We start from the raw sequence: 144,179 nt of genomic DNA on the forward strand, positions 1-144,179 counted from the left end.
ATATATATATATATATATATATATATATATATATATATATATATATAGAAAGAGAGAAAGAATTTTCAGCTGAATGACATCCTTTATTCTAATGATTAGCAATTAGGTCGATTTTTTTATTGATGATTTAGAAATTATTTTATGAAACATGACAAGAAATCACATAGTGTATGTATTCTCTGTGGTACGGCGAAATGCCAAGAAACGAGAAATGACGAGAGCAAACTGCATTGGTGTATCCAAGCAGAAAGAGGCAGTTAAGGGTACGGTCGAAATTTTTATCATCGCAAAATCGACTGGAATGTGAAATTAAATAATCTCTTGCTCAGTGATTTAAGGCAGTTCAAAACAGCTGTTAGATTTTCTAAAACGTGGGTGAAACCAAAAGCCTTCGTTACTGAGAAGTTAAAGTGTTTACATCTTTCAATTTAAATCGTGAGAAAAAATCTTAATCTTAAAAACGTGAAAAATTTAATTTACTATACATGTATATTTATACATATACACAATTAATTTAAAAATTCTTAAAGCATTGCTAATTGTATATCTTGATTTTTTTCTTCAGGCAAATTCTTTCCATGATGAAGTATATTTATTTAGCTATTTCTCTTTTTAATGGAAAAATATGAAACTGGTTTGATTTTATACACATCAGGTATGAGTGGAAAAAGGCATCCGTAAGGTAATTCATAATTTATATTTCTTCGTTTTGTTTGTAAACGATTATTAATGCGGCAATATTTCATTAAATATTTCATGCGAAATTTAAATAATTCATAATTACCAGAAAGCTAATAGAATTTTTAATGTTTGAATTGAAATGAGAATTGTTTCTAAGCATAACAGGTTGAAAAAACGCAAAAGTAACTGATAATTTATTATCGAAAATTTTCCTTTAAAAAAATAAACTCCGGTTTTAGTTTTACTTTCCAATCTAATCAAAACATAATAAATCATTTCACAACAGAAATCTTATATCGAATTATAACTTAATGAGAAATAATGTAATGAATATAAAAAGTATCCCCAGAGGATGCTGTTTGTAGCATTCACAAACAAATAATATATTAAGTAGTAGTTGGAGAAGTATTATTTCAAGCATAATTAATTATTTGTTTTATGAATTACAAATGTATTTTGAAGACATAAGCTTCTGATTTATAAAGAAAAAGGTAATAAAAAGACTTACAATAAAAAGGAGAATATAAAATAAATTTAATTGAGAACCCTGGTAAAATAATTTATAGGAACTTAAGTTTCAAATTCACTTTGAAAATTACAAGTAATATTTTAAAAAATAATTAGTGATAATTGTCGCTATGTCAATAATAATCTAATTTTAATAATAAGTTAACCTTATTTAAAAGTATTTCAATATGAAATGTTTACTTAACAAGCAACACTACCTATCTTAATTTTCCAAGATAAAGAAAAAAAGTAAATTTTTCAGTGAAAAATGATGTTTGATCTAGAAGAAATAGGACAAAAGTATGACAGAAAACATTTTTTAACTTATCCATATTCAAAATTTTTGTACATGTATATAGATTTTTCTATTACAAATTTTCGCTTTTGAACTATCAAAGAATAAATAAACGAAATCATTATATATTTTTTCCTATAAGTTACTAATCTCGGACATGGCAAACCTAATTGCAGAGAGACTGTCGGTTCAGTTTCTTATTAATTAGTGTAAAACATCCTAATTTATTCGTCAAACTTTTTTCTTGTATTATAGACAACTTAAATTACTATCTTGTCGTCTAATAAAATATATAAAAAACACAAAAATTCGGAAAAATGTTTTAATTTACCAAAAAATTACGTAAATAGAATGAATTTAACTACCACAAAATATATTTTATAAACTTTTATATAAAAAAAAAGAAGTGTATTCTATTATGAGGAAAACTATCTATATAAATTTAGTTTTCTTACAATCACTCTAAAAGATAATACAAGAAAAAGAGAAGAGTTTATGTTATTTGTCAAACATTGAAATCTGTATTCTATTTCTTCCTCCTAAATCAAAAAATAAGCTCCAATAAACAGTAAAATAGCTATCCTCCCAAAAAATAAAAAGAAATGGTGAGCTTTGGCATCTTATTCAATTATTTCATTAAGGTGGTAGAACTATGTTTGGGTCAACTTCCACTGACAAAAATTTGCTGAAACAAAAAACAAACCCTGCAGGCTTACCAAAGTAAAGACTTCTGTAGACGTTTTGATCACCTACGGAAACGCAATTAGTAACAAATGCAATCAGGTTTTACATGGAGTTGGAGCTGAAAAGGACACTGATGGATAGAATTTTTGTCTCGCATTAACTGAATCAAGAAGGAAGTATATTTCATTCAGTTCTTAAGATAAATAGAATTCTTCGCAAGTTGTGTCGTATAAAATGTTGTTCTTTTCCATTCCTGTGTTGTAATGAAGTTTGGTATCATCATTCGATTTTTAGCTTTTTTTCAGAATAAGAACATTGACTATATCAGATTAGGTGGTAATGGATAATTTGACAGTTTTTGCGTCTGTGGCAATGTGTGGGGCTTCCCATTATCCGAGGTTTAATAATTTTCAAGAAATGCATAAATATTTGTTTGAAAAGGTGACAGATATAACTATTTTAACTTTGTTTTAGATTACAATAGCTATATCATTCTAAAATATATGGATATATCTTTCAATTAATATACATAAGATGATTTTTTAAAAATTTGAACTCATCTACTACCAGAAGAAATTGTTCTATTTTTCCTCGTGCCTTAAAAGAACTACTGCTTCAGCCTGCGATAATCAGTTTTTATATTATTACAATTCGTCAAATATATCGTATCGATCTACCAGCAAATAAAATCTTCAGTTTTAAATTCAAATTCTAAACTCGCTAGAAACTGACTTGCTAAATGAACCTGAATATTGGTTTATCTGAAAATATTACTGCTTTTATCCGTGATTATAGGTTTTTTTATCACTATATTAGCCGCTTTTATTCATCATAACATGTTAAAACATTCGATCAGGTAAAAATCTCCAATTCTCAATTCACTCTCTACAAGCTTGCCAGAAATTAATTTTATTTTTTCTTCAATGTAAAAAATAATGACTGTTTTATCCAATAATATCATAAAAAGATATTATTGTTAAAATAGTCTGGTGTACGAAGACAAGGGATCTCCAATTATAAATTCACAATTTGCTAACTCGTCAAACACTCGCTTACCAAATACAACAGAATATTGATTTATTAAAAAAAATGATATTTCAATCAGTAATTACCGGTTTTTATGTCATTATTTGCTAAAAATCTAATTTTATTTACTTTAACATGACAAGGCCAGAAATCTTCAATTCCAAAATTCACACCTTTCTAACTCGTTAGAGGTTAACTTTAATTTTTCTTCCACGCCTACAGCTATAGTCGTTCAGTGATATAGAAAGATATCAAAAACTGCGCATCGGCTAACCTGACACACCAACACAAGGAATCTCCAATTCTAAATTCACACTCTACTAACTCGTCAGAGACTAACTTGCTAAGTACACCAGAATATTGATATTCATGTCATTAGAATGTTCTCATGGTCGATAGTTTTCTCCAGGATCTGAGCTAACCGGAAGGTTTGCACTGAAGAGAGAGCATTCAGAAACTGATGCTGGGATTCTCTTGCTCCCATTGGAGTATTACGAGGTTGCACTCATCCTGTGTTATCCCTATCTCAAAGTAATGCGCGGGAGTGATCAGGTCATTATCTTCGGCTACGCAGGGAATGAGATAAGTTTAATTACCAATTAAATCCCGTGACGTTTTAAATATTGATCGACAACCCGAATTGGCTTTAGTGTTGGTAATACAGACTCTTAATGCTGATATCTTCTATTAATGGTCATTGGATAGAATTTATTTCCAAATGGCAGGTAATTTCCTTTCAAATTCACCCAACTTAATAATTCCACCAATGTGCAGGTTAAAAATTTGTTTTATACTATTAGCAAATTTATTAGTCCATTAATAATATAAAAATAAATTACTTATACTTTTTGATAAATTACTAATAATAAGAACTTTATGGATACGTGTTAACGAATAATACGATGCTATTCATAGAATAAAATTTGCTGATTAATTAATTTATAAATTAAATGAGAGAAAATTAATGTACTGGGTAAAAATTTAAGATTAAGTCAAAGCAAAAAAAAAATTGAAAACAAGAATTTAATATCAAAGAATGATGTTTAGAATCCTATTAGATTCCAATGCTTGGTTTAAAAAAATATGAAGTCGGTTTTCCAAGTTTTCTATTTAGAATTCCTGGAAATAGTAAAATTATATTTTGTGAGCACGTTGTATGGTAGTATATTTCATAAAATTTTATTTTGTGCATATTACACTTTTTAATACCCATGGCAATTGCATAGTTATCTTGGACAATAGAAATATTTTCCCTGAAATTCAGTAAGATATTTTTCGTCATAACTGAAATACAAATTTGCAGATTAAAATGTTCTAGTTTTTTGTAATAATATGAGAAGAAAATTTCTAAAATGCGCTTGACTGATTCATTTCATTTTAAAACTTCTCAAATAAAAGAAAAAAATTCTGCGAATTCTTCTAAAGAATCATTGTTATCTTTTTGCATATTCTAAGAACGTTTCGGATTTATCAAACTTCTGAAAAGTTCCATAGTTTTTTGGGTTTTTTTACAAAAGAGTAGATATTTCCATAGCTTTTAAAAGATAGTCCAAGTTTTTGTTTAAAAAAAAGTCACGAATTTCGTTTCTTTGAGATTAATATAACTCGCTTTCTTATTTCTTTGATTCGAAAAAATTCTTAATAGATCTTTTCAGAGAAATGTTTCATTTTATTTCTATTTTCTTTAACATTAATGCTATTTTAAGAAAAAAAATTAAACATATGAAATTTGTTCTTTTTCATCGTAATGATATCAAAATTCTCATATGAATTCCATTTTGACAATAAAAAATTAATGCCGACAATAAGAAAGACATCTATTTTGAAAAAAAAAACCATTTTTATGATTAAATAGTATGACGATTGATAACTAAATTAATTTATTTAAACTACCTCATTGCAAATATGAAGAAATATCAGGAATTGAATACATTTATTAGTATAAAATTAAAATTTATCCTCATTCATAAATATAAAACTAATCTCTTTAAGACAAAAATATTAATTTTAAAAGCTTTACAAAACAGCATAAGTAAAAGAATTTGTTTAAGGTTAATTTTACATTTTCTGTTTTTATATCCTCTTTCTTATATACATAAATCTATACATGTCTTATTTATTACGTAATGCAAAATAATATAGATAATGTATGCATCTATGCAATTACTTTCTATATATAGTTACAATTTATGCTAAACTATACATTCAAATTACAAGAAATGAATTTACGAATCAAGATAGAAATGTTTTAAATAAACTGAATAGTGAATGTATAGGAACTTATTTCATATGTATTGATTGTGCTCTAATTTTCATATAATTCTGTTAATATCTGATATTTTTACAATTTTAGTTTGATTTCCATTTTTTTTATGAAAAAAATTACTTTTCAGCTTTCATTACTCTAATAAAAACGAGCTTTTAAAAACTTTTTTTTATTTTAATTATTTTTTATTTTAATATATTTAATAATTTATCAATATAAATATTAAAGAATCGTGTTATTACTTTCCGTAAAATCAACTATCATGCACCACTTTTCGTATAGAATACAAATTTCATCTAAATCATATAGCTAACAATTAATTATAATTGAACATACCGAAAAATTTTAATGCCACTGAGAACACACAAATGTGGAAGAAAGTTCCTAATTACAGTGCCCTCAAGGACCAACTTCTAAATGAACATGGTGTGCATTAAGTCTGCTGTTGTTGGCCAAATGCTCTTACATTGGTGTTATATTGACGTTTGGAGAGTAGGATCTTTTTCCGGGTGCATCCCCTTTCCTTTAATCATTCTTCAAAACTAAAAGATTATTTTTAAAAACGCCTTTTATGTAATCTTAATACGAAATAACAATCTAGCAAATCAAATCAAATTGCAAACTAAACTGCTTTAAAAAGTAGAGTTTCAGAATAAAAATTTAAATTTTCATTCGACTGCAATAACAATACATCTTAAATTTCTAAGGATTGTTAAACAGATGAATATATGCCTTAGAAAACTTGAGACTTTCAGTAATCATTCCATTATTCCAATTGTGATAATTCTATTTGACAGTTTCCTTACGAAAACTGGTCTAAGTCTAAGACTATTGCGTTTAAAAGTATAAGTTAGCATTGTTATGACTCTCCAATACTACTTCCCTACGTAGTTAGTTTCATGGCAAGGAAGAAAGTTTTACAGATATTGTGATAGATGATGAATGAATGCCGAATCTATAACCACCAGCCTTAAAGAAAAATTCAATGACGAATTTGGAGACAATGGTGAAAAAAATAAAGGATCTCGGATATTCAGGAATCTTGGAGATATCTCCATTAGGACTCATGTTCTGGCGCCTTGTCGTAAAGATATAAAAGCAGTGGCCCACAGATTATTGGAGTGGTCAGATCGAGTTCAAGTGACAAGTTGATCAAAGTCTGTCTTTGGAATGTTGATCTCCAGCGAGTTCTTTCTAAGTGCTTTGTGCTGTTGTGATTGTTTATTAGCAATTTTTTGCTTGTGTGCTGCTATTTACGGAAAATTATATTCTTGTGTCATGGTTCGGCTGTATTTTGCTGCTGCGTTTTCGTGTAGAACAAAGCGTTGTTATCCCTTATTGGGCCTGCTAAACATTTTCACCGTACACCTAATGTTTGGATTTTTATTATATATTATATAATATGATTTATTAAAATATTATTGTATTAATCTAAGATAAATCTCAAATTATATCCTGAATTTGTCGAAATCTTTTGTGATTTCACTTAATTAATTATTATACATGAATATTAACTGTTAGTATTCCGTGACATTCTAATCTAATATTTCATGTTTCAAATGATAGTTAAAATTAGACGACGCTGTTTGTTGTAAAATACTCTTATTCATCATTTAGAATTAATCATTCAATTTTTTTCAATGAAAAGCGTTTATAACAAAGGTTTCAAAAATTATATTTGAAATATTAGTGCTCAGTATTAATGTACTTTTATATTCTTTTCAAATGAATGGCATTTTCGAGGTTTCTATATTAAATATTCTTATTCATTCTTATTCATTAAAATACTCTTATTCATTATTTAGAATTAATCATTCAATTTTTTTCAAAGAAAAGTGTTTATAACAAAGTTTTCAAAAATTATATTTGAAATATTAGTGCTCAGTATTAATGTACTTTTATATTCTTTTCAAATGAATGGCATTTTCGAAGTTTCTATATTAAATATTCTTATTCATTAAAATACTCTTATTCATTATTTAGAATTAATCATTCAATTTTTTTCAAAGAAAAGCGTTTATAACAAAGGTTTCAAAAATTATATTTGAAATATTAGTGCTCAGTATTAATGTACTTTTATATTCTTTTCAAATGAATGGCATTTTCGAAGTTTCTATATTAAATATTCTTTCGAAAATTCGAATGAATTTAATACATTTATGAACTATAAATAAATACTATACTTTCGAAAGTCTTCAAATAATTAATAATAACTGAAGAAGGAGATATCCCAAATAATATTTTCAATTTTTATTCTATTCACTATTATTCATATTTTTATTGCCTGCAGCAAAAGGAATTCTTTTATTAAACTAAAGATAAACTACTAAACTGAAAGTGCGACGTATTTTCTCACTTTACTGAGTATATATAAAAGTTTTTTTTTTTGTTATTTCCGATTAGAAATTTTATAAATCATGTATTACGAAAGACAGAAGTAAATACAACTTTTTTTTTATCCATACTTTAAAATAATCTTCTATTTCATTTCATTCTTTCTGCTTTACCATACTTTCTCTATGTCCAGCTTCAAAACACGAAACTTATCTGAGCAGACAATCTATTTCAAAAACAAGATTTTAGATTCTTAAGTTTCAATCCCAGTCTTGCATCATCTGTTGGACTAACGTGTATAAAAAAGCATTCTAAAGCATTTTGGCACGCAAGGTGCTGTTTCTTCCCTAAAATAAATACGGACTTATATCAGTTATGAAACCCTCTTTAAGTCTTTGTTTTTCTCGGTTGCGAAAGAAAATTCTTCTTTGTTTGTACCAATCCATTTTATCCTTAAAAGAAAAGTTTTCAGCATTAAGAGACTTTATATCACTTCAGTTCGCAAATAAAAAACAAATTTTCCTGGAATCTTAGCAATCTATCCAAAAGTAGGTCATCCTTTTAAGGAATTAGGAGTGAACTAAGCATCTGTTAACTTTCCTTACCAAGCTTGGATTTGAAAAATATGTTTTTCATTGTTGCGCAATTTGTTTTGGTCAACTCACCAAGGATTTCTTTTTATTTATTTATTTTTTCCTTTTCAGTCTAATATGGACAATTTGAAGATTGTCTTTCTGTGGAATTTAAATAAAATATGATGTTATGCTTGCACATATCTGCCTTGATCATCCAACATGTAGTAGTACAGCTATAGCAAGCTTTTAAATTCTTTTGTGATATCTTCAGGCAATAATTACTCGTTAACAAATGATAATTGCAATTATTTATTAGCATCATGGAAAGATAAGTAATGTTGTACATCACGATTAGATTACTCCGTTACAAAGGCGTTTTAAAGTACTTTTTTCATCATGGATAGAGTAATAATATTTACATCATAGATAGATTGCTCTTTTGCAAGGGAGAATTATAATTACCTTTCTACATTATAGACAGAATAGTAATTTTTTACTTCATAGAAAGACTACTCTTCTACAAATGAGACTACTTCGTTCCATAATGATGTGATCACAAATGTGATCACTGAAAATTATTAACTCTCTAATAATTTCGTTAAAATCGTAGCATTTCCTATTTAAATAAAGATGTATCCTGATTCTCTAAATTAAGCATCTGCTTAGCTTAAGTTAGTTTCATTTTCAGGTCTAATTCGTCACACATTAAAAGCTTAGTTAAGTATTATTAATTACCCATTTCGAAAGAGCACGTAGGGTAATTTTGAGAGAACATCATGGTTTTGAACCGTGGTCAGATGACGAAGACGACACCTGGATTTGTCAAAAATCCACAAGTGTTATGCAAGGAGAAGAGGAATAATATCTTTTTTAGAGAGTATGTGAGAATGTTTCGAGAGACTACTTCCAATGGCTTTCCTTTTATTTCGAATTTATCTGCTTTTCTTTTTTCACTAAATGTGCTCGTTTGAATTTAAATATTAATTTCAATATAAATCATCAGCTATTTTCCTGATACTCTCAGTTAAATAGCTCCATATTTCGCAGATTTATATGTTTCTTGACATTTGATATTCATATTGTAAATAAATGCTGTGGCTGAAACACCCCAAGAAATATACGCTTCTATCTTTTCCTTTATTTTTAAATTATTCCTTCCCGCTTACAGTGCCACCGTTCTTTTCTGTCAAGTTTCGAGTTTCAGTAGACATATATAAAATTTTGTTTATGTGGAGGTTTCCTGTCAGATAAGAATTTAACTACGACGCGTCGATGGACTTGCATCTTTCCGCAACACACCCTTTTCATCTCTTAGAAGGCAAATTTAAAATCTGCCATTGTCAATTCCGCGTTTTCATATTTCTATCTGCTTTCAATTCTATCACCTTCCATCATTTTTATCTTCTCCCCAGGCCAATATTTTCCAGCACAATAACGCACGCACAGCGACGGATCAAAATAGATATATAAATATCTCTCCCTTCAAGTCGCTTCTCTTTCGTTCCCTTCCTTGTATATATCAAAAAAAAAAAAAAAAAAAAAAAGGAAGAAACAAAAACAAGGAAGAAAACTAAAGAGCATAGACCACACCTACCAATTCCGGAAAAACCGACTTCACCGGAGCAAAGAATGGAGAAAGGGAGAGAGATGGGGAGTGAAAAGAAAGGGGAGAAGGCAGGGGAAAAAAATAATGCAGCGATTTTAAATTTGAGCTTCTTCTGATATTAGATATAAAGCTGTGGAAAATATCTATTCGACGAAACAATTTTGAAAGAAGGAGAGAAATAAAAGACAGGAGCAAAAAGTGTTTCACAAAATCCTTTATAAGAACCACAAAAATTTTGGAATAGTTAAGCCTTTGTTAAAGGGATGGATAAAGAGGGAAAAAATCGAGGTCTATTTTTTTTTCCTGGGAAGTCTATTTCATTTTAAGGATATCTATAAAAAAAAACTAAGACATTGCGGGTTTGTAACAATGATCGATAGTTTACAAGTAACTGGGCCAAAAACTGCATTTTAAATTAATGTAAAAATGTTCGTTTCTTCAACATAAAGTTCTATTATACTTAATTTTAGTGTAAAACTCTATAACTGTCATTGAAAGAACTGTATGTGCTCCAAGAGATCCTATTGCCGAACTTTATTTTACAGTTTAGGGCTCATACTTTTTATTATTTAGAGTAATCTTGGAAAGTATATGATATAAATATAAATTTTTATATTCTGAGTTATTTCCACCTCGGGGGGAGGGGGGGCACCTCGAAATGAGGATGAGATGCTTGGTTGGATCTCGCCACCCTGGAAGGTACACAAAAGGTTGGGGGTCTGGCTGCTCCCATCGATGACGGTACGTACTTCCTTAAGGAAGGGTTGTACTGTGGCAGTGATGAGCCATTAGGACTCAACCATTGTTCCCGCCAGTGTTGCTGTTGCGGTAGTCCGGTCATTCAGTAATTATTATCCGTGTGCCTTCGGGCGGGTCGGAAAGTCAGCGGTATGTTTATTCTGACATATTCAAAAATATTTTCCTAATTTAACATAAGGTAGTTGAGGTAATTACAACCTCTCTTAGTTCGCATAGTATTTTTTATTATTACTCAGACTTAAAAGTTCCTTTTAAAGAATTTTTGTTCTCACTTTGTTTTTTACTTTCAAATTTCACAGAACATCTTTTATTTAAGGCAATATTACCAGTAAAAGAATTTGATCACTTTCCTGTTCTTTTAATAATTCCATTTCGACTTAATTTATATTAATTAATCCGAAAAAATCACAAAAAAGACACAGCTCTTTTTTTTCTTTTTTTTTTTACGGAAAGTTTATTTTTTTTTAAATTTGCTTGCAAATAAAAAAAAATCTAAAAACTAAAATAATTTTTTTAAGTGTTATCTAAAATACAAACTGTCTTTAGTCTGAAATCTTCACCGAACAAGTGGAAGTGGTCTCCCAGAATCTTTCTCGTATGCTCTCTAATAAATGTACTTGTGTATTTTTGCGAATATGCTGTTGGCGAACAATAGTTACAAAACAGCCTGTCAGCGTGTAATCTGTGAACGATTATCTTTGGTGATTAATCACTTTGGTATGACACAAGCACAAGAAAGTCGAACGTGTACCAAAATTTGGCAAAGAACTACAAGTATTGTCTCAAAACCACATATAAAATTGAACATATTTTAACTATCGAATTTACATGCTTTTGAAAATACAGACCTACAGCTCTCGATTGATTTGATTTCAAATTTGGCTGGTATTTACATTTTGGATGTCAAATCTGTAAACCAAATTTTATCCATCTAAATTTTTTCATTTTGTAACTATTGTGTTAATTTACATTCGGACAGACGGGCAGAAAGACTTCCTCTGAATGGATTTCGGTGAAAATTTCATAGAAAACTACATAAAGACCAGATACCAAATTTCACCCCTCTAGCTTAAAGCTATTTTGTTTTATCGTGTTCACAGGAAGATAGATGGATATACAGACATAGTCCCAGAAAAAAAAAGTTTGGACTCATGGAGGTTAGAAACGTGCAAATTAGCTAAAATGTCGATTTGGATTTTTTTTTTTTTTTTTTTACAATACTTTATATATTTTGGACCAGAAAAAATAAAAAACAGAACGAAATAAGGCAGAGTAAGTATAAAAATTAAAAGATCATGAATTTTAAAGAGATAACAACATTCAAGTAATACAGTGACTAGTGGCTTTATTTCTTTTCTGCTAAGTTAATGAAATTCTTGTAATTCATGTATGAACCCCGAATGTTTCGAAAAAAATTCATGGATAAAAATCAGTACTTTTCATCAGTAAAGATCCGGAAAAATCTAACAATACACAACAATTCTACAGGGTGTCCCAACACTTTGTGTACAAATTTGAAGGAGAGAGAGAGGACATTGTTAGAAATCATAATTACAGAGAAAAACATTGGTGCAAACGGATAGGAGATGCTGTATACAAAACTTCTCAAGGTCGGCACGTAAATGCCAATTTTAAACTCCGATGCGTGCGATGAACATGAATCGTTTCACGAATGCCGAGTTGACATATATGCACATCGCATATGGCTTAAGGAATGGAAATGGGCTCGCTGCTGCATGGTTGGACCAAGAAAGTTATCCTATGAAGTGCCAACCAAATCATCAAATGTTCGCTCGGGTACATCAGAAACTGATGGATCGAGGATTTTTCGCAGAAAGGCGGCAGCGAACAGCACGAATATCTGAATTGGAAGAGGGATGGTTGCATGCTGTGGAACGAAATCCTGTAACAAGGGTATGTGCGCTTGCCACTGCCACTAGATCCCCGTTATCTATATGGCTCGTTCTGCAAAGTAAGGCCTTATACCCCTCTCACCTGCAGAGGGCCCAGTTATTGCAACCGGAAGACCATTAACGATGAGTCGCATAATAGTTTCTTAGCCAAACTACTGTCTGCTCGTAGTTTCTCAGTTTTGTTTTGTTCTGAGATGAAGCCACCTTTTCACGTGAAAGCTTTTTCAATGCGCACAACACCCAAATGTGGACAGTAGACAACCCACCCAACCCGTTGGACAAGACCAACGTCCTGCGGTTCAAGAATTCAACAGCAGGACAAACAAAGCCGCTTCTGTGTTGATGTATGGATAAGTATCGTGGCAAATTTGTCTCGTCTGTCCATACCTCTTATCACTTAGACTGGACATTCACAAGTAGCTTATCTTCCTTCAGGAATCCTTTCGGAATTGCTTGACATTGTCCATGTTCATATTCGACGCCGAATGTGGTTTCAATATGATGGAGTACCATCACATTACACCACATCCGTACGTGACTATTTGAACCGGATATTTGAAATCCTTTGGATTGGAAGCGACGGTTCTTCGCACGGCTCTTAAAATCCCTTGAATTAACTTCTCTAGACTATTTTCCGTAGTTTCCATAAACACCAATCTTTATGATACGCCAGTAACATCTAAAATGAATCTGGTGGTATGAATCAGCATTCCTGTAGCTACGAAATTCCAAATATCTTCAAAATGTTCGCCAATCCATTTCGCGTAGGTATCAAGCATGCATCATGCCAGTGGGCATAATTAGAATAATTGTACGTAATTTTGTACTCTCTTGTTGTGTAATAAATTTTTTATGTCACTTTCTGTTATGGTCCTTCCTATGTTTCTATCCTGTTTATCTTCTCCGAATTATATGCCTGCCCATGCTTTTCTACGTGATCATGATTCCTAACGACGTTCTCTACCAGCCCTCCAAGTTAATACATGAAATTTTTGGACATCCTGTATAATTCAAGAACTACACGAAAAATAACAAACTTACGAGATCAAAATAAGAACGACCACCGGAAGGCAAGCAATGTAGATTTTTTCATCCAAAGAAAAGGTATTTGAATTAATTCACCTTGGAATGCTACTGCAGAATATTAATTTTGTTTTCAAGATATAATTCAAAAACTTTACCGTTTTTCTTCGAAAAAGTTTTTAACCAAGTTTTTTTTCTCAGGTACCTTATTTATATCATTTTAAATGATATATAAAAAATCTCAGACTTACTGTTGTGCGTTCCCCTATTTTTATTGAGGGAAGGATATAAAAAATTTTATCTTAGTAATCTGGATATATACTAGTTACCGAAGATCTTAAACCGAAAAAAAAAAGATATTAAAATTTTTATTTTTTTCACTTCACATTATTTTTTTTTTTCTTTCATCACTTCAAAGAAGGTTCGGTATGAGTTTCCTAAGTTTTCCCTGAACTAAAAGATAAAATTTGGCTTCTAAGTGGAAAAGATGAAGTGAAACGATGTGTTTTAGCATTTTATCGCCCTAAAATTACTCAAAAATGACGCTTCCCTTTCTAAAAACAGTTGAACAAAGTTTTAGAAAAAAGACTATAAAATTCTTTGTAATATGAATACTAATATATTCAAGTTACTAAATAATAAGAATTCTAGTATTATATATTTTGCTGCAGAAGAATAAGTAAAGCTCTTATTAAAATTTCGATTGACTTTTCCAGTTTTCAAATGCGTCTATTTCTTCCGAAACACGAAGTATTCAATCTAATAACTTGTCTAATAAAAGATTCTGCTCAAGAATGTTTATTTTTAGATGAGTATATATATATACATATTGGTGCGCCAAAACCAAAAAGTAGTGTGGGAGTTTGGAGTGGTATATCCAACTAGATTGCACACTTTTTAAATGATCGTGGTTCAAAATTACTAATTTCAGTCTAAAATAGTTTCTATCGATCTGTCGTAAATAGTATATTCCACTCATGATACTTTACTACTTTACATTCACTAAGTATTATAATTTCTTATATTTTAAGCTTTCTTTTTTCCTTTTTTTTTTTTTTTTTTTTTTTTTGCAAACTTTAAGCTAATCTCAAAATTTCTAAACATTCTGTTGTACGCTTTCCTTTTTTTTTTTTTTGGAAGGGAAAAGATGAGAAGGAAACTGTATTTTTTCATTCTCAATAAATGGTGTGTTCGTTTTATATGTATTTTTTTAGTGCTGAATTTCATTAAGTAAGAACCATTTTGATACGGTCATTACTTTTTATATCACAAAGACTTGACAAATTATGAGGAGATTTTTTTTGGTGTTCTAGAAGAAATAATACATTATGACGCATTTCCCAGACTGTTGTATATATTATATGAACTGAACCCATATTTTACCATCTTTCTATATAGAAGACAGCTGGAATTTGTTCCATTAACACAGTTAATATTGTCTTTTGTATTTATGTTCAACCTCTAAAATATATTTCAAATTTGATAAAGTTCATGTATTATAATTTGAAGTTCAATTTTCATTTTTTCCAAATTTGTAGATGAAAAGTTCTATATATTATTGCTGACAAAATTTTGCAGAATATTTCTTTAAAAAATTAAACAGGTTTTTAGAACCGTCCTATGTTTAAGAAGGTGCTAAAAACGCTTGCTATTCATATGAAACGTATCCAACGAAAGTATTAGATGTTTCTGCAGAGTTAAGAGTATTGATGTTTTGCATCCATCAAAACTCAATAATATCGTGTTTTCTTGAGGAAAAGATGAGATTGCTGTTAGAGGAATACTTTTATATCTCTCTTTTTATTTTCCTGTGAGATTTAGTCATGTGACAAAGCTAACTTTTAGAAGGAAAAAAAAACCATTTTTAGTTCGAAGTGTAAGCTGACTTCAGTTCACATTCATACCTTCAACAACAATACTAAAAATAGCTTTAACTATCTGCTGTCATTAGGCAATAAATATGTTGATAGTGAACTGGAAATGGTATTAATGTCGCCTGATCCAGGCGTAGTCACTGATAATGAAGAAACTGATGATGCTTGCAACAGAATTGCACATAGTCATGCTATTTTTGCCGAAAATTGCTGCCATAATTGAAGTTTTAAAACAAAACACAAAAAATAGAAGAAATAAATATTTTAACTTCAAAATGGACAAATCGCACTCCGAACTTTTCATCAGTTCCTGAATTATTTTGCAATGAATGTTATCAGGTTATGATTTTTTTAAAAATCCTCACGAACAGAAATTTTCGATTTGATAAAAACGAATTTTCCTTTCTGATCATATGATACTCAGTATTATAAATGTTGGTGTTTCATTTCTGGAAATCAAACGGATCACCCCATATTTTTCTTTATATTAACTGTTAATTTTATTTCATTTTTATCCGTATTTTATTCCATTTAGAAATTACATGGAAGCTATTTTGGAATGGAATTCTTAATTTTGAGCAATGATTAAATAAATAGTGCGTAATTTTGTTGGAAATAACTTCCATAGCACATAAGTGCTGGTTATGGTGCATCAATATATGTATATGAGTATAAAAGCAATTATTTTTGTGTATAATCTTTATTAGACAAGTTATTTGACAGAATGCGTCGTCTTTCGGAAAAAAGAAGATTTTTTTTAATTGGAAAAATTATCGGAAATTTAATAAGAGTTATTACTTATGCTTCTGCTACAAAATATATAATATTAGTATTCATTTTACGAAGAATTTTATGCTCTACCACTTTCTTTCGTTAATTATTTTTAAAATTGAATGTTGTTAGAATTTTTTAAACCTATTCCCCTATATTTTTTTTCTAGCGAAAAGCTAAATTTCACCACTCAGTAGTAGTACTAATAATAATATTAGTACTAATGAAAAAAGCCACGTGTTTATCAGATTTTCAAGTAAATATATTGAAAATGAAATATATTATATTCTAAAGTACATTATTGAGTCTATATTTACATACTATTATACTAATTTTGACTTGATATTAGGAAGAAATCTTTATTTTGAGCGTATCGATTTATAGGTATGAACTTATATTGTCTGATGTAGGTACATGTAAAATGTACTTTAGTAACATCTACATGTACAATGTACTTTAGTAACATCTACGTGTACAATGTACTTTAGTAACATCTACTTTTAATAACATGTGTATAATGTACATGTACTTTATGTTGCTTTATAAGGAAAATAGCTCACATCAAATACAATATTAACTTGGGATAAAAATACTCTTTATTTTGAACTCCGGTGATTTTAGTTGCCTATGGCGTCCCAACTTTCTTGAAAGAGTCATTAGTTGTAAATGGAAACTTATCTTTGAATTTAAAGTTCTCGAATGATGCGATTCTTTTAAAGAAATACATATTAATCGCACGAATAAACATAAAGGAGAATTATACTGTAAATAAATTTACATTGTTATTCACTTTTTCCAAATAGTTGTGGTTAAAATTAACAATCTAAATACTTAAGAAGACGCTTTGAATACTATTTAAATTGCGTCTTAAATTCGATTAAAAAGTCAACATACATTTCCACATATCTAAAGCGTAAAAATAAATATTTTGTTAAAATAATTCATTTTTATTTCCACGTTTCGGCTTCTGTCAGTCTTTTCAGGTTTTTAAGCAGCATTCGTTTATATCTAAAACTCTTCATTATAACATTGAAGGAATTATTAAGTTTTGGAACTTTGAACATATTTTGAAAGAGATTCATTCGAAGAGAAGTTTTAGGTGGTTTACACAATTCTAAAGATTATTTACTTTTTATGCCTTGGAATTATCTTAATGCGTTCCCGTTACTTTTGTTAGTTTGGTAATTTATCTTATAATTAACAGTTATCGAATGAAGTGATTCTCTTAAAATAAACAATATTAATCACTTGAACAAATGCCAACGGGAAGTATGAATTTACATGCTTGTTCATTTTCTTTTTTTTTCAATTAGGTATGGTTAAAATGAACGCTCTAAAAACTTGCTAATCGATTTCAAACGCTACTTGAAATACGCTTTAAATTCGATTCAAAGAAAGCAATTTTCACCGTATGTGTTAAATGCAAAAATAATTAACTACTCGTATAGTTACAATAATTCATTTCCACATTACTATTTCGGCTTCTGTTAAAGATTTTACAAATATTTAAGAAACATCCATCTATATCCAAGACTTTGTAACATAAGAAGAAAGAAATATTTCGTTCTGAAACTTTATACATCATTTAAAAAGAAATGAATTCGAACAGAAGTTTTGAGCAATTTAAACAATCCTAAAGATAATTTATCTTCTATGTGCTGGAATGACAATCTTATTACGGTCCCATTACTTTTCATAATTGTTAAACTTGCACCAGCTGTATCTCAAAGAGGAAAATTCCATGGCTTTGGTTAACTTCCTTTAAACGATTACCCAATGGAAGATTAATTTCTAAAATGGCAATTACGATAAGTAACATTTTGAGATTTTGATCGAGTTAAGTGTGTAATTAGCAATGATTGAAAGGCATCGTATCACACCACTGCGACTAATAAAGGTCAATAATTTAGCTCTGTTCTTGGGACTCCCAAATAAAATCAAAGTAAACGATAGACGTTTCTATTGCTTTTAGAAAACCAATTCATTAAGGATTATCGTTGTCTTATGTAGTATTAGGCGACTTAGTGGGTCTTAAAGGTCTCAGCGTTTTACTTTTTTTATTTTTATTATTTATTGATCTTAGATGAAAGCAGATCCAGCAGCATTTACAAAGGTGGTACAAAAACGGGATAGTTAAGTTCGCTGAAAGAGGTAAGAAACAAAATTGATTAAGCAGTTGAAATGGTAGCTTTGGGCTCAGAATGCCTCTCAATACTCTTAGAAAATCACATTTCTTGCTGAATAGTTTGTACCTCAACCGGCCGATGGCATCCATCAACGCTCTTTCTTTCCTTTAACTGTTATTATATATAACCAAGTTACTATAAAAATGAAGGTTTTAACTCTTACCATTCAAACACTGGAACTCATAACTGAATTAATTGATGGAACTCTCAGAGATGACACACAAAGTAATATTAGAGATAAAAGTTGGCAAAGAAATAAAAATGAGTTCTTTGCAATTTTTCAATTGCAGGTATAAAGAACTATAAATAGTTTACTACAGTTTTTTACACATAGCTAAGTTTTAATATTGTCGGTTATTTTTATCTAAGGTTTTCAAAGCATTCAAGTTCATCATCTTTTTAAATTTTGGTGACTTGACAATTATTTAACAGCATTTACAGAAGCCATATTATAGAAACAACGAATAATTTTGTTATTAGTATTCAAGAAAGATAAATTATTAAAATGAATTAAACTCTAATTGAAACCATTTTTAATTCATTTTTAAAGAACATAGAAGGGATAAAATGCTGAAAATTGGCTAAAAATAATAAATTTTAACTCAGTTAAAGAACTTCTGAAATAGAGAATAGAAATCTCGTTCCTTAGTTAAATGCTAATATTAAGCTATAAAATTTCTTTAAGTTTAAGGAAGATGGTTTAAAAATGTCAAATTAAATCTTTAAGCATCCATTGAATTTGTATAACAAACAATATTCAATTGAAACTTTTCATTTCAAATAACGTTTGGTATATGAGGACTTATAATTTATTTATTTATTAATTTTTACCTTCCTTTTCTTTTCTAAATTATTCTTTTCTACTTTCTCATTTCTCTTGGTTTCTGTGGAAAGCAACTCTTTTAAAAAATAAAAAGCGTCGGATTTTTTACACGAGTTTCCTGGAAAAATAAATGCTTCTACATGTGAAGATTTGTTTCTGAAACGCAGCCTAGGTGTTTTTACACCAAATAAAAATGTAGAGTTTGTATAAGAAGTTCCAATTTTTCCCCTTTTATCTTATCATTTTTTCTAAATTTCCCTTCAGTTCTTATCGCACCAAGGATTTGCTATCAGAACAAATGTGCTGCAGAGACTTCGCTCTCTAAGCTCCTTATCCATCTGTATTAAATCCCCTAAAAAAGAATAAAGATGAAATTTTTCTATTGAAAAATTTTTAGGACTTTACTAGTAATATAGAAATATTAATGCCTCCTTTTGTTAAAGTTTCTAAAAACGTAAGATAAAGTACATTTTTGAAATAAATGAAGAGATTAAAATACCACATATAATATAAAATTTCTTATCGATTTATTCATGGATTACCACTCTTGGGGTAATCCATGAACAAATATCTTCTTGTGGACTATTTATAATTTCCAAAAAGCATTTTAGATATAAATATGCAGATTAAAGTCAAAGCAACTGGCTTAAAATTTCATTGTGCCCTAAAATGTTTAAGAATAATTTTCAAATCTATTGAAAGGCATATCTTTTGAAATCGTATACTTCAATATGCTTAGAAGGGTGTCTCTAAAATTTCTGGCAAAAACGTAAATGAATGTAGAGTGTACTGAAGATTGTAATGGAAAGTGTGTGTTGAAATGACTAGCCTAAATTTGAGTCCATAAGAAAAATTGGAAAGTTCATAGAAAACAAAAATTTTAATGATTGAATTTTCAATTGAAGGTTCAAGACAGAAGAACTCTCTACAATATTATAAGATTCACAGCGTCTGCAAATGGACTAGCGTAAATTAGCTAAAATTCCACTCATCATTTCAAGCAAAATTTGAAAGCTTGACCTCTAGGTCTACATTGAATTTAATAGGACTTTCGAAGATCATGCTTTTAATAAGCTTCTGGAACAAGAAATGTGAAATATATAGATCATGGTGATTAAGAAACAGGTCTACCATGTTCTGACCCAGTATCCTAGTGATCATGCCGGGTCAACATTCGTGTGTGAAAAAATGCAAAAACATTGAAAAGAAGTTCCAACAAGATGTCTTGCAGAAAGATGCTGTATGTGTGGCCACTCAAACGACTAGGTAAGATGCATGGTTCTACTATGTTACAGAAAGTTAATGGAGAATCTTTGATGGCAGTGCATCGATGAACTCCAAATTCCGGTAGCAATATTTGATGCTCGAAATCCTCAAGCTGGCCGCTTTCAACTGCAATCTAAGCAGCGCCCTCAACCACCTCAGTGCACAGTTTCCGTACACACTTTCCATTACAAAATCTGCCTTATTTTGTTCTCTCTACCTGTCTTTATAAATGTCTTTTATAACTATTCCATAATGACCATTTATTTCTTGTCTTAAATTATTGTGTAATACCAATATTAATTTTCTTATTTTCGAGTAGTTACTAAATTTTTCGGATAGAAAAGGTTTGGCAAATGTTGTCTCCAGAAAAAACCGGGCTCGAAATACCCAGTCTTAGAAAAGGATTGATCAAATTGGGGATCTTCAGTTCGAAGAGGTGGAGATACGTGTCAAATATCAATATTATGCATAACTAATTGAATAACTTGCTAACTAATATTCACTCTGTACAGCTATCTTTTTTATAGTTGATTAGTTAAGTAGCTTTTAACTAATAATAGAAGTAAGAAAGGTTTCAAAAAGAAGTGTCACAATTTTATACCATATTTGAAAGTTTTTAATGTCTAAACCATTAATTCTTATAAGTAAAAAAAAAATACAAGTATTTTCATGACAAAACGCCCACAAATACATTTTTTTAAATATTTTATGAGACTTTCGACTTTATTACAATTATTAAAATATAAGAAATATCTTCTGATTTTCGATTTATCTGCAATATTGATAAATTTCGATTTACCAATTTAATCTTTTTTGTCCTTAACATTTTAACGAGATCTGGACTAATATTAATAATTAAATGCTGAAACATTGTATTGTTTGTGATGTCTGTAGAACCAAAACTTGTTTTATATATGGTTAAAAGGCACAGAGGAGGACATTTGTAAAGACTAAGCCACAAATAAATTTATTGCCAAACAAAACATAGATTTACAGATATAAAGTTTACAACTGAAAAACAGTATTAATAAGAAAATGTAATTATACAAAAGATATAAGACCATAAAATAATGATGGTGATTATCTACTTTTTTCTAATTATCTTCCAGATCAAAGCCGAAATCTTGAATAAATCCAATATTTCTTTAAAAAGATCTTTTTAACTGCCAATAAACTAGCCGAGTAGTTTATTGGGAAAAACTCCCATTTTGCTTCTAAATTTTGGCTGAAAAAAAAATATTACTAAATTACTTCACATTTCATTCATCACTTCATAATCTAAACATTAAGAAACTAATTATCTCTAAAAAAACTACCTTTAGTTTGGAAGGCATATGATTGGCTTAAATAGCTTCAATGAAAATGGAACAACCGTCAAGTAGTCAAAGTAATCTATTACTTCATTCTTTTAAAACTTCTATTCTCAATACTTCAAATTTGGCAAGAAATTGACTAATGTCACTAAGTTATGCCACATTTGATACATCTCTTCTTAATCTGACATTAAGGGGCTAAGTACCTTTTGTTCGTTCAAATAGTTTGCATAGGAAATGAAACATCTTCAAGCCGTCAAATATAAAACAATTATTTAAAGCTTAAATGGAATTTCAATACAAATTAAGGTATAACATTACAATAATCTTTCGAACTTTCATAACAATATAAAATCTATTCCGTCAGAAACGCATTTGTTTTCAAATTGCTTAAAGTTTTAAATTACATCAGTTATTTTCTATCATACACAGAGTTATTTCAAGCCATCAAAGCAATTTAAAACTATTTTTCAACGAAACTACAGTTAAGGTATCATTTTTATATGTCAATCCTAAAAACAATGCATCTTTTTCGCGAAGAGTTTGTGCTGAAACTTCCATTAGTACAGTCGAATTACTCTTCTCATAATCATCTCAGTAACATTCAAATTGATAGTGAAGACATCTGTCGTAAGTTTTGATTCTGAAGGAGAGTAACAACTTATTTCTCCTTCACTCCTTCCTTATCAAAACTTATAGCTCGTAACTAATAAAGAGTCTTTTCACTGTACTAAAATAATAATATATCTCCTTTCTAGAAACGGAAATCATCTGTCTCGAAACTCAGAATGACACTTGGTCTGGTTCCAGATGGATAATTTTCGAATCTTACGTGTAATTTAACTCGGCGTGATACTCGGCTGACTCTCCTCAAAAAAACAGTGCCGAAAGTACGAGCCAAAATTTTCGAAAACGGCTACCAAAATGTTGAATAAAAGCTCCCAAAAAGTGGATAATTCAATTCTGATTGCCGATGGACATTATAAATCAAACGGCAGCCTTTAATCTCACAAAGGCTGTCACAGCCGCATGGTATTATGATATATGGTTCTTACAAATGGTGATTGATGATATAATAGATGACATAGTCGCTTTTAGAGCTCGCGGAGCTGGCCACTTTGTAAAAGGTCAGATTTTTTCCCCTGTTCTTTCTTAAGTCAGAGCCTTTATGCATTCCCTTTTTCTTTCCAAATGTCTTTTTGGACAATGGTAAAGTGATACGAGATCACTTTATCTTCCTCTGTTTAAAATGTAATTTATTTAAAGCTAATCTTCATACGTCAGAAGGTATTGTAACTCCTGTTATTCCACTGATTTTTAATACATTTTGCTATCAAAAGCGTTCAAGGACCGGATCGAATGAAATATATTGACTAAAATTTGAAAAATTAGAACAGTTTTTCAATGATATTGCTTTTTAAATTGTTTGGCGCAAGATAATTTTTTCTTTGATATTGGATGATTACCTCTGGGATGATTTATGCGAAAAATTGAAAGCGAATTGTTTTCGCAGCGAAAACCAACAACTTAGGTTTTATCTAAAAAAAAATATAGAAATTCAGAAATGTCAAAGATTTTTTTTTTATAAAAATCAGAATTTAGGAACAGAAAAATCAGATTCAGAATTTAAAATAGCGATTTCTTTTTATTAAAATAACAGAGTACTAATTTCCTGTGAGTATCTCCTTTTTTTTACGGTTTATGTAACTTTAGGCAATTGTAAATAAGCATCGAATTTTTCAACGACAAATTTGTTATTAAAGTGGCATTTGTGCGAGCATCTTACGCTCTAAGTTTTTACAATCCATAAATGTCAGGATACTTAATCAACAAACAGGTTTAATTAGCATGAGTTTTGCATAATTTTGATGAAAGATGATTCGAGTGCAATTTCTAATGTATTCACATTGCGATGATGAGAAAGTCTGTAAATATGTGTTCGACACAGGTGCCCTCCTTATTGTTTCAACCTGATTCGAAAGAACGAGGACCCTTTTTACTATCCCTTGTTGCCAAATTCTTCAATTTATCTTGCGAATCAAATCATCAATAACTTCAATTCCTGATTTAATCTCACAATCCAAACCATTTGCCTATATTCTATATTACAAAAATGTGTAATCTCCAAAAGCGAAATATAATTTCGCTTTCATTAGTTATATCTATTTAATTAGTCGCTAAAATAATAATTAATAAAATAATCATTCTCATTGTTATTCAAGTATACTTTTTATAACTTCAGATCAAATCTCAACGTTTTCGTCCATTTTCCCGTAAACTGTACACATTTTGCAACTCTACTGATTTGAAAGAATTTTTAGTTGCAGAGTGATAAAAAGCAGTGAGCAGTTTTTGCAGCTGAGGCTATATACGATGAATATTTCCTCTTTTCATTTTTGGAATAGAGTTTTCTATTTCAAAAGAAAATTGTTTGAAAGATTGCTTTTTGCGAAAATAACTTTTTGTTACCATTCATTGAAGTCTGGGTCAGGAAAAAATACAAAGAATGAAGAGTACTTAAAGAAGCACATTCTAAATGCCATTAGCCAGATGGCTGTGGTTACTTTTTCACTTCCGTTTTTGGAACGTTTTTTTTTTTCCAGGTCGCATAATTTTTAAAGGTTTTCTTCTAGATAAATGTGATATATTTTCTTGGAAATAATAACAATTTTCCTTAGAATGAATTTCTTCAATAATAAATTTGAACTGGGTATGTCAGTAACATTTTTCAAAATAATCTGTGGCAGATGTTTAAGTATTTCCATAGTATATTTTTATTAAACAGCCTTGTGAAATGATAGAATGAAAAGCTCCAAAAAAACTCTTTTTGTACTTTTAATTCCGCATGAAACCTTAGTATCGATTTCATGAAAATAAATTTTCTGTGTTTATTTTTGTAAGTATTGTAAAATGAACAAATTCAGCTATCAATAATAAATTGCTGTAAGATAACTTACTTTTCAATGGAATATATTAAATTACTTGAACTTAACTTATTTTAAGTATATTAGTGGCCGGTTTTCAAGTCACGCAAAGGCTATTTTGGTACTGAGTGGCAACATCTATGTATAGGTGCTTGACATACAACAATTTAATTAACATGGAGGATACAAAGTAAGGGTCGTTAAACTCATATTAGTAATCGATATTAAATTATACTTTAAAGGTTCCTTTTCGTCTGTGTCTTTGCCAATTCGGGCCGGTGGCTTTGTTCTTCATTGTATCTATAAATGAAAACATACAACAATAGATAACCTATTCATATATTCAAATACTTGCAACAGTTCACTTAATATGGAACATAATTATTTGCATGCTGCATCTTTGCAGAATCAGGTTTAGAGCCTATATCTATCGATTTCGATGCTGAGACACTTCTTGTAAGCCAATCCCCTCCCGAAATATCAGAAAAAAATTAACCTCTGAAGGAAGTTAGCATGATTTAAAGCATATGTGGGATATAAAAGTGCGCTTTCCTTCCCATTCCATGGAGAAAGAAAACCTAGAATTACCTTGAGGTTTTCCAACGGCCATCCTTCAGCAACTTGTGTATGGACACTCCTGTATCACTGTACACATATATTTGAACTCTGTACTAAAATTAGACAGTTTTCACCAGAGAACTTAAGCTTATTTGTAATTATGACGACCGTTTAATCATTCAAAATTTCTAATTTGAGTTACTTTAACTTGTTTCTGAGTTTTTCCGCATGTTTAGCGCTGTATGGCCAAAACTGTTTTATATCATTTTTTAGATCTCATCATCTAATTTTAGTTAATATTTTTTATTTAAATTTGAAACTTTAGCGTGTTTTCTTAATTCCTTCATTGAATAATTTTATAAAGAGTCTTTGGTTTTACTTATCGTTGCAACAGTTTGACGAAATCTGACTCTTATGCCAATAAATAGAATTAAATTAAAAATCAGACCAAAACTACAGGATCTTAAACACTCATTTTTGCATTCTCTTCTAGATTTATTTTGTTATTTGGATAGCCCTACATATCATTCAAAGCAGCATGAAATGTTCTTCAAAGTTTTTTTAGAGATTTGTACAGTTGATTTAATCTTTGACAAAATACTTAACGAGGCCCTGCACATACCTCCCATGTTATTTATAAGCATCTAAATTATTTTTAAAGATACATTTTATGTTGAATAAGTTCGATGCATTTTTTCCAACTTTAGTTCCGTTAATATCTTTGTCATTTTATTTTCCTTTCTTCATGTCTCTGCGCTCTTTAATTTTTCACTCCCCCGCTCCAATCACCTTGACCTATATGTAAAACTACTTACCAGCACAAGTGATAGCTCAAAAATGAAAATGAATATATATTTCTGATGCATAAAATACAGTTGTTTTTTTTTTAAAACCTAACATAAATAACGATGTAACTATAAATAATCAAAATGTTCCAGTAAATTTTAAAGAGAGTGCACACTTCTTACTTAAGGGATTTTTTTCATCCGTTTCAAAGTTTTCTCACACAAAATATTTTATCCCCTAAATATTTTAAACCCCGCATATTTACTACTTTAGAGTATTAAATTCTGCTACCCAAGCATTTCCTACTTGAGGTTTTAATAAATTATGCTCGTTCTCACGCTTGATTAAATTTTGATATTAAGCTAAGCTGTTCTGAAAATAAACAGGGATTTAAGGAATTAAATCAATTCTTGCTGGACTCCGTAGTCTAAGATAGAGCAGATTTAATAACCTAACACGACTTCTTGGTTAATCCGGACTATATATATTTAAACTTCTGATTTATGGTACTTGGTTATGAAGTTTACACTATGATAGAGAAACTTGAATTTAATATGGAGTCTAATCGTAACGCCCAACATTCGCGTTTACCATTTCTGTATGAATACTCGGCTTCGTTATGAATAACAAAATAAGACAGAGGAGAGACGGGACGTAATTTCAATAAACTATATCTTTTTATTTCATATTTCATAGCTTAAACTATAATATTCGAATAAACTACTTTGATAATACGTTTAAAGTTTCCCCTGTTATTAATTGCAGTTCTACAAGCATGTATAATTGAAAAAGTTTCTTTCCTATAAAATGGAATATATTTTCGGTTATTAAATTAGGCATTGTGAAAGATTCGTTTAATTAAAGTTGCAAAAATTCCATATTTCATACATAACTATTGTTAATAAGAGCGCTATAACACATTATATCTATTAATAATCATAAATATTTCCATTTTATATGAAAATAATCGAATAGTTTCTTGAAAAATGTAAAAAAAAAATATATACAAAACATTGAATTTGAATAGCAACGTATTTACATAAGCTTTTAAATAATACTGAATTGATTTAATTATAAAATAGAGAATATCTGTAGTTATTTTTAATGAAATGAAAGCTACAACATGAGAATTTTAATATCCTTCAAAATATTACAAGTCTTGTTTTCTGTATAATATATTGCTGAAAAATATATTTTTCTCATTTTTGAAGAAATACAAATATTGCAGTCATTTTTTGAGAAAATTTAGTATTGATATTGATGACGAGAAAAAGTTTGGTTTGTAGTATTGGCATATAATGGAAAATTATTTTTTTCTGAATAACAACTTGCTTCTTTAGAGTGCCCCATTCATGCTCTATACACTATATACGTTTCAAGTCTGATAATCATGCTGGTCACTCCATACATACGATAGCTAACATCAAAATCCCCCATATCTGTAGCATTCAGTACTGTAGTCTCTCAAAAGGTATGTAACTCCGATAGCTCAGGCATACGGTGAAACAGAACGTTTTGATGATCATATGACCCTAGCGTCAAAATGATGGAATTATATCTCTCATAAAGTTCTTCCTACGAAAATATGACGAGTATTTGACTCCAAAATGAATTTTGACTCATCTGTGAAGCAAATTTGACATCCCTTTGTTCAACCAATTTTTAGCCGCTCAATTTCTTCTCCTCCTACAATGTCCTATCATTAAAGGAAAACAACTAAAAGGGTTATATCTTAATTATCAGGCTGAAGATGTTTCATATAGACTGTGTCGATATGTCACGGAAAAGAATGTGCCGCAGGTTGTTTTTTGCTCAATTTCGAAGCGCTGTTATAGATACATTGAACAAATTTTACCTATCCTTCTATGAACATTTCAAGAAATCCTGAATGAGATCTGAAGTCAGCAAATTTTGGTAAACATTAAAAAAACTTTCTCTTCGTTGTCATACAATTGAACAATTTGAAATTGGATGTGCGGCTTACGTTTTTTGCTTGTGAAGTGAAAATAAAATCTTTTATAGTTTCAAATAATTATCTATCTTTTGCTTTATATTTTCTTTGTTAATAAAGATCGTACAATACATCTTTAATTAAGGAATATTAGGAGTACATTTTTCGTTCATAAAATTTGACTAATATTGCTTTGAATTTGCATTAACATAATTCGTGTCATTAACATTATTAAAGTAAGAGCAAATTCTAAGCTACATTTTTTTTATTTATAGCACATTTCGCTGATCATACATAAATTAATTATATTACTTTTTATTTTTTATGCATAGTAAATCTAAGAAATATTATTATGTTAGTAAAACCTTCATTGGTGAAAAATCATAATAAAAAGTATGCTGTATACTTAAATTTTCCTCTCAAATTTTCTGAATTCATGCTTCAAAAATTCATTATTTCTATCTAGAAGATATAATCGCCTTTTTCTTTTTCATTATAACAGCTAATAACCAAACAATATATTTCTTTTTCAACTGAAAAACTGCGCATTAGGGTAACTTAGCGTCATACCGAGATAGAAGACAAAAGTTATCAAAGTAAGTACATTTTGCCATCCTGTAACTGCATGTTAGTTGATCTTACAGTTAGGTTTTCATGTGACTATGTTTTCAATTTGTTTCATTTCATATCATTTTAATGATTTCATGTCATTCTAACTATGCTAAAGCTAAATATAATAAAAGATTCTTCTGAGGTTCATTTTGCATGCGTTTATTTCACAACGATAAGATAGATATCTTCATGTGAAGCCTTCTTATTGCGTAATTGTAATATCTATAATATAATTCAATCCAGTTAGCACAAAGCCATCCAAATTCTGATGCACAAAAATATAAAATTTAACGAAAACACACTGATAATACATATATAACAAGTTAAGTTATTACAAGAGTCATAATAGTATATATTTATGCAAATCAAATCTCTTTTATATTTTACCTGTTGTATGTTTCATTAGATATTTTCATTAAATAAAAAAACAGTTTAGTTCATCAAATAAAAAGTCACTCTTAAATAAAAATAGAATAACTTAAAGTTATTAAAACTCAGTTTATCTTTAATGCAATTACATTTTAATAAGAAATTTTTCTTGAAATCTTTGATTGAAACATCTGATTTTATTTGATATATTCAAAGATATAATAATTTTATTTCTTTAAATAAGTTAAAAATTTTCTTGATCCATTAGAAAATGTAATTTCTCAATACTTTTATACTTAAGAAATTGAATTTTTATATGTGAAAATTATAAAAAAATAATGAATTTCAGTCATTTTATTTACTTAAGTAGCATCTTAAAATATCATTAAAAATTCAAACAAAATCAAAATCGATGCTTTCTTTCGATTTGACATTATATATTTAACAAATGATATCAAATACTTTTTTGAAAAAATCATATAACAATTATTTGTTGCTAAATAAAGAATACATATTCTTAGCTACATACAATTATAATCACTTCAAATTGTTCCTTGATTTAATCGCATAAAATGGTTTAACATCATAAATAGATTAAGGTATGAAATTTAAAAAATATGAAGTTTTTATTTTTATGTAAATTTGTCACAAACAACAGTAATTTTTTCTACTTAAACAGAATATTAACTGTAGATGTATTTTTAATAAATGTATATTATTTATAAAATTTTAGTAAAACAATGTATTTTATGTCACAAAACTATAAAAAGACTCTATACCTGTTAGAAGTTAATTTTCTATTGAGAAAAGTCTTCAACATTTTTAATTAAAATTCCTATGCAAGCCAACTTTCAATTAAGACATATGCCAATGAAATGGAGTCATAAATGTTTCATGAAATGAAAATGGAAATTTAATCCATAGAATTCAAATAAAACCATTGCACAAATCATTATTTTCCATATAATTAGCAACATACTACTTTAAAAAAATTACTTTATTTAATGTTATTAATATAATTTTAAACTTAAATGAAGTCATAATGCTTAACATTGAAATTTTATACCTTTAGGGGAATTTATTAAAAAAAAATTATTTGCTTAAAAATTAAATCGATGTCATTAGTCATTTCGATAAAATAAAAAAATGCATTTATTTTCTTATTAAAATAAATAGTTAATTTCGTTTAAACAATCTTTGAATGTTTACACTAAACAATCCATTTAATTTATTTCATTCAACATAAAATAAAAGTGTTTTTATTATATTTGTTTGAAGTTCTAACAAACTTTTATTTTTTGAATTCTGAATCTATGATTTGCATCAATAAATGAAACTTAGTATTTTATTCTGTAACTAATTTAATGAAGCGATAATAAGAACATATCTATATTCTCTTGAGATTTTAATTATTGGACAAACATAATTTATTTCCATTTACTATAAAAACCACACTTTATAGATACAAGAAAATATCATTCTATTCGGATTAAAAAGTTCAAGATAAAATTAATTTTTCAGAACTATTTAAACCATAATTTATGAAAGCAAAAAAAAAAATCACTCTATCTTCCATAGAAAGTTCAAGATAGAATTATTTTTTCAATACTATTTAAACCATACTTTATGAAAGCAAAACGAGAATCGGTCTATCTTCACATAGAAAGTTCAAGATGAAATTTATTAGATGTAAACAAAGAAATTTCAAATATTTCTGCCTGAATACTTGAATACATTGATGCGTCAACCCATCTTTCTTTTGACATTTATTTATTTTTAATACAATTCTTGCCAGTGTATTTTCTTTGTAAACCATCAAATTTCTCTACCATCATTTTTTTCGTCTATCTAATTCAATATATGTCAAACTCGTCTTTCATTTTAACCCCGTACTTTTTGCTCATTGTCTATCACTTCAAAGGCGCTTTTTTTTCCTTTAAAATATTTAATCATCTTTATTTCTAACGTCAGTTATGAATGTTTCTTGTCTCAAATTGAAAGCTCCCATCATTTTCGATTTGAGTTTCTGCTTCCACATACGATTAACTAGATATTGCTTAGAATTTTGTAAAAAGCTTAGATGTAATGTGTAACACATAAATGAATTTATAACATAATGAATTTCTGAAATGTTTGTTATTTAAAATGGCTGTATATTCTATTATTATAATTGCATTATTTTTCTTGCCGGTTTTGCTTTAAATTCGTACTTTTGTATAACTTAATGAAAAGTGAAAAATCTTCAAATGTCTATCACTTACCAGTTCACAATTTTTTACTAGTACAAAGTACTAGAACTTCTTTCGGTGATAATTTTTCGAAAATTAAATAAAAACACTGTTTATCGTAAAAGTTGTTCATATTTAGAATGTAGGCCTGTACAGATATTATAATGGGATCCTTTCACGTCACTTCATTGTCGTCACACTTTACAGCAAGTCATAAAACATCTAAATGCAAGCTGTCCTAATCTAAATATAACATCGTGTTGTTTTTCTATGAAATAAGGAATGGAATTAAAAATCAAATCATCACGATACATTTAACGTATATCACGTCAGTATTAATTGACTTCACTTCCTTGATTCTATCGTCTTGACAGATGTTTTAAGACATTTATGAATACTCTCTGTATTTGCAAAATATAGACTTAATAATACAGTTAAATGTACAAAACCTTTTCCAGGTACTAATTTGCTGATCAGAATCAAGTATTATTAGATGGTTATAAACATCAACTTAATATGTTTTAATCAGTGATAACGTATGTTTATATGGCGCAGGACGCAACGAGTACCGCCATTTGATGAATATGTCACATTTCTAGAGAAGCAAAAAGAGCTCCAATATATTAAACAACTTGCGTATCAAGTATAATATTTTCTTGCCCAGAATATTGTTTCCTTGTATTCAAAACTACATTGTATTTCATATATATTATTTACATTTAAGTTCTTTAAATACATTATAATCACTTTCCGAAATATTATATATATTGGGTATATTGAAGCAAAGATTTTTCAGCACTGCTAACTTCAATTATTTCTGATTAAAACGCACAGAAAGATCTGTCCGTAAAGGAACAAAGTGCTTTTTGTAACTCTCAAAGTGTTTCTAAAAGACACTGAGATCACAGAAAGTATTCAGAGTTTTGACCATGGCCTGTAAAATCCACTTTAAGTAGTCAGGCATAGATTAATTTTAATCATATACAGGACTATTTACCTGTGCATATCAATACACCACATAGATTTCTCCGTGGTATGGATTTCAAATGTCACTGACAATAATGCAGGAAAACAACCAGAAAGTAAAAGAGCAAATTTTATATATATATATATATATATATATATATATATATATATATATATATATATATATATATATATATATATATATATATATATATATATATATATATATATGTAATGATATTTTAAACTCTAAATTTAATCCAAATTAATTTCCAAAGCTTTATCTTAATTTAGCCCATAGTAACTTCATTCTAAAAATATTCTCTTATTTCGTGATCCAATTCCACTTTCGGTTTAATTAATTCCTCTGTAAAACTAATGCGCCATCAGTACTACGTATCAAATGAAAGTGATATCTCCCGTTGCCCTTGAAAAGGTGTCAAAGGTCATCACGTGTATTGAATTGGCACATGGCCAGAAATCCAATGTTATATAAGACTAGTGATCATTTGTTTCGCCCCTTTTTTTGCTCTTTACTTCTGCTTTTGCGCCGCGCTGCGCCTTCTTGTATATAATCATGCTTGCCACTCGGAAGGAAATAAAACGAAATTAAAAATACAACGACTCATCTATGTCTTCAAAACTGCACTCTGCTTCAACCAAAAATATGTTACATATTATTTAGTCGACAGGATTCGAAATCATTACATATATATAATTCGCAATGCATTTGAGAAAGAAATAATGAATACAGAAATTATTCAAAGCTGCAACTATGATCTGTAAACTCCGCTTTAAATAGCTAGGCACAGATTCACATGCACTTTGGACTTCCAAAACAAGTACAGTGATATGATATAAAATCTAACAAAAACGCTCTATAATGTTATATTGATATAATCGTGAAAGAAATAAGCTAGTATATTAAGTATGATGTAATGCTTAGTTCTGATCAAAATGAATAAATAAAGGATTTCAACTGCAGTTGATTTTTAGACAGTTTTTTTGTTGTTGTTGTTGACACAACTTTATCTAATTTTTGTTGTATTGTATGCATATAAACAAAAATTGAGAGCTTTTTGTAGTTTTTTGGAAGACATTTTTATTATATTTTACAAAAAATTTTAAATATTTTATAGTAATGATTTCAAAATAATTAATACATAGTATAGAATCAATCATATTAGTGATGAATAGAGTAGTAAATATAAAAAAGTAAAGCAGAAAATTAAATAACTTAAAACATGTATTCCACATATATATGTCCAATTCTTTAAATTAATGATGAATTTTAAGGACTACATATTTGATAAATTAAAAAAAGAGCATTAAACATAGTTCCTACCACCAGTGTTTATGACTGCATTACCTTGTATGTCTTTACTAAAAAATACCTGAAAGAAATAAAACGGTTATATAAATAAAAGGCATACGCATAAATTGTACTTACTTTATTTATTTATTTTTATTTTAAAGAGAATCACTTTAATAGAAAACAAAATTTATGCTCTTCTTTTCATTTTTCCCTAACAGAAATAGTCAGCCTCACAAACGAAAGCCGTCTCAAGGCGAATTACGAAAATAATTATTTTTGAAAAAAAGATACCTTAATAAAAATGCAGCCAAAAAGAAATATGAAGATAAGGGACAAAACGCTAAAGACAGAAAGGAAATCAATTCATGAATTTAAAAGATCTCCAAATCAATTAAAACTCTTCTGTTACTTGACGTGTATAAAGAAATTTAGAAATTTAAATAACTGGCAACTTTTAAATAATGATGATGAAATCTTTTTAAAAGTGAATAGAATAAAGGATTATCGTGAAACCGATGATAAGCAATAAATATTTTTTGAAATTTCCTGATAGTTACTAGAGTTTAATAACAATGAAAAAAGATTTATTAATTCTTTTTCTTTAAACTTTAATCAAATTCCTCTGAGGATTTTCATCTACTTGTAGTAGTAAATAATAATAGCATACTTTCTATATTGATCTCATTACAGCTAATTTATTCAAAATTATATCTTGTAAATATTAATTCATTAAAAATTTCATAAAAAGGCTAAATAAATCTAATAATAATGCTAGCGATCCTTGTTAGTGGTTTTATACCAAAATGTTCTTATTTATTATTTCCCTAAAGATACAAATTATTTATTTTCTTGATTAAGAGTAAATTTTATACCCAAACAATCAAGATTTCATTTATTTTTAACATAACATTAATTTCTTAATATAAAGCCGAAGTTCTTTCAGTGAAATTTCTTATCAATTTGAAATAATATTTTAATATTAAATAGTTTCCTTTAGTATAACAGATGTAAAAATAATAAATGCTAACGAAGTCACAATAGAAAATAAAAGTACAAAAATTTAGCTTTTAATTAAAAAAGATCTTTAAATTTGTTTACGTTAAATTTTTTAATTACCTTCACAGTATAGTGATGACCTATTTTATTGATAATTGATTGATTTCATTGATTCAAACTTTAAACATTATATTCTGTTAAACGATGAATCGTTTCAATGTAAGTATCTTAAGAAAAAGAATTTAATTTTTATCTTTATTAATGCCATGTTAATTTACTTACCCTTACTCATTATCTAACAATTCGGCCGGGCACATATTATAAAATCTTTTTTCATGCTGCTCTTGAAAAATGGATGCAATGTAACATGTAAACCAAACTGCTGAGGCTTGTCTTCTTAAATTTCGCAATCACAATTTTGAACAAGACCTCTTATCATAACCTGAGAATAAATAAAGAAGAAGAAAAATGAGAAATAACAATGAATAAAAAGAAATTAAAGGTTGCTTATTCTGTCGTTTTAATAAAATGTCAATGATATTATGTTGAAATTACAAAAAGATAGTCTACATAATCTATCCAGAAAAACGAACTTTGAAAGTAAATCAACAATTTCTATGAGTATTTTTAATGAGATTCGCCTTCTCCAAAATACTTTTCTCCTCCTTATTTATAAATTCCTCACTAATTGCCCTCCTTTACTGAAATGACAACTCAAAATCCTTTTTTGGAAGCATATATAGTCACTCAAAAAAGTACTGGAGCACAATACTTCACAGAATTTTATCATAGTATATAACTCAAATATAAAAATGTAACAAAAAAATTTTATTACATTTTAATAAATGCAAAGCAAAGTAACTTAAACAAAATTCATATATAAAGCAATTATTATTGCAATTTAAAGTAAAAGAAATCAAGGCAGAAAATCTGTTAAAAATTATTGGGGCAATATCCAATAAATTTTTAAAAAGCATTAATTTTATAATTAATACATTAATGGACCTTTGCATTCTATGACCTCTCGCAGTCGATTTGGCATTTCAATAAATTCCATAGGCTAAAATCAGCAGATCAATTTTGGGCAAAATTATCTTTTGATTTTAGCCCACTTTTCGATCCGATGTTATCTTAACACTTGTCTGCTAGAAAATTATGTTCATTGATTTTTTTTTTTTTTTTTTGCTACAAATAATCCCACAAATTCTCGATATGATTAAGGTCTGGACTCTGGACACAGTCCTCCGTAATTACACTAGGGCAGTGGTACCCCATAACATGTAAATGTCAGAATATAGAAGTTAGTATAACCATTCACACAGATTTCAGCCAATACCGTAATTCCACCATTACTAGAACTTGTGCCTTGCAACAATGTTAGACTGGTGGCATCTGGTACTTTGGTTTATACATATCATCACTTGAATATCTTTTCAGAGCAAATTTGGACTCATTTGTAAAGAGGCCCTTTGCTATCTGATCTAGGTAACGTGCTTTCTTGCCCAATGTAGGATTTGATTGCGATGGACTCAGAAAAGCGATCTTTACATGTAATCCTTAATTGTGAAGATATCTTCGCACCGTTGTTGCTGATATTCTCGTTCTTGTTGCAGCGAAATAACATGAAAAGTAATTTGGCACAGTAATGGACCTCTTTGGCCGAAAGAGCTGGAAAGCGGTCTTCTAAAGGACTTGTGATACAAGCCAATTTGGAATAGGTCTTTCGAAATCAAATTCCTGAATGAAAATGTTCCCAGAGTATTGGAACCACACTGAGGGACATATTAAGTCTATTAAAAGCATCAACTAGGATCACTCAAAGATTATCAGCCAGCAATCACTCAATCAAACTCTATAACAATCGCCTAATTCATTGATCTGGGGATGTTTATGAATCATATAAACTTTTCTGATACGTCACCATCAGTATCTTCTTATATAAAATTGAAGACTAACAGGCATTCGTAGAAATTTTCACAAATTACGAAAGCAAGATATCCATAATTTTCTCTAATCTATGTAAAAATACCATTTTCTTTAAAAAATAAATATTAAATATACTCCTCTCATTTAATTTAATTGATGCTATTCTATATCTTTCTTATAAAGTATATTTGTTACCTTTATTTGGATTCATTTAATAAAATCCTTTATCTTATTCTTACCTTTTTCAATCAATTTCAAAAATCAAGTTTACCAGTGTATTTATTTATCTACTTTTTTTTTTTACTTCAATACAAGATTGTGCTGTAAAGTTCTCGATTCCAGTAAAGGCACTAAACAAAGTGTAAGAAGTGTTATCTGTTACAAGCACAGAAGGAAATAAATAAATGAATACTATAGCTTTACATCTCTTTCAGAAAAATAAAGATGGGTTTTTTTTTTAAACTAACTTCATTCATCACAAGCGAGAACTAAATTTATAGAGAGAGCAACATTTATCCTATTTATAAATTTCAAGATTAACTACAAAAATTATGATTTTTACTATTGAAAATCAATTCGTATTTTAAATAAACCATTAAATATAAGCTATATAAGGATAATTCAATTACTTTCTGGGAATAGTTTCAAAGTCCAAGAAATTTTTATTTTTTACTGTTAAAGTGAAAATTGTTTCTTGAAAAGACTAAATTTATATTTTCGTCAATTTATTTAGCCTAGTTGCTAAAACAACACATATGCACTTCTTGGGGGAGGGGGGTCTAAAATTTTGATAAACATACCGGTTTTAACTATAATATATAAAAATATAAAGAATATTTTGTGTCCATGTACACTATAAATTCATAAAATTGCTTGCTTTACATTGCCAAATCCAAAATATTAATAATCTTTATTTTAATCTTAATAAACATCCCTTTTTAGTGTTTTTTTGACAACAATAAGTTCACTGCAAGTGAATTAATAGATTTCAAACATTAAAAACTTAAAACTTTTAATTTGACATTAAAAGGCAAAATGTTATTAATTTTTCCTGTAACTTTTCATTGAATTCTTCATGACAAATAATTTTTAGTTGAAAAAATCTTGTAAAATCAATAGTCACAGCTTCATATTTAAATGTATATAAAACTTCCTTAATAACATGGAAAAGTTTTAAATACTTTGTCGCATAAAAATCTAAATAAATATTCATTTTCTCCAAACTCATTAGCATTTTTTGAATTTTTTTGAGCAGCTTCATTTTTAAATTTAATAGCATTTTCTCAGCTTATTATATATTTCCTCTAGTAAATAATAAGGTAAATCATTAAATAATTCTTTTATTGAAAAATCAATACATCTTGAAAAAATTTACTAAATCTGTTAAGCTCAAAAAATAACAGCCTCGTTTGTAAATATTTATCAGTGCTATAAGTAAGTATTCTAATCATCTTCATTACTTAGTTAATTAACTTAAATTTTTAATTTTGTCTCGGAAGAATTTTAACGAAGAGATTTTTTTATAAGATTTTTAGAAAGAATTCAGATCTCTTTTTATTTTCTGGCTATCCATAAGTACACTTTCAATTATAAAAGTATTGAGATAAAAAAAAATGTTATACTTTTTTTTCTACTGAGTAGATTTGAGCAAAAAAGTGGATTGAAGATAGATAGGAAAGTTTAATCTATATAGGAAAAGGCGATAATGGAAGACTTTCAAAGAAATGGATAATTTTCAAAACTTTTTTTACTTCGAGTTTAATAAATGTTTTTATTACTTTCATGCAAGTTAAGGTGATGCTTTTTAAGCTATGTTTCCTAAAAACAATTAAAAAATATTGCATAAGTTTTCCAAACAATACTCATAAATGCATATTATTGTTTTTATCATAATATATGTATTCCGAAAATTAGGATGTTACTGAATTTTAGTATTAACACTGCAAATATCCTTAATTCTAAATATCATTTACTTAATTATTTATGATAATTTTTAATCAATATCAGTAACTTATGGTAATTTTTAATCAATATCAGTAACTTATGGTAATTTTTAATCAATATCAGTAACTTATGGTAATTTTTAACTTTTCTGAAACTTTTTGCATTCTTAAAATATATATTTGTTAATTACCAACCACTTCATTTGTTCACAGGTATAGACATTTTTCACTTTCATACATACAATAAAAATAGTATCATTTAATCATAGTTTCATAATTACAAGAAAGGGAAATGAACTTTCTATTCATTTAAGAGCTATTGATATTATTTTAATCAAAATGTTTTAAAAATATATTTATTTCACTCTTACATTTCTAAAAATGTGCTTTCCTAATATATTTTTAATTTTCACGCGCTCTGAGTATACAATTTTTATTTGCAAAGACATTGAAATATTCTCTGTGTAGCAAATAGTATTTATAATTGCGATCACCTAATATATGGAATAGGTGCGAAGTTGTTGTATAAAAATGTAACACAGTGCATTAATTAACATTAATTGTAAAGACTCTAACAAAAAGATGAACATAATCCAAAGAATCAACAACTTACGCATCAGCTTATTAAAATAAATAAGCACTACAAGCTTATAGAAAATTTTTAACTTTCAAAAATAAAATACGCGGGGTTTTATATTTCAAAATTTCTTACGATATTATGCAACTCAAAAATGTTACTTGGGGTTGAATTCTCTAATTATGAAGTGATAAAATTTAAAAATATTCTTATCCTTTAAACAAACAACGAATCATTAATATCACTATTGTGGAAAAATAGAAATTATGCAATAATCTTTTTTTATTTTCATTTGGAATTTCAGTATGTTGTAATTACAAACAGTGAATTGAATGCGATTGATCCAGAATAATTAAAAAAAAACTGTTGAAGTATTTTTCATAGGATTTCAAACTTTTACCAAAATATTTTTTAAATATTAACTTATAATTCGTTGAATAATAATTAATAAAAGTAGTGATTACATCATTTTCTATTAAACAGAACACTAATATTTTCAGTCATTTGTACAAACATATAAACAAATAATTGAATGAAAATAAACTAAATTTAGATTCCAATATATTTAAATTCTATTTTTTCTAGGCTTTTTTAAAGCAAAACTCCCATTCTATTTGAAGTATGATTTGACGCTGAAATAGCAGAAAACGAAAAATTTGGAAAATAATTTGACGTGAAAGAGTTCTTTCTTTAGCTTTTTCTGGGGGGGGGGGAGGCTTTGACACTTTTTAAATGTTCTTTTTTTATCTTCAACTTTGTTAAAAAGATAAATACCACTCAGTGTTTCAATTTTGGATAATTTTAATATAACTTAATATGGTTAAATTCGCTAAATCATAAATGTATGCCGTAAAATCAAATGAAAAATTAAAAGAATTAAAATACAATATGCTGTACATATCGCAATATTTAGAATTTTGTTTATTGTCTTGCAAGAGAAGTTATCATGCTTTTAGTTCTTTAGAACATTCCTAAAAGTAATTTAGTATTTAAAAGATTACTGTAAATAATTCAGAAAAGTTCAAAGTGCAACGTTATGGAAATACAGTAGATTTTTTTAAAAATTATAATATCAGCTCACTATAATAAGCAAAACTATATAATTAATATGTGTATATTACAAACAGAGATATTAAAAAGAGGTTAAATGTGCTTAAATATCTGAAAGCACTTACCACACCCTCATATGTATAATAAACACAAAATAATAATTTTTTTATAATGCACAATTTTTTTTCTTAGAAACTATTTGAACCATTAAGTGAGGATTATCATTTCGAAGAAGAAAATGAATTTTCAATAACATATTATTCTTTTTTCTTATCTTATTGTTCATCGTATTTTTCATTTCAGAAACACAATTTAAATTTCACATTAATAACACTGGCCAATGCATAGTTAGGTATTGACATTTTTAATAAATTTCAGGCGTATTATTACTGGAACAAAATATGAAGTTCGCTTTTGCTTATTAGCTCTTGATTGTAAAATATGACGCCAGCATTAACACAATAAAATTTGAATTATAATTACTAAATTAAATCTCTTCTTTAATAAATTTTGAGAATATTTTAATTACTTGAAAAAGAGGATCAACACTTTTAAATATATAATAGTTTAATTAAACGTTATACATAAGCAGAATCAATTAAAAAAAGAAAGAAAGATTTTTCTGCTAGCTAGATATCTTCATTTGTTTCACATTATTGAGTTAAATTTGCTTACACAATCTATTGGTAGATTCCAATAATAATCTGCCATCCTATGAACATCCCATTTGGCCTGGATTTTCTTTATATCCTGGTAGAATATTCAACTTGTTCTTGATGGTTTCAGGGAAAATAAATGGCTGTGTAATTAATGGACCTTTATGCTCAGAATGCAACTTAAGTCTCAAGTCAGTTAATCCAATTGTTAAGTGCTCTGTTAACTAGTTCAAGATAGTCTTCATCCTTAAGGTTGCCAGAATTTTCTTGCAAAAAGGACGAATGAAATCCATCCTTTTCGTTCTGACGTATCCGCAGAAACTGTGAAATCAGGATAGATCAGGATCTTTCTGCTTTGAGAATAAATAAAAATTTCATCTTTATTTTTCTTTGTACTTATTGGAATTTTTCGTCCCGTATATGGAGAACAATGGTTAGCCCGATGAAGAACTTTCCTGAATAACCTTCTTTAACCTTAACTTCATACAAAAGGAAATCAAACTTATTCTGAATCATTTGACAAGTTGATTTTTTCTTCAACAACAATATTCTCTCCCGCAGTCCATTCTTTTTTTGTTCAAAGGGATTTTTTAGCTCTCATATTGCATGGAGCTAAGGATGCCAGGAATTTTCGTATAGCCAGCCTTTTTATTGACCTAGAAGAAAGTTTAACATATTTAAGTCTACGCAAATCATCTGATCATTCTAAATTTAATCTTCTGAATAACTGAATCTATGATATCATAGTTTTATTTTGTACATTTCAGTTGAGTGAGCTGTAGGTATTGTCTTTGTGTATTAGTTGCTATTGTGTACAAATGCACACTTCAAGTATACATTTGAACGGAGCTGGAAGTGTACAAATGCACATTTCAAGCTCCGTTAAGAGCTGTTTACAGGCAGACGCCATTTCATTGGAAAATATTCGGAAAGACTCTTCTTTTTTCAAAAGTTACACATGTATTTAGACAAAATAAGTTTTAAAAGGGGAAAGGGAAAAGGGAAAAAAAGAGGAACCAATCCAACAAACAAAAAAAAACTTTTATCACTACTCTGAGAGTTGTACAGTAAAATATTTCAGAATTTAATTACACTGAATTTTAAAAACTAGAGGTGACATAAATAAACTGTTCCCATATTTGAAATTAATACACCAAATATATTCAAAATCAGTTTGACAAAATCCAAGCACCAAACAAACAAAATTTTGTTGTGTTTTGCAATATTAATCGGATGTTTTAGATATTTAAATTAAAGTATCCCATTTCTAAACGTTATGGAAAAAAATCTGTAACATTCTCTTAGATTTAAAATGAATGTTTAATTATATACTCACTAATCCCATATAAATGTTTATTAAATTTAAATATTAATATGAAATTGCATTTAATTTTCTCATTGGCATATTTAAAAATTCCAGTAACATTCACAGAAATTTAATAAATAATGCATCAAATGAGCTGCTCATAAATTCTATGAGTTTCCACTGAAATTCACTGGAAATTACTGAGAAAAAAATGCAACTTTAAAACATAAACCTTAATGTCTATAGCTGTTAATGTTATCAGAGTTTCTGTTTTACTTACATTTTATTCTTAAAATAATATAGCTAAACTAATCCTTTATGGCAACACTAAATTCTTAATTAATATTTTGTCCTTTTCCGTCATTATAATGTTCAACAGAATTCTAAGTTTTTATCATTAAAACAATAAAAATAAATTATGCATTTTATATTTTCTCAAAAAACTGCCTAAAGATTTTTTTAAACTATCATGTAGCTTTTATTAATTAATTATAATATTAAAAAATCAACTTTTTAATGATTATTGTTATTAAAGAAATAGTATTATGCAATACTCTACAATGGCATTCATCTTTCCTTTCTTGAGATAATGCAATATCAATAAGTTTTTAAAAAGTTAGCGTGAAAATTATCTGCAATAATGCACCAATCTATACCAGTTTTAGTAAGTGTGTGCCTAAATATTTTTAATCCCATAGTATAAATATTTTTGCTTTTCTGCCCTACATATACAAAAAATAAACTTTTAAAAAATTCACGCGCATTCTGGCCAATCGCATAGAATTTTTCAAAAAAAATGTACCTTTTGTATCTTCAGCTATTATTCTCCATAAGTATAAATAATAGAATTGTCTCTCATTAGACCATTTCAGCTCAGATGCAGAGCCTTCGATGCACCTAAAACAAAACATAAACCGTATTGATGTTATAACGCCTTCTTTGTTATAAAAGTAGTATTTCTATTGCTATTTCAGATATCCTAATAAATATTGTTCTTTCTAGCTTTTCAATTGAATTTTTAAAAATATCTGAATTTATTTCTAAATGTTTTGTTTATATCTCCACAAATATAAAAATAAACCTTTTAAATAAAATCACGAGAGTCCTAGGTTATAGATGTTAGGTCATTTTTCTATTTAAGTCTGAATTAGATACCTCTTTAGATTATAGCTACTACTAATTGTGCCTGTAGTAAATGTGATGATAAAGTTTCGACGCCTCGGTTGAGAAATATATGAAGCAATGGTATTTAATTGGATTTAACTACCTTTACATGATGCTTTCTGCTGCGTTTAATTAAATTCAGTTTGAAACTTTAATGAGCAATCTAATAAGGAGTTTTCAAGTCTTTCTTTGATGTTCCGAGCACCTGATTCAATTGAGGAAAAGATGAGTTGCTTAAATTAAATGAAAAAAGACTTATTTAAAATAATTGTACAAAATCAGACCCATTTTTGTTCCCAACTTTAGTTAAGGTAGCGACTTTTTTCCAAATGCATCTCCCGCGCATATTTTGAATTTAATAATGTTTGGCCTTACCCCCTCATATCAATCTACATATGGCTGTCAAAGACTTTTTTTCTAAATTAAGGGGTTCATTTATAAAATGCACAAAATATATTTCTATTACTGTAAGTACAATCATACAGTGCATTTTAATGTTGAAGTTTATTTTCTTTACTTGACAGCTTTTGAAATATCGTTTGCTGCATATATATGATAAATTGTATTTGAACTGCATTTTCCTCAGTTTTACAATTGAAAACGCGGTATATCGTAAAACTGAGGATACTTGAACACTAAGAGTGAGTTAAGCTTTCCCTATTCAGAAAATTTCATTTCGTTTCAAATAAGGGAAGATAGAAAAAAATTAGAAAAAATCGAAATATATATATGTAATAATTTCAATTTAGTGGTATTCTAAAAAAAGACAATTGTTTCCTAATCGTTTGAATTCCAAATTCACTTTCATTTCCCAATTGTCTGGACACTCATTTCCCCAACAGGACTCTAAAACAGGCCGAAACCAAAAATGCTTACTCTGCAAAATTTCATTCTAAAGCTATGTAAGTTCCATATACTTTCTCATACTTTTTTTTTATGAGGGCGACGCCTTTCTACCTTTCTCTTAGTACTGCGTCTCCTGTTGATCATGGCTCTTATAAATAAATCCTGCTAATGGGTAAAAAGTGTACTCTTTCCGTGACATCATGAAGAATAAAAGATATTGTTAAAGAATTGCTTGAAATACTGTTAAAGTATGGTTTCTTAAACTAAAAAAAAAAGGTTTAAACATGCACTTTACGTGTTATTAGTTTCACCCACTTATTAGACATTGCACAAGTTCACTATTTTGACTTGTCTCTAAAATTACAGAACGAAATCGAACCAAAACGTTTTTGCACTAACCAAAATGATAAACAATTCAGATTCTAATAATCAAAGGAGAATTTATTTGAACAAATATCTTTTAAACGAATAAAATTCATATGCAATTAATGACTAATCGGTATTCAAGCATATTGGGAAAAAAACATCTTGATAATGTTACACAAGGACTGAATAAAACTTGTAAAAACTAAATTCTCCTAAAATCTTTATTCTTCTTATGTAATGACATTTAAACAAGCATTAAAGCTAAAGTTGCAATTATAGTTATTATTTTAAGAACATTGCAAGAATTCTGATTAGACAATATGAGAGAGAATGAACAATCTATTGGATCATTTCGCATCTAATTTCGAGAGAAACAGGAAAACTCTCGGAACTGCAAATTTAGACTTTATGAAAAACACCAGACTTCTCTAACCAATGTTAAAAGTATAGATAGACAGAATATAGGAAATTTTGTCTAATTCTGAGAACTGATGACCTTTCAAAAACCTATTAGTTCGATGTCAGGAAGAAAAAAATTTCCATGGTCTGAATGACTCTAAAAATTACTATCCTAATAAAGAGTAACTTGGTAATATCTTTGAAAACATCTATAGGATCAACACATGCTGCAAAACTACATAAGATGTCTCAGCATTGATTTCTATGGCATATTGTCTGATATCAAGAAATTAAAATGTGAGTAATCATTTGATTAATTGTGTACGTTTTGCTTCGAGAATTGATTTACGGGTAAATCATTTCTCCTTGGTAGCTCTCTATAGTATATTCAATACACGCAAATGGGGACTTTCGAAATTCAAGAATCCATCATATTTTCTGTTGTGTAACTGGGAATTTTCAAGATTATTAAATTAAAATTGTGCCTGTAACAACAACATTTATTGAAACTAATACTTTCGAATGGAAATAATAACAAAACTTGAATGAATTAATCTTGATGACAGATTTGAATGACAAAACTTGAATGAATCTTGTTGGTACTGGCAATGAATTCTTGCCAGTACCAACAAGAATTAATCGAAATGATAAAACAATACATCACATTATGTTAAATTTATAATTATTTGATTAAAATCATTAATTAATGTAGATGAAAAAACTTCCCTGCGTTCCTTTTTAGCAAATTAGAACATTCCATGCTTCAGTTCTCTTCATACCTAAGATGTTTTACATTGATTAGGAAGGATGTCTAATCCATCATTTTTAAGCATATTGGAAATACAATAGTTCATTGTTTGTGATCATAGCTGAATTTCAGATAATTATTTATTCAATTTAATCATAAATGAACCCTGACCTATCCGAAGAAATGTGCCAAATTGAAAGAATGCAAAGTGGACTCCATTAACTGCCATTTCATGCAAAGAGCTCTTAGAAGAAAGTATGTTCTACCATTCGCAATGGAGTCATTATCTAGACCAACATATTCATTTTACAATCAAATATAATATCTGCTTAATTCGGTCGATATACATTCTTAACTATATAGTATTTTCATTAACAATTTATTATTAATTTTTTACGAACTTTTCCTATAAAACTCCTCTTCAAATAAAAATCTTTTACTGCGTCAAAAATCAGGTAACGTCATTCCACGTCTTCTCCTTTTGAACAGATCTTCCTACTTTTCCACTAAATAATTCAATGACTCGGAAAATGTTAGCGGTTCTGGTTCTAAGTATAAAGATTAACTTTTAGAAACTTTATAACTTCCAGAATATGAACTGAACTTTTTAATGAGGCGTTTACTTTCTTATACTGAGTAATAGAAAGTGAGAAAGGAAATCTTAATAAATATTTATGAAACAGCAAGATTACGGTGCACAAAGACTTATGAATTTCGTACATTTTCTGAAATAGAATTTAGTTTATAGTGAAGTTGTGCTTGTTGCTCAAAATTGTCCTTCTTTTCAATAAATGTCTATTAAAATTGAGAAGAAAAGTTTAGTCAATATTTATGCAAAAAAAGTAATCTAAATTTAAATGTATTTCTTAAGAGGAACAAAAATGTGAACTTTGAAATACCTCTAATTTTTATCTTATTCATGGAATCATATCGATATAGTTTGAAAATTTTGTCTCGAATTTCCAGTATTTTTTTTCATTTATAAAGTTATATCCACAACACATACGAAAAATATGAAACATATGAAAACATAGTAAAACACATGTAACTTATTGGAAAAAAAAAACATATTCAATATAACAAGGGATAGAAATACTTGAACAGTATCTGGTACAAAATACTATAATTTTCTTTTATATGCATTATTATAAAGTAGGTTTTAGAAAAAATATTAAAATTTTCTTACAAAAATTAAGTATAATTTATGATACATCTCATAATGGTATGATGAAGTCCCAAGTTGTTTTGATGGCAGAACAAGTTTCAAAGATAGCTTCTGAATAATATCATCCAACTAACTGAAATTTATATTTGTCCTAGATATCATTTTCTAACGCAAATTGAATTTCGGAATGATTCCAAAGCATCACTTTAATCCAATAATCTTTTCCATTGAAATCTAGGAATAAAAATACAAAAGAAATTTTATTCCAGCGCAATTAAACAAAAATACAGTTATCAAGCCATAACTTTCTATCATACAAACATTCACATTATACAAAAATAATATACATTAGTACAAATAGGAATGTTGATCAAATAGTGTTCTTTTAAAACATTTAATTTTTTCATCCTGATTATCATTTTGAAATTTCTGAAATCCTTCCAGTTCCCAAGTTAGATGTTAAATTCAAAAATCCGAATTTTGAACATTTCCAATATTATATTTTTTCAGTAATTTTTTAGATACAAATTTGTAAATTACATTTTAGTCTCAATAATAAAGATTAGGAACATTATATATGAATAATAAATCATCTTAAGGTATTTAAAATCCAGTAAAAATCATTTGTCTCATAAAACGTTCAAATGGAGCCATTTTTTCCACATCAACTTTGCATGCATGAAGGTCAAATTTCGCTATGGATTATATATATGAAACGTTAACGACGAATGCTTTAACTCAAAATTAACTGATGACATATGGCATCTTTTCTTTTCTTTGTCTGATATTTCCACTTGGTGAATACACTGATATATTGCCTGCTGAGTTTCGAGTTACTTTTGCCAACGAAAGCTACTTTTGCCTATGCTGCATTACACTCACATGACCTGTTAAGAATCACAGAGGCAATGCCCAAGATTTATCATCTGAAGAAACAAAATTCAATTTTTCCTTATGGATTATGGCTCACTCTAAAGACAAGATATTTAAACATCCTTTCGTCCATTTTGCATGTGAAAAAAGATTTATTTAGATATTATTGGTTGGTTTTAAATCAAATATCGATTTTCTTTCGCTCTGTCTCTCATTTTTAAAAATTTTATTAAAATGATTCTCAATAAAAAAAAAAAAAAACATGTAACGTTCTTATTTACAAGTATCATTACCGAGCCTGCAAACTATTGTTTCGGAATCTATATTTCATTTCTATTTACAGTTTATACCTATTCCAAAAGTTGGTCTTAATCCTCATATTTGAATAATGACTAACTGCCGACATCTAATACATTAGACTTGTATCGGTGTAAGAATTATTATATATAATTATATGGAAATAAGCTTATGCAAAATTAGGTTAGTGTATTAAAACTTTTAAGCATAATAGTTTTTTACAAACTAAACAATCATAAAAGTCATAATCCAAACTTAGGAGCATACTCTTATATTTACTTCAATTTTATTCTCCATTCATTTAATTCTTTTTTATAAGATTTGCATAACTTTAAATACATTAAAAAACATCGTATTTGGACATAGACACTAGAAAGAAAATTGAGATATGTTGGATCTAACTTAGCTGATAAAACTGATGACTTAACAAGCAGAATTTTGGTGAATGTAACTGTAATCTACATGTAAGCTGCAAAGATAAAATGCTCAACATGAATACCATAATCCTCAAATGAAAACATTTATTAAGAATAATAATAAAAAAGTGAAAAATATATTTACATTCTGTAGAAATTTATAATAAATGTAACAAAAATGCTCTTTATAAATACTAAATATCTTTTTCAGCAGAGTACCTGGGAAGGAACGGCACTAAATATCCTCCTCAGTACAGTAGGCATTACATCATCAGTATTTCATGAAGGAAGATCGTTTTCTAATGTCAATCACTGGCAGTCGTCAGAATGAGCACGTTTAGGATGAATGCCGTAAAGTTTGAAATTTCGTAACATGTAATCAACAATCTGAAAGAAAACAAATGATTTCAGAAAATAATAAAGTTTCCAATATTTATATGATGTTATTTTTCATATCAAAGTTACACAATTGCTATCTACAAATTTACAATATTATCGAATATTCAAACATATATGTTAAAGTAATTTCATCATAATTTTTGCATATTTTGATTATAACAATTCAAATAGACATCTGCAATTTATAAGAAAGCAATGATTCAATTGTCATTCATACATTTAATCATAGATTTAGAAAACATTTTGCTGATGTAAACACAAGGAATTATCTCTGTAAATCATTAAATTATAAAAAATACAAAAGACTTAAAACTGCAATCTGTGCAGATCCAGATATTCAAGATCCAAAATCAAATAAAACACTCTAAAATTTAATTGTGAAATTAAAGTATTTCGCATTCGGAAATCAAGGTGAAAGATTTCAGTTCAATTCAATGCGGTTCATATTCGAGGAATGATTATTGAATGCATTTAATTAATGAAGCATCATCCATTGCAAAATTAAAATTAGCGATAGAAAATGCATGGAATCCATTTATTAATTTCTGGACTAGGAATAAATTTCTTGAATTTTCTGCTTCATTAGAAACTCGGTAAGAAACATATTCATAATTTTCTGATAAGCAATTTTCAAATATTAGAAAAAAGTACTATAAGTTAAAAGCATTACATAAAAAGTTATAGAAATACAATAATTTAATACTATCGCTAATTACCACTAAAGACTTGTTTTTCTAGAAATAATAAAAAACAAAATGTAAAGCATGATTCACTATAAACTCACATATATCGATACTTATAAAATATATTTAAAAGTGGTCATATGTAGAAAAATATAAATGCATTTCGAAAATTTCTAGAAAATATGTTTCTGTACACGTAAATAAATTCAAAAACTTCACACACTTCTTTTTTTTTTAGTTACCCACAAATCATTTCGAATGTGATTATGATTTATGTACTTAAAAGTAATTTTCTTTCTTATTTTGAAATTCACTCAGTAACAATATGGAAAAATATTGTTTCGATATTATTTTAAACATTAACAAATTTAAATCATTTTAAATGGTATCTTACTAAAATTTTCTTTCTTCTGATTAACAGTAATTGATCAATAAAATGAATTTTGATTATTCATCCATTAGATATTGAGGTGAATGGGTGACAGTTTATTGGTTTTGACTGAAGATCCAACTACGTTAAATTCCACTAAGTCAGACCTGTTAGATCTGTCATTTGATGTCAAACGTCCTTGAGTTGGTGCAGCATGGAAGTTTGTAGAAAGATTCAAAATTACAGGGTCAAACTAAAACCTATTTAAAGTACGTTCAAAATGGGATGCTAAACTAATAAACAAGCAAATATATTCATCTAATATATATATATATATATAGTATATATATAGTATTTCTATCTTTATTCTTTCACTAAATAAGTTTTTAAATGCAGATGAATTTATCTACATAATGAAGTGTAAGATATATAAGTAAAACAGTCTTAAAAATTCATTTTAAACTTAAATTTTAACTTAAGAACAGGAATTTTAACAACAAAAACAACTTTAAACAACAAATTTTAACTAAGAATTTTTTAAAAACAGATTTTTTTGTTTGTTTTTTTTTGTTTTGATTAATCATTCACAATTAATTTTAGAAAGATCAAAAGTAAATGACGTAAATACTAATATCATGTACGTTTAACAAAAATATATTAAATTTTAAAAATTTTTACTGCTTTAAGCTGTTTTCTCATTTATTGCATGCAAAAAAATACTTTTTGTTTCAGTTGATGTTTAAATTCTTCAGTTTCCACATTTTATTCTTCTTTTTTCCTAATCTTAACAAAAATTAAACTGCATTTATTCTTTATTTTAGGGAAAACTTTCGTAATGAAATTTGTCTTTCTTTACCAAATTTCTATTCTTTAGAGTAAGCTGATGTTATTAATATAGCATTTTCCCAGTAGGGGACACCACGAGTACATGCATCAGAAACTTTCAATTAAGTGAAGTAATTCTGGCTTCCTTGATTAGCAGAGTAATTGGGTGGAGTCGAGTTATCACCACTCCAATGACCGGACGTACCTTTCATGAGAGGGGTTGTTAGGGCTCAACATCAGTTTCCTGCATCTTGCTGTCGTGACGATAGTCATTTAGTTAAAACTCGGATGTTTATATATAGACAGGGTAACTCCGATTTAGTTACGCACTACGTATGCAATAGAATATATATTATACAAAAATAAACAATATAGCCATATTTAATTATCCAATTTGCATACAAATTGGTATTTGAGCTGTTTTCTAATGGAATTATGTTTTCTTAAAAATGCGAAAATTCATATTTAGAATTATTTAAAATGACCAGGAAAATGTAGTTCAGCGAGGGTTGTTTTATGAAGAACTTGAAGACATAGCCCAGGAGAAATATTAAATAATATCAATAATTAAATTAAATTAGTGATATTATTTAAATGCAGTCAATATATGAACTTTTTGAAGCCTAAATGGGAAAAATTTATGTATTACCTGTTTGAAGAAAGGTGCAATTTTTCTATTACAATGCAAATAATCTTATAATTAATCTGTTAATTTTTGAAATGAAATCTTTTCAATATTAAAAATTAAATATATTATTGCGCTGATATAATTAACTCTGTTACTTGAACAGGTATTTTACAGAAAAAAATCTGGCTAATATTTGTCATTTTACATTGTTTTGTGTTGGATATCTATCGCGAGTTTACACGCTATCTCAATATAATAATGTATGGCTTTAATTCACAACCATTTATCTCATATTTTTATACCCAAGTTGTACATGTTGATTCTTGTTAAATCTCTAATTGTAGATCAAATGTCATCACATTGGTGGGCAGTGAGAATTGGAGAATAGGATACCGACACTGTCGTCGTTCTCGTCCTCTCAATCATGGTTTAAAATTACGAACTCTGTTCTAAAATAGTTTTACTAAAAATGAGCCGTTAATCTAATAAAAGAATCTATAATCTATATGATTCTCGATTCCAAACCTAACATTTCGTGCCGTTGACTCATTTTAAATTTGGGAAGTCTCAGACGTTCTAGTAGTAAAACAGCACACAAATGTTTAGACGGATAAGTCAAGTTAGAATCTACAAGCACAATTAAAAATCCCGGAACTTACTCTGAATATACGTTATCTGAATTCGAAATGCTGTGATAATATGCAAATTGACAGACGTAGCATCTTAAATTGAGTTGCGTTGTTTGTTTTAAAACCAGAAAAATATTAAAAGGACCTTTGTGGATGATCCCTCTATGAAACTTTCATTTATATATTAACGTCCTTATTACTACGAATTCAGCCATTATATTCACATGACAAATTCAGTTTTTTTAAGTATACAGTAGCCTAATTTGCTATAAATTGCTAATATGAGGGAAATACCTATGAAAGTAAATATTAAAAATATGGACCATAATCACATTTGATTAGTTAAAACATGTGTCCCTAGAAATATAATAATAGTATGAGCTAAGCAGACTCTTGAATCTAATATTTCTTGGAATATAATATAATAATCTATGTAATTTAATTTTTTCCAAGAATTCAAGAAGAAATTATACATTCCCAGCCAGCTTGTTGAGGAGAGTTTATGTTGTCTGGGAATGTTTCAGAACTTCATGTAATCACTTGTAATGTTCATATATTTGATGGAAAAGAATTCTCTTCCCATAAGAGAATAAAATAATTGTTTTCCTGTATTATTATTTATATTTCATCATGCACATACTGTGGCATATCATATCTTACGGCAAATAAAGCTTTTTAGAAAAACTGAAATTGACCGATTTGTAATGTGAGTTGCTTTAATATCAGCTCTTTCTTTTTCTCCTTCTCCTTCTTCTTCTTTTTTGTGCATTGATAATAACTCTCAATTAAAAGAGAAGTCTGTTATTATTCTGAGTAAAAAAAATTCCAGAGAAAAAAAATTGTACCACTCCACGCTCACATCTAATTCACCTTACCAATTTGATTTTGTAAAAGAACAAAGGACATGATGTCATGATAAAGAATAAGACTATGTGTCATTCGGAAATGGATAACACGCGCACTTATGTTCGTCATATGGCTGTGGTGTTATAGCAAATAAGTCTATTTGCTATCACACAGCAACTTAAATGAAAGCTTAAAGGTTGCTCCATTTATAAACATAAAAATGGTATATGAAAAAAAAAGGAAAAACAATTTTCTCTACAACGATATTATCTATGACAAAAAATTTTACAAATATCATACCGACTCTTTAGAGAAACGTTTACACTGAATAATTTACAAAAAAAAAGATTACTTATTATAAAGCGAGAACTATATGCATTGAAAAAAATAAATAGTACCTCAAACAGAATTTGCGTTAAAGATAAATTTTAATCGGAAATTTCAGAAGAATCCCCTTCCTTAATTAAAACTAAATGCAAAATTCAATTTTTATATTAATATGAAAAGTTGCTGCGTGGTATTTGAGACTTTAAAATTATTAACTTTGAGCAGTAGTGTACAGGGCCAGAGGCAACTGATATACTTATCCTATTTTAGCTGAAAGGAGAACTGACCTATGAAAATAATTCACGCTTTTTGAACAAATTGGCCAGACCAGTTAAAACTGTCAAGAGAAGATTTTGTGGTTAGGGGGGGGGGCATCTGTCGTTATCTGTTTATCAGTGCTTTGCTCAGATATTTTTCCAGAGTAGGTATTCCTCAGAGCACACAAGTAGATTGTGGACGCTGACAAGTTTTAAATAGCCGAAACTTCGAACTCCACTTTTAAAACAGAAACTCCGGTTCTTTGATTTTTTTTTTTTTTTTTTTTTTTTTTTTGTACAGGTGGTAATTTAGTTAAATAAGAAGAGCCTAAGAGCTTCTCCAGGGTGCATCTTTTTGTTACAGTCGAGATTTGTGTCATAGATATATTAATTATTTCAATTTTGTTATTGCTTTCTAAATATAACTTTTTGTTATAATAAATACCTGTGCCATCCATTCACTGTTAAACTTTCAGTGCAAAGAGAACTCCACACTGCAAGATTATAAATGTAATAAATCAAATCTTTGTTGCGGCATTCTATAAGTCAGCCCTGCACCCCGATAATGTTATATTCCAACACATCTTTCACACAATACCATATATTTATTTAAATCTTCCATTCATATCAAAGACAGACACTTTCATGACATTTAAAATCAACTCTAGTTGAGTGCTGTCCGTTATCTTCGTTACTAATTAAACATGCGGTGATGAATTTTATAGGCAATTGTCAATCAAGTTTGCTTTAAACATCCTGGGGTAATAAATATGCTGCGAGACAGATACATACATTCACATAGAATTACTTTACGTTGTTAAATGATCAAATAATAATATAAAATATCGATGCTGCATTAAAAATAAATCTGTCTCATCTACATATTATATCACATTCGTAAACTTCCATTATTGGACTTCAAAGCCTTCTGACTAGCTCCATCATATTTATAAATGTAAGGAATGGAATTTGAACAGATATCTGATAGGATATGCAACCCATTCATCATCAATCTTTGTAAATATCTGATAGAGAGACGAAATACGTTTTCCTGAATTCTTAGATATTCCGGCTTGGATATTTATTCGATCAGCCATACTAGATTGATTCCTTTCTATAGCTTAAAAATAAACAACATTCAATGGTTTCGAGTTATATTTTATCAGACAAACGTAAACATAAAAAAACATGCAGTTATGTTTTTAACGTTTGCAAGTACATTGGATGCATGTAGTAAAGCTGTGACTTTCAATAAGTGGGGTGCGTCTTTAAGCGGATGAGGCTCTAAAGTAGTACAAAAGAGCGAGGAAGGGGGTCGGCACGAAGATCGGCACGAAAAAAGACCTTCGCAAATTTAATAAAAGCAGTTATTAAGCACACTTTTGTTAGAAAATAAAAAACAGATTTTATTAATTTAATTATTTTATTTTAACTTTTAACTATCTTAAATTGATAATTCATTATTATAAATATCATGTAATCTGCAAATTAATCTTTCTCGAATTCGCAACCAGATGGCGCCACGCGTATAAAATGAAAATTTGATTAAGTTTATTTATTTCCTCATAATATTAATTTAGTTTTGAAAACACTAAAATAGAGTATTTTCATCAAAAGAATACAAGTAAATAACATTTCAAAATTCGTGGACATGAAGAATTGAGTATCGATGACAAAACTCTATCTATACAAACATGACAAAAATGATACAATCAAATGAAAATATATAAAATCTAAATAATTAGTCCAAAATAAGTGAAAAGATCCATTTCATCAATAATATATATAATTACCGCTTTTACATTAAAGTAGCAAGAAGTAAGCAATTCAAGAAAATACAATAGAACATCCTGATAACATAACATAAAATTTGTAATTGATAACATAAAATTTCGAAAGTTATTACAAACACAATTCCAAAAAATACCACTGAAAATTAGAATTATTTTCCATTCCATTCTTAAGAATGAAATTATTTTCATCAGAGAATTTCCAAGAATTTCAGAGTTTGATTAATTAGTATTGGCACAAGTATAACTTCAATATAACTTCATAGAATTCTGCCTTCAAATCGAAATCGCACTTGATCGCTTCTACAGCCATTCACTTATTCTCAACTAAACTATAATATTGAAAAAAATAAAAAACATCTGTACATAAAAATGTCTCAGAAACACCAAACCTTATTTTAAATTAAGTCAGGATTAAAAAATTTTAATTAGTTCCTGCTCTATGATAAAGTTGTTACTGAACCTTATTAATAATTGTGTAAAATTTTCAAAAAATATTCCAAAGTTTGTTTTATATGTGGCATTTTTTATGTATTCGCTTTTTCTAATATCAACCCCAATAATAATCACTACGAGAAAGGATTTGATATGTTTTATGTTATACAACAGAGATGCAAAGATGCAAGCTGAGTCACCAAGATAAATTTTTACCAAATATAAATCAACTTCTTTATTTAATTCTGTAATATTTTTAACAATAATTAAATTTATTTATTAAAATTAAATAGGTTTATTTATTAAAAAATAAATGTTTTTTTATTAAAAAATAAATGTTTTTTTATTAAAAAATAAATGTTTTTTTATTAAAAAATAAATAAATCACAATTTCATCCTAAGGAGGTTATACTTTTTTTTTTTAATTTTCATCTACGTTAAACAATTAAGACAATGCAAATTCTTGTTTTCAATGATTTAAAATACACTAAAAAATAAATGAAACTGAATATTTTGAAAGTCCAGTTTTATTAATCCAATTAATATTAATTCACCATATAAAGGTAAAAGCTTTGTATAAGCCCAAATTCTATTAATAGCATTGAGGATTGAAGTTTCTTCGAGAAAAACAAGTTTGATTTCCCTTTTATACCAAAATAATATTTTTAAAATGCATCAAATAAAATATCTTTTTCGGAAAATATGGTAAGTGTTATAATTGCTAGCATGCTCATATATATCTATGTATTTTGAAACAAATGTCCTTTTTGGGAATTTTTTATATTTTTCTTAAAGCTTAAAATAAAATAAAAGTGATCGCTAATTATTTCCACATATTCAAAAACAATGAAAACAAATGAAGTAAAATTACTGGCATATAATTAAAAAGGGAGTTGTAGAATTACAACACAACGTTGACAAAAGTTTACACAATGACAAAAGTTGAACATTTGGTGCAGTTTTTTGGATTTATACGATTTTATTTAAGTTCCTTTTAAATATATATGAAAAATTAGAAAAGATCCGCATTAAAAAAAAATGCCAAATGGCGAGTACTTTTTTCTCCAAGTTTGTCTTCAACAGGAATAGATTTCATGCTTTCGGCCTAAGTGTACACTCACAAGCACAAAATGGATCTTCCCCCGCGATCTAACTACTAGAAAAATGGTGGACAGAGAGATAAAAATTCCATAGATTTATATGAATGTAATAAAAACAAGTAAATGTGAAAATAAAAATGATAAAGAACCCCAAGAAAAAAAATATAAATTTGAAATGTTAAATATAAAAATAAATAAGAATTTAATTTTCCTGAAAATAATCAAAAAACATCGGAAAACATGTTTTTGTAGCATCTGCCGTGCTTTAGAAATCTTTAGAAATAAACTGACGTCTTTTGGACGTCTTTTAGAAATAAACTGACTGTATTTATTCAGATGTCAGGAACATGATTTAATTTATTCTTATAGAAAAGTAGATATTTTATATAATAACTTAGCAAAGTACTTCATTTTTGAAAGTATTCAAGTTTTAAATGCATTAAGATAGAGGGAAGTAAGCGGGCACAGGTTTTACAAAATAATAAATTTACTTTAACGTTTTTGCCAGTAATATTTTTTTTATATTGCAAAACATCAAGGCTTTTAATGAACTTAACTCTATATGCTGTTATGGAGAAAATTTTGAAACATTTAACTAGTTTGATAATAAAATTTAAGTGGATGTGCCGCGGATAAAATTTAGAAATAATAAAGTAAAAATATTACTCTATATCTGGGGTGTTCCTTTGTTGTTTAAGAATATTTAAATACTAGTTTCACGGCTAAAAAAATAAAAAATTATAATGTTTTTATTATAGGTACTTAGGAAAGGGTCACTTATCTCTTGATCTACCAGGAGTTGACTCAAATAGTTTCAGATGAGCTTGTTTGGCTTGTAATGAGCCAGTTATTCAATCTAATATTTTTTTTTCAATTATTTGATGCAAATATGTAATTATAGAAGTGAACAAGATTACCTGGCGTTACTCTAAAAAGACTTGATTTATTTTTGTTGTACTTCCCTAATTTCCAGTTGATTTTAAACTACTGACAATGTTACAAGTAGTACTATGCCAAAATTTTTCTAAATATTTCGACTAGTAACCGTTTGGTTTTAGGGTTTGTTTGATGCTACTGTGCATGAGATTTGTCCTAATCGTTCGCTATGCTTCTAAATGTCGGGATTTAAGAGACCATCGAACATGCTATTTATGGTATATAATCAATTGATTTAAAATTAGAACTGGTAAAATGTAGCTTAGATATCCCTCAAAAATTAATAGCACACACCACACAAATATTTGCATGGGGATTTTTATAAATCTTATATCCAAAATATCTACGCTTTTGTTATAAGAATTATAAAAATATCTTTGATAAATCTTATAGCAATAATATCATCTCTTTTCAAGTACTTTATTTAGTCCTGTCATAGGTTGTATCAGTACCTAGTACCCCAAACCCTAGTACCAAGTTATTGTTATTTAGTTTTGCACACGCAGCAACTGAATATCCCTTCATGATTTTTTTATACTTTAAATAATAAATCGAAATTCCATAAAAATTATAACTTATCAGAGAAATCTCAGAAGTTGTTAAGTCATTTTTGTTGTAGTTAAAAAAATTAAGTACATCAAAATTTCTGAATTTGAATAATGTCTCAGGTTAAAAGCAGCAAAATTTCTTAATTTCATGCAAAGATTCTATACTTGACTGCTTAAGTGAGACTGATTTTTGTTTTAGATGAACGACGTACAAAATTTTGTAAATTAATTCCTTTCCTTTCCACACTTCTTTAAAAAAAACTACAAAGGAAACTGACTAGTCGCCCTTAGTTTTAGGTTACTCAGCCTTACCTTATGTTCTTCCCTCTTGGGTACAGTAATGGTGTGGGGGCGAATTATCCTTCCGATCGCAGGTCAAATCTCTGTATGAGCAGTGATAATATTGATCGAGCCGTAATGGAACCTTCCTGCATTCACTAACAATGCTTGCTTTAAATGTGGTGGTGGCCTGGTCATTCAGATCACCTATATGCCAATGCGAATCGGAATAAATATATATGCGTACACAAAGCATAAAACCACTATTGAAAGGTTTAATTTTTTTCAATACGGAATGGTATGAATTATATATGTTTGTTAACGTGCACAAAATTCTTTCATTTAAATATTGTGCAGTATGAAAATAAATTTTGAGTTTTAATTTCTGTTAAGAATAAACAGAAATTAAAACACAATACCCATAAGGAAAAAATTTGAATTTACAAGTAATTAGTAGAATCCATATCGAAAAAATTGGCCACAGTCTCTTCAGCTGACGGAAAATACTACATATATGCATATTGTTCGATGTTTTGTTTCCATAAATGTCCTTTCTTCAAGCTACATCCCTGAGAACGGACTCAACGGTAACTTAATAACGGTAACTTAAGACCACAGTCCAAAGATAAGGACAACACTTTGGCTAACACTCAATTCATCAAACTTTCACACCATATCAACCTAAGTAATTGGGATTGTGACACGGATAACTCAGTCTTTTATCTGGGATACAATATTCGCCACTCCTTTAATGATCTACAGATAGTGATTTCTTTACTAGTGAGATAATAATGAGGTGAACGAAATAACCTATACACTGGGAGGTAACTCTCCTCTTTTGAAATGGCTAGTAAAGGAGGGATATAAAATGCAGGACATGAATCTCATCTTGTGAGACAACCAAGAAGGGGAGGAATGAACAGAATGTGGGTTTCTTAAGTTGCAAAACAACTTAGTGTGAAACAATATGAAGGAAGTGACTCACCCTTGAAGTGAAGAGAGGAATAACCAGAAGAGGGGAGGGGGGTGACTCTCAAGTTGCGGAACAATTATGAGGAAAGTGAAATAACCAAACCGGGGGAGATATGAAGCTACGAAAAGAAAAGAAAACAAAAATTGAAACAACAGTTGAAACCAAATTAAGAAAATAATAGGCTTTTTTAAAGATAAAAGGTAAAATGATAAATACCAAAAGTAGGACAAAAGTAATTTTGATATTAATTAATAAAATTCCAAAAGTTATTTAAAATAGGGAAGATACTTATATATCAAGCTTTAGTTTACAAAAGAGGGACAAATACCGCAGTTCAGCACATAACATGTTTAAAGATTACTATAAATTCATTTTTTGTAACCTTCTATCAGTACGAAGATTTTATCCCCATTTCTTAATACTAATGCCATTTGAAAATCCTCAATGTCTGATTTAAATGAGTATACTGTATATTCTATTTTTCACTTAATAAATTTCCTTACAACCTTTGTCTGTCTTTGTGATGATAATTTCATACACACCATGAAAATAGAGGAAAAATGCATCCCTGAAATATATATTTCAAATTTAATCAAAATGCATTATTTTTCTTCTTTACTGACTTCCTTTAACTATTTTGTATTTAATTTACATACTATATTCGTAAATAAATAGTTTCATTTGCGAACATATTATAGATCTGCCTCTGATAGGCGTTGTAGATGCGATAAAAACAAGTTGGAGGTGTCCTTATATGCTAAGTGATATTTACATGTGTGAATTTAACTGAAAAGGCGGCAAGAGCTTTTTAATTATAAGAATACGTTTAAATAAATAGTATCATCAAACATTTGGAAGATAATAATCAAGGAAATCAGCACATTCTTTCAAGTTATTTCCTGACATAAAAATGTGCAGCTACATTATTAAGGAAATAAGGCAACTTATAGCCTGGAGAAAAAATTATCTGGAGATAAAATTAAAAAGTACTGTAATTGAATGAGCTCTTACTAGATGATAAAAATTGTAAATTATATTACAATTGTTATCGCAATAAAGAATAATTTGTAACTTATTTTGTATTTCTAATCGTCCCATTCTTATTTAGTTAATAACGAACAATATAAAACAATATTTTTTCTTTCGCATTATAACAAGAAAAACCTCTGTCTGAAAATCACTTCAATATCAGACTTTTATTTTTTGAAAAAAAAATAATAGATTATACAAGCTTGATGATAACTTTCGAAAAATTTAATATTTCATAGAAACCAGATCGAACTAATTGTTTTTTTATGTTCAACGTGTCTCTAATAATGACAGCTCATTAAATTGTCATGATATATACACATATTGATTATCGCTTGTTATGTCATTGAACTGTTTTTAAAATCTTTGGAATTTGACATTAATTATCTGTGTACGCATTTGACAATTAAATTTCTCTAAATAACCTCAGCTGAGTTTCTGATAAATATAAAGAGTAATTTTAAACTTAAGAAGTTATATAATTGAATAAAGGTTGATATGCATTGTCTTATGAAACTTCAGTAGCATCGTACAGTACTTACAATAGCATATAATATTAAAAAATCATAAGCCATATTATACAATATCGTACAGCATCTTGGGATAACGAAAGTCAAGACTTGAAGGAAACAGATCTTCCCAGGTACTTACTTCACAAGAGGAAATATATATAAGAATTTTAGTTATAAAAATTGGATATTAATATTTAATAATCGCTGTAGTTAAAATGCTATTAAAAATATATTTTTAATAAATTTATAAATATTACATATGGTTTTTTTTATAAGTAATAAACTTTTAATGTGCAGTATGAATAAATTAATGATTTCATTTCTTTCATTTCAGATATAAATCAACATGAAATTCTTTGAACCATACAACAAACAGTTAATATTTTCCCTCTACTAACAATCTAAAGTCTTTCTCTATGTATTATGCCATTAATAACAATTCCGATAACTTCTTGATTTTAGAATTCAAACAGAATATAACGTTTCAAATATTACTGGAAAGATGAAAATTTTGCTGCAACTGAATTGAACGAAATTATTACAAAATATTAGCAACTGGATTTGAATTTGCTTTTTGAGATTTGTGCTCGCTTCAGAAAGAAATGGAAATTTTAACTGCATTCAAATAAGCCGCAGTATATACTATCCTGATTGCAGTAGCTGGTAACTGTGCAGCCATCTATTGGTGTAAATAGAAAGTAGTAGTAGTTTTTAAGTTTTTAAGATTTTATCTGCGGTAATTGTTAGAAAAGAAAATCAGAATTATACAATAAAAAAAGTCAACAAATTACAATGGCAAACTATAATTTTGATAAAAATTACAAGACTATCATGTTTTCAAAGAAATAATAGATAGATGATTGAACAATAAATAAAAAGAAACTTTTAAACATGTTTCTTTCAACTCCCGTTTTTATTTATTTTTACGACTATATAAAGGATTTTCTATCATCGAATATTTTTACTTTAACTTTTGTAAAGTAAGCTAACGTAGCAGTATTTTTCGAATAATAATTATCTGTCTAAATTTGTTTTTAATTAAAGGATTTGTAACTTTATTTATTCAAAATTTTTCAGAATTTTTGCGAATTATAAAAATAAATATATAAAAAGTAAAGCATTGATTCATGCTGCCATCTCGTAACAAAGTCTGACGTTATAAATGTTTTCGAATTTATACTATTTTCAAAATGAATTTCAATATCGCCATTCTACACTGAATAAAAAAAAAATTGTTTAAAGGTAACATCTAATTTTTTTTATAAAGCAAGCATTTTTTTCAATAATTCTGAAATTTGAAGTCTTTTTATAAATGAAATAATATTTTTTTTTTGATGGACGCGATTTATTTTCTTAAGGCTCTTACGTTCTCTAGAACTTTGAAACTCGTTCTCATCTCTGGAGCCTTTTACGAATATTATTATTAATTGTTTACAAACTTAAATAATGCACCACTAAATAAATGTAAAATAATAATGATTATAGGAGATTTACAATACATTATATGAGTGAATTTTTAGGATCTTTCAAATGTAGGTCAGATCTTATGGTACTTAATTTATTAACACGGTATTCGAAAAAACTTAAAAAGAAATAATTTTTCTTTTACAAATATATATATACTGTCTGATAGTCAGAGGCTAAATGGTTTTGACTTTTATGTTATGAGTAAAGCTTTTCTAGAACATTTTAATAAACGCTGTACATCATTTTTGTAGTTCTAGGAATGTACTGACAAATTAAATATACATCCAAAGTAAACGACTCTAAGTCCTTAAAGCAATTTCTTCTTTAATGAAAAAATTAATTTACCTAGACATCATTTAACTGCAAGTATTGATTATTGTGTATTTTTAAATTTATAACGCAAATATACAATAAAACTGAATAATCTGATTCACTTATGCATCTACAGCTTCTTGTCTCTTATTTCTATGATTTTTCAGTAAAACTCTGAACTAATCTGGTCATGGAAAAAAAACAAGATCAAAAGAGAAAACAAAGTATTCACATAATTTTCATATTTTATTAATTTATATTTAATGCATTACACTATATTCGCTTCTATATTTGTATAACAATAAAAATATTCTACTTCCTGTGATCATGTTTAACGTAAATGAATGCAGAAATGACACTTAAATTCTGCTGAAAAACAACACATTACTCAGTAACTATGTATCAGTAATCAAGAAAGCTCTTTCGGCATTCCTGATAAATAAAATTATTGTATAAAAGCCTTTATAAATTAAAGCTTCTAATTGAAATGAAATATATATATATATACATATTGTTTGCTTCATATCAGGTTTATAGGAAATGATAAGCACATCTGTCATTTCGCCTAAATTTTTTTCAAAACAAATTCAACATCAAAAATAAATGAAAAATTAATAAGTAGATTAGAAAACAAAACTTAGCTAACATAGCAGGAAATTATAAACTCTTCCACAAACCTTTGTCTCCAAAATATTTCATCCTAATCGTAAATTTCAAATTCTATTTTAAGATAAAACAAATCAAATAATCTATACCTCCAAATTAAAGATCCTTATCATTCCTTGATAAATAATAAATTGTCCAAAAAAGATTCAAAATTAACAAAGAAAAAATTGTATGAGAAATTCAATATCTATTGCCATATATGAATTATTTTATTTTATGATATAGAAAATAATATCGAGTGATCAACCTAAGACTAATGTGAACGCGAAATTACCTCAAGAAACCGTTGTTAATTAATTTTCTCTAAAAGCCTGTGAAAAAAATTTAATTTTAAAAATCTACAACTCAGAAACGATATATATACATCATTGGGAGTTGAAAAATGTAAACAAATAATTAAAAAGAAAAAAATCGAGAAATTATTTTCATTCCCTAAAAATTTATTAAAGAATAGACAAAACAAAACAAAACATCATAAAATATAAATGGGTCTAAATGGAAAGAAAAGTAATTAATTAAGAATCTACCATGAATCATGCTTTTCTGAAAACTGAACTCTAAAGTATCATTTTCTGAAGGCATTTTAATTTCAAGAAGCGAAGCAGACTGTGTATTTAAGAAATAAATTGATTATTACTCCTTTAGAACTAATATGCTATTAAAATTCCAATTATCTGAATACATTTTGAGAGAAGAAAAAGAAAAGTATCAATATTTGGAGGGAAAATGTTAAAATTATGATTTCCTCTTTTGTAAATTTTGCAATATTTAAATTTTCGGTACTTGTTGTTTACTAAATTGAATTTCATGAATTATAGTTACCTTTTTCCCATGCCTGACATCTTTTTTTTATCTAATTTCTGAGCTTTATATAGTCTAATCAGAGTTTTCGTATATTCGAACCGGAAGGATTCCAGTTTACTTCAAATAATTTCAGTTCTATTGCAATAGGAACACAAAAGAGATTAGCAAAAGGTATTTGGAAATTTATTTTCGCTTTGCAGAAATTTTAAGATAAAAAATTCATTAATGTACCTAGGTTATTTCATTTTTTATTCATTAAAACTGAGATATTACAGCAAGCAAATTCTCTGCATATCAATTGTAAATGTTTATGTAAACTTGAGAGCTTACCAAAAGTGTCCACCCCAATCATCAATAAATTTTCCTTAAAAAGTGAGTTGTCGAGCACATACTTCTGCGTTTAGGTTTCAAAAAGAAAGAATTGATTAGTCTGCATTTCAAAAAAAAAGGAGTTTATTACTCTTTAAAAAATTAAAAAATATCCAAAGCAAACAAAAAATGTTATTTATTTCTATTTTCAGACAATTTATTAATAAACAAATGCAAAAATGGAATAATAAGTCTCCAGAACCAATCGCCAATCCATTTCCTCTAAATATTGGATTCTATAGAATAATTTTCATTTTTCAGTTTCAAATCAGAAAAATAAAACAATCTGTATCGCAGAAACAGAAAATAGTTGCTCTTTGATTTCTTTTTTAAAAAATATGAAATATGACCAAAAATTGGTAACAAATCAAAAAATTAAATTAAACATTTTAAAATTAAATCGTTATTATACTAGAAACTCACAGTCAATTAGTTCTTATTTTTTTGGTTAAAACTGAGTTCTAATTAATAATTTTCAAGCTAGGAAACTTCTCAGACCCTTCCTAGCTTCCTCTTCCTCTAGTCTCACTCCTCATGGAAAAAAAAATAAGCATCAGTAATTGGAAATTTGACTTCTAAACAATTTGTTTATGATCAGACAAAAATATTAATTTTCATAACTTGTATAGTTCTACATTGAGCCGATATGTATTCAAATGAAAGTTTCCATTAAAACTTCAGTTCCATATCAAAATTTTGGACATTATTCTTAAATCAGGAATAAATAATAAAATCTACATCTCAAGAACCTTTTTTTTTTTTTTTTTTTTTTTTTTTTTTTTGGTTATTCATAGTTAAATATAGAAAAAAAAATCTCATTCAAAAATTTAGACGAAATCACATTTTAAAAAATTCTATTTTACTTCCAAGCGATTAACTGATTAACAAACAAAAAATGGAATTACATAACCTGATATTAAATTGAAACTGTTTTGCATTAAAATATGAATGATTTTTCTCTAGAAATTTAACTCTAAGACATAATTTTCAAACTGAAAAAAAATAATAAACTACGCATCAAGAACAAAATAGTTCATTCGTTTAATAAATCAGAAATTATAAGCAAAAATCCTAATTTACAGAACATTGAGAAAATATTGTCATTTATGAAAGCTATTTTAATGGCAAGAGAAAACATATAATAAAATAATCTAATATTATAATGATCTTGTACTATGAGGAAAGTCTTCCATTTATTTAGAAACCATGAAGAATCAATTTTATAACAAATGAAGTTTAAATGATTATTTTCAGAAGTTATTTTCGACAGATGACAGAAAGTAAAATTTAATTCCAATAATAGTAATCAAATGATATAATGCAAATTTTTATGATATAATACGAAAAACAGCACAAAGCAAATTACTTAATGCGCATTGTTGAGATTATAATTTAACTTCAGTGATATGGAAGTAATTTTAAAAACAATATGTAAAAATGAAAAAGATAATTACATTCTTTTTAATATGGTACCGAATTACCAGAAACTTATTCCCCAAGACTAAAACATTTGCCCGTCTAAATAAAAAACACAATTTCATCAATAATCACAATTATCAAAAAATTAACTTCTAGGTGATTCCTAAATGAACTGCTAAAAAAATATATATAACCCGAAATTAAATTGAGTATATATTCCCTTAAATTCTAGCTTGAAATAGTTTTCTCTGAAAATGGAACTTTAACCGGCATTTTCAACTTATGAAGCAGAAGAAAATAATTTGTGCCTCATGAACAAGTAAGTTTTTATGATATATATAAAATGAAAAGTAGCATTAAGTAAAAGATTTAACTCGGAAATCAGGTTCTGATTTAGCATCAGTGGATGTAATTAATAAGTTCAGTTAGTGTAATTTTAGAAGATGATACAAAAGCAGAAGAAAAGGCTGTTGTGCTTTTTAACCTTATTACGAATTTCAGTAATCTGTAGTTCAGAAATAAATCAACAAAATTCAATAAAAAATATAAACAGAATAGCAATCCCAATTATTGGAAAAATAACTTTATTATAAATCCCAATTAATAAACTAATAAATCCAACAAATCTCAATTAATAAACGGATAAAACAATAAATCCCATTTAATAAACTAACAAATCCAACAAATCCCAATTAATAAACTGATAAAACAATAGATCCCAATATATAAACTGATTCATTAATAACCAAAGAAAAATTAAAATGATATAATCTCAAATTAACTTCAGATTAAATTCTTATAAATTAAATTTTCTCAAAAAATTTCCATCTAAATTGTCAATTTTTAAATCAGGAAGAAAAAAAAATAGTATCACAAAAACAAACACATTTTTGTGAAATAATATGATACGAAATATAAAGCAAAACAAACAACTTAACGCGAAGGTAAGGCTGTGGTTTAGGTTCAATTCTGTGAGGTAATCTTAGAAAAAAAAATGACATAAAACCCAAAAAGAGACAACTGTGTTCTTTGATATGATCCCGAATTTCAGTAAAACATCCAGACCATCGTGGTTCTTCTCTTATTTACGAGGTTGTTAGTATGACGCAGAAAGAAAAATAGAAAGAAAACTAAAACGATATCAGGTCCAAGGTGGATTCTGAAGCACTTTTGCTACAGGCTCAGAAATAATGAGTTCTTGATCCTTTTCTTACGTGTGAAGTCTGGCATGACCTGAATAGAACTTTATCTTCGTGATAGCATGCGAATTCTTTCGAAGCAAGTTATCCGTCTACAACATATGTCATCCTTTTGTATAGCCATAGGCTATGATGTAGTAGGACCAAATTATTGCAAGTTCAAAAGGCAAGTGATCATGAAATTCTCAACTATGTTTTCTAGTTGCTGTTAACCTGAGGCGAAGGTAGGATCTAAAAAAAAAGAAAAAACCGGGACATTCATTCAAAGATTTCTACGTCTCTTAAAGTATATACGGAAATTGGGCCAATTTATTCCGTTTCTTAGAGTACACTTAAATTGTAGGATTTTGAAACGCAGATTTGTATGCCTGCAGGTAAAAATGTGTTTCTCAACTTTTTACAGCTTTTTACGATAAACCTTCATAATAAGCGCAAATTTCTGAGATTGTTAGCATTGAAAGTCGTTTCCGAAAATATGATTCTTTTTCTAACAATGATACGAATACAATTTTTATAATTTTTTTTCTTAATAGTTATTTATCAGTAAATATTTGAACAAGTTTAAAATTTCTTCACACATGCAGATTAGATTAGATTTTTTTTTCACCGAAATGTGCACGAAAATATAACAAATCAGAATTCTGCAAACAATTATTATTTTTACGACGAATAAATATTTATTATTAAATCGAAGTTGAAAATGTTCTCTAAAGCAATTATTTAGTATTTTTAAGTAGTTTTCATAACTGATTTTTATAGTTGGTTTTGACATCATTTGCTTCATTATCGTCAGTTACATAATGAAGTGGAACTCGGAATGTAATATCATCACAGTTATCATAAGTGGAATGGCAAGTGTTAATTATTGCCCCTCCATCATATTTGGTATAAATGTTATAACTATTATTTTCTCGCTGCAACATCACATTTGTTATTAAAAAGAAATATGAATCCATTAACGTTTTGCATTCATAACACCTCTAAGACTAGGACCTAAGTCTTCTATATTTCCTCGGCGCCCTAACAGGAGCACTGCAGATGAGAAATTACCGTATGAGTACGCAGGTCTAGTTTGGGTTATCTCCACTCCAATGATGTCGAATTTAGTTATCTTCACTCCAATGATGGGATGCATCTGAGAGGGCTGGACCATAGCCGGTAAATATGGCTGGTATTTCAATCGTCGGCTTCAGCTACAGATCCCGCCTTCTTCTATCACCTAGGCAGGATGGAGGGGGTAACCTAGTCCTAGTTGCCATAGTATATTCATAACTCCGCTACTGATTTTCGTATCGTTTTCTAAAAAAATTCTTATGTTAAAGGTACACTTTATATCTCTTTTAGAGCAATTTTTTTTAGTTAATATTTCTTTCTCGCTTTTCCATGTCATACACCATTTTAGGCATTTGAAATAAATTCCAGAATGGAATTTATTTCAAATGCACCGCAGTTCTGCAACGATGGAGAGGAGAAGGAGTTCAAGCCAGGCAAACAAGCCCTGGGCACAAATCTTAATGGCCGCAGTAGAGATGAAATATCAATGTGTTTATTTCAATTTCCAAGCACGAGGAGAATAAAAAAAAATCTATGAACCAGAAGAGATTTAATTTGTCTCAGCAACAAGACTACAAACATGTAAGAATTTGCAGAAAATCTTTACTAATCGTCTTCAAAGGCAAACCTGGAACTTTATTAACATAATTTCAAGATGCTGGTTAAGAAGTGTTTTTAATTACGTTTAAATTAAAGAAATATAAAGATAGTTGAATAAAAAAATTATAAAAAGCCAAAAAATGTCATTAATTATCGCCAAAATTTAAAAAATAAAACGTTATATTATTCAATAGATTAAGGTTAAATGAAATTTTTTCTAGCCTTCCAAAAAAAGGGTTTTAGTTTAAAAACAAAACAACAATTTTTGCCATCATTTTTAAAATGTCTTTCAAAGACAAGATCTGCATTATCCAAACTTGTGAAATATATTTTGAATGTTTTTTCTTGCATTTCTTCGTTATTTTAAATAAATAATTGAGTATAAAATTATTTGAAATGTAATTAGAGTACAGATAATTAGATGCACAGGATAAATAAAATATTAATTATATGATGATACGATCGTTGTAATAACCCCATGAAAAAAAAAATTATATATCATGCATATTTTCCTTAACTTAAAGTTTATTACAAAAAAAAAAAGAAAAGAAAGAAATGTCAATTTAAAAAGTAGGGAATTAAGCGATATAAGATAAAATATTTCAAAAGATCTTTTGTTAATAAATATTTAAAATTGAGTAAATGGTAACAAATATTAAAGATTCAGAATATATTTTTAAAAAAATTATAGAATTTATTATTGATTATTTCTTACATTTCAAAAGATTTTTGATACACATAATTATTCATTAAGAAGAATGGAATATTTTAGGATCAAATAAATACACAAATTATTTATAAAAAGAATAAATAATTATTGTAAATAAATATTTCACTTTCTATTTTGATATCTGTAAATGTTTTCTTATAATTGAATGTCATTTTCTATGAAATTTAATTACTGTTGAAACTTATTAGTTAAATATAAGTTGATAAGAAAATAAGTTAATTCGAATTTTGATGTGATCTTTATAATTTTTCTCTGTTTCGAAATTAATATATAAAATTCAAAATTTTTATTGAAAAACAAATATAATTGCTTTTTTTTCAAGTACTAAGTCGTTGCACATAAATATGAGTACAGTATTTTATGGTAAAAGAAATGTAAAAAGAATATTTATAAAAATATAACATATAAATCAATAAAATCGGAAAAGATTTTAATCAAAACTTTTGATATCAGTGATTTTTTTTTTACAAAGTTACACTTTATTTTGCATATAATTTAGTTAATTGCGTAGAATTTTATTTTTAAGTAATAAACAAATCAAGAGCAACAGCAAAGAGTCTTAAGTAATAACCCAATATCTTCCGAAATTCAAATCATTTCAGAGCTTGTAAATATCTATATTGCATATAGTTTTTAGAACTATTCTATGAAATCTTATATTGTTTATTATTGAAAAAATATTAACATATATAGTAGCGAAGTGTTTACGTTACAAGGAAGTTCCGGAAGAGGATTCGAAAATTGGACTATCAGAACTGCAGACAGATGATCAGACTGATAGAGCGACCAGGATGTTCATATAACTTCCTCGTTCAGTGTTAATAATCGTTCTTATGTCTATAAAGTCATTAAATGTAACGTTATATTTAAACGTCCGGGTAACCTGAAAATGCTACATTTAAAAATAATAATAATAATAATAACCAAAGTTGCACAGAATTTTTTAATTAAAAATTGGAGGGAAATTTTCATTTTATTTATTTAACATACAATATTACTCAAAATGGGAAAACAATATAATAACATTTTAAGCAAACTATCTTAATATTCATTCAGTTCATAATAACAAGTTCGGTATCACCTATCGATAGCAATTTTCGCATCTTAATCGCTGCCATATTGAATCTAAAGGGCAAAGAACTTTGCATAAATAGCAGATAATATATTCATAAATTTATAAATTGTAAAAAAATAATTTAAAATTACTTCTAATTGTTTTATTATTTTCAATAATTTATTCAGATTCAAAATTAGTATAAAACATACAGTGCTATGCTTTTTTATAATTTATAACAATTTATTCATTTAAAATGTTTCAAGAAAAAAAAAACATATATCGTTATGAAGGATAAAATTCACTGCATCACACCATTCGTCAGTTTTAATCGTAATTGTGGCATTTCCTTATAAATACGTTTTCACTTATATAATTTTTTTCATTCATTTACATATTAATTTTTGTAGTATAGCACTATCAATTTCATAAAAAAAAACTTTAAACAGTTTTTAACTTGCCTAACCCAAAAAGAGTTTTAAATACAAATGATTTTTAAAAGAATCAAGATACATCTGTGATAAAAAAAAAAAAAAAAAAAAAAAAAAAAAAAAGAAGAAGAAGAGAGAAATAAATCGTTTCTCAAGATTTTTGATGTTTCGATACTTCGTTGTTTCAAAAATATTTCAACAAAATAGATGAATACAGAGTACAAGAGGATTAATTTATTTTGTGAAAAAGTAATTTCTCTCGACCTTAAATTATAAAATCATTTTTTAAAGATTTATTTCATAACTGCTTTTTCTCCGTGGATTTCTTATGAACAATACTGTCAAAACCATTGCTCCCGAAATACATACATTAAAAAAATTAATGAAGATTTTGTGTTATACATATCGCACGAATAACACACAACATATCGTGAGTTAGTCATACGCAAAATTCCCTTTGATTTTTTGTGCATCTTTATGGTATTAAGATAATATGGAAAATTTTGTGACAATCATATCATCCAGATTACGCTGCGAAATACTATGTATAAAACCTTTATTCGGCATATTTTTTATCCAATGTCTTAAGTCTTGAATTTTTGCCTCCCAATGTTTTAATTACCTAACAGATATTGAACTTGATATTCCCAAATTATTTTAAAGAGACTTATTTCGAAACTAAAGTAAATGTTATGATAGAAGCACATCTAATCATTCATTATGAATGCATCAAAATATATTTCAATAAAAGTGAAGATTGTGGTTTTTTTAAACGAAATATAATTTTTAAATAGAAGCAACTGGTTGCTACTTCAAAATATCTCTTTTCCTCATCGGTTTGTTCTTAATATTATAAGTTTTACGATTTTACAAGTTTCATACTCAGAGAACTAGAAAATTTATTTTAATAAATAGTACCATTTTAAGCTACATAGAAGATTTTAGAGTAACTATTCATTATAAATTTAAGAAAGCACAGATTTTAACTCTTCATAATAAATTTCTATTAAATATAAAAAATGAGATGAATCAGCATTTCATTCGCTAAAATGATTCAACTCTCACGAAGAAAATGTTCTTTGATTCTAGTTACATGAAAGTTTTTCCAGATGAAAACTAACTACGGTCACAGAAAATAAGTTTTAAAAAAAAGTTAATTTATTAATGAATCGCTAAGCGAACAAACAAGGTTACATTTAAAATACATGAAACTTATGTAAAAACCCAGTTCGAAATAAAAATTTTCAAATTCAAAAATTTTATTACCATTGTGTTTATTGATGGTTCGAAAAGATAAGTTTTAATGTGATCACCATTGAAAATGCAATACAAGGAATACTTTCACAGAGCAGACAAAACTTGCCAAACTAAAAAATTCCTAAATGTATTAACAGTGTGGCATGAATTGATATTACCATTGATATGAAGATTTAAATGAGAGTAATTTCTCAAGGATTCTTTTCAACAAAAAAAACCCTTTTATCTAATACATTGCTTTTCAAGGAGACTATTGTATCTTAGATCACTTTTTTTTGTTATAAGACTAAAAACAAACAATTTCTATTTTTATTTTAGTTATAGGTATCATTTGCTAAGTAACATGTATTTAACATTATTTTCACTATCTATATATAGTAAAATAAGGAAAGTTAATTTTTAGAAAAAGAAAATTTTTAATTACATATAAAGTGATCCAAGGCACATGAAGGTTTTGTACCTTAAATAACATTATCCTGTCCATTATCCTGTATGATTTATCAGATGCGATGAGGATAAATAGGTTTTTATTGTAACAGTGCATCTTCGAGTTTTTAAAAAAGATTTCAATATGAGCAAGGTTGAAAGCTTTTGCTCTGAACAAACTTATCTTTTCTGGTTTTCTCTTGGATAAATTTGCAGAATACTTTATCATTAGTAGTCTTAATTATTCTTCTGTAATTTTTTTCCGTTCCACTTGGCAGGTCAAAGACATTGCAAACATATAAACCAAACTGCGAATTCTTTTCTTCATAAATACGTGACTCATTCTTGCCACTGCTCAAAATATGTATCTTCTTTTTCAAAAAATACTTTTCTAGAGTTGTACCGAACATCATATCTGAATTTCTCTTACCCAGACTTCTTAAGAACCTTCAAGTGACGAATTTATTTTGTGAATTTAATGTTAATCCTTTTGTATGACTCTCTAGATGTAATTTTCCAATCATCTTCACCATGTGCAAATTCAGGTACTAATTATACGGCTTCGTGATCAATATTTTCATGTTTTCTCCCTGCTTGATCTAATAAACATCATAGAACTCGAATCACTAATCCATGGTTTAGGATGTATTTTCAATCCAAAAGGTGCTAGTTTACAGTTCTAACAAGAGGTAATCTACACAAGATACGTTCGAACTTACTAACAACATGTAGGTTCGTTTAGAAGATTATATTGCACTAACTGGAATATAGTGGAAATCATCAAACAATTCTTGAAATTTTCAAGTAAAGATATTCATTCTTGAAAAATTTTATTGTTTATATAGAAGAAACAATTTCATTGATGCACTCATATACAATGCCAGAATAGTAAACAATAATAACTTTTATAGTATGTACTAGTGAGTATTGTCTGAGATTGTTCAACTATTTGCAACAAAATGGCATATCGTATTGAGATGAGAGATATACAATGTGTAACAAGCTCTTTTATATATTTCGAGAAAGTAACAATGGTAAATGAAAATCAACAATATTGCATAGAATCTTTTCAAGTCATGCTGAGATGCATTTTATACAAAAATGTTTTTAGATACATCGACCTGTCGCAAGTTTTTGAAAACTTCGTCTAATAATCAAATTAACTTAAATTCATCATGCTTTTATATCCCTTTTGACATCATATAGAAACAATGTAAGCATATTTCTGAACATTTTGCATTTCTGCATTATTTATTGAAGTTCTCAATCGAATTATGTTTATCTTTTATTATTTTACATCAGAAAATGTTATGTACTGCAATAAAATGTAGCTGCCAAAATTAATCATTCCATTCTACCGGATTTAGAAAGACTCTTTAAGTTATAAAAGTGGTTGCATTTTTCGGTTTATCAGATAGTAATTAATATACCATTTTCAATTAAATCCTTAAAAAAAGATTCTTTTTTGTTTTGTACATTACAAATCAAGGAAAAGAAAAATACGAGATATCCACAAAGTCTATTTATAATTAAAAATTTTGCTCTAAACGTGCAGTTTATAAGATGTGTTAATAAAATTTGTCACACGAGTTCACCCGCACTCGAAATTTGCCATTAAAAACATTTCTGTGTTTTAGGTATCCTATAATATAATATAAACAGGAAGTGTTGAATAAACCTATAAAAATTGCAATCATTCAAAAAGAAATACAGTGTATATGGTTTATATATTAATGTGGGATTATACTAAAGATATTATAAATCAAAAAATAGAAAGGGATATGACTGACTTCAAACGAAAAATCATTGATACCATAATCGCAATTGATGATAGTATGTTACAGTGAATATTATATCGTCTTGATGAACTTCATGCATATAATGTTGCCCATAGGAAAGTGTATTAAATGAGGCAAAAAAAATTCAATATCTACTCTTCATTTTTTTAAATAAATTTCACAGATTTGCTGATTCATATGTTAATTTAATAAAATTTTGAAAAAACTGCAATGCGATTTACTTTGCAGGCAAACTGAACCTGATTATTTTTTCCAATTTGTATTAAACTCAAAAATCAAAAGAGAAAATAGAGTTTTCATGACATTTATAAACAAGGATTTTTAAGTGTTATCCAATGAAAGAAAGGGTAATAAGGAAAAGAACAAATGAGGCATAATCTAGCTCCATTAATCCGACAACTGAAAAATGCCAACATCTTTCGAAGTTATACTTTCATCTACATGAGATTAATTGGAGTCTTTCAATCCATCAAGAGGCATCGAACGAAGATTTCGGATGAAATATGGTTGAAGTTACTAAAAATTAATATACACTACTATGAAATCCTTTCAAACAAAATGTGAAAAGTTTGAAAAAGATTGTTTTGGCATTTTGTCTTCATTAATTTTTGTATTTTAAAATCTTTTATTTGGCTGGGGTTGCTTAAAATTTCACAACAGAATTGAAATCAGTTTGAAATTAGAAAATGACTGGGCAGTCAAATTTTGATGCACATAGACTCAACCAGACCAAGAATTTCCATTCTCATAAAATATTTAACAATGATTATGCGCTACAAGTATAGCAGTCAAATATTATTTTTCGGGAATTTTCTCTAGGAATTGTAATGAAGGAGATTAATACAGTTTCCATATTTTTTTTTAAATTTTGTCTATAATATCTTTCAATATTATCAAAAAAAAAAGAAATAGTGGAAATGAATCAAATGGTAATTAAAATTATAATATCTTCGACAAAGTGAAACTAAAGACAGCTTATCCGACTTGCATCAGATTTCAAAATGATTTTTTGGCAAGATTTTAATAGTCATCCCAAAGCTGGATTACTTAACACTGTCCAATGCAGATACGTTTCTCCCATATATACTCATTTTTATAATCATTTTGTGCTAGAAGAGATACGATTTTTCTTTTCATCTTCATGCCTTCAGTAAATTTCTGACTAAGGAATGATTTTCAGCCTATACAAATACAGATCATGGAGTTAGTATAGACATCAATGATAGTCGATCACTAGATTATCTATCACCAGTCAAAATTTGACAAATATATACATCTCATTTTTTATTTTAAAAAATTATCATAGGAGAATTTCTAGAGCTTTCGAAGGTATGTCAGTTATCAGAACAAATAAAGTTATTTTAAGACATTTAATTCAATTCCAAGAACCTTGAAGAAAATAATATCAATGAAATATTTCAAATGTAAACATCTTCAATTGTGATGTGAAATATCCAATGGTCACTGAAACTAAGACACAGCTAAAATATCATTCAAATCAAAAAACTCAAATCCACCTCACAATGAACACTTCCAATTTCCATCCAAGCAGTAGGCCTGATGATAAGGAACGAAGCGAAATGACATCTGAGCAATGTAAAGTACAAGGTTTTACTAAAATGGCAAACCATGTAAACTAATTCTCATTCTATATTTGTGAATAACTCAAAAAATTTTCACTAACATAAAATCTAATATAAAAAAATCAAGTTTTAAAAATCGCAATGACGGTACGAAGTGCAGAATAAAAAGACATTTTTGATTTTAAAAAATAAATACTTACCTATGTAGATGTATGTGATATTAAACCGCACTCTCCTATAGTATTATACACATTCTCACAATTTCCGCCATTGTGCTTTCAAGAAAAACCGTTATTTCGCGAAAAAGTAATCTTTCTTATTCTTTCTAAAAATATGTCACGAAGATTTGCGATTAAAGAAGCTCTTTTTCAAATAGCAATGGTAACCAGGCTATGAAGATTCCGACGATAGTCTTTATCAAGTCACATTAAATTCTTCATCATGCCAACAAGCTGGGCCAACTGAACTAATATCATCAGACTAGTGTCTCTTTTCATGACTTCCATTTAGATACAAGAAAAACACACAAACATGATGAAATGCAGCAAGTAATCCATAGTAAATTCTCAACTTAAGCATATACTCACGATATCAAAAATTGGTTGCTCGTATCTCAAAGTATGTTTCCTATTCAAAATAAGACGTATTCTATATACGTAGCGAAATGATCAGGAATTTAAGAAATGCTAGATCTACCTTTACACACGTGAAATTTTTCATAAACTACAGTTGATGGAATGGCAAAATATAAATCCTTTTGTTATTTTAGAATGAAAGAAATAAAAAGAATACATTTATTAAATTATACAATGACTGCCATTATGAATACTCTAAAACAATATAAAATTATTTTTCAGAATTTCCTTACAGAATTTTATAAATTGTTTCTTATCACATATATTAGTTCCTGATATTTCTTATAAAACTCAATTATAATTTAAGAAATCAGAGAATTGTGTATTAATTATTAATAATCTCTTTAAAACTTCAACAACGTAAATACATGTAAGGAATAAATACAATGAATCTAAGGAAAATACTCTTTTAACTGGATTTTTATTCAGAGTGAGTGAATTATTTTTAAATATGCATTGTTATACTCGCATAAATTAAAATCCTCAATTTTTTTTTATCTAAAAAATTCTCTCATAAATCATGAGGTATTGCTTGTTTACTTTATTATTTCTTGCTCACTTTTTTATCACTTAATTATCTCATCAATTACGAATAGTCGATAAGCAGTGCAAATTAACCCAAGGTATTATTGAAATAAATCTACTAATAATGATATACATACGACTTATTCTATTTTAGTCTCTAGTCATTTTTAAGACAGTTGAGCACAGTTTGGTTTAATTTGAGTGATGCACCGTTTAAAGCAATATGAGGACTGTTTTGTGACAAGCACAGTAATTTTAAATAGAATCAGGTAATGAATTATTAGCTTTGGAGTCTAAAATACAAATGAAAACTATGGCATAAAGATATTTTCGAATTTAAGTCATTTTTCCATATTGTTAAGACTTAGCTATTTGAAAAATAAAATTCCTGGTCAGATATATGCTTCATCAATTATTTCTTGACCGCTCATAACAAGGTCTGTTCCCAATATCAATAGAGTATAATATTGACCCTATCAATTTTTCCGAGCATATTTTAATACTCCTCACATTTTATTCATAATTAAAACCTTAAGACTCCTCTAATACCTAATTTTTATAATTGCTTTATTTTTTCAATCAAAATGTTCATTATTATGTTCATTCCTCCAGTTTTATTTTACTTCAGATATTTTTCATTCTAGTTTTTACCATTTTTTTTCTTATGTTATATGTATTCGTATTTTGTCATTTTTATATTTTTTTCCAACTGATTACAGTGTAATTTTTTTTCTTTTTTCTAAGTCCACCTACGTCTATACCAAACTGGAAAGGGACAACATCAGCTCTAGAAACAGAGGTATGGTGCGATGTTAAGTATTAAATATAATAAACCAGATCAATAATGATGCAGTCCCTTGAATAACATATATGTGGGAAGAAATCTAACAAACAAAATAACAATGCAAGATCCACTCGAGTAGCTTAAAAATGAAAGGTGAATCTAACAAATCAAATCAATAGTAATTCGCTGGAATTAAGTTCCTGTCATCATGAATTTTGATGCCAAATCAGCTTATACGTTATAAGCAGCCAGCCAATAATATGTTATCCAATACATATTTAATTACTTTTTTAAAGTTTTTTTATCATTTGTTTATCATCATCCGGATATTCAAGTATTTATTAAAAAACAAATCGATATATATATATATATATATATATATATATATATATATATAAGCATTATTTTATGTGCAGCAGAATGCAGTTTGAAGACAGTGAAGATACTTTTAATTTCGTGACGTCGTTTTATTTCATTTTGAAGAAGCAGGCATATGTACAAGCGATGAGCGCACAGAACGACACAGAAAAAGAATGAGGAAAAAGCTCTTGGACATTTTATTTCTGGTCTTATATAACCAGAGAAATTGATAGGGAAAATATTTCTTCATAATGCTAATATATTATTAAGATTCTGATAGGGATTTCTGACGCATGTCAATCACATGTAAGGGAAACACAGGGATCTTTTAAAAAAGAATGTTCTTACTGGACATTTTTTACCCCTTCACTCCGAGCGTGTGAAAGTATCGGCGTTTAGCCGATTCAGCAGTTTTATAAAGCTTTTCTTGAATTAATTAAGTAGAGAATGTGGAACTGGATCACGAAATAAGAGAATATTTTTAGAATGAAGTTACTATGGGCTAAATTAAGATAAAATCTTGGAAATTAATTAAATTGAAAGTAAAATTAAAAATATGATTACATATATATATAATGTAATAACATTTCCATTTTTAATATCTATATTCTTATAATGAAAGAGAGGATTCACACTGCAACTATGTTATCAAAGTTAGCCATTATAAGAAATTTATAATAAGTCGAACTCAAAAATTACTTTTTCTGAAAAGAATTTCAAATATTTTGCCATTATTATGTTCGAAAAAATTATTCGATCTGACTAATGGAAAAACTATTCGATTCTACGTTTCTGAGAAAAATCTGGCATTGCAGCTTTCAAAGAGCAACTCGAAAAGGATCTATTTAGGCGTATAGCACTTCGTAATTGCTGCTTATTATAATTATTAAAAAATCATTTTCAGGAATTTGAAAAATTCTATAAAGTCATTCGTTCATTTAAACAAGATTGGCCAGATTGTAAATATTAATCATTTACAAACTGACCATTTAACGAAAAAGAGAGTTTACTGAAGTATAAATGAAGGAAGGATACTTACAAAAAATAATTCCCTTTTAATCAGCAAAGGAAATTTGATTTTTTTTTTTTCAAATTCCATTTTAGTTTTTTGCCAAAAAATAAATTGCCAAATTAGTTTTGCCAAAGAATTAATGTGTCGCTTCATCGATTCTAAAACGATGTGAAAGAGACGAAAATGGTGAAAACCAAAGCATCCAAGATGTTAGTTCAGCTGTAAGTGAACTTCATGAGTTATCTCAAGAATGCAACATTAGCTAAAGTTCAGTTCAGTCGATTCTGATTAAAGATTTAGGTATGAAAAGTATCTACCAAAATTACCATCCGCAGAATAAAACGAAGATCATCCTTCAGCTGTGCTCGGTCTCTTTGAAAGGCTGAAAATGAGAGAAACATGATATAAACAAAAAATGAATTGTATATTTAAGTCTATAATATAAGGAAGGAGATCGCGCGTTCAAGGAGATGTGATGACCATACAATATTACATTTGTTCAAAGTTCAAGTATACACAAGTGGCGGAAATTACCATCTTGTAACTTTCAGCGCATGCGTGGAAAAGTCCAGGATCAAAAGTTGGCGAGACTCTTTGGAAAGTTACATTTAATATCAAAATTAATTATGCATTAGAAGTTATATTACTTATGAGAAATGAATTTTTGAATATTTTCATTAACTTACTAACGCAGGATTTATAAGAATTTTCATTCTCAATTCATTTTATTACTACACCAGTCTGTTGTTTGGGATCTATGGTTGAACGAATATATGCTTTTACAATTTTGGTTTTTCAAAAAAAAAATATCTTTTAAAAATCCATTTTGATATTGGCTATTAGGAGAATATGGTTATATGATACTGCCTATTTTGCATCCGGTGTTTAAGACAGACAAAAGCAGCCTCTGTCTTAAGTTATTGAATGTAAAATATCTAACATAAAATATAATTTAATTTTTCTTTTGGCTTATAAAATTTAATTTGCTGCAGTACATGGCTCGCATAAGTGATTTTGATATACCCGCGAACACTAGTAGTATAAACGAATTATGTACTTTTTCTTTGAAGAATATACACCTATTTTTTTAATTAATTAAATAAAATAACTTTTTTTACGTATTGATATAAAAGAAAATTAATAGATAAAAATTTTAAAAATTGTCAATTTAGGATCAAGACATTTAATAAGTTATACATCTAGATGTAAATCAAAACAATACCAAAATAATCAGCTAAAGAAACTTTTTTTAGTCAAATATTTCTCATAAACAATTAAGCTGGACTACTTATATTGTCTATATGGTTAACATTCCAAAGTCCTGATTTCAGAGTTACTAATGATTTACTATAGTTAAATGACAGCCTAATAAATATTCTTAAAATATATACACCTTAAATTAATTTAGTTTAATTGGATCAATAACCTGTTTTGAGATTGCTCTAGAGTTATTTTCAAGCTCTCTGTTTTGTAATGAAGTCAAATGAGCGTGATGATGCAGGAGTCACCATCCATATTAGCGAGTCCAAATTTGTCCTCTGATGGGTTTATTTTAAAAGATTAACTTTGATGGTATCGGACATCTGGTCCTAATTTCAACAGCCCCCCCCCATAGCGATAAAGTTTAAACAGTCTTTCGTCTAGTCATTCCAATATTCAAATCAAATTAAATATTTTCCTTAATTTCTTTTATTACATATCTATATGAGAACGTAAACAGGTAGCTATCATGATATATAACATACCCAAGCTGGTATAATGTATATTAATACATAAGCTAAAAATATAAAAATTTCATGATGTATATTTTTTGACGGACGTTCAGAATTAATTATCGTATATTCATAATTTTTTGAAACATTTTCTCATAAAATATTTCACTATAAAAAGGATATGGAATAAAACTAGCCTCATTTGGCGGCCAGGATATGAAATATATGTTCATCAGCCATATTAGCAATATTAATTTAATTAAATAAACCAAATTTGATGAAAGACATAACATTAGCACCAAAGCGTTATTTTAAACTATAACTTGCACGTTAAATACAGAGCATCCCGATTGGTTAGCTATGCTTGCAAAGTGACAAAATAGGTCCAATTGTTGAGGCTGGGGGCTCTCTCAAAGTTTTATTTTGCCATTTATTTTAAATATATTGATTATTCGCATCTGATGCCAGTAATATTATTTTAGAAACCAGAGAAAGTACTCTGTCTTCAAAATTTTTTTATAAATATACATTATGGCTTGATTTGTGCTAAGCTTTTCAGCATAGTAAAAATAATCAAATAAGCCTATTGTACCTCTTTTCGTTGATATATTGGTTCCAATTTTAACAAAAATCTATAATTTTTGCGCAAAGACCATACACTGAATTTTCTTTACTCATCTTGTTGCGTTTTTAAGTTATCGTTTTCACGTATACGCGGACAGACAGACACACACTCAACCGTCTGGTTGACATGTCCAAGAGATTGAAAAAGACATATGCTTAATTTCATCATCTATTATGATAGCATGCCCATGGGCAGGGAGACAGATACATTTCCGGTAAAAACATTTGGTCAAAAATTTGAAAAATAAAATGAAGCTTTGGTTTGAAGACCATATTTCAAATTGTATCCGTCCAGCTTATTGCATTTTCAAATTATTGTATACTCAAAGAGTCTGACACTACAGAAGTAGAGCAATGAGTTATGATCTTTCACGGATAGACAGGCCCGCCTGCAGATAGAAATAATTCCAAAAATAGATTTTTTTCCAGATTCCGAGATGTCTTGACATAGAAGATTGAACAAAACCTCGAGGACAAGTATTTTGGTTATTGCAAAAGTTTTAATGCATTCGAGAAAGTAAAAGTATCATTAATGCAAAGTTAATTTAGAAAATGCTGAAAAGGACAATTTCTGCTGTGTATGTGTGTGTGTCCGAAAAAGAATTCCATCTCTTAAGAAACTGTTTAACAGTTTTTATCAGGAAATGTAAAGAACTTATGAAATTCTCCTACAAAAATATTCAAGGATATCAGACTTATAAACATATAATTTTTTTTAAATTATTATTCATATAAGAGGGTTTTCAATTTTTGAAATCATAATATTATGATTTAATTGTATATGTATTTTCTATGATCTTTGTTATTTATAAAGTTCATATTACAAGTCTTGAATTTCCTGATTTCTTTATTCGCAGGAAATGGATCGATTTCTTTTCTCAGATTACCCAATAATTAAAATTCATTCAAAACTTAATGCGAAAAATACATAGGGGTAGCATTTCGCTAATTCGAATCTGATGGCACCACAATAAATTTACCCAAACATTCGAATTTAAAAAATGGGCTAAGATTAAGTAAAGTAAGTAAAAACGACAATTTTAAAGATAAAAATGGCATAAAATATTTATTTTAATTAATCGACAATTTTAATAAATTAAACATAATATTATTACACACTAAATAGGCAGTAAGTAATTTTAATAAATAAAGTAATATTAAATGCAATAAAAAATGTTAATAACTTTAGAAATGTTTCAGAAACTAGAAAATTATTTCAATAAACAAACAATATACAATAATATGAATTCTAAAATTATGCAACAAAGTTTCGAAATAAATGAAATATTCACATCCAGTGTGATAAATTTGAAAAAAAAATGAGATATTTTTTTTTTTGACTAAATATATTGTAGGGCACCAAGTTCTTCAAGTGAATTAAGTATTTTAAATAACAATCTCATTTCATATCACAAATAACACAGAACATGTCTGTATTTAACTAAATAAAGCAATACCAAAATAAAAAGTAATTTTTAGTTTTGGCTTCGAAATAAGCAAAATAAATTCAAATTTTATCATTAAGTTAATATGAAATTCAAAAGGCGAGACAAAAATTCTAATTAACTAATTTCCGATGCATAGCATTAATGAATGTAATGCTTTTCTTAAGAAATAATTCATCTAGTAAGAATATACTTGTAATTTTTCTTGAACAACCAAACAATGTGCTCTTATTAATATGAAAACAAAAATGCTTCTTTGCAAAATAATGAAACTTAAGTTTTATAAATGATTTTTATTGGGTTTAAATATTGAATGCTTAAATTTAAAAAAAATATAATAACTGCATAAAAATGACTCTTATAATAAAATATATTTTTTGAAAAATACTATTAAATATAAAATTTTAATTTAATATATTAAATATAAAATTTTTAAAAAAATTAATCGGAAATAGAGAAGACTAACGTTAAAAAATTTCGGACACTTTATGCGGGTATTTTAATAGTTATTATAATTTTACATGATCAGATATGTGCTGACTAATTTACCTTCTTTTCTCAATGTGACATTAAATTAGACATTAAAAACTTAATGTCTAATTTTTATTAAAAACAAATTTAAAAATTCATTTAATTTTTGATAGCTATCAACTAATACTAATTCTACAGTTTTTGGCATAGTGAAATTATTATAAATTCAGGTGAGAGAAAGTTGCAGTAAGAATAGCTAATCCGAGTTATATCAGATTATTTGATTCATTCGATAATATGCAATAACAAAATACTGAAACTGTACTCAGCAGACTAGGATGGATTATTGTTTGGAAATTTCAAATCTTGTCTTCTGATCATACCATCAAAAATGAACAAACAGATAAATATAATACTATTATTTTATGACCGAAAGTCTCGTTTATTTTACTGTTGGACTGAAACATGATACGATATCATTTGTATTTGTTCATCATCTTTCAATCTGCAGTCATAAAATCATTCTGATTTGATAAATTACATTACGTACTTCGTCACGATCACGGAGGTATATAAAAGGAAAGGGGAAAAGATAGAAAAGTTGCATCTATTCTAATTCAGCTCTTCAGCTATCATGGATTGGCACTTTCGGCTCCTTTTTGCTATCATTTTTGTTTCACAACAGTGGTATTTTAGCAATGGCAGAAGATTTAATTTCTCCGACAATAATCCTTTTGCTAATTACGACACAGCTGAGGCATTTACAAGATCATTTGTGCAACATGTAATACAATATAATATTTTTGGGAATCAAACTGTTCAAGATATTGAAGGCATTGTAGATACTCTTGTAATGGCCATGAAAGAATCATCTCAAGGGCAGACTGAATCTCGGACCCAGATAAAAGCTATGACGATGGCTTTTGCGTCTTCAATTGCAGAGCTTATTGTAGCTGAAAATAGTCAAGAAATGGATATTCAAAAGAAGACACACTTGATTGTGAAAGCTTTAGAAGATGCATTCAAAGAAACAACGGGAGAAGTCAACAGAGGCTTTATTCAGCAAGTCAAAATACTTGTAGAACTATTTTCACTAGAATCTGGTGAAACAGAATCTTTTGGAGAGTCTGAGATAGATGAGATGCCTTACAGCGAAATTATCAGTATTGGAAGTTTACCTTCATCAGACACTATTGTAATGCCATTTGATGCCGGAAGAATGCTACCCGAAATGCCCGAAATGATGATGATGTCCTTCGGTGGTGCCATGCCAGGACAAATGGAAGAATACAGTCCACAAGGAAATATGATGAATTTACCACAATACATGTCATGGCAAAGTGGCAATGTTATGCAAGAAAAGGCATATACTCCAGAAAGTGGTGAAATGATGTTAGGTGCACCTGCTCCTACAGCAGATGGCGTACCAAAAGAATCTGAACTAAATCAATTTGAAATTCCGGAATCTCCAAAAGCAATGGAAATGTTTTTCAATTTACCAAGTATGTGGTCTATGGGTCAACTACAAGGATTTCCTCAACCTATTGAAGGACAAAATATGCCAATGGAAATGGAAGCAAGAATACCAGGTCCATATCCATGGCAATACGGTATGGTTCCCTCAGGGCAACAGCCTAACCAACCCATGATGTTCATGACTGGAGAAAGAAGCCCGATGGAGAATAATGAAGAAAAGCCCATGTATGGTTTACGAGTACCGTCAGGTGAAAATAATGGTATGGATATGAAACCTGATGAAATTGAATCATTTATGCCAGGTGTAATGCCACCTAAAGGCTCAGCAGATGATAAGCATCCCAAACCACAAGATTCTGATAGAAAACCGAGAGTTAACTTAGGAATGGCCGGTAAACCAACGAAGAAACATCCTTCTGGGAGTGGACATTTACTCGGAGCCCCAGCACCTACACAGTCAGGAAGTACAAATGCGCCCATGGGTTATGAAGAATTCTTCCCCATGGAGACAGGGGAATATATTGAACCATATGAGCTAGAAGGAAGAATGCCTGCTCCTTATTCTTGGAGGTTTGGAATGATGCCCCAAATGGATCAACAAGAACAATCCTTCATGTATATGATGGGAGAAAGGCAGCCAACAGATAGAAGAGAATTTATGGGAGCTCAAATGCCATCAATGGAAAATGTTCGTATGGGTATGAATCCAGAAGAAAATAAACCTTTTATGGGACCTCAAATCCCATCAATGGAAAATGTTCGTATGGGTATGAATCCAGAAGAAAATGAATCATATGGTTACCAAGCAATGTTCCCTAGAAGATATTATGATAAAAAATCCCAAACACCTAAACAAATTCAAAATGATAAACCTTTGGGCAAAGGGGAACCCAGTGGCCCTAGTCAGAACGTAGGAAAGGCAGTACAGCCAGATAAAAACGATTCTTCTGGAGTTCTACTAGGGGCTCCAGCACCAGGATCAGTATCCACGACATCAGGAACAACTGTTAACATAGGACATGGAGTGAGAAATGATGCACCAAAAGGTAATTATAATAATAATAATCGAGGAATAGAGGTTGATGAAGACATAACTATTTATATAAACGGAAGACCAGTAGGAGAAAAAGATATCAGAGAATTCTTTAATAGCAAAGGACAATTAGAACACTTCGAAGAATTCAATCCTCAAGAAAAGTCATCACAAGGACCACTCACGATGCAAGCACCATCGTCTCTGCAACAGATCTCAAGTACCACTAAAGAAAATACAACTCCAGCAACAACATCAGGAACAAGCAGTTCCACACAAGCTTCTACACAAACATCGGCTTTAAGTTCCAGTACTAAAAGCTCTATGCCAAGTATTGGCAGCAGTGTAACACCATCCATAACTTCGGCTAGTACTCCAGCAATATCACATCCAACTAAGAAAAAACACAGAAAAAGGCATCATCCAAGAGTTGCTAACGCTCCTATGCCTCCAAAATCGATGCAAACTTCTCCAAGTAGCGTTTCAGGTGGAAGCCCAATAACAACATCTGCTACGACGCCAGCAAGCACACCTACTCCTGGATCCACTGCAGCTTCTCCAGCCTCAGGTGGAAGTTCTGGAACTCCTGGTTCCACATCAAGTGGCGGAAGCCCTATGACAACTTCCGCTGCAACTCCAGCAAGTACACCTACACCAGGCTCAACTCCAGCCTCTCCAGCTTCAGGTGGCAGCTCTGGAACACCTGATTCCCCTTCAAGTGGTGGTAGTCCAATGACTACTTCAGCTACTACTCCGGCAAGTACACCTACACCAGGCTCAACTCCAGCATCTACAGCTTCAGGTGGCAGTTCTGGAACACCTGGTTCCACTTCAAGTGGTGGTAGTCCAATGACTACTTCCGCAACAACACCAGCAAATGCACCAACGAAAGGCTCTTCTGCAGGATCCAGTCCTGCCGGAGGTAGTTCCGGTACTCCTGCTTCGACATCAAGTGGCGGAAGCCCAATGACAACATCTGCTACGACGCCAGCAAGCACACCTACTCCCGGATCCACTCCAGCTTCTCCAGCCTCAGGTGGAAGTTCTGGAACTCCTGGTTCCACTTCAAGTGGCGGAAGCCCTATGACAACTTCCGCTACTACTCCAGCAAGTACACCTACACCAGGCTCAACTCCAGCATCTCCAGCTTCAGGTGGCAGTTCTGGAACACCTGGTTCCACTTCAAGTGGTGGTAGTCCAATGACTACTTCCGCAACAACACCAGCGAATGCACCAACGAAAGGCTCTTCTGTAGGCTCCAGTCCTGCCGGAGGTAGTTCCGGCACTCCTGCTACGACGTCAAGTGGTGGAAGCCCAATGACAACATCAGCTACGACGCCAGCAAGCACACCTACTCCTGGATCCACTCCAGCATCTCCAGCCTCAGGCGGAAGTTCTGGAACTCCTGGTTCCACATCAAGTGGCGGAAGTCCTATGACAACTTCCGCTACAACTCCAGCAAGTACACCTACACCAGGCTCAACTCCAGCATCTCCAGCTTCAGGTGGCAGCTCTGGAACACCTGGATCCACTTCAAGTGGTGGTAGTCCGATGACTACTTCCGCAACAACACCAGCAAACGCACCAACGAAAGGCTCTTCTGCAGGATCCAGTCCTGCCGGAGGTAGTTCCGGCACTCCTGCTACGACGTCAAGTGGTGGAAGCCCAATGACAACATCAGCTACGACGCCTGCAAGCACACCTACTCCTGGATCCACTCCAGCTTCTCCAGCCTCAGGTGGAAGTTCTGGAACTCCTGGTTCCACTTCAAGTGGCGGAAGCCCTATGACAACTTCCGCTACAACTCCAGCAAGTACACCTACACCAGGCTCAACTCCAGCATCTCCAGCTTCAGGTGGCAGCTCTGGAACACCTGGGTCCACTTCAAGTGGTGGTAGTCCGATGACTACTTCCGCAACAACACCAGCAAACGCACCAACGAAAGGCTCCTCTGCAGGATCCAGTCCTGCCGGAGGTAGTTCCGTGACTCCTGCTACGACGTCAAGTGGTGGAAGCCCAATGACAACATCGGCTACGACGCCTGCAAGCACACCTACTCCTGGATCCACTCCAGCTTCTCCAGCCTCAGGTGGAAGTTCTGGAACTCCTGGTTCCACTTCAAGTGGCGGAAGCCCTATGACAACTTCCGCTACAACTCCAGCAAGTACACCTACACCAGGCCCCACTCCAGCATCTCCAGCTTCAGGTGGCAGCTCTGGAACACCTGGGTCCACTTCAAGTGGTGGTAGTCCAATGACTACTTCCGCAACAACACCAGCAAACGCACCAACGAAAGGCTCTTCTGCAGGATCCAGTCCTGCCGGAGGTAGTTCCGGCACTCCTGCTACGACGTCAAGTGGTGGAAGCCCAATGACAACATCAGCTACGACGCCTGCAAGCACACCTACTCCTGGATCCACTCCAGCTTCTCCAGCCTCAGGTGGAAGTTCTGGAACTCCTGGTTCCACTTCAAGTGGCGGAAGCCCTATGACAACTTCCGCTACAACTCCAGCAAGTACACCTACACCAGGCTCAACTCCAGCATCTCCAGCTTCAGGTGGCAGCTCTGGAACACCTGGGTCCACTTCAAGTGGTGGTAGTCCGATGACTACTTCCGCAACAACACCAGCAAACGCACCAACGAAAGGCTCCTCTGCAGGATCCAGTCCTGCCGGAGGTAGTTCCGTGACTCCTGCTACGACGTCAAGTGGTGGAAGCCCAATGACAACATCGGCTACGACGCCTGCAAGCACACCTACTCCTGGATCCACTCCAGCTTCTCCAGCCTCAGGTGGAAGTTCTGGAACTCCTGGTTCCACTTCAAGTGGCGGAAGCCCTATGACAACTTCCGCTACAACTCCAGCAAGTACACCTACACCAGGCTCAACTCCAGCATCTCCAGCTTCAGGTGGCAGCTCTGGAACACCTGGGTCCACTTCAAGTGGTGGTAGTCCAATGACTACTTCCGCAACAACACCAGCAAACGCACCAACGAAAGGCTCTTCTGCTGGATCCAGTCCTGCCGGAGGTAGTTCTGGCACTCCTGCTACGACGTCAAGTGGTGGAAGCCCAATGACAACATCAGCTACGACGCCTGCAAGCACACCTACTCCTGGATCCACTCCAGCTTCTCCAGCCTCAGGTGGAAGTTCTGGAACTCCTGGTTCCACTTCAAGTGGCGGAAGCCCTATGACAACTTCCGCTACAACTCCAGCAAGTACACCTACACCAGGCTCAACTCCATCATCTCCAGCTTCAGGTGGCAGCTCTGGAACACCTGGGTCCACTTCAAGTGGTGGTAGTCCGATGACTACTTCCGCAACAACACCAGCAAACGCACCAACGAAAGGCTCCTCTGCAGGATCCAGTCCTGCCGGAGGTAGTTCCGTGACTCCTGCTACGACGTCAAGTGGTGGAAGCCCAATGACAACATCGGCTACGACGCCTGCAAGCACACCTACTCCTGGATCCACTCCAGCTTCTCCAGCCTCAGGTGGAAGTTCTGGAACTCCTGGTTCCACTTCAAGTGGCGGAAGCCCTATGACAACTTCCGCTACAACTCCAGCAAGTACACCTACACCAGGCTCAACTCCAGCATCTCCAGCTTCAGGTGGCAGCTCTGGAACACCTGGGTCCACTTCAAGTGGTGGTAGTCCGATGACTACTTCCGCAACAACACCAGCAAACGCACCAACGAAAGGCTCCTCTGCAGGATCCAGTCCTGCCGGAGGTAGTTCCGGCACTCCTGCTACGACGTCAAGCGGTGGAAGCCCAATGACAACATCAGCTACGACGCCTGCAAGCACACCTACTCCTGGATCCACTCCAGCTTCTCCAGCCTCAGGTGGAAGTTCTGGAACTCCTGGTTCCACTTCAAGTGGTGGAAGCCCTATGACAACTTCCGCTACAACTCCAGCAAGTACACCTACACCAGGCTCAACTCCAGCATCTCCAGCTTCAGGTGGCAGCTCTGGAACACCTGGGTCCACTTCAAGTGGTGGTAGTCCAATGACTACTTCCGCAACAACACCAGCAAACGCACCAACGAAAGGCTCTTCTGCCGGATCCAGTCCTGCCGGAGGTAGTTCCGGCACTCCTGCTACGACATCAAGTGGTGGAAGCCCACTGACAACATCGGCTACGACGCCTGCAAGCACACCTACTCCTGGATCCACTCCAGCTTCTCCAGCCTCAGGTGGAAGTTCTGGAACTCCTGGTTCCACTTCAAGTGGTGGAAGCCCTATGACAACTTCCGCTACAACTCCAGCAAGTACACCTACACCAGGCTCAACTCCAGCATCTCCAGCTTCAGGTGGCAGCTCTGGAACACCTGGGTCCACTTCAAGTGGTGGTAGTCCAATGACTACTTCCGCAACAACACCAGCAAACGCACCAACGAAAGGCTCTTCTGCCGGATCCAGTCCTGCCGGAGGTAGTTCCGGCACTCCTGCTACGACATCAAGTGGTGGAAGCCCACTGACAACATCGGCTACGACGCCTGCAAGCACACCTACTCCTGGATCCACTCCAGCTTCTCCAGCCTCAGGTGGAAGTTCTGGAACTCCTGGTTCCACTTCAAGTGGCGGAAGCCCTATGACAACTTCCGCTACAACTCCAGCAAGTACACCTACACCAGGCTCAACTCCAGCATCTCCAGCTTCAGGTGGCAGCTCTGGAACACCTGGGTCCACTTCAAGTGGTGGTAGTCCGATGACTACTTCCGCAACAACACCAGCAAACTCACCAACGAAAGGCTCCTCTGCAGGGTCCAGTCCTGCCGGAGGTAGTTCCGGGACTCCTGCTACGACGTCAAGTGGTGGAAGCCCAATGACAACATCGGCTACGACGCCTGCAAGCACACCTACTCCTGGATCCACTCCAGCTTCTCCAGCCTCAGGTGGAAGTTCTGGAACTCCTGGTTCCACTTCAAGTGGCGGAAGTCCTATGACAACTTCCGCTACAACTCCTGCAAGTACACCTACACCAGGATCAACACCTGCTTCTCCAGCTTCAGGTGGCAGCTCTGGATCACCTGGTTCAACCTCAAGTGGTGGAAGTCCAATGACAACTTCCGCTACAACTCCTGCAAGTACACCTACACCAGGATCAACACCTGCTTCTCCAGCTTCAGGTGGCAGCTCTGGATCACCTGGATCCACTTCAAGTGGTGGTAGTCCGATGACTACTTCCGCAACAACACCAGCAAACGCACCAACGAAAGGCTCTTCTGCAGGATCCAGTCCTGCCGGAGGTAGTTCCGGCACTCCTGCTACGACGTCAAGTGGTGGAAGCCCAATGACAACATCAGCTACGACGCCTGCAAGCACACCTACTCCTGGATCCACTCCAGCTTCTCCAGCCTCAGGTGGAAGTTCTGGATCTCCTGGTTCCACTTCAAGTGGCGGAAGCCCTATGACAACTTCCGCTACAACTCCGGCAAGTACACCTACGGCAGGTTCAACTCCAGCTTCTCCAGCTTCAGGCGGCAGTTCAGGCACCTCTGGTTCTTCTTCGAGTGGTGGTAGTCCAATGACAACTTCTGCTACTACAGCTGCAAGTAAATCAACTCTGCCGGAAATAGAACTCGATGAAGATTTGACCATTTTTGTTAATGGGAAGAAATTTGGTAATTCTCATTTTGAAATTGACTTTCCTGATTCAAGTGAAGATGGCGATTACAGCAATATGTTGATGCAAATGGCACCATCTGAATTTATGAACTTTTTCAAAATGAATGACTTGCAAGGTGTGCCTTCGAATGAATATTTACCTTCTAGCAATACCGAAGCTTCTAATGGTCTTTTAGGTGCTCCTGCCCCATCGAGCTTAGATGATTCTTCTTCTAAACCTGACAATGATAGCCCTTCCATGAATTACCAATATCAACCTGATGAAAGTGAAAAAGTACCTGATTCAAGCAATCAGGGAGAATTAGAAATGATGGGTTACCCTGGTTACTCTATGGACATTTCATCCGAAACGCCTGAAACTGATATTATTAATTCTATTAATGCTTTATTTCGGACTCTTATGGGTATGTTGTCTGAACCTGAGAAACCGAATGATAATGCTTCTGCACCAACTCTGGACAGCAGTTCAGAGAAGCCCAGTGATTCAAATGGCAACATGCTCGGTGCCGCTGTTCCGTTTGATGCTAGTACAGAGGGCCCCGATGATATGGATACCAATCTACTTAGTGCTCCTGCCCCATTCTTTGATCTTAGTACGGAAAGACCTGATGACTTTGATAGAGATTTGCTCGGGGCTCCTTCTCCAAACGAAGAAAGTAATGCTGAACAGCAAAGTCAACCCGAATATTATTCTCCGAATGTACCAGCTCCTGGTTACGATTACCTAATGGCAGCGCCATATATGGGAGGGGAATATAATCCTTTTGAAGGAAGTTTGGACATGTATCCAAACGATGAAAATCGATACTTTAGAGTAGAAACTGGAGATGGGGAATATTTACTGGAACTACCGCAATTCGATTCGAGCTACCCAATTCCTCAAGACAGCGAATATATGAAAGATTACTTCCCTGAGCCAAGCATCCAAAATGGAGAACCTCAGTATTTTAGAATACAGACAGGAGGTAACGAATACATTTTGGAAGTTCCGGGTCCTGATACCAGTGATTATGGCGTAGAATTACAACCAAGCGATAATGAACAACAGCCCCAATACTTTAGAATCAATACTGGAGGTAATGAGTACCTATTGGAATTACCAAATTATGATTATTACAGCAACCAAAATGGTCAGCCTCTTTATTATGCTGTTGAAAATCCTATGATTTCAGCTATGCAGCCAAATAACGAAGAACCACCCCCGCAATATATCATGGTTAATCCAGAAGGAAATTCTTATATAATGGAACCAAGTTACGAGTACTACAGCGATGAAGATTATTTGAGTCCAGGTGAAGAATCCATGATGTATCAATTTGCACCTCCTCCAAAAGATTCTTTCTCTTCAGATCAGTCTAGCTCCCCATACGATGAAAGTGATCTGGGTGGAGGTGTCCAACCTGTGACATCTCAAGAGATGCCAAGTGGAGATTCGCTTTTGGGAGCACCTGCACCAGACAGTACATTCCCGCCCCAGCAAGATGAAGCTGACACTTCATCTTTCAGCGATAAACCAACACAAGAAGAACCAGAATATTCTGAAGATAACGAGTCATTTGATCAAAATAACATGCCATATATGACAGTTAATTCCGATGAAAATGGTAGCCAACCAAAAAAAGAAGGGATTCCTTCTCTGTTTTCCAATTCGGATGAGCAAAATATTTTACCATCGGACTCTACTGAATACGATGGTAGCTTAAATGAGCCAAGTCAGAATTATGAACCAATTGATTCGGATGTTCCATTTTCAAAACCAAATTTCTATGCTTATTCTTATGATGAATCCCCAACTGATGTTCAGTATCCTAATGAATTTTATGGAAGTGATTATGGTATGCCTCAGATGCCGTCATACTTTCAGCCATTTGATTCATACGGAGATCCATTTATAGTAAATGGCAAACCTGATTATAATTCACCTGATTATAAAACAGATGGACAACCAGATATAGGAGAGATGCCTGGACAGTTTCCTGACAGACCTTCCGGATCATTTGGTATGTATCAACCATTCTATCTACCTTCTGATTATACCGGCTATGAAGGGTCACCTAACTTCGAAAACGGAAACTACCCGTTCTTTCAACCATTTCGAATGCCGTTCGGACAAATTCCCTTCGGTGATTATCCTTATCAATATCCGAATCAGTATAATGGTGGTGGTTCAATACCATTCCAAGGTAGCCCAATGCAACCAGAAACTTATAAAAACAATGAAGAGCCTGATCAAAGTAATCAAGACTATCCTTCCCCATCAGATGATAACGACAACATGGATCAAGCTCCATCACCAAGTAATGAAGTTAATTATCCAGCTGACAATAAACCGTCAGAAGACACCAGTGACAATATGTCTTTTAAATCTCCTTTCCAATATTTTGGAATGGGATTTGCACCCGCTGAATATCAACATTCCATGGAATCTAACGAGTATGTACCTCCTCAATCCTCTTTACAATACTCTGGAGAAGGATATGAGTCACCTGAATATGAGCCTTCGGAAGAACCTAATGATAACACACCCTCACAAACTCCTGACCAAAGTATTGAAAAAGAATATCCAGTGCCAGATTATGAATCGTTGGATAATACCAATGAAGATATGCCACCTGAAACTCCTTCACAAGATACTGGAAATGAGTATGCGCCCTTTGACTCTAACCCATCTGAGAACTCATCTATTCCTCAAACTCCTGAACAAAATATTGGAGAAGGATATACATCTTCTGAATATGAATCACCAGAAGAAACCAACGAAAATACGCCTCCTCGCACTTCCGAAGAGAGCACTGGAGGAGAATATATGCCCTTTGATTATAATCCTTCCGAGAATCTACCTTCTCAAAGTCCTCAACAATCTACTGGAACAGAAAGTGCTTCGTCTGAATACAGTTATGAATATTACATTTACGATGATGATGATGACGATGATTATGAAGGTGATGACCAAATACTTCAGGATACTGCACCTGAAACTGATGAAAATGAGCAAACAAATATCCCTGATAATGATGAACTTCTCAGTGCGCCAGAACCAGAATTTTATGAATATCAACAACCCAATGTTCCTGATAATGAAATTCTAGGTGCACCTGCACCAACGGATTTAGAATCCAGTTCCACACAAGTCCCAGAAATCACCTCTGTCCATGAAGGAGTAAAACCGCTCTCAAATATGATGAATATACTTAGCAAACAGCTTGATTCTGATGGTTCAAATCCTGATTTCCAGCAATTTGCAATGGTACTTTCAAAAATGTTAGATTCAATGGACCATGGTGAAGATGAAGATTCTCCTTGCTGCAGAATGAAAAATCTTTTGCTTCAATCGTTGTTTGCATCAATGCAATACATAGCTAAAATGTCAAATAAACAATAAATACGCTTTCCTGATTTAGTTTTTAAACGGCAAATATGGAGCATAATTTGCAATGTAATTAAACACAATTTATGGTATATTTCAAAATTTGATATCAACGATGTTGCATTCGGTGTTTCCTTGCTTCATTTGTTTTCGTTGTCATTTTCTTTATAATATTGTTTGAATCATAATAAAGGAAGCAGTCAATTCTAGAGAAATCATGTTTTAATTTTTTACTTCTTTTCGCCATGGTTTGGTTCTCTGCAAGAAATTCATCTATACAAATTAAATATTTAATTTTGCAATGCAAATGCAAATCTATGTAAAAGAAACAATTTCAGTTACTAGTTGCTTAAAATAATTGCATCCAGTATATAAATGCACATATCATTCTCTAATGCTGTATATTAACTTTCATAAACTAAAATGAATAAAACTAGTAAAATCTGGATGTTTTGGAAAAGTGCATGAAAATGATTTAAAGTTTAAAATGCCTTGATATGAGCATTTTATCCTAACACGAAATACGTATTTAAAATTATGACGTTTTATCCATTTCATTTAATCTATGTCAAGTATATGGGTGGTTTAAGTCCTACAAAAGTAATTACTGATGAAAGACAAACGAGAAGATTTCAAAGGAAACTATATGTCATTAAATATTTTGCTTGGTTGTTTTGTAAAATTGAGTCAAATTATTATTATCTGTTTTAATAAAACTTTCAAATATTCTATAAAGACAATTTCTGAGAATCTATGATAAATTTCTATGATGCGAATAGAAATTCTATGATATGATAATAAATGACATAACAAAGAATTATTGAACCTGTGAGAAAATATGATATATTTTTTATTTAAAACATAATTTGCTTTAATATGATTTAAATAAAAAATCTTCAGTTAATATACTAACTTTAATCTTCAAATAAATCTTCAATTAATATATTTTCAATAAAAAATCTTATTTATCTTCATTAATATACTAATAACCTATGAATCTTTATTACACTATAGTAGTATGAATATTTAAAAAATTAGACTAGAGGCATTAGAAGGAAAGAACTAATAATTTTCAGCCTCTTCAAAAATAATATGGCAAAGTAGCTGTGCGTACAATTCAGTATTGATTGATACCTTTCCTTTATGAAACGTATTAATACTTCATGAACCCCCTCAATATATGTTGCCATCAAAGCAAAACGACTTCAGTATTACTCAGTATATAACTTAATTAGCAAAGTCCTTTTTAAAAAGTAAAAAGTAGCATTTCTATAAGAGTTTTCAGTTCTAATTTGATTTCAAAGTATTTCTGATCTTAGAGTCAATCGCAGTGTAATTTTAATTTAAAGCAAAAATCATCGAAACAGGGCAAAAATCTTTCTAACAGATGAGTATCAATCACAATGCAGTCCTGTATAACTAATAATAAAAATTAAACCTTGGCACCAATGTGAACAGCATGCTGTGCTATGAAAACTTGATTTTGTATTAGATTTGTAATTCTGTTTGCTAGGAAGGGCCCCAAAGATGAAACTCGAAAGTTTAAATTTTCAACAAATAACAAGGAAGTAACACATTCAAATTATCATCCCACATCAGTTTGTAATGTAAAACAGCTTATATTCAACACGTATTTTACCACTCTTAATTATCTAATTGTTGTATTAAGATGTTTCGACGTTTTTGTGATGAGGCAGAAATAAAACAATCACATATTACGAGCTCAGTTACATATGGAAAGGAATTTTGTCTTAAAACGTGTCTTAATAAACTTATTGTGATGGAATGTCTACATGATATTATGAAGATTTTATTGAAGGTGTACGTTTAATTTATTGGAGCGACACAGTTAATATTATCACTATTGGTTTCTACAAATACTATATAATAAAAGCAATTAGATTGAACTTTTATAAAAATTTAAGAAAATCATGCTAAATTTCGAGTCATATACAATATTGTAATAGTTGGTCGGGAATTGAGATGACAGATCTAAAAAATCCTATACTGTGTTTCAAAGGTTTGAAAAATAATTAAATTAAAAGCAAATTTATAAAATATCAATATGATTGTTATTTCAAAAGCAAGTGAAATAGGGATTTCATAATTCTTTTCAACGTTCTTTTCAAATTTTTCGATTGCAAAAATTTGCAGTTTTTTACATGAATCTTAATTTTACACACAAATATTGAATTCCTTCAGCTTTCAGAATTAGTTTCATTGATAAGTAATTTCATAAATAATATGCACAAAATATGTAATAATTATGCACAAAAATTTTTTATGTAAATTATTTCTTTTGAGGGCTTAGGTGTTCAAAATAAAAACATACTGGTGAATTTTTTATACCATTTAATTACTAAAATTTTTTAAGTATTTGTCAAAAATATACGAAAGCTACTCTTTGAACGAAAAAGGCTAATCATATGTCTATATTACCCACTTTTCACAAGTTCTAAGAAAGCAATGAAACTGTTAACTCTTATTTTCAATGAAAGGAATCTTTTATTCTCAAATGAAAACTTCATACATGTAAGATATTTTGGCAAATAAATAGAGAAATAGCATTTAAATTATAGCTTTATTCTTTTTTTCTACTTTATCCGGTGAATTGTACTTCTTTTAGTGAATTTTAAAGATTTTGTAGGCAATCATGACTATGAACCTTGTAGCGGTAAATAATTTGTTAAGTATTTATCAAAAATATGCAAAAACTACTCTTGATTTGAACGAAGAAGGTTAATACTATATTATCCTCTTTTTACAAGAATGCAACGAAACTTTTAGATCTTATTTTCAACGAAAAATATATTTTATTCCCAAAAGAAAACTTCCTATGTGTAAGGTATTTTAGCAAATAAGTAGAGAATTGACATTTAAATCATAGCTTTATAATTTTTTCTTCATTATCGGGTGAAATGTAAATCTTTTAGTGAATTTTAAAGATTTTGTAGACAATCATGACAATAATCCTAGTAGCATCTTAACAGTTCTGATGTTAAAACGAAAAAAAATGCACTCGATTGCATTCAGAGTTAATATACATTCTAGGAGGAACTTTTCCGAAAAATAGATGAGCCAGTATTTATTTCAGAAACATTATTTTTATGTGATGTAGCAGTTTAACAAGAGATAAATAGTCAGGTCCTGAGAAGTACGAAACAAAATTTGAATCTAAAGTAAAAGAAATCAGAATTTGAAGTAAGAGTAATTTTTAAGCTTTTATTTAAGTGGTAAGAAAAATAATTACACATTAAAAACGTTAATAATTTAAATCTATCACTAACATATATTCATTCCAAAAATATCACTAAATGTACTTTCATCAATCAGGAAGGTAAATAAAAATTTTCTGCCTACACCTCAGTAGACATATTAATAAAAAAGTATCGATTCATATAGAATTAATCGCAACATTAATGAAATTTCTTAAATAAGATATTATTTTGAATGAAGGTACACATAATCAAAAATTAAGTCCAAATGCTGTATAGTTAAGCCTGTGATGCTCTGTGGTGTTTATAAAAGCTGATGCTATTTTTTTTAAATAAAACTAAATATAAATTCTTGGTAGTTTCATGTGAATACCAGTAACAATAAAATTCAGAAACACATATTCTGACCTTACTGAATTTCAAAATGTGAAATAATCTGGCAATAGATGTTTGGTGACTACACATATCATTATCTTCTGAATAATTTGGGAAGACTATCTTAATCTTTCATAGTTTTTCGTATATATTTAAATACATAAATAAAAAGTAATTTAATCATCAAAAAATTCAACTTCAGAATTTTGATAATTTTCATATTTCACTCCCCTCTCATTCCAAAAAAAAAAAAAAAAAATGGAATTATGTCTGTGCATAAATGCACCAATGCAATGAGCTAGACGAAGGGCAATAGGGGATTTTGACATGGCGTCATTATTTGGCTGCTTGATGACAAGATTTGGCATCAAAATGCTTGTTTGAGAGTGCAAAGTCTGGTTGTTGAGACACAGTAAATTTCCAAAAAGTTCGATTTCTCATCACGATAAAGTCTGTAACATCGATGATGTTGAATTTTAGTTTTGGCAAAACAGTTGAAAATGGTGACGTCTACTGACCTCTGCAATGTTAGTGGTCTTTTATTCGAATAGCAGTGTTCTATTGTGATTGAGTTTTGAAATATACAAGTATACTTCTTAAAACATTTGAATTGGTGATTTTTACAGCAAAAATTATAGTTAAATTAAATTATTTTAATCCAAAGTTCATCATTTGCGCCTCATTTCCTAATCGAAAGCATCTCTTTTCCTAAGCGCTTTACAACAAGTGTTAATATGCAGGTTGCGAAGAGTATAAGTTATGTAAACAGAAGAATCCATAATTTTTTTCATTTCACCAGTCTCATATATATTATTCAATATCGTTACGGTTTACTTCCGGGGTTCTTTCTCGAATTTATTGGTCGTTGAAATAAACAGTCCTTTAGTAACAAGCGACGACATTTATTGAACACAAAGACACTAATACAAAAGACGACAAATATACAGCCGAGACGAACACAAGCAACACACAGCAGCACACTATAACAAAGAGTAGCCCACAAATAATAATCGGTAATAATAACAACCATAGCACACAAAACGGCCAGACAGAATTCAACAGAATGATGGAATCTACGTAGCTTCACTCTACGGTTTCTCCAAACGTCTGCAATTCACTGTCTCCTCACTTTAGCTGTATCCAACTGCCGACTCACTACTACATGACTGGCTACTCCACACTCGACTTGATGCTGCTTCAACAATAAACACCAGGACTAGGCACACGGCTCAATTCAGCAATCGCTTGAACTCCACACAACGCTTGCTCTTCGCTGGACTGATCCAACCATTCGCTGTAGACTCTGTCCAAGATTACGACTCGTTTCACGACTCACAACATACGACAGACTGCTGTTTCATAGGTTCATCCATCATTCCTTCAGAATTCGTGGGATATTTGAGATATTTGTAAATTCCGCGCAACTTTTGTTTCGAATATAAAAAAAAACCTGTAAATGGTTTAGTTTTCATGTCTTAGTTGAAAAAGGAAATACTTCAGTATACGACAACGATTTGCCAAAACTTGACAATTTCGAGTTAATACTGGAAGATCCACCATAAAATACGAGGTCTGAAAAGTGCCGATGTTACACAAGGCAAAGTATAGCTTCAACAAAGAAATATTTCAATAAAAAGAGCAAAAGTAAATAATGTAGATTAAATGCAAAATTAATAAAACTGTGAACTAATATTAAAATGTCTGTTTTTTTTATAAAAAAAAGAACTAAAATAGAAAGGAAACGGAATGAGCATAATATCGCTGGAGAATTATTAATACAACCAGCGACAGCAGTCTCCCTAACTTTCTCGCATATTCTCCAATAAAGGTCATATCCCCTCTACCCACTCATAAAAATGAGGACCTTGCGTAAGATCACGAATGTTTTCGATAATACTGGCGAATTATAACTGCGAAATATACATCTTGTATATTCGCGTACATTATGTATTTTGGACACCTTTTTGCCGACCGATTGAAACCAAAATTTAACACAGGATTTCAGTTGTAAAAATGTCATATATCGAATTTGTATAAAAATAATATAATGAATTTCATTGATTTAAATATCGTTATTCATACATACGAAATATTTTCATACATATGAAAGAACAGACAGATAGCCTCTCTGACAGACTTTCTTCAAAATTTAATAAGAATATTATATGTTGGATGTTAAACTTGTATATCAAATTTTATCTGCCTAGCTCTTTGAGTTTTGTAATTATCGAGTTCACTTGTAATCGAACAGCCAGACTGACAGATTTTATGTAAATGGATTTCGTTCTAAATTTGATAGAAATCTAGAAATTCGGCCACAAGTCCATACACCACATTTCCTTAGTCTAGCTAAAAACGTTTTTGAATTATCGTGTTCACAAACAAACGGAGAAACAGAGACAGATATAGCGCTAAATAAGTGTTTTTCGAACTCAAGGTCGTTGGAAATTCTGGGATTTGTCAAAATCTCTGATTTTAAATTTTTTGACGATTAGAAAATTTGCATAATACTTCTAAACTAGAAAATGAAAATTATCCTCAATGATGTAATTTTTTTATATGTGAACAATTCCAAAACTGAAAATATAACAGTAAACGTGAAAATATTGGATTTTTTTTATATACATTTTATTAATAATTTTTCTCACGCAGACTGATTAATAAATACAATTATATATAGATTAATAAAATTTATTAGCTAATTATTAAGATTTAAGAATAAACTACGAGGTGCGTCCCCAAATAATCCTAGTATTACTCATAAACGTAGCATAAATATAGTTAAACTAGCTATCGATTTTTATAAACAATATAAGCAAAAATAAAATTCGTATGATAAAATTACTTTTTAAACCACTACATCACATATAGTAAATCACAATACTGTTCATTTGGATTCGCTTCCCGTTTTACATGTACGTTGATAAGTTTCGTCATTTGACTTAGACTTAAACGTAACTGACTTACTCTTAAAAGTAAAAAGCATTTGTATTCGAAATGTAATTCTTAATATAAAATAAATTGATAAAAGAAGATAGTAACAAAATAAATGAAGGTTATATGTTATTTACTATAAACATAGGGAGGGAAAATTATGGACTAAAGTAATGCTGCAATAGTACTAGAAATAAAAAGGAAATAATGTAATCTAAGAAAAATAAGTAATCTCTTACATGATTTTACTAAATTCTAGTACTCACAGCAGTAAATAAATATCAATGGCAAATCAAAATTAAGTTTATCAAATGTCAATATTTTTCCTCCGAATGTTGCTGCAAATTGAATGCAATTTCAACTTCTGAGAGGAGTCGCGAAATTGAGTTCCCAAAAAACATAGATGAAGATAAGGAACCCTTTTTTATTTGAAAGCTTGGATAGTGGAAAATCAACTTAGAGCTTTATTAGTTTTTTTCTCAAAGTCATTGTACTTTTCTAACAATCTTCTCAAAAGTATTCAAATCTAATATTTTAATTTCATATACTCTATTATTCTATTGGTATATGAATAATAAATAGGTATATGAATTCCCTATTCATGGCTATTCAAAAACGAGTAGATTTTACCATTAGATTTAGCAGATCAAATCGGAGACTAGAATGTTTTAACAGATCAATGTAATATTGCATATATTCTATTATTGTCACAAATGTTAACAAACAAGCAGATGTTACCATTCTGAAAAGTTTTCAACTTCCTCAAGCTAGAACAAGAGGTGAATTTTCCATGGAGGCTCGGGCTGAACCAAACTCTAAATAAAAATATAACTGCATCTATTACAAAACTGTCAAAAATTCAATATTAAATAAAATTCTGAGTTTTCGTATCATTTGTTACTTTTTCTGTTACTTTAGAAAGAATAAATAAATTTAGTCCACTATAAAAAATTAAAACAAAAAAAATTCAACTTGGTATAGAAGACGTAAGAGAAAAAAAATACGCAGTGCCAAACGTCAGAATTTTGAACAATACTTTCCAGCCCTCTAGAATCATTTCCTTTTGCACTCTGGAAAGAAACAGATTACCAGAAGAATCACAGCACGAATAAATCCGGTTTACGATCAAATTAAACTATGTTTTGTAGGTTTCAGGAAAATTGATTTTTGAGAAAAGGAATTGTGTCTATTTTCCATCAACTACAGAATTATTAAAAGTACTGAAAGCCTCTCTGAATAACGCAGTCACGATTGCACTTAAACTCTCATCTGATAAAAAATGACTGCGCAAACAGATGAAATTGAAATGATATTAACAATGATGAAATAGTCAATCAAAGTATTATTTGAAAAACATATGCTAAGTGGTTGCTGGACCGCACGAAATTTTCAAAATGATGCTTTAGATTAAATACGAAAAAGGAAGCGCAACTGATTTCGTAGATATTAAGTTTTATAATACATATTTTGTATACTATATTAATATTTACTACTTACGGGTATTTTAATACATTAACACTACTTAAAATGTATCTTACTACTTAAGGAAATGAAAATTTCTGTACAATGACGTTCAAGAGAAATCAACCAAGATGGTATTTTATCTAAATTTTTCCCCAATTATTCAATTCTTTTACCATTTGGAAATATTGTATGATCATGAAAATTACTTTTATTAGCGATATCTTATTTGAAAAATATTTTAACTGTTTTAGATAGCTTTAAATCCCAATATTGGTTGCTTTTCCCTCATATTTCGTTACTGTTTGATTGCACTAATTTTTCTACTTATCAAACATACATGTTAACATTCAAAAACAGAATGGCATAAAATAATAAAAAAATGGATAAATTAAGGTAAATATTTCAATGCTCTATTTTTTTTACTTAGCAGTTTCAAATGAAAAACTCGAAAGTTGATTAGTTTTAAGTGTCTCGATTCATACTTTTCATTATTTAAACTAGAGGAGTAATCGCTGCATGCAAAACTGAAAATTATTTACTATATATTTCTTTAAAACGAAGTTTCTTTACAGTCTTCTGATTTAAGGAAAATCGCATATATCAAATATATACTGTCCTGATTCCGTAGAAATCAGCCTTTTCCTCGTCCAAAGGTGATTGGTGTATGTAACGCACATATCGATCCATTAAACCAGTTTGCATACATTATTAAATAAAAAATTTATCGCAGTGAAAACGTTTGAATACCTCACTTTTTAATAAAATGATTAAATAAGAGTTTACATTAATGTTTTTGTATAATGGAATGAATCTCTTACTTCGATGCATTTTTCTTTTATCAAAAAAAATTCATTAATTCACGGTATTAAAAAATTTCTCAAGTATCTTGAAAGCTATTAAGCATCACGGAAGCAGATCCTGTTGGTATAGCGTCACCGTTTTGAGTCGTTTAATTTCGGTGCGTTCCATTGAAATCACTGTGCTATAAATTTTTCCACTTTCTTCTCAACGTTATAACTTTCGATTCTTTGAAGGCATTCTGAACTTAGTATCCTGTCGCATTTAGACCGAAACAACTGCAAGAACACCTTTTCAGCAACGGAGAGGACAGGTTCAAGAAGTCAAAAGTTTCTCGAAGTATTCTTTGAATCGTGCAACAAGCCAAGCGAGGACAGTCCTTCTTTTTCAGCAATGAAGTTGAACCACACGACCCAGCTGTATACTTTCATCAAATGAAGAGCACAGTCCATGTAGCAATTAGGACATCTTATATTGCCCGCCCAATAAAGACATATTTGACGTAACGGTTTTTATACTCAAACAATGCTAGATTCCAAGCCATGTTTTGACTATAAAAGATTGGAAATCAGTTCTCTGCCATCAGTGATAACTCTCACATAGGATATAACACACATTTAGGAGGGAATTTATTCGAAACGAGTAAGTATATGGTTTATCAATTTTGCAGCACTTTATTACACATTTTAAGGTATTTAGAGGCAAACGTCCATATTTCGAAAGCTTAGAGAATGTGAATATTCACATTTTAAAAGTTCATAAAAATATCAAAATGCTGAAATGGAAACAACCTTATTTATAAGGTTCAAATTTTCTCTTTTATTCCCTTCTAATCTTGACCTGTATTGATCAGCTTTTTTTATAAATAACTATATATGAACTTTTTTGTACTTTTAAGTACTGTAACTAATTAATCAGCAATGATCATGCTAGTCCCCAGTGTTTTCATGTTGACTATCAAATCACAACTTTAAAAGATCATAGAGGATGTTTTTTAAGAAGGAATAATAAGTTTCAAAAAATAGTTCATTTTATTTTTAATAATGATATATATATATGATAATAATATGATATATGATATGATAATAATTTGATATTTGATATGATAATATATATGATAACTTTAATAATAATATACGTATGATAATATTCCCTCTTTAAATTATCGATTAATGTTCCTTAAAATCTCAAAGGAATATAGTAAACACGTATAAAATTGTGCATGGATCTAATATATCCTTAGAAAATCATTGCAAAGGAAAAAGTATGGAAAATGGAAAAAATCACGAAATAATGAAACACGATAAGATCATTATAATTCTAATTATAATGAATTAAACTTTTGTATATTATATGTTCTTTCTTTTGGAAAATAAGCAGCTGATAAGTTGATTATAAATTATGCTTTCTTCTTCATCAACATCCTCAAGCAAAAGATTAATCTTTCAGTGACTGTAAAAAATCTTTGTTTAAACTATGTCCCAGAATTGGACTACACACCATAGTGATTCAATGGATGGAAAAAAAGGACGGTGAGAAAGCATTCAGAGCTTATGTACCTTCAAGAGCGAGATTTTACTGAAATCCATCTAAACAAGCATTTATTTTAGCCATGTGATTTTCACGTGAGAATACAGCTTCATACTGGACAGTTAAAGTTACAGAAATTAGAGCCTGAGGAAAGTCAGAAGCACTCGTAAATGGAAAAATTAGAATGAACTTTGAATTCAAGAGGTTAGAAAAGAATCAATTATAAGAATGCGGATAAATTGAATTTATTGCATATATATGCATGTAATGATAAACAAAAATAAGGAGGAGAATTTTCAGTTGAATCTCATCTTCTATTGTTCTAAGTAGATAAACAAGCAACATTTACGAAATTTGGTTTTCCATGTTCGATAACCAAGGAAACTTCCTCTCTATGGACAGAAGACCAGCCTTTGATGTATTCGAAACATTAGATTTATTACAAAAAAGAGCTGACACAGCACTTCTTCACATGTCACAGAAAATCAACATTAGGCCCTTAGAGTTGCAACAATCAGAACTTGAGAGGAGTGGGGAAAACCAAAAACCGGCACGACTCAGAAGTTTTAGTTTAGTTTTTTTTTTTTTTATCCGCGAATTTAGATGATAAGAAAGGAATAATATTTCAAATAAATAAAATAAATATAATAAGAAAATAATAAATATATAAGAATAAATGAAAATTGTTATATATATTTAATAATGCAAGGAGAAAAAGGAATATTTTCTAAAATGAAATGTTTTGCTTCACAATTAGATGCATATTATTTCCAGACTAAAATGTTTTCATCGTATGACATTATACATGCAAACATTTTTTTTTTTTACTTTTGTGTAATAAATAAAATACAACGAATTTTATTCAAGTTGAAGAAGATCGTCTTTTTTCAACGAAATAAAAACACCTAGTTTTGATGTTTTCCTTAAAATAAAGGCCTTTTTTCTATGTTTCTGGTTCTAATTTCAAATATAAATAAAATATAATATTTTCTTCCCACAAAAAATAATCCACTATTTTTAAATTCTAAAGCAGAAAAAAAAATCGTTCAAATCGAAATGTAGTAGTTTTTTATTTTTCAGTTATTCTCAAAGCCTTGTTTATTTCCGATATCTGAGCATGATTTACATTTTTTAACATGATTAACGTTTTTAAAAGAGACTCTACAATATTTACGTTGCAAGATATATACTTTTGCTTTAAGTTCAGAAAGAAGTCTCAAAATCAAACTTATAATTTTCTTTGAAACAATTCTTTTTAAATTCACTTCTTTTAAAAATCATTACATAAACCTTTTAAATAAATATTTTTGTATCATAAATATGAAGTAAAAAGATTTTAAAATATATATAAAACATTTATTTTCATTACAACAGAGTAAAAAGTTCACCAACAACACCTTTTTTGACTGAAAAATAATGCTCGTATGGATGCAAATTTTGTATGCATATATTACATCATTTCTGAAAATATGTATTCACTATGGTTAGCAATTTCTTTTAAATGTATTCCATCTCTCTCTCTCTCTCTCTCTCTCTCGTAGAATTGTGCTTACAACTTTATAGTATAATGATTTCTTGGAAAGTAACACTCCTTTTCCCTTTGTGACAATAATCTCATCTATGAATAATAAAAAGTAAATTATCTCATCTATGAATTAATAAAAAGTAAATAATCCCAACTATGAATTAATAAAAAGTAAATACTTTCTCATATGAGAAAAAATTGTGAGCTTATTTTTGAAAATTATTTTACTATGATTTCAAATACGAATATATAGTTATGTATTTTAACATGTTGAAAAATACAATTATATTCATGAAAATTATTCTAACTGTGCAAATATTTCATAAAAATTCTCACAGTTAAAATTAAGAATATAAGTCTTATAAATAAAAAAATAGCTCATATCTTAACATTTTTTTTATTGAGTTTAGACTTTCTCGTTAATTTGTTAGCAGAAAAAAAGTTAGAAATTTTTCAAAAGTTTTATTCATTATAAATTTTCTAACTGCTTGCTTTCTTTGAAGAAAGAAAGAAAGAGAGATTAAATCTAATTGTGGAAACTAATTATAGTTTTAAATATTTAAGTGTTGGAAAAGTGTTTATTTTGTGTTGAGTAGTAAAAAATTAAAAATGGTTTTTTTTTGGGGGGGGCGGATGAATGTAAAGAATTAAATTATGGAAGAATTTGTTATATGTTATCATCGTTGTAAAAGCAACTTAGGTTTTAATGAAATATCATACAAAATATGAAATATATATGAGCAAAAGATGCTTTGAAGAAACAGTCATGGAGTTCTTTAATGATTTTTATTTTTCATAATAACAAGGAAATAACCCAATTTTGATATTTTGTCGGGATATCTTAGTCCAAACCATGGCGAGCACTGTGTAACTTATCGAACAAGAAGGGAGAAAGCAGAGAAAAAAGAGAAAGTATTCGGAGTTTATATAAATTTAGAAAAGCATATGCCATTTCTACGTTTTGATTTCGTGGAAAAAATAATAGTCCGCTCATTCCCGAAATTACAAATACGCCGGAGCTCGAGTGAAAAGAAAATTGTTTTTAGAACGTAAATTATTTAAAAATTATTACATATATATATGATAAAATAATTTGATTAGTGCAAATAATTTACGTATGTGTGAATTATGTTCAAATCATTCTTTCCATTCAATATCTACTTTTAAGAATCTAACCAAAGGACACAAACAAATTTTGCTGACTCAAGTGCATCCACTAAACTCAAAGAGATGCGAACGTGGAACATAACATTATGTAATCTAGATCTGTTTAGCTTTTTTTGGGCTGGGGGATATATAATTTCTTAAAAAAATACTTCTAAATACCGAATAGGAATATATCAGAAATATAAGAATGCTTTGTTTGATTTGTAAAAACTAAAAACCAGAAGAGAGTTCTTTCCTCATCCATCTCCAAAATTGCCACAGTATGGCGAGCTTTCTGCAACAACATCCTTTTGGAATAGTACTTCCCTTTGACTAATATGTAATGCAATGATCTCATACTAGAATTCATGACTCTAGATTTCTGTGTTTCTCAGTTATCATGCTCACATACAAGGAAAAAAATAGATTAACAGACACCTTGATGGATTTGGCCCAAATTCTGATGCCCATTTACCATTCAGAGAGTAAAATCATCTGCCCAATTTCATATATCTAACTGGGCGCGTTTTTGAATTATTGTGTTCACATAGAACAGGATGGACAAATAGACAAACTTCTCTTCAACAGATTTCCTCCAAAATATGACAAAAATCTACATTACAATTTTAAGGTCGCGTTTCAAATTTCTTCCGCTTAACTTGTTCCATTTTTGAGCTATCACGTTTAAAATTAAACTGACATACAAACATAATTCCAAAATTTCTTTTCTTCGGACTTAAAGACATCTAAAACACAGAGATTCATCAAAATCTCAAGATTTAAGTTTCTCTTTGCATACTTCTTGAGCGAGAAAGTCATATTTTATTAGATAAATATACTATCTAAATTCTAATTACTCTATAAAATTCTCCATTGCTAAAACTTGGTTTGGATGCTAATGAAACTTTTTTCATAAATTGATATATTTCTAATAAATAATCTAAACATTCTTCTAGTTTTCAATCCAGGTTTTTGTTTATGCATTCAATGCAAATACAATTTTTTTAATTGATAAATATGAAAAATCTAATTAATAAAAGAAAAATATCAGTACTCACTGCTTTAGCTTAGTTCATTTCCTTCGATGGCATATAACTGAACTTGGATTTGAGAAAAGTTTAACTTCTCTCAACAGAATTGCAAGTAGTTTTTCTTATTCATAAAAAAAATGCTTTAAATTACATAAACTGTCATGGTTTCTATAAAATTTTCATTAACCATCTAGTAATATAATAATTATAAATACAAGTAATAATAATTATACCATAGCAGTTCTCTTCAGTTTCCAACAGAAACGTTCATTTCTCTATTTAAAGATAAACTTGGATATGCAATACTAACAATAAGTCTCTTTTTATTTTAAAATGAATCAAAAAAATTCTATTATTCATTCTTTTTAATCTATTAATTTAAAACTTTTCTTCTCTTGAATTTTAATTTTTCTATTTATTCCTTGCAGATATCTAAAATGTTCACACACTGCAAGCTATTTTTACTGGCTTCAGTATTTGCAACCTTGTTTTTGACCGTAATAAGTGAAACGGGCACAAAACCAAAACCCCACAAAATTGAACGACAGCTTGCAACATCGCCGCCGTTACTGTCATCAAATCTTGGTGCTGGCCTTGGAGGTTTGACCAATATTATACCCGCTGTCTTACCCATTATCTTAATATTGGGTATTGGAGCCTTTATTCTGCCTGCCATTGGTTTGCTGTTATTTGGTGGAGCTGGCGGTTTCGGAGGTCTTTTCGATGGTTTCACCAAAAAAAGATCGAATGGGGAAGGACATCCACTCTTCTCAACAGAAAAATTTGCAGAGCTGATCAATACAGTAACCAAAGCTTTGGAAGAAGCTTCAAAAGATCAATAATCTATGACCAAGATGGTAAGTTAAGCTAATTTGATATCTCGTGTAAATTTTTCTTTATAGTAGTTTTGATGTGAATGAAATAAATACAAAGCATGGATGGAATGAATATTGAAACGACATCTATGGTTGTTTTTAATGAAACCTTGAAATGACATTATTTATTTTCAAGGCTAGAATTTTCACTTTCTATTGAAATGAAATCCCCATTTACATTCTTTTCGGCTTCTCTATAACCTAGCAAATTGAAATGATAGAGGGTTGAATAGGTGACGACTTAAAAAAAATAAGTGTACTATTTGGATGAATCATGACAACTGAGCGAATCATCAGTGGGAAAATTAACAAAGACTAAATATCTTTTAACAAACTGACAGCTAATATTTAATTCATCAGCCATAATAAAATATTAATATTCCGGAATGAAAAACATACAACTGAAAAACTCGCAACAGAACGTTGTTTAATGTAGTTTTCTGAAGGCCACCGGAATATTAAAAACATATTACTTTTCTAAACGAAGAAAATGTAATACTGATGTGTGCCTTCAATGTATGGGTTAAACCAAATATAAGTAAAGAGCTCATTATTTTTATATAATTATTTTTTTAAAAAAATTGTTTAAAATAATTTATCAATACTTACGCATATTTCTCTTCAATATAAATAGGAATTAAGTGGCTAATTTATGGGATAGAACTGTTCCTTAGTTAAAACTAAATTTTAATGTGATAATTTTTTGTGAAGACAACTCAATCAAAATGCTGCTACATATTAAAATAGATTTTTAACATTCTTTCTAAATATTTGAGAATGAAATATAAAAATTTCAAAACCGAGCATAAATCTTTAGTTTTATTAACGTTGTTTGATTTTATAAAATTCTGTGAACTCCCACTTTTTCGAATGAGTTAATGAAAATTAGCTTTCGGTATTTTATTTTGACTCAGTTAATATTAAATAGCATCTCTCTGTAAGTATATATAATAACCGAAGAGTAGAGTCAATGTCAAATGAGCATCTTTAAAACAAATAAATGTTTCTACTAGAAGAAAAAATAATCCATGAATAATGAATATACAGGGTATTCTAAACTTACTTCATTAGCATGAATTACAAATATTTGTTGAATGAAAAATTATCATGGAATTAAAATACGTGAAATTTTATATGTAATTCTCTATTCTATGAAATTCTATATGTAACATTTTGGGCTTAATTTAACCTCCTTTACTATAAAGTCACAAAAATGGTAATTTTTTCATTTGAAAAATTACATTTTCTTTAAAAAGATATCCTTAGAATATATATAATTTCATTTAAAACACGTAATGGAGTCAATTCTTTTGATATAGCAACATTAAATGCAAAATTGCATGCCATTAAAACTTTTAAGTGCATATCGTCATCAATTGCGCTGTGATGTCCCCTTCGCTTTTTTTTTTTTTTTTTTTTTTTGTAAAGTATTTTGTAGATATCAAATTAAGTTCACTCTAGCGCATGTGTATCATATGAATATAAATGAACTCCACTAATATTAGAAATTACTTAATACAAAATCAAGGAATATCAGAAAATTTATCTTTAGTATTTTTATATAAGCAATTATAATAACGCAGCTTAATGTTTTTATACTATATGTGAAATGTGACTCGCAATTATTTAAGTTTAATCAATAAATTTATAAGATATTTATTAATTTTTTCATTCTTTCTTTATAGACCAAACCTTCAATATCACAGAGCTCCTACCTGAAAAGTTATGTAAGAAAACATGGTTTATGCTGAAATCATTCGGCTCAAATAAAGGATTTTATTTTGATTGTGTTTAATTTAGTTTATATTGATGTATTATTTAAAAACAAATAATGAATGAAAAAACAAAAAATGTAAAAATCTTTTTCTCTCTGAAAAGATATTTTTTATTATTTTTAATCTCCTTTACTGCGTTATCTTGTATTTTCCAATAATTGTCTCCTTCAAATAATCAAATGTAATCCAGAAAATAGAGTTTATGAAATCACAAAAAAGAAATACAATCTCGCAAAATTTATGTTTCGTTTGCTTCACGTTTTTACTTGATAAACTCAAAATTAATTTGGAATTTATAATTTTACATAACTTTCTGGAGCAAACACAGTTTGGGATGAAAATTTAAATAAAACTAAAGAAAATCTGAGGGAATAATTTTGTATATGAAATTGGTTAAGTAAAGTTTTCAACCAGCATGATTCCACTAAGCCTCTTTTATCTTATGCAGTTCTTAATTTAATATGCTTTTAACAGCACAATTTTTAAAGAGTAGGAATTTTGGTTAATAATTTTTTGCTTTTTAGTCTTTGATTTATAATTCATAATTACAGACATAATAAAATTTTGAAATCATTTTTAAACTTTACTATCAGATGGCGCCACGCTTACAAAATCACAATTTAATGAAAGTAATATTTTAACAGATAACTAAGATATGAAAATATTAAAATAGTACGTTTTCATACAAGAGGTACAAATTTATTAAATTTAATTCCAACTCATCAGGAAGTAAGAAGAAAAACAATTGCAAAATCCCAACTTTATAAGAAAAAACAAATTGGGTTAAATAAAGAAATACAAATGCGAAAGACATGGTTCAGTGTATCAGTTCTTTCATCTTTCCATACAAAACAAAGCAACCCTGACTTTTCGTAATTTTTCTTATTTGAAATGTTAGCTACTTTCGAACAGATTTGAAAAATGCTGTAGATGTCCGTACAATGAATTAACATTTAGACCAGTGTTCTATTTTAGATTAATTTATAAAAAAAATCCTGAAACATTCTTAAAGTCATCTCAATAAGATATTAATTTCCTATAATGAGTTGTTTTTGCCAATTTTCACGGAATAGATTTATTTCCAATAAAATTTTTTGAAATTAAATTTTACTTTTTTTAATTTTTGATGTGTCTACATTTTTCTATCTTTAATTTGATGACTAACGTTAATACAAACACATTTATTTGAAAAATGATAAATTAAATATATTAAAAACTTGTATATCAGTTAATACATTTATTATCGAAAATAATATTAACAAATAGCTCTGGTAAACTGGGGAAAGCGAATTTTTACCTCACGAAATTTACACTGAGATGACATGTATAAATGTTTAAAATGTATAAATGGGCACCTGCATTGGCAGGTTTTTCATTTGTATTTAAATGATTCATGAGAAAAGAGTTTTGATGTGATAATGGCAGCATGACGGGATTTAACAGATTTGGAATGCGGAATAGTAGTTAGAGCTAGACGCATGGGACATTTCATTTCGAAAATCGTTCGGAAATTCAACATTCCGATATCCACAGTGTCAAGAGTGTGCTGAGTATAACTAATTTCAGGCATGACCTCCCACTATGGACAACGCAGTGATGGACCGCCTGCGCTTAATAATCGAGACCAGCGTAGAATTGTCAGTGTTAGCAGACAAGCAACAAAGCGTAAAATAACCGCAAGAATCAATGTGGGCATACGATGGACGTTTCCGTTAGATCAGCGCGGTGAAATTTGGTTTTAATGGGCTATAGCAGCAGTAGACTGACTCGAATGCCTTTACTAACAGCACGACATCGCTTGCAGCGCCTCTCCTGGGTTCGTAACCAAATCAGCAGGATCCTAGACGACTGGGAAACCGTCTTGGTCAGATGAGTCGCGATTTCAGTTGGTAAAGGCTGAAGATATGATTTGAGGGTGGGTCAGACCCCATAAAGCATGGACTCAAGTTGTCAACAAGGCACTGTGCAAGCTGGTGGTGGCACTATAATGGTATGGGCTGTTTTTACAAGGAATGAACTGTGTCTTGTGGTCCATCTGAAGAGAACATTGACTGGAAATGGCTATGTTCATCTACTTGGAGACCATTTGTAGCCATTCATGGACTTCATGCATCCAAATAATGGTGGAGTTTTTATCGAGGACAAAGCCCCCTGTCACTGCGCCACAACTGTTAGCGATTGATTTAAAGAACAGTGGCCGAATCATATAGCGAAGAATTCTGCCACTTAGATCGCCCGATATGAAACCATGTGGCAGTTATGAGATATAATCGAGAAGTCAGTTCGGGCACAAAATCCTGCACCGACAAAACTTTCGAAATTATGGACGTCTATAAAGGCAGCATGACTCAATATTTCTGCAGGGAACACCCAACAACTTCTTGAGTGAATACCACATCGGTTGCAACCTGGCAAAAAGAGAGCCGATATGTTATTAGGAGGTATTCTATGATTTTTGTCTCCTGCATGTAATATAACTATGCAGGGGAATTTCTAATAATTAAAAAAAATTCGCATTTACTTGATGACAATATGATTTAGAATTGAATAATTTTTATAACTGAGGTAGATTCCGCTTTTGCACTGAAAAACATAGAATTCGCAATTTGATTTTTATATATATTATTTAAAAACAAATCTGCATCTTACGGTAAAATATCTGCCTCGGGAACGAGATTTGAATGTTCGATATCAGATTGTCGTATATATAATACTGCTACTTCTAAGAACTGTAAAAGCTGTATCTCTGATGTCATGCGAAAATTTGAAAGAAGGATATAGACTCATGTAACTGCTATGCAATTTTTTGTACCAAATCATGAAGTATCTTTCAAAATGGCCCTTCAAAACGAATTGTTAGTTTATCTAAGCTGCATTAATCAAAACCAAAAAAGTGCGGCTAAAGAAGGAATCACACAAGGTGTTTATTCAAACACCTTTTTAAATCGTTAACACGTTTTAACATCGTTAAACACGTTTTAACGATTATTTTGCTTTTAAAAATTGTCATTAAAACATGTGTCTCAAAGAATCGTATTTAATTTAAGTTTTTGAAGAAATTTAGCCCCGAAAATAACTCTTGTTAATGAAGGTAACCTCATAAATCTAAATGCTTTCAAAATAAATTGATTCAGAAAAAAAAAAATCTTTTTTTTTTTTTTTCACAAACTTTTCAGTATGATCAAAATATGTAAAACTTCCGACTTAAATTTTTCCTAACGCATCTCTGTAGGAAATTAGTAGAAAGATGATAAGCAGATGAAAGAAAACAAATTGATGTTTTCAAAAGGATTTTTGAACCGAAACAAAGCTACTTAACGAAAACGTGCCTAATTTTTGTTTTTACGGTTCATATTTCCATTTTTAATCTTTAGAAAACAAATGAAGGGTTTCAAAAGTGAAGGCCAAACATGTAATTTTTTTCTTACATCCATCATCGAAAAAAGAACCGCATGACAAAAAAGTTCCATTTCCAACTGTTCCGGGTTATTTTGAATGTTATGAGAATAAAAAATACGCAGGAGTCTCTTTCATGGGAATCGTGCAACATAAAATTAAAGCGCAAAGTGTCCTTTTATTCTAAAAGAGTAAATTTGTTCCTTATTTGTTCCATTTGTGAATAAAATTTTCAAAGAGTCCTATTTTTGTTATAAAAGAAAAATAGTTGCAGACGTTCTGGACTATTTCTAATCATAAATGCAATTAGAATAAAATATTCAGGAGCTTCTTTTAAAGAGATAGTACAAACCATTATACCTAAAGCGAGCAGACCAGGACAATCTCAATTTTATACCGTTTGTCCTTTATTTGCCTAATTTTTGAAACTATCCGGAATAATTCCGTTTTAATTAAACTGAAAATGTATAAAAGTGTTTTTTAATAATTTATTTATTTTTAAAAAATGTGAGGGTGGGGATTCTTATCCTCAGAAAAATATATCCAACATCTTTCATTGAAATACCACAGCTCCACATTAAAATTTGAATGTCATTCAGTTACTATGAATTTTCATATTCCTTTGAATATCATTCAGTTACTTTGAATTTTCATATTCCTTTGAATATCATTTAGTTACTATGAATTTTCATATTCCTTTGAATATCATTTAGTTACTATGAATTGTCATATTCCTTTGAATATCATTCAGTTACTATGAAGCTTTATTATCATTATTTAAGTAACCAGGGAAATTCCTGTTTTCTACTTAATAGTCTCACCCCTAATCCTCAATACCAATAGTCTGGATTGAAGTTCTGAAAATTTGGTCATTTTAAATAAGGATGAAATAAATTAGTGCTTTAAAAATAATTGAATTTATATTTTGCAAATTTAAGAGAAATATTTGAATAGTACAATTGTCATATTCGTCGAAATCTCTTTCTTGCAGCAACTCTTGAGAAATGAGCATACATTATCATTTGAAAAAGCACAAGTTTTCATACTTACATTAAAAATTAAAAATAAATTTTAATTTATTATTTCATTTTAGTTGCTCCAGTAAATTAACCATTGGTCACTTTTAATTTAATGAAGAGAAAAGAAAAGAAAGTTTCGAATTAAGGAAAGAATATATAATTTTTTCATTATCATAAAATTTCATGAATAACAATAATTTGATCTTCGATTTCGAATACAAAACAGAAAAAATACGAATTTGTTATTTGTGCTGGTTATAAAAAAATGTGATGAAATCACATCTGATTCATGCTTGAATCATATCTGAATAAGTCTTTATATTCGTTTCATTTTCATTCATTTTTCATTTAATCTCATTTTATTTTCAAAAATTAACTGGAAGAAAAATTTCGTTAACTTCAATATTTGTTTCTACATTAGGCATGACTTAAACTTCTAGAAACTTTTAGTGCATAAAATTAGTTCATTGTTTTGACTTTCTTTCATAGAATATATCATCATGCTTCTTCGATGTCTAAATAAAACATTTTTTAAGATGACACTTCTTAATAGAGTAATTATACTTTATTAAACCTAATATTCACATGCGAACAACACAGTGTTTCAAAGTTTTCGAATATTTAAAGAAAATATGCAAAACTCTTCCACTTCTAAAACGCTTGGCTTTCGACTGTCTAGATTTCGGCTTTCTAAGTTTCGAATTATCTTAAACCATAATTTTTAGAAAATGCAAAAATGTAATAAAAATTTTGTATCTGCAGCATTATATCTCAGAGTTGAAGTTTTATTTAAATTAATATATATCATTTCATGGGATATATTTTTTAATTATCTATATTATTTGTAAATGATTAAATTGTATCGATTTTCTGATTTTAAAAATTTCATAACTTCTTTTTTCTTTTGTTGTAAGCTAAACGAAGAATATTTTTTTTTATTAAGGAATAATTTTTTTTAATTAAAAACCTTTATTTTTTATTAAGGTGCATTTAATAAGAATAAATAAAGATTATATTTAAAAGAATACAAGAAGAAAAATGGACTTTATAATACTTTTGGACTTTTGTTGTACTTTAGAATACTTTTGCGAGATATTTTTTTGCAAATTTTTTATGCATATTCTTGAAGATAAGACATCCTCCTGGCTTTTAGTGAAACTGCTGAAAAAATGTAAAACTATTAGCAATACAATTTTCCAACATTTCTAATTACACAGTAATACGCTAAATGATTATTTCCATACAAAAAATCTTAATAACTAAATTCAATTTCAATAAAATTTGCTCCTTTACAATTTATATCATGAAAGTTCAGATTTGTAATAAATTTGCTCAGATACACGAAAGCTTTTGAGGTACTCAGAAACCGCTTTTGATTATATTATATTATATTAATAAATGATATAATGTAAAGGTTTTTTTTTTTTTTTTTTGCCAAAGCTGTACAGTTTAAAATATTTCTATGATGTTTAAGTAAAAGTCAAACGTATAACATACATGTTTGTTTGCGTTCCACTAAAATAAATATGGAGATAAGGCTTAAAAATTTGCTTAAAATTTGAAAAAAAAAACTAGTTTTAGAACAAATAAGAGCAATGGAAATTTCTTTAAACAACCTCAACTAGTAAATTTTAGCACTAATAGTGAAAGAAAAGAACATATATAAGAGTAGATATACGAAAGCATGTAGAATTGGATATCTACCTAAATTATATTATAAAAAGCAACGATCATAATGTTTATAAAAATTATTGAATAATCAAACTAACATCTAAAATTATAAGTACTTTTTTCCAGTAATTTGATAAATCTTTCATTTATTCTTTCTAAGATGAAGGACAGGATTCTTAGGAACAAATTATGATACCATTTTTCTGTTTTGGAAATATTTTTGCAATATTTGCTGGCTAAAGGACAAGAAAATTCAATCATTACCTTAACTATTACAATGGAAATAGAGAAATAAGGTGATATATAAAATATTCAAACTGCAGGATGTACATTAATTATTTAGAAAATTAATCCTAAATAAATATATCTAAAATATACTCAAATTGTGTTAATATTTTAATGAAATTGAATTATAATTTAACTTAAATCTTTGAGAATATGAAATCGAATTATAAATTTAAAATCTTTAAATATTAATTTAAATATCTTATAATTTAAAAAAGTTTCAATTGCTTAAATTCTTTCAAATTTTTTTGAAAAATCATTTCTCTGTATTGCGACGAATTTTTGGAAATTCAAAAGCTCTTCAGATTTTTTTTTCACAGAAATTTCTCAAGTGTTTTTTTTTTAATATTTTTATTAAAGAGATTATATATTTTTCAAAATTCGGCATTTGCTATTCATACATATTTAATAAATTCTAATAAATGTATATGACAGTTTTCATTAATAAAAGAATTCTGAATAGAATTCAAAGAATTTAAAAGTATAATTGTGACAAATTTCTTGAAACTCCACTGTAAAATGGCAGATCAATCTAAATATCCTATCAAAGCAGATCATATGAAATTTTTACTCGTAATTAAAAAAGAAATTTAAGTTAGGTTAATTAAGAAATTTAAAAGTCAAAAAGAAATCGAATTTTCATGCCCATCGATAAGCTGAATTTTAATATTTCATTTCTTCATGATAAAAAAAAGAATATAATTTTTATCAGTTAAAAAAAACTTGTATTTGCAAATTTAGGATATTCATCCTGATATGTAGAACAAAATATCTCATATAGATATTTTCAAATCTGAATTTAATAAAAATATTATACAAAATGGAAGTAAAACATAAATTTGAGCATCAAGCGAAACTCATGCTGGTTCAAAAAGAATGAATACTAATTCTTCGACAATTTTGATCGAAAATAAAGTGTATTTTATATAACAAACAAACAAATTTAACAGACAAATTAAAACAAATTAATTATTTAACAAATTTTTCTTTTATAAAAAAGCGGCATAAAAAAAACAAATAAATAAGATATCACATTTTTGCGTTTAGTCCCTCTCTATCCTAGAATAGTAAAAAAAAAACACAACCCGTTTATCATTATTCTTAAATCCTGACATAATTGAACGTATTTTTTTATCCTCAATGAAGAAAAGAAACGTGAAAAAAAAAGTGCATTCGGATGCATGCACTTTTCATCATCGCATTCGGATGCTTTACCCTTTGATGCATGGTTAAATATTATTTTCTTGAATGAATGCTATTAAAGTCATTAAGGAATACTTTTTAAAGAAATTCTGAACATTTTATGTTAAACTTTTCTATTTGTCTTTCTTCCTTTTCTTTTTTTTCTGATTTACTAAAATAAAATTATTCTTCGATTGCCTCGAAAACAAATTTTTATCTTGAACTGTAAATAGTCCATTTCGAAATTACTTATTCGTTGTTTTTCAGAAACAAGCAATCACTTGTAATGAGAAAACTATAACCTTTTCATTCAAAAACAAACCACTACTGATAATATTATTGAAATTTATGCGCTTCATTGCTTTAAAAACGATAATAGGTCCTTCACTGAGGTTCACACTTCAATTTGGCTATGAAAATGGAACTCAGTTTCATTGCAATAATTTCTCATTTCCGAAATCAAAACCAATTCACTTGTCAGATAAGTTTCAGTCTTTTTTTTCATCAAAATTCTTTTATAAAGAGAAAATATAAAGAATGAATTGAATTGGAACTTCAAAAAAATGGAATGGATAGAAATATATTTTAAATCGTCACATAAGGATATTAAATCACATGAAGATAAATTATCAAATTTTTGAAATGTTTTTTTTATTTTACTTTATTTAGTAAGCTTTTTTAATGACGCCTTATTCTAGCTTATTTCAAAAACTTTTATTAATTAAATAGTATTTCTTAACCTATTAAATTATTAGATTCAGTTTATACCAATATCGAAGCAATATAAGTATATCAAGTGCAAATAGAAAATTTCTTTCTGCAACGCATACGAAACTTTTCAAATAGTATAAAATTTGGGGATTTTTGAAAAATTAATCAATCAAAAGTAATCAATATATTTGCTTATCTTTTTTACAGAGTCTCTTTATCTATTTCTTCATTTAATTAAAATGTAAAGGAAAGCACGACTATTTGAGTTTTCATTGGCCTGTACTCTATATCGCTGTAATCATTTGGTGAATTTTACCTGTCCAATGAATCAATTTATAATAGAATTAATTGCCACCGAACTCATTACAGGTATTGTATTGAAATAACAGCGAAAAGCAGAAAATTTTTTAACGTAAATGAAATAAATAAATTTTCAGCTTCTTTAGCGTCAAAAAGAAATCTTTTTATTACTCTGTTATGCCTTAATTAATTCAATGATTAAAACTTTAAAAAAGAAAAATTTCTGTAACTCAAGACTTCTCAAATTTTGAATTCCGTCACATTATATTATATATCCGATTTTATTATTAGGTAGTATAAATTTGTGCTAATGAAGCTATCGATCTTTTCTTGATTTCATTTAATTCTTCAATATTATAAAGTAAAGATATTTATGAAAAATCGATAAAGATAATTAATTACATTTAATCACATACAAATTTTAATGTTGTTTTTTTTCAATTACTACCACATTTTTGGATCTAAAGACCGAAGATATTTAAGATCGCAAATAGCATTTTTTGTTAAATATAGTAATTGGGAATATTATTTTCTATTTAACAGTCGATAATTTTACCGTAAATTATCGACTCTTATCATTACAATTTTACCTATCCAATACGCAATCAATGTTTATTATTTAATGAAGCCTCAATCAACTGGAATGCATACCACTAAGATTAAAAGTTCTTGTAGACTTTTTTTTTTATTTCTTTAGCTTGTCTTTTTATATTTAAACACTCTGTAACATTGGGCACGAAAAAACCTTCCATTAAACATTCGAAAAAATTATTTGAATTTAAAATGCGGTTTAGTAGCTTTGTTTTTGCGTAATTCTATAGGCACCAACTCTGCAATTTGCTGATTCAATCCTCAATATTAACATTTTTTTAAAGACTGAATTCCGCAATAAGAAAAAGGGACAAATCCAGACATCACCGCAAAAGTATGAACCATTACATCAAAACCAAATGCAGAACAAAAACGCGATGCGTGTGTTCTGTCAAGGTTCTTGGAACAAGTGAACTTCTCATCACGCATTGTAAGCAAAATACGAAAACAGTTCCGCTGCTTAGGTTTCAGCTGTTCATCGTACCATAGTGAAGTTCCATTAACATCGTAAAGTTGTTCTTATCCAAGCCGATTGGCTTATCTGAATTTCAAGCAATTTCGTTGCAGTTACTCTGATTAATAAGATCTCATTTTCGGTCAATTCGATTAGACAGTTAATTCAGTTATCCTTATATTAATCATTTTTTTTCATTCCTAAGGGTGTTTTATTTAACAAGAGTCAATTTGTTACATATGTTTACGAGACTATCGTCACGAATTTCAAAGAAGCAATTGATGTTGTATTTAATAAAAAGAAAAAAGAAAATATTTCAAAAAATATATTGGTTATTCGATTAAGATCAAGAAGGTATGAAAATGTACTGAAGGACATACAACTAAATTATGTTATTGGATTTGACTTTGGATTTAAATTTTATTGGATTGAACAATTTAAATAATCAGTGTTTAGATGTGTTATAATTCATAGTAATACAGTCATTATCAAGAAATTATTTAACAGGATAATAATTCTTAACCTGCTTTTAAAAATATTTCATTATTTTATGTTTAATTCTGTTATTAGTATTCATTAGAAATTATAGTTAAAAAATTAAATCTTATGAAGAAAAAGATTGCTACAGAAAATTTCATTGTAGAATGCATTACTGAAAAGATTTTGAATGAGTTCAAAAAAACAAAGTGATTAGTAAACAGTGAAATAAATTATTTCTAAGCCACGTTTTCAAATGAAAGTTTTGTCACATTGTAATTTAAATTTCAGTAGAATTTTGTGCTTATATAAAGAAAATTATTAAAAAACTTCTTTTATAATGAGCGCACACAATTTAAATACAAGCATAAATAATATTCTCATCAATGTCTATTTAAAAAAAAAGAACTATCCATAGTCTTTGAAGCCATTAAATGCTCTAGACCAATTTAACATAAATGATAGCTAAATTTTCATTTTATGAGCAATCTGATTTTTAAAAGTTAATGAAAAATGCTCTGTTAAAATTTTGTATTTTTTAGTCATTCTCTTAGTCTAAGTTATAAAGAAGAGAATGACTAAACAGTCATTAAACTTAGTCTAACAATGACTTTTTGTTAAGATGAATAGAAATTTCTTTATTACTGTTTTAAATCTGTATACATCCATAATTTCAGCATTCAAATTAAGTATGTTATTAAAAAAATCATTTTATCTGATTTCAGATCATAAATCCGAAGTAGAACTATCAATATTTTTTCTTTAATTCATTCATCAAATTTAAGTAAAGAACTCGCATGTCAGAAAGTATGAATTTTTATTACAAAACATTTAAAATTTTTAAATTTTACTCATTAATGAACGAATGTCGTTTCCAAACTGCATTGAAAAGAGGTCAAAAACATTTCTTAAACATTTTACATCATTATGAAATATTAATAATAGCTAAATCTTTTTCCATAAAAATGAAAAATTCATTAAAGATAAATTATTTAAAAATAAATTTTCTGAAAGGTAAAAAATTGTACTTAGGAATGAAAAGTTTTATTATGTACTAAAGAAGAGTTATAAGAAAAAAATTTACTATGAACATTTTTGCGTAATAAGGGCCGAATTACTTTTATTGTCAGAAGAACACACATAAATGTATTAAGAATTAACTCGGCATAAATCCTAAAGTGGTTAAATATACATATAAATACATATTTCAATAAAAAAACTGTATATATTGTAAAACTCTAAATCTGTCTGACTACAGAAAGCACATCCGAAATGAAATTCACAATATATTATTTTTTCGGTTCTTCTAGCAAACTTAATTATTCACATTTCAGGAACTGGGAAAACTTCATATAACTTTTTTTCCTATTTCTGTTTACATAATACGGAGATGAAAAATTTTGGTTGATGAAAACATCCAGAACCCTTTTCGAGACTACATGATAAAAGAATTGATGAAATTTTTTCAATCATTTTACTTTGTGGCCATAAAATAACTTTCAGCATTTGCTGTTAAAACTAGTGAACGGAAGAAAACTAAATTTCATATGCATATTTCTAAAAACACGAGGAAATAAATCCTGAAAAATAAATAAAATGAAGAAAAAAACCCCAAATATCGCCTATACACTATCTTATGTAAGGAAAGGTCAGCACAATAAAAACATTGTACATACGCCAGGGACTCTAATACTGATTAATAAAAGATTATCTTCTGAAAGTTCTATATAGTATATATTAACTTCTGTAAGTACATTTTTTATCATGCGAATATCAATGAAATTTTGTCTAATTCCTTTTCCATATCCATTCACTGTAATTATTGATCTGTTTTCATTCCGAAAGCGTCAAAATCTCACCTATCATTAATGTTGTTAATTTCCCTGCATTTTGAAATTTATCTTACTATATATTATCCAGTATATATGTGAAATTTGGATTCGTCCTATTCATTTGTTTTACTTACTGATACTTCCAAAGAGGGAAAGTTATTTTATGTTCATATTGCACATCAGAGAATATTTTCTAATTCCACATATTTCATTTTTATCAGTAGAATAAGAAAACATTTAATGATGAGGAAAAGGAAAAACTCGCCCTTGAATAAACTGAATTCACATAGTGTGGAAAAGGATAAATAGTAGTATTATATAAACTTTTATGCAATGTATCGGAAGATATCGAGATGATTATAACATAAATTAAATAAATAAAAATATTTAAAAGTTATAATTAAAATAATTATCATTTTAAATATTTTTGATTGAAGTAAGTCATAAAAGTCTGGAAAATCTGATGTATTAAGTATTTTTTCTATGTTTTAAAAAATTTCATTTCTGAAAAGCTAAATAATTATTTATTTTTCAATATGAGCGTTTACTTATATCTTTACCAGCAAAGAAAGTACAAACTGTATTTTTTTATTTAATTAAAAATATAAGAAATCGGTTTCTTCGATATGGATCTTCTTTCTTATATTGATTTTTAAATACTCTTTGGACGAAAATGACAAATTCAAGCTTAGCCAGCCAGAAGGAAAATTTCTCTCTAGTAAAGCCGTAATTTAATAGTCATACTTAAAAAATAAGTAATTTTTCACTTAAATTCGAAGAAATAAGCCATTAAAATAGCAAGAAATGTTTAAATTCATGCAGTTTACTCATACATTTTAAAAGTTCTCAAAATTTTAAACTACATTCAAAACGGCATATTTTAAACTACATCTTTACACATCAAAGTTTCAAAAATTTTTCTTTTTAAACTGCAGGATTTTTTTCTATCTTTCATACACGTCCTTAATTTAATGTATCAACATAACCGACCTTTATAATAGATCTTTTCATAATTCTCAGTAAAATCAAATTCTCCTCTTCATCTTAACTATTTTTATTTCATATATCAATCAATATTAATCTTCCTTTCCTAATTTATTGAATAAACTAATTTTTTTCAGAAACGACAAAGTAAAACTTAAATTTGCATCAGCATACAGATTAAAGGAATCTTTTCTAATTTGCCATCAACCAATTTATGTCTGAGTATAGTCAACTTCATTAATGTTTGCATTACTAGTACAAAATTGATTTATGCGATGGACGAGCACAGATACGGCAACGTGATGAATGAGTAATAAACGTAGACGATCTTACGTCTAGACTATATAAATCTCAATCTCAAACCCTGAATCACCTTCTCTATCTGCTTAATTTATCGATCTAAAGTTCTGGAGGGAGATTTCTTTTAAAACAGCAAATAAAATTATTCACTATTGATCGCATAATGATTAATTGATGATTAATGCAAACTAATCTCAACTATTTTTAATTGTTCATATTAATTAAAAAAAGAATGACGATAAGAATTCCGGAATGAAGATTACAATTTCTTCTGTCAAAGAATTTTCTGTCAAATTGGAAATAAAAACTGTCAATTGAGGCTAAATTGTATACTTGTCTTAATATACTACATTTCATATAATTCATACAAATTGAAAAACGTAAAGATGAACATTCAGATCAATAATTCAAAATCTAGTCGGTCAATCTTCAGTATTTCTAATAATAATATAAAATATATGTGACAATAATTGAAATAAGGAAGAAAATTTTCATTTCAAAGCTGTCGTTTATTGAATTATCGTCAACAATTTTCCTTAATTTTCATCTTAAAGATAATTTTTGGAGATATACTGTTGAGCTGTGATCAACAACCAACTGACGTGCTCTAGGTTAGGCAAATGTTTTGTTAGGTTAAAGACAAAAATAGAACATTACAAAGACATGCGGGAGAGTGGGCAGAGTGCCTGAACTCAAGATTCTTAACCTCCTTCTTAATCTGACAGATGAAAGGGATAAAAGTGGCTTATCAGTGATAGTACTTAGAAAGATGGTTTTGCTTTGAAAAATATAATAATGCACACCAATCTTATTTGAAATATATAAAAAAGGAATAAAAAGTTACAACGACGTGGCTAGGTTTTATGCATTCGAAACGAAAACTTTTCCGAACAGTTCATTTTTTTTTTTCGAACAATCAACATTTCAATGGGGCTTGCGAACGGGATACGGCAATTCAAATTTAGACAGTTAAAGTTGCAGTAATTAGATTTTGAGAGGCGTAAGAAAAACCAGAAGTCCACTCGACTCACCTTCAAAGTGCATTTATTTCTAATTTTAGCGAATATTTTAATTAAATTTAAGAGGCGAAGAGAATTCATTTTAAAAGCATGGAAATTGAATGTACTACATATACATTTATTTCAAAAACCATAAAAATATAAATTTGGATATTTCTTTTAGGATAATACAAAAAGTGCTATTTTTAAATTTAAAAAGAAATAAAATGGCACAAATAGTAAAGGCTTTTAAATATTTTTCAATTACGTAAAAAATAATAATAAGTTTTTTACCTTCTTAAAACAAATAGCAATTAAAATTATTACTTTTTGCTTAATTAATTTTTCTCGATACTAAATCAGATGAAAATAACATATGTATAGCCCCATTGAAAGTTGCATTAGATGCATAGGTAATAAGTAATTATATAGGATTTGTTGATTAGTGGGCCTTTTTATGGATCAGTTTATAACTAAAATGCATGAAATGAAAATCAGTTTATAACTAACATGAAATGAAAAATGCATTAATTCATTACATCACTTTTCGAATTTTATCTGAACTATTTTATCAAAGACATAGACCAGCAAATCTTTCTAATCTTAATGTAAAATAGAGACTTTAAGAGTCTTGAATAAATTTCTCTGTAACTCGAAATGAGAAAAATTAAATCAATGTATTTTTCAGTGATTCGTAAATCTGAATTATGACCTTCAAAAACATTAAATACACAAGATCTGAAACTATATTAGATTTATAACACTTAATTTTTTGGAAATATCATTTTTTCTTAATAAAAACAAATTTTTTAATCAATTATCAACTTAATGAAACTTTCGAAAATGCAACATTACTATTCATATTTTAAATAAAAAAGGAACTAATAAACGCAAACAAGAGGACAGGTTTCAAGAATATCAAAAGCATTTTAGATTTAAACTCTATGATTATCAGTTTACAAAATATATGTAAAAATAAGTTCTTTTAAATCATGAACTAGTGAAATTATTTAAACCAGAGACGCTCCATTTATATTATCATTTAATTATCTTTATAATTAGCACTTTTGTAAAAGAATTAGCTTTTCTATTCAAAATTTTAATGAATCAATAAAAATCAGCACAGAAATTTTACTACTGTTCCCAATTTTAGGTTCATCATATTAACACGTTATTCAAATTATGAAAAAACTCCTGTTCAATAATTATACAACAGCAGTTTTTTTTTTCAAAATATACTGCCACATCATAAACATAAAACTAAAACCAAAGACATTCTTATTATATTAGCAATTAATGACGCTGTGGATGCTCATGGAACTACTAAAAATTCGATTTACGTAAAAGTTCGAATTAAGGAAAACTAGGTATGATAATTTATGTAGCAAGACAAGAGAAAACGATTATTTTTAAAGTAGTGTAAAGATTTTTATTAATATTAAACAGTTTCAATAAATAATTAATATAGATATTGATTTTAATAAATAAAGTGTTAATAATTATTCAAATTTTAATAACTTTAAAAATTATAATTTCAAGAAATAAATTAATTACTATTGTTACTAAACCAACTGTATGAAGAATTTAGAACTCAACAATTGTACAATAAAACTACAAAACAAACAGCCCAAATCACATTTAATATACCGAAATTCATTAAAATTTGTGTTAAATTATTTATAGCCTTTGTTGTTGTTGTTGTTCAATTCGTTGTGTAATAATAAAATCCTCGAATGAATTAAAACTTCAAAAATTATTCGCTTACGATAATTGATGATACAAGGTAGAATAATTATTTAACAGTGAAAATGATTCAGAAATTTAAAAAACGCATTTATCACTTCTTAGGTTTGTTTTCGAATTAAAACATAAATTCTATTTATAGATAATATTCTAACATTGTGTTAATAATAAATTCAGGGGAATATAGAAAAATTCAACTTAATAATAAATTTTAATTCAAAATTATCGAACTGCTCAACTTCTACTGTGTTGAATAATTATTATCCATCTTAACGACAGGGAATTATCATGGCTCCGAGTTCGGAGGTATAGTATAGCGATAATTAATAAGCACTTTCAAAAAGGAATGCACTTTCTTACTCACAATTTTAAATATTTTTAAAAAAAATTTCTTAAAATATTTGCTATTTCCTTTTGTTTATGTTAATATTATTCAATCTCCTAGGTTTGTGAAAAAGTTTTGGCAGCTCGGAAAGCAGGAATTCTAACGACAGGGACATCATGACACCGAGTTCGGAAGTATAGTATAGCGATAATTAATAAGTACTTTCAAAAAGGAATGCACTTGCTTACTCATAATTTAAATATATATTTTTTTAAATTCGCAAAAAAAAAATTGCTATTTTTTTGTTTATATTAATATTTTTCAATCTCCTTGGTTTGTTAAAAAGCTTTGACTGCTCGGAAAGCAATGTGTTTTTTCAGAATGCATTCCAGACCAAATGTATGCTAATATTTCTTTAAGGTAAGAATGAACAGCAAGATATTTTCATAGATTTCACTTTTGTTAGTTTTCTGCTCAAGCCAGCATGCATAAAATGAAACTTATCTTGTTAAGAAAGTAACATGGAGAAAATGTCACGCAACTTACTAGCTTTGGCAAGCTACAAAGGATATCTGAAACAAAATAGTTGGCTGAAATTCGAGAAAGAAAACATCGCTTCGGTAATTCAGTTTGAAAAGGAATACACACATCCTTTTCTACTGCCAATAATGCGACTAATTTCGCTAAAAGCTCTTATTTAGTGGTTGATGGTCTGTTTAACGCATATAATAGGAAGAATACAGAGAAACTTTTTCGCGCGAATAGTATGTCAACGAGTAAGTGGCAATATTATGATCATGTGACGCGACGTCATTTCCACGCCTTCTTTTGCTGGAATTTATGCTTGATACAATGTATACAAAAAACATGGCCTACATTACATTGTTTGATATTAAATCTGAAAATCTGGAGCATTAAAATATCTTAAAGATAGTTCCAGTGTATAACTCTACCTACTATTTAATGAGAGAAAAAGTTCCATCCAACACATCTTTGGATTGATGAGTTTCAGAAAACATCATTTCTTAACCAAGCTTTAATACAGACGCTTGAATTTTTGAATTTTAGTGTGGTTTACGTATTCTGCATTTGGATTTTTTGGGAAGTAAGTGTTTAATGCCATTCTAAATATATGTGAGAAATTTTGTACCAGAACTATTAAAAAAATTGAAGTTAGAATAATTAATCAGATTTTTAAAAATCATTTGCATAATTGATTTTACATCGTAATATATTTTTAACTTTATTTCAACTGTTCATTCGTAAATTATTAGTATTGCAGCTTGTAGATTCTTAGAGATATTTAGAAATAAAACTATAAAACATCGAAAATTAAACCTTTTTCTTAACATTAACGTTCATGAAATCAGCAAGAATCAAATATATTTTTTATTACACCAAAGGCATTGAAATTTGTACTAATATATTATTAGTCCCAGTTATGCTGAAAACATATAGTGATTCCATAACAAGTAAGCTTAGCAAGTAACTGTTCAAAGAAAGAAATATGTTTATTAGCATATGAAGATAAAAATGCTACTGAATCAGAAAGCTGATGAAAAATCATCACCTGAAATTTTGCTGAATATTAAACATTTGTCATACCGATGTCAGATAATTTTGCCATTCCGAGCAGCAATCCAATCTGAAATCCTATTTTATTGTATTCTGATAACTTTCAACACAGGAATTTGTTCCTAGTATATAGTTATTGGTATGATATTCAGTACGAGATAATTTCAACTTTATTTTGTGACCGTAATGTTCTGAAAGTGACAGTTCGTGTTCAAACGTATCATTTCAAAACGTACGTGGCAATAATGTTTATCACCTCTTCTTATTTTTCAAATTATCTGGAAGAAAGAAAATTTCTTACTTCTGTTATTTATAACATCCTGATTTTCTAGCAATTTTTCATTCAAGCATATGGCTTTACAGTATTAGCGAATAAGATTATTTTCAATTATTGATTATTTGAAGATTAAAATGATATTAACTGCTTGTGAAAACATAAGAAATTTTAAATGGAGCTTTAAACTATATAAAAGGTATAAAGCACTATTAAATCATTGTAATTTGAGATTAATTTCTCTGGTTTTATTTCAAAAAGTTAAATATTTTTAAGAAAAATGTTCTATTTTTCGAAGATTTAGAGCTAAATTATAAAGAAATTAAAAAGTTGTAAAGGAATTCACCCAATGAATAAAATTTTATTTCAGAGCAATTTTAGTAATATTTCCAAATATTTTTATAAAAAATTCAGGAAGCATTTAAGGCCCGCTGAAATGCATATTTCCTTTAAAAATTTGCACAAAACGAATAAGTCATTTATGCAGTATTTAGGAATTCATAAGCAATTCCTCATTTTTTTCCCGTGAAACGGTAACAAACTTGAAAAAAGAAACAAAGAATCATAATAACCTTATCTAAGAATCACTGACAGTTATAAATATTCATGAAAGTCTTATTTAATAATTCATGGAAATTTTATTTGTATACAGCTACTTTCTAGCAAATGACGGGATATTTAGCAATTAGTTCTATGTCATTTTTTACGTGCATGTTTTTTCAGAATCACGGAGGTCCAACCATGTAGGTCAAATGCAAGTTTAAAATAATTACTGATGTCTCTATTCTTAGTATAATGAAGAGGTCTTATCCTTGTAACGCATGTAAAAATACAACAAAGCATAACAACTCATGTAAAAAAGACAGTATAATTTAAGTACATTACTTGAATTTCTAAAATGATTGCATTTGGCATCAATTTGTTTTATTGTTAGAAATGGTCCAACAAGGATTTAGTTCCTTTGTGCAACAAAGACTAATTTTTTAAATAGATTATTGAAGATAAAACAGGATTTAAGAGGAAGACATCGTTCAATTATCATTACGTTATGATATGCATTAAATATAGAATTAAAAATTGTATTGTTCAGGAACGTTGGAAGAAATGAGAACCGATGTCCTACTTTATATCTTAAATTCATATAGTAGTTAAAAATTACATAGATTTTTTCGAATTAAACTCATTCATTTTTACAGTAAATGTTTTTGAACATTTCGCATGAAGATTAGTCCTCATTGGCCAATTCACAATTGGACAGTTATTTATTAAAATGGCAAATTAACAGAGCAAAATTTAGGGAGGCATTTTTCGTGAAATCAGCTGCAAAATACATTTATTCAGAACAGAAACTGTCATTTTAGTAATTTAGAAAATCAAAAAATGAAAAATTCATTTTTTTTAAAAAATTAGAATGATAAACTTTTAGTATTAGATTATTCAGTGGAAAAATATAGGTTTTCCAAAAATGAGTTTTTATATAAATTATTTTGTCATAATATATGTAATAATCGACGCTGACGTTGAGGTTGCTGCATATAATATCCATCACATTCATAATCTGTGGAGGCCTATATTTAAATGAATGGAATAATTTCAGTTCACTTGAAATTTTAAATTGCATACGAAATTTACTCTTTATGAGTTTAATATGCATATTTCGAGGCCAATAATTTTGAAGATATTTTCCTGACATTTATTACATTTTTTTTTTTCTAATTTATTTCTCACCTTGAAAATTTCACGTTTTCGCGTAAAAAGTTCGAAACATTGTAGAGAGTGTTACTATTAATTATATAAAATTTTTATCCAAACTGCATTTATATTATGCTGTTTAATGATTATAAATTTAAGAATGTACAAATAATTTCCGCAGAAATAGAGGAAGTAATAAATGTGTGAAATATTACCTTTTTCTAGACTTCATCACTAAAAACTAATAATTTATTGTGTTTAACTATTTTACTAATCTTTCTTGTGTGGCGAAATCTGACTAAAAAATCTGTGTGAAGTGTACTAGCTTGTAAAATCTGCATGATGTCCTTAAAAGAAAAAGTTAGAATATTTTTAGCAATTTTTAATTACTTTTTATAATATTATTTCATAGGGAAATTCTAAATCATTTTTTATTTAATTTCATTTTCATGGCTAGAATTACTTCGATTGCACAAATCTAAAGCAATTTTAATTTTAGATAACATTTGAATTTTTTTGATAATTTGCGTAAAGTTTAATGATTATGAAGAAATAGATTTAATCCACTTTTATTAGCAAATGTTTTTATTTTCATCGATGAAAGCCAGTTATAAAAACATTTTCACGTAATAATTTAATTTTTTAATACCTTCTTTTCCCAAAACTACCATATCAGTGTCTTTATAATGATGAATCAAATGAAACTCAGAATAGTTTTTTGAAGAAAGAAAAGGAGTTTGTTACTTTTGACAATTTTACTCAAAATTGCAATTTACTCAGGAAAATGAAGAGTATGTAAAATATATTTACAATATTTTTCCCAAACTCATGGAGTTGGTATAAAAAGTTGCGTAGCTAGTCCAAATCTTGGTATGGACCTAAATTTAAAAATATTATCAAGTATTTCTTGCTTGCATTAAAATTATACAGTAATATTAAAACAATTATAATAATTAAATTTCGATGTTTCTGTTCATTTTCTCGCACATTTTAATATACTTTATTCAATTTCTTTAACACTCTAATTTTTTCAAACAATCTTTTCTTGGGATTTTTTTTTCATTTAACGTATCGCTTAAAGCTTTTATGTTAACAGTGTATTACATTCCATGTTCGACTTTCATTTTTCTAATCTTATGATAAAACAGGATGTTGATTAATGTTGTTTCAGAAGTCTGTTTAGTCAAGTTTTCGAACAGATATCTATGAAATTTAAAGAATAAAATGATAAATAACAACCTACATTAACTCAATTTGTTTTTACAGAATGAAACTTGCATTGGTAAATGTTCTCTTTTGCTTGGCCATCGTTTTCATATCCACTTCAGCCCATAAATACTCAACACCTGTTGGAAAAATAGTCACTGTCCCTCCAAAAACAACGCCTCCTCCGTCATCGACCAACGTCCACAAGAAATATGTCGACTTTGATTTAAAATCCCAAAGCAGCAGATATGGAAAAGGAGACCCTTACTACTACTACCATCACTATGGTCCAGATCACTACAAATCTTATGAGCACTATTATGGCCATTACGATGACTATTATCCCTATTACTATGGTAAAAGCAACAATTATTACCATATGATACCGTATGTATTGGGAGGATTTGGAATGTTGTTACTTCCACTTCTGACCTTGATGCTTACTCTCGCTGTAAACATTGCTCCAGCAAGTAACATCCCAACAGCTGTTACTACTGCGACTGGAAAGTTACTGGGCTCCTTGAACTCAACCAAACTCATAGGAGAACTTGTTGATAAACTCGACTCTGCAATCTCTAAATATGGAAGAATGAATGACCTTTAAATTAAACATTATGTACTTCCTTGATTTGTATTTATCATTTTCATGTCATTTGGAATCAATAAATATTTTTGTAACTGCATTTTGGTATACTTCCACTTTTCTTACATTTTAAGTATAACTTACTGTGGATTATCAGTCCAGAAAATATCATTGAGAGGAAAATAATCATACTTGACATTTATTGTTATCAAAACTTGGAATTATTTAAAAAGTTTTGATTCCTAAAATTTGACTCAAAGTCGTTTCAAGTAGCATTTAAATTAGATATAAATTATATAAAAGCAATAAAAAAAATTAATGCATTTACATACTTCTGAAACTTCTATAATTTTGGTATTTTTCATTAATTAAAAATAATAGATATGTTAATTATTATTGAATTAATAGTTCATTCAAGTGGCTAAATATTTTCATCATACAGAGATGGTACACAAAATTTAAATTATTTGTTGAGCCTATGATCTAAAACTAATACAAAAATAAATGTACATCTATAATCTATATTTCCAAAAATATCCTTAAAATATCTTATGCAACATAATATTAAACAAAGAAAATTAGGTAAAAAAATATTAATCAGTCAATGAGACTGCTTATATATTACGATAATTTTATGATTGGTTACATTTGTAGTTAAATATTCCCGTAATTTAAAAACAGAACATCTTATAATACATGTATTTTAGATTTTCTTTCGAGGCTCACTAATATATAAATGCAGCATTCTTCCAAAGAAATAGTTAAAAAAGTTAAGAAAATAGTTGTATTATGATTATTACTTTTTATAAAGTATATTTGATTACTCCCAAAAATAGTACCAATTAACAATTTATTTTAAATAATAAAAAATTCAATATACAGTACATTCTACATGAAACGAAAATTACTCTAAAAACTGAAATTGTACACTTTGTATAGAATAGAAGCAATAGTGCCATTTTGCAATCACAATTACAAGAAAATTCTTCTTAATTGTGTCAGGAAATTTATTAAACAGAAAACTTGGAAACAAACTATACACACTAGGATATTTAAATACTTTATTATATAAACCTTTAATATGTGGATTTATTGATTTATCCTTGCAAGATATGAAAAAAAATAGTCAAAAACACAGTATTAGATAATATTAAACAATAATAAACGTCAATAATTTATGGTTTATTTTTGATTTCATCTCTTAAAGTTATAAAAGGTAAAGACTCAAGCTCTGAAATGTATCTTCCAAAATGTCATATAAAATTTATTTTCGGATTCCAGAAGTAAAACTGTGAAGATGTGCCTCTTTGACATTTGTCTATTAATATTTTAAAATAGATGAAAAAAATAATATAATTGACATTACTTTCAATGATTTCTTCTAAAATGGCATTCTTTTATCAATTCATTGCAGAGGAATAATCCTGATTTTTAAACGCATTCACCTGTCAAACTCTGCTTTGCTAACTAAAGGAATTTGCAATTTTTCAAACGGATAATAAGGTGTGGTGGCTGTATAAAAATATGAGACATTCAACAAAATTAAATTATTTATTTTTTGAATCTTTTTACAAAAGAAATGTTTTTAGGGTTTCAGAAACCCTTTTATAAAATTTTAAGTAAACCAAATAGAAAATTTCTATTATGGAATACTTCTTTTGTAAAGGATAAGAGATGATGAAATCAAAATAAGATAAAAGAAATCTAAAATCCATATAATCGTTATTTAGTTATATCAGCTTAGAGCAGAAAAAAATGTACAATAATATAAATTTTCGATTCAAAAATATTTATCTATATTACAACGGTTGTTATTTATTCCATTTAAGAAAAATATGCAATTTTTTTACCTCCTGTATTGTATTGCAGTTATAATTATTACAAGTATATCTTTGCGCAATGTAATGAACTTAGATATAACCAGTGGCAATTTTTATCAAAAACAGATATTTTATCATAACCTAGCAAAACGGTAGAATGAAAAGGAAATGAAAATAAAGAATACGCTCTTCACAGAGCAATCTTCTTAAAATCCCAAAGCTTAATCTCACTCAAAATCGCGTAATCCTTCGAAGGTTTCATTTTCCGCTGAAGAAACAAATAATAGCAATACCAGTTTCTTCCCAAAAATTTCCCTAAAACTTCAATCCTGCATTTAAAAGTGTAACCCATCATGAGAAATCAACAGTCTAGACTTCCCTTAAGAAACAATTACAACAAAACGAGCGTTACGGACACGCATTGTAGGCATCTTCTTTACCATCCTGGAAATTCAGACGAAACAATCCCATACGCTTCCGCTTGCTTCGGGGGGAATTAATTCTTCAAAATTCAAGCATCATCATCTTTCCGAGATGCTAACGCTCCGAGTCATGAAACTTCTAAACAGGTGAGATTATCTCCCAGCTAGGTAGGAAAACTAGTGAACCTTTGAGATTATTATTTATCCCCCTCCCCTCACCCTTACGTCGCCAGGTAACATTCTTCCTCAGACCTATATCTGGGGACATCGATGACCGAGTGCCCGTATGAACAGTAGAAGCCGCCGTTTGCCCATAGGCTTGGTATAAATGGCAATTCAGAAACTTTGACCGCTCTTACACACGCGCAGCTAGAGTGAATAGTTCGCGGAACGATCTGTTTGTTTTACCAGTTCTTAGGATTCCGCTCGCTAGATTCAAGGCTAAACTATTCTGGGAACTACTACTCGACTCAGGTAGATGGTTTTTTACTCTTATTGGACCCATTAATGATATTTGTAAATATAGGTAAGCAATGTTTGGAGTACCTGCGATTCATTTTAAATATTATTATGTATCCTTTAAAATACTCCCTCAGTATTTTGCAAAACCTTAAATGACATAAATGTTAGATTTTATATAATGTATGCTATCATCTGTTATTTTCTTTTTTTTCTTAACTAATGCTTGATATATTTTAATTTGTATTATTACTGAGAATTCACTTTCTGTTTAACCCAATGAAAAATACGAAATGTTTAAATATTTATGCTTCGCATGAAGTTCACTTTTCAAGCTTACCGTTGTGAGCTCTTTTAGTACCACGAAAATGCCTTTCAAAAAATAGAAATTCCATAGGAACTTATGAATCTCGTATGTCATAAATGTAACTATTTGTGAATTTAGATAACATATTATATAACAGTTATATAGAATGTATTTATATAAAATACATTTATCAAACAACAACGTTTGGTTTCATTATTTTGGGACGTTTGTCATGGCAAAAAAGAGTAAAGCTAATATTAAAGACTTAGCCCCACAAAAGTGAATAGTTATGAAAAATGCATAATACGATATATAGAAGATTGCTTCCAATCTTTGAGTCACCATTAATTGCAGGAGAATTAAGTATAATTTTAGCAGCTCGAAATTACATTTTCGTCATACATGGAAGTTCGAATTTTTAACCTTTTATGCAAATTTATTTCGCATGAAAATGCTTTTCCACTTATTTTTAAATTTCTTCCAAAGTTGGCATTATTTTATATTTTAGAAACTGCTGGATATAATTTTTTAATGAAATAATAAATTAGACCGCGCAACATTTAGAATACGCCCTAACAACAATTTATTCGGTCTACATGGGCAAGAAGGAAGAAATATGGCACCGGACTTAAAGGTGATTAATTTGTGTATACTGTATAGTCTTTGGATTTTTTTTAAATGAAAAACCTATATATTAATATTGCGCACTCTTAAAACAAAAACCAGTTATAATTTCCAAAAACTCATTTGGTGGACCTTTCGATGGAAGACTTTTATACGTTGAAAGACTTATACGACTTTTAGCGATAAAAGACTTTATGGATTAAGTTAAAAAATGTATATTATAGATGCGAATTAAGGAGTCGTTTAGATTTTAGTATTACGTTAGACATCATTTAGTTATCGAACATTTTCAAGGTCGAAGTCAAGGAAGAGGAAGCCAAACTAAACAAACCAAAAATTCAAGGTCATTAAGTTCAAAACCCGGAAAAGTGGCAAATAATGAATGTATTTTTTTTTTACTTGTATTATGTAAAAAAAAGGAGGGGGGGGGGGTCGATACTTTTTTTATAAATCTGAATAGTTTTTTTTTTTTTTAACATTCTATTCTTTGAGAATTTTGTGGTGATGACAAAAATACTTTAAAGAGAAACTTCGTCTTATAATTTTCCTTTTCTGTTTCAAAGCTTTGATGAATGTCGTTTTCAAACAAATTCTTGTCCATCTTTTTGTTTGCAATCTCTCTTGGGACAGTCTCGCCTGGAATGTTTGAAATTTGTCTGTTCATATATCGTAATACATTATAAAGTGTAAATGTTCAAAATATCCTAAACAGAATTACTATGAAAATTATGGTTTTGTCAATGAATTCCAATTATGGTGATTCAGGAAAAAGTCAAATAATTAAGTTTCGGCATTCTGCCTGATTTTATGTCACTACGAGTTCAAAGACGTTCCATCTGTTTTAACCTTATTTTATCTAGGTCATTATATAGAGATCGCATGTATTGTAATATGCCTGAATATCTCAGATAATGTTGAAGAAATGTTCAGTGCTATAAATTATTTGCTTAGAATCACTTTTCATGAGAAACGGTGAAAGATTATAAAAGAAAAAGAAAATCTACGCTAATACGATGACGTTAAAAAGTATTTTATACATTAAATAATCAATTAATTATACAGATTTTTTTATTTATTTATTATTATTATTATTATTATTATTTTTACAATTTTGTATGAAATTTTTCAAAGCTCACTATTATGCTCAAATAACAAAAACTAATAAAAAAACTAATTAATTATAATCATTTAAAATAAAATGAGAAATTTAATTACCGAATTAAACATGCAGAAAGCTAGACGAAATGTGAGATTTGGTTTCTCTAAATAACATTTTTTCGTTGCAGTGTATCTTAAAACCTCTATTTTTGCGAGAAAACCGTTTAGTTTTCAAAAAAATTTTGCGCTTAAAATGCATATAGTCCTAAAATGTATCCTGTATTTACTAAACATTAAGTTACATGTTTTAATTTTTAAAAGTGTTTGGAAAATAAAACTTAATTGAAATTTAAATTTTAAAAGGATTGTGGCAAAAGTCTTTTGTAAAAATATATAATACGTATCCATATAATTTGACACATTCCATAAGAATATCAAATTAATTAATCAAATTTCTAAAACAGCTAAATGTATATATTTAATGTTAAAAACTGATTCTGGAAACAGAAACCAGGTATATGTATATTATTTTTAATACATTTGCAGGCGATGAGTACGAAGAGAAGTTTTAAGCCAAAAATAAAATTTTATTATTTATTTAAAGCATCAAAAAGTTCATACTCATTGTATAATTTTTCTTTTTACTACAATAAGCGATGTACACTCATTATATGATTTTTCTTTTTACTACAATAATCAATGTACACTATTATATCATTTTTCTTTTTACTGTAATAATTGATGGACACCGGAAAGCTTTAAAAATTGCATTTTGCACCAAATGAAACTTTTTTTATATTCTTCTAGATTATTTCATGTTTTTAAATATTTTTTATTTTATTTTCATAGGGTTTTATACATTTTTCTTCATTTCGATATTGTAAATTCTATCTAACTTTTATTTTCCAACTTCTTTTTAAGGCAATTATAGAGTTTCGAATTGTTTTCATCACATGATATTACTTTGGGAGTCAAAATCATAAACTTTAGAAGTAGAACATGTTGTATATAATATTTCATTATCTGATTTGCGTGCATAAATTTGTAGACAAATTAAATAATATATTTATGAGAAGTAAATATATTGTCTTTTGATCCGTCAGAATACAGGATCGTTATAATATTTTCGTTAACAAGCTTAAGTATTTTAATTTACCTTCAACCTCATTTGTATATAATTGTAATTTTAGTACAAAGTTTGTTTGCGTTACTTATGTATATTTTCTGTTCTTTCTTAGTTGCAAATGATTTTTTTCTCTCATTTCCAGATCAACCATAAAAATGCGTTTGTCGTATGTTCATATACTGCTGGTCCTCAGCTTGGCTGTGTTGTGGTTAAGTTTGCCTGTTTCGTCTGCTAAGTCTGAAGTTAAAGCAAGTAGCAATGATAAAAACAATTTGGAAGGAAGAAGATTTCTCAGTCTTGGAACCTTCCGACCATTCATGAGAGTTTTGGGAATGATGGGAATACCACTTCTTCCACTTCTCTTCTTGCGCCAGCTTATAGGTGGCGGTGCTGGTTTAGGTGGCAGTGCTCAAGGAGGTGGAGCTGGAGCAGGTATGGGAAGTATGGGAGCTGTTGGAATTCTAGGACCTTTCGGAGCAGGTGCAGGTTTAGGTGGACTTGGTCCTATTGCTGGAGGCGGAGGACTCAGACCGCTGGGTGGCCTCAGACCACTTGGAGGATTAAGACCAGGAGGTCTTGGAGGACTCATTGCAAACGCTGCTGCTAATGCTGCTCAAAATGGTGCATCAGGTGGAGGTGGAAATGGTGCATTGTTTCTGAAAAAGCGATCAACAGAGCAGGGTAATAACAACAGCCGACTTTCTACATTTATGGGTGCCTTAGCTAAGTTGGAAAAGGTTGTTGACCAATATGACCTTAGCGTTCCAGATTGCCAGCGTTTGATAGTATGTGAGGTTCATCGTAAGAGCATCAATCCCAGTTTCGGCTCTTTTACAGAGAAGCTAATCCAAGCATTTGGGTAATATATCATATTTTTTATTATTTTAGATTTTATAAGACTAAAAGTATCTCAGTTCTCATTTAAATTAATTTGGTTTGATTTATCACGTTGAAAGAAACTGCAGTAAATTAACAATTATGTGATTTTAACCTTGATTCAGTGATTTAGAAAACTTAAAAACGTTTTATCAAAGAAAGTGAGGGTAAATTCAGCTCGGGCAATTTTATGATAAAATATTGTAAATAAACTGATATAGAAAGAGAAATGGATTATCATATAATGTTCTTTATTTATTTTTTTAAAATATAAAAGAAAAATATATGTTTGAAAAAAATATGTATATAAATATGTTTGAAGCATTTTTTCAACATAAGTACAACAACAATGCCCTACAAGTTTAACCTTTCATGGATTTCACATTAGTGTTAATCATCTACTACCTCTCAGGTAAGAGCTAAAATTATATTCTGAAAACAGATTGATAGACTGAAATTATGGCCCAACAAACCTTTGTATGAGTGAAAACCAGCAACAAATATAACTGGAAAAATGGAGTTAGGCTCAAATTTTTAGAACAGAAAACTGATAAAAAAAATTCTTGAGAAGAAACTCTCTCGAAATGCTGTCCTTCAGTCAACTTGTTGATTTAAGGACAAATGAATGTCAATTTTATTGTTGTCTTCTGATCAATCTTATGAATGTCAACATCATATTTGTCCTTTGATAAACTTTATATGCTATAAAATTTTATGCTAAATATTACAAGTTAAGGTACCAAGTAAGGTTTTATGAGTTAATAACATTTTGATTCTGAAGTTACATATATAGGAGTAAAAATTATTTGTCTTAAAAGCTTTCTAATCTTTTTTTAAAGTTATTAAATAAAAAAAGAGCTAAGGAAAACTTTCTTTTGCATAGAATTATATTTCAAAAAAAATAGAAAACAAACAAACAAATTGATAAATTATGGTAATGTTTGCCAAAATTTCATCAGCTAAGTCACGGTCTTAATATTTTCATTGTGTATTGTATAATTAAAATTCAGTGATACGCATTCAATTTTTTAAAAATTAGTGAAATATTTATAAAAACAAGGAATTAACCGAACATAGTACATCCAAAAAGAAAATTATTCAAAGGAGGCAGTGTATCAAGGAAATTTTCAAGTAAAATACTTCATATTTCGACTATCATATTTCTTCTTCTGGCTTTATAAAACTTATTCAAACCTCAAAAACTATCTCCAATTTTATTATATTGATGGAAGTCCAGTTTCAAAAATAAAAATTCCGATTTGTGTCGTTTATAATTAGTACTTTTATCTAAGTAACAAAGAATGAAAAGTATAAATAAAACCGAGAAATAATGCTGTATTATAGCTTATATATAATATAATTCTTTTTTAATATTTTAAATCATGCGTTTAAATCTTTCTTCTTTAATATTTTCTATTAGTTTTAATTACTAAAACTGAAAAACTTATCCCTCAATCTGATACAATACTGTGATCAAAAATTACCAAGAATGTTTCATATAAAATTTATATACTCATTATCATTAGCAAAATATTATAAAATATATTCACGACTTTTATAACATCCGGCAACATTCAGTATTTCATTTTTTATTATAGTCCGAAAATAAATTTGTTTTAAATGATATAAGAATTTTAATCTTGTCGATTTTCCAAAATGGTCAATAAAATTGACCAAAGAAAATGCTTTAAAATTTATTTCTATAATGCAATATCTGCTACAGAAATATTTAGAATGTTTCAAGACCTCTTTAAAGTAAACTATTTATCCAAAACTAGAGCATTTGAATCTCATATAAAGAAGCTAGGCAGCAGATTAAGCACATATTGGTAAACAATTCACTTCACTTTTTCTAGTCATCCACATTTCAATCAGATCAAAGAATTGATGCTTAGTAATTGCCATTTAACAGTCAAAAAAAATTATATATTAAGTGGAAATTTTAATTGCGATGAAATGTGGCTTTTACACCAAGATAATTCGGTTTTCCACAGATCCATTATTATTCATGAAATTTTGACCAAAAAATTCAGCATATACTGTTCTAAATGCACCATGTTTCAAGATATGGCCCCGCATGACTCAATCTTATTTCCACGGTTTCCACGGAACTGCCTCTAATTCTCATCAATTTACTGCCTCGTTCAGTGGTGGCGGGGTGATCGGCTGCACACAAGAAGTGCTCATCAATTTGAGTCCATTGATGCTATAAAAGAACATAAAATAAAATACGTAAGATAAAATATTGATAGAAGTGCATCTCAGTTGATGGAGATTATTTCGAAAAAGATGTAATAAGTATTGACGGATAAATTGATATATTTTAAGATAACATTACAGATACTTTTGGATCACAGTAGTTTGCTAAAATAAAGTAAGTAAAACCAGTTGTTTATTGATTAACATGGAAATTTTGACCACAGAATCGTATTAAACATACTCAAAGGATGCACAAACTTTAAAAAAATGGGAAGAAATTACGCGGTTCCCTGGTTTTTACTGGTTATGGGGTACCGAAAATAATGACTAATTGAAAACAGTCCCATGTTGAAGATACATTAAGATCATTTGGGGATGGGCATTAGATCATTTGGGACTTCAAGCGGCAATCAGTTAAAGAGCTTACCAACTTAATGAGCGCCAGGCTGAAGTATATATTGGATCACTGAATCAACCGGATCTCGACCCTATGTTTTTGTAATCCAAAAGCCGAGACGCTTTAACCAGACAGCTCGGCCTCAGAAAAAAAAAAGAAAAGAAAGAAAGTATTAAACAGAGAATCGCAAAACATTAAAGTCATTCAAAGAGTAAATCCTTCCATTTATTCCAAATATTCTCCCATTTATGTGAAAATTTCAATATCTACTCTGAATACAATAAAAAAAACGCTTTCTTTCTCATCCCGCATTAGAACTTCATTGCAGATAATAATCATTGTTTATATTTATGCAATTAAATCTATAGGTTCTATGTTTTATTACAAATTACAGAATATTAAGAATACTCATGCCTTTTCCGTTTCTCTTTATACAGGGTTGAAGCTCGCCTTGAAAGATCAAGATTTACATCTAACACGAAATCTGTCTTAAAAGATTTCCTGAAAGCAGCTCGAAATGGATTGCAGCACAGAGATTGTTCAGCTATCTACTACAAATGTCCTGTAGCAGTAACGGAAACCAGAGAACAAAAAGTAAAAAAACATAATGGGCCACAGTAACTTCAAAAATGATACAGATCTGTAATGGTGCGGAGTTTCCACTTTTGCACTTTTTGAAGATATCGTTTTATTAGTCACAACAGTTGACTATGAAACTCTAAATGAGCATAAAAAAGTGAGCAACTGTTAGCCATGAATTTGCTTACGGGGATTGTATTCGAGAGAATTATTTCACACCTTAGTATTATTATAATTGTGAATTGGTGGAATAGTTCAACTTTGTTATATTTATTGAACATACACATTAAGAAGGCTTCATTTTTCAAATCAGCTCTTCAAATCATGGGGATTTACATAAAAAGAGTTTATTTGTATTTTTATTTGAATGTTATAAATTAGCATAGTTTATATCACACGTTATGTTACGTTATCAGTGATATAATCCATTTTTGTGCTGACTCTAATTTAATATGGTTATAACAAAAAAAGAAAGGGAGAAATTAATCCTAAAAGAAATGAAGAGTTTGCAGCTGTATCAAAGTAAATAAGCTTAAAATAGTTTTTAAAAATTTTAGGCAATTATTGGTAATTCAATTGGCTTTAATTTTTATTGAGCAATGGTAATTCTATTTTGATTTTTGAAATATTACATCCAAGTAGTGACTCGATTTTTAATCTCTGGCGTTTGTTTCCTTTATTTAAATAAAATGACAACTCTTTCTGTTTCAAATTAAAATTTTAATAAAATGAAATTTCAAACAAAATCATTTAAGAAAAAAAATAGATTTTTTTTTTTTAACGCTTTAGCTAATATTAGTCTGAGGATTGAAATTTTGTGTTTCAAAAAAAATTTTGCCACTCATAAAATGGTTTTGG

General features: G+C 29.3%; 3 protein-coding genes and 1 long non-coding RNA gene across 4 annotated transcripts in view; 3 read left to right on the top strand and 1 right to left on the bottom strand.

Annotated features, from left to right (window-relative positions):
- Positions 1–33,509: 33,509 nt before the first annotated feature.
- Positions 33,510–76,341, bottom strand: LOC129959096 (uncharacterized). The gene is made up of 7 exons (XR_008783397.1): positions 76,275–76,341; positions 48,559–48,726; positions 46,775–46,987; positions 42,868–42,962; positions 40,779–41,415; positions 34,890–35,049; positions 33,510–33,690 (listed from the first exon to the last, which is right to left on the bottom strand). It is a non-coding gene; the product is annotated as an uncharacterized LOC129959096 (long non-coding RNA).
- A 7,912-nt stretch (positions 76,342–84,253) lies between these two features.
- On the top strand, positions 84,254–95,352 carry LOC129958611 (mucin-19-like). Its single transcript, XM_056071207.1, has one exon. The coding sequence runs from the start codon at positions 84,277–84,279 to the stop codon at positions 95,161–95,163; it is 10,887 nt and encodes a 3,628-aa protein (XP_055927182.1). The 5' UTR covers positions 84,254–84,276; the 3' UTR covers positions 95,164–95,352.
- Positions 95,353–129,108: 33,756 nt separating this feature from the next.
- On the top strand, positions 129,109–133,435 carry LOC129959219 (uncharacterized). Its single transcript, XM_056072043.1, has 2 exons — positions 129,109–129,189; positions 132,892–133,435. The coding sequence occupies exon 2, from the start codon at positions 132,893–132,895 to the stop codon at positions 133,433–133,435; it is 543 nt and encodes a 180-aa protein (XP_055928018.1). The 5' UTR covers positions 129,109–129,189; position 132,892.
- Positions 133,436–135,974: 2,539 nt separating this feature from the next.
- Positions 135,975–144,179, top strand: part of LOC129958722 (keratin, type I cytoskeletal 9-like) — an 8,419-nt gene continuing 214 nt past the window's right edge. The window contains exons 1-3 of the mRNA XM_056071374.1: positions 135,975–136,182; positions 139,413–140,129; positions 143,180–144,179. The exon at positions 143,180–144,179 is cut by the window's right edge and continues 214 nt beyond it. Coding sequence (XP_055927349.1) covers positions 139,426–140,129; positions 143,180–143,363 — 888 coding nt within the window. The 5' untranslated portion in view covers positions 135,975–136,182; positions 139,413–139,425 and the 3' untranslated portion in view covers positions 143,364–144,179. The remainder of the gene's footprint in view (positions 136,183–139,412; positions 140,130–143,179) is intronic.

Source organism: Argiope bruennichi, chromosome X1 (genome assembly GCF_947563725.1).
Source record: "Argiope bruennichi chromosome X1, qqArgBrue1.1, whole genome shotgun sequence".
Taxonomy (NCBI): Eukaryota; Metazoa; Arthropoda; class Arachnida; order Araneae; family Araneidae; genus Argiope; species Argiope bruennichi.

Bases quoted from the DNA above. Each gene is read 5' to 3' on its own strand.
- LOC129958611 (XM_056071207.1), top strand. From the start codon at position 84,277: ATGGATTGGCACTTTCGGCTCCTTTTTGCTATCATTTTTGTTTCACAA.
- LOC129959219 (XM_056072043.1), top strand. From the start codon at position 132,893: ATGAAACTTGCATTGGTAAATGTTCTCTTTTGCTTGGCCATCGTTTTC.